We start from the raw sequence: 115,396 nt of genomic DNA on the forward strand, positions 1-115,396 counted from the left end.
CTCAGGTCATGCCTGTTTCCCTCCACAGCAAATGGCCTGACACCTTTCTTTCAGAATACCAGAGTTAAAGATTTAACTCTGGTTTTCTGTCACAAGGATGTGCTGACTGCACGCTAATAAATTCTGTCATTTCAGTCCACCCATATTCATTCCTGTAGCAGCATATGGCTTGACCTGGCCAGCAGGATAGCGGTGGTGATGACACCTTAAGTCTTACCAGTTTAACTAAACTAGCCTAGAAAACGTAGTCATCTGTTTATGCAAACATGGGGGTTTATGTAAGCTAGACCTACAATCTTTTCAGTGTAAATACACAGAAACTTTTGAAGCTGAACTTGGATTTCTCAAAAATTTCTCAGCAGAGGTACTTAGAATTAGGCACAAATAGCTGTGAGCCTTCTAGATAGCCTCTAGATAGCAAAATGTAGCTCTTGGAACATCAAAAAGACTAATTTTGCTTCACTTGGGTGTAGCCTTGAGATTGTACCTTGAAGAGCCAGTCTTAGTTGTGGCATCATAGGATCCAAAAAACTCCGCCATAAATGTATTCTTAAACTATGTTTTCTTAGGAGCTTTCGATTCTAAAGGTTCTTTAGATTCTTTACTTGATGGTAAAGACTGCTTGCTGACAGGTCAGTACTGACAGAAAATACTTGGGGGGTTTGTAAGTCATAGTAGTTCATAAAACTACCTGCAAACAAAACCTGGAGTACTCTTTAGAGAACAAGGAAAATAATTTCTACATGGAGCACCACAAAATTAATATTACTTTAAATTAGTTGGTGCTTTAGAACAGTCTTCAGGGTTGTTTACAGTGGGAGCCCATTTCCATTTTCAGACTGGCCAGACCGTAAGTCATGGGAAAAGCAGTCCCCTTGTCCACATCAAATTCTGGCTGCCTGTCAGCTTGGTGTCCCCTCTTTTTTTTCTTCTCTGCTTCTGTATAGCTATTTGAGCATGTGCAAGTGAAAGCCACTTTCTAAATCTGGGTGCTAAAGTTATTTTTCCTAAGCTTATTTTCTCAGACCCACGGTTTTTGACAAGCAAATAAATATTTATTCGCTACATCTGCAACAGTTTACTAGAAAAGCATTAAAAAACAAAAAAATCTAAGCGTAAATAAATGTACAACATTACATTAAAGTGCATTAACAAGAAACAAAGTCATACTCCCATAATCCTAAAGACAAGCATGGCAGAGAGACAGACACACACATATACAAGTCAGTACTTACCCCTGTATCATGTGAGAGTTGGTGTTTTCCTGAAAGCCCTCTGTTTATGATTGCCTACCTAGCTGAAGCTTTTCTTTGGGATGTTAACAAAGGTGCATGTGTGAGAGTATTTTGGATTTTCGTGTTGAAGACTGATTGCTTGGTTAGGGGAATGTTTTAATTTCTGCTTAGAGAATGATTTTACATTGGCTAACACATTTGTTTGGATGGGATTTAATATCAATAAGCACGAGATCTGTCCGGTCCTTCACGCCTTGACACCATACCTTCATACCATGTCAAGTACCAACTTTTGGGAGCTAGCTGCTGTAGCAGCAGGTGTGGCTGAAGGCTTGCTGTAATGTATTTAAGAACTGGAGAAAAATGATTATGATTTCAAACAGAGAGCTGCATCGCTTTAAGGTTTTTAGTTCTGCTGATATCTTCTAGGCTCCAAATAGCTACAAGATATTTTATTCAGAAATTATGAAAAAGCAAACGTATCTTTGTATAGGAGGAGGAACGAAACAGCTTTAACCCTGCATTACTTGTTGTCTAGTGAATGGGCAAACGGTCTCTACTGTACTGGGTGTTTTGCATGTTTGATACATATATAAATATATATATATGCATACACCTCTTTATATATTCTCTGTGTGTTACAGGCATTTATATGCACACCCTCTCCTTGCATTAGGAAGTTAATGGTCTAAGATCCATTACATGATCAAACATACAATATTTTAACCATAAATCCCTACGCTATTTATAGAATGTACAAAGATCTAAAAAGCTTTAAAAACTATGCTAGCCTGTATGCTAAAAGACCGTTCATTAGCTCCAGAGAAATTATCTATGAAAACTATCTTTCAGCTGTTTTATAGTATTATACCTGAATTTTTTGCACTTGTGTTTTTCAGTTGTTTTACTCACAGGCTTCTTAAACAGTTCATGAACTATGTGTCTGAAGAAATTACATTTTTTCCAGTAGTGTATGATGCAAGAGCAAATTACATTATCTTTGGGATGCTTGGCAGTTCAGCTTTTGCCTTCCCTTTCCCTTTCCCTTTTTTCAAATAAGAAAATTTTAACCAGGTGAAGATTAGACAAAGGTTCATCCATGTTGCATGGAATTGTTCTGCTTGTGTCCCCCGGCAGCTGGTGTTTCTTTATCAATGCTTTATGACTCCCAACCATGCCACATCCTCAAAATGCATGAAAGAGCGCATCTCACAAACTGCTCATAAGGGGATCTCAGTGGTGTTGAGATTAAAGAAATACTGTACCAAAATACCTGGAGGGGTTTAAAAGCAATTCCTTGAGAATTTACAATAAGCAGGGTTACAACAAGGAGCCAGGCTAGTCTTGCCAGGAGAAACGGTTCCAGTACCACCCTCCCCTTCTATACCTAAGTTCCTAGCTGGTGTTCTGAGGCAGCGCTGGGAACCTAAAGACTTGCTGCTTGCCTTTTTTGTTTTTTTTTTTCAAACACCCTGGGGTAGGAAGGAGGGGGGTCTATAAAACAGGAGCTCTGTCTAAAGGCCTTGGTGGCCATGTCTGTGGGAGCAGCTGGGTATGTGCCTCAGCACAGCCTAGCATACTGGCCTACAGTTGTCCAGGCTGAGGATCTGGCATGTGTGGAGGTTTCCTTCCCATCAGCATAGTCAATCTCTTTCCAAGAAAATTAAGGCAGCTGAATGGAAGGAGGACTGGAAGACTAGCACACACCTGGACGTCACCCCTGAATGCGAATGGCAACAGGGAGCTTCGCTGGCTCCAGAACTCAGAAGTGCTCAGGCCTGCCAGTTTTGATGTTGCCAAGAGATCTGCATTAGGAGTTTCTCATCTCTTTGTGGATGCCGCTTGTTATAGCCTGCGTAAAACTGCTTAGCAAAGTAAATTCCAGCTCTTATTTCTCAGTTGATGGAAGAGTGCTGTCATTTGACCTCTCTCATGCAGTAGGTATCTCCTGCTCTCATAAGTACTGCAGTCCATTGGTAGGTCTGTGCTGAAAATAGCGCAGGAGCAGTGGCAGTTCTACTCATAGTTCCTCTTTGAGTCAAGATGAACTTGTATAGGCCAATGAGGCACCTTCCGTGAATGCTGGATTTACTTTAGAAATTATTTATGGTGTCTTGTTGAATTGTGTTTCCCTTGTCTTAGTAACTTTCTTCTCTGCCCCAATCGCATAAAATTCTAATGTAACACTTCTCGTTTCCAGCTTAACCGAAAAGCTGTCATGTAAGGAAAATGAAACAGTCTGGAAGCCAGTAGGATAAGCACAAATTTTTGAGATGCTACAGTCTAGATGATTTGCAGAATGTATGGAAACTTAAAATTGTGCCAAAACCAGAGGTCAAAAGAATAACTATTTAGTTCTGCGATAACAGTATAGCGTTACCTAGCAAAGGTGATCTAAACCCACAGGAAGACAAAAATGGCTATTTGAGAATCTGAATTCACCTTTGAGAAGGTTTCTAGTTTTTGCTTTTTGAAACAGAACGGGGAACTCCAACCTGAAAGCTATATCAGGCCTTCACATATCATGTGAAGCAGCCTCCAGGGATTTCATAAAACCATCTGTGGATTCCATTTTCCTCTTGCCCTTTCATATGGTTACCTTGTGGACCTAGCAGTGTTGTGTTCCAAGTACTGATTCAGTCTTTAGCAAACTGGAGCTATGTTCAGTGACTTGAGTTCTTGTAAGTAGGACATGCCAGTGCAGTTCCTGCCACTAAATTAATGAAAGTTTTTAAAGTAACCCAGCACTATATGCGATATAAAAATAAACAGTTTATTCAGTGCAGCATCCATTTCTTTTTAAAATCACTCAGAAAAATCCATCGTGATCCTAACTTTTCCATTTCTGTGCAGGGTTGTCCTAACAATGCAAAACCATTTGAAGAAACTCTCAGGATGGAAGCTGCTATCTGAGACAGTTCCACTGGGGAATGGTTCATGGGTTTGGCACTTTGTTGGATTCACTGTATGTTTCTGTTAAAATGGTCAAGTATGAAACAACTGATGGTGTCTTTTTAAAAGGGATATAGGGTTTTAAGGAATTAAGAGTCTTTTAGGTTTAAGTTACTAAGCAGAACAATTTTGGCACCTGAAGGCCAGTATTCCTTTGCTACCAACAAGGAAACTGAATCTGTCACAATTAGTCTGTTTTGGAGACCGCTGCTGCAATCACAAAGCCTAGAGAGCTTTTCATAAACACATCTGAAAGGTGGTCTGCAGTAGCATGAATGCATATAAAAGACTGTGTTTCTTGAATGTGTTTGGGTGGGGAAAAAAAAAATCTAGAGAATGCTTCCTTTTACCTTCCCTTTCTACCCAGTGTCCTCACAATTACTATTTTCCCTTTCTGCATTTCTTCAAATGTCCTGTCACTGCCTTGTCTGATCTGTTTCTGTTTCTTCTCCTTCCTCCATACCGATGTCAGAGAAGATTTGAAGACTGGCCAGAGACTCTCTGTTCAGTTTGTGCAACGAGCAGCAGAGCTGACCCCATTCTCAATTGATCCTTATGCACTGCTGCCACACATGTGATAACAGTTACAGCACATTTCCTCAACCAGCAAGAATGGCACCTTGAACTTCCACAGATGAAGCAAAAGGATAGGGAATGAAAAAAAAAAAAAAAACTACCACATTAAGACCTTCCTGTGTTGCTAACATTGCATTTTAAAGCTGGCTTTAAAATATCTTGAAACATAGTTCAATCCCTAAGTCTACCCACTCTGATTTATAGGTCATCTGGGAACTTATGCTGCTTCTTTTACATACAAAATGGACACGTTTTCAGAAGACTCTACTAAACCTAGTATCCGTGTTACTTGTAATATTTTTCAGTGCTGCAGGGAAACCATACTGAAAACCACGTATGTAAATACAGGCTAACGTTGCTTACGGTCTGTCAGGACCAGTTCTGCTTGTTTTCTTCTCTTTTAGCCCTACCTTGGACTACCACTTGTGTGATCTGCTCAGGACAGTATCTGTAATGTGCCTTTCCATGTACAGTATTTCCAGATAATTAACAAAGATTACAGGTTTAGACAAAACTCAGAAATACATTTACATAAATAAAAGTAACAGATATTATCAAAATTAAAGAAGGGCTGAGCCAATTAATCTAAAAATCTAAAAAAGTAAGAAATTCAAAAACCTATTGGAGACCTTTAAGTTCCTGAGATTTTTCTCCCATCTCAAACTCGTTCCACACAATACAGCGATTTCACCAATATTGTCTGAAAACATATATATAATTCCATTTTCTTAAAATATATTCTTCCTATACCTCTTCCAAGTGAGCAGTTTCTGGTGATGCATAGCAAAACTCTACTTGTGTTTACAAAAGCTTTTTAGTTTACATAAAAAGTAAAACCACAATGCTCCACCTTTTACTGATAAAGCTAATTTTCCGGTAAAGGGTTTTCTAGCAAGGCAGCTTCCAGAGAGACCTGATGAGCTGACTAGCCTCCAGTTAATAAAGCAGATGGCCCAGCCCTAAGCTAGTTCTATTTCTAAAATAAATAGTGTTGAAACTCTTTCTACACACTTTGTAGGTTTCCTGTCATGCTCACACACACGTTTCTGGGTTTGTTACAACTTCGCCATTTTTTTCAGGCTCATCTTTCAGAAACTGCTCCACTTCAATGGAGTCCACCTTGGCATCTTCAGGCATTTTGTCTTCAGATTTGTTTAATTCCTCTCTTTCTGCTGCTTCTTCTTTTGTACATGGTTCTTCTGATTTTTTCTTAATGCAGAAGAAATTTCCCAAGGCCAATACAAGTGCTGATGTGGTAACTTCAATTCCAGCAATAATAAAAACAAACATGTACCTCCCTGTTGCATCCAAGAGTTTTCCTGAAAAAGACAACATTCCAGGTAAATAACAAAAGTGATTCTCTTGCAATGACTTTTTTTCTGCTTCTTTTAAACATTTAAATGACTCCTGTCTTAGAAGCACCAAGACTATCTAAGCAAGGTTTTTGAAATGGCATTTTAACAAGTTCATAACAAAATACTTCTCAGTTATTTCATTTCAGTTTTTCACTGACATTATATCACATCCCAAAACACATACTCCCCTGCACACAATACAGTCATGCAATTCAACTGGACTAAAACCAGCCTAGCCTTCATATGCAAGAGATAAGTGCCATGTATTTCAGATCAAAATGTGTGCATCCATGGCTGGGATCTGTACCATCAGCTTCCTCTTGCTCCCAGTCTCATTTACCTTCCTGCACCGGCAGTGCACTGTCTGCTTAAGACGCAATTTTTAAAGGTTGGTCTGGAGTACCTGACCGATTCTGATGCTTTAGGCAAGTTAAATTTTCATGGGACTTGGTGGAGGTGAAAGAACAGGAGGCAGCATGTGAAGGAAATGTCTCTGGCAAAGCTGGAGATAAGAGGAAGTAGTGCATAGGACTGTTTGTGCTATGAGGGGCTCTGTCACAGTAAAGACATGATGCTTTCTAGTGTCTGGTATAAACAGTAAACATTTAATGGCAGTGAACTGGTGTGGTTTTGGTGTGGTTTTGGTTCCCTCTGTCCAATCCCCAGTTCAGGGTCTGTAAAATTTATGTTCTTTGATTAGTAATTAATTTGCAATTTTGAATTCAAATTAATGTGAATTCAATTATTTTTTAATGCCCCCTTATTCTTGGGTTGTGAAACGTGCAATAGAAGCAGTCTACCTTCCTTAGAACAGTCCAGTTTTATAGTCCTCCTTGTAAATTTTTTTCTTCCTTCCGACATCTTCCTTCCTCCTCCAAACCTACCATGGGTATAGAGAATCTATCCTAGTACTTTCCAAAGAAAATTGACAGGTTTCATATTCTGAATCCCCACTCTAAAGAGGTCTGAACTTCACAGAAGTTATTCACTGTGCGTGTGTGTGTGTGTGTGTCTGTGCGTAAAACTCATCTCATACAATATTAGCCATCTACTAATAAGAGTGTAGGCTTTCAGTGGAGCAAGAGCAGCGTCTCCAGATGGCACTTCAGCCAATCCTGAAATACAGCCAAGAAGGAAAAGATTTATCTTGGACTATTTCAGATTGTAACTGCAGAAATTCACTGAAGCATGTGCAGCACTAGTGCAATATGCACTTCTTGAGTGACTCATGTTGTCTTTTCCTCTGCTCCCTTATCATACAATTTCTGTAAATGAATGCAATGCAAATGATTTTGAATTCTGAACTAAATGACTACTTACCCGCTGATGGTGGACCGATTAGAACAGCCATAGCTTCTGCCAGGAGCACTAAACCGATAGCACTGGAGAACTTCTGAGTACCAACAATAGCCATGAGAACTTCAAACTGAAGAGCACCTACCATTCCATAAGAAATGCCAAAGAAAATGCAAAAGACCACCAGGCCACCATAATCAACAGACATGGAACCCATGAGATCTGTAAAGCCATTGAAAATCATGGCAAAACTGAAGAGGTAGACACAGCGTGGTCTAACCCATTTAAGACCAGCTACCATTCCACATACAGGTCGGGCAAAGATATCAATGAATCCCAGAATAGTCAGAAGAAAAGCTGCTTTGGTGTCTTGATACCCTAAATCCTTGGCATAACTCACAACAAAAACTGGGGGAACAAAGAGGCCAAGCACCATGATAGATGCTGCCAGTGTGTATATTACAAAACCACCATCTTTAAACACACTGAAATCCAGAAGTTTTTTCTTTGCTTTCTTCTCAGCTGGTTCTTTGGTAGCTTCAGACTTTTTGGGTGGCTCCAGAGGTCTCATTAATGCTCCGCATACACAGCAGTTGAGCAGCATCCCACCCAGTATAAGGAATCCTCCTCTCCAGCCGTACTCATGTTGTAGTATCTGCCCCAATGGTGAGAGAGCACAAAGGAACACAGGACTCCCAGCAGCAGACAGCCCGTTGGCTAAGGGCCGCCGTTTGTCAAAGTATCGGTTTAACATGATAAGTGAAGGCTGAAAATTCAGTGCCAGACCCAAACCTGTAACAGAGGGTACGTGAAAATTAATACTGGCCTACAATATCACGATTTAAAAAATACTAATTACAGTTTTTCTGATTCATTACTTAAGAGATAAGTTTTATTTCAGATGGACAAAAGATTTCTAAGATAACATTTTTAAAAGCATTCTACCTCCCTAATATTCTTGTACTTTATGGTCACACTTCACTGATCACAGCAGTGGCTATTGAACATAGTAGAAAAATTAACGTTCATAAAAAAATAAATGACACTTCAATTCCATATTTATCTACCATCTTTATAAAAGCCCATTTAGATGATCCTGATGATTTAGGTATTTGTCACTTAAACAAAACTTCGATCAAAAGCCAAGACATTAGCTAACTCATTTTCAGCTATGCACACTACTTACCAGTAATCACACCTGCAGTTAGATAGATCTGAACGATGCTCGTGCAGAAGGAGGCTATAACCATTCCCATTGAGGCAAAAAGGCCACCCACCAGCATGACAGGGCGACAGCCAAAGCGATTGACACACACACTGCAGAGTGGACCTAGGCAAGAAGAGCAGAGCAAGTTACAGCTGCTAAGATAAACCAGTTTTTGCAATTGATTGTATGTCAGTTTGCCTTTCTTTGGTGGACTTGGCAGTGTTAGTTTACAGTTGGAGTCAATAATCTTAAAGGTTTTTTCTAACCTAAACGATTCTGTGATTCTTTCTGTACTTTGTCCATACTGTCAGGCCAATCCAGAAGAGTGTTCCTTACAGTCAAATACCTATATCCTTTTCATCCTCAGAGTGCCACGCAATTTTTCTTTTTCATCATCTTCAGTAGCTACTGAGTTACAGAGATTTAATTTCATATACAAGCTGGATGGGCTTAAATAACTTTTTGATTTATGTGATCAATAGTAATTCTTCTTTGGCATGCCTTACTTGCACACAAGTAATGATACGCTATTGTGATTCATGCTGTAAATGGCTGTGTGGTTTACAAACATCATTGTGTGATGCAATACTGTTTCAAAACCAGAGAACTACCTACCTGTTCCATAAAGCATGGCCAACAGAATGGAGGAAATCCATGCAGTGTCACTATATCCAACACCAAATTCCCGTATAAGTTCTTTAAAGAAGACACTGACCGCCTTAGGAAATGCATAGGAGAATCCTGTGATGATAAAACAGCCAAAAAGGACAGCCCAGCCCCAGCCTCCATCAGGGGCTTTAACACCAGATGGACCATCATCAGCTACTACGGCTCCCATGACGAGGCTCAAGTGTTACCTAAGAAACAAAAAGCAATTACAGTCTATAGACACTGGGACAATTATCTAACTCAAACCACCTAACCCAAACAGGCAGAAATTGCACTACAGTTGAAGTCACATATAAGATACGGGACGATTTTAAATTAAAATCTTATCTTGAAGATGCAGTGCAATCTTAACTATTCCTTGTTCGGGTTTAGTCCTTACAAAGCTTGAACAAACATAAAAATGAGGCATGGCATTGCATTTTACAGTAACATCCCCTCACAGCATTCTGAGTCAGAACTGGATTTCAACCAAATCACTGTTTCGTAGAAAAATTGAGGCCATTACAGCAGCTCAGGGCAGTGGTGTTTATCGACTATATGCGATAAACCACTGCGTTAAGGTCTGTGGGATTTTTGTTACAAGACCTTGTTATATGAAGCTGCTGGACTATTCACTTAAGAGACCTGGATACAAAATCCTGGTGCAGCAGAGGTATACTGGGCAACTGTGGACAAACCACCCAGGCTTTGTTCCCTAATGAGGGCAGCAATACAGCCCTGATGCACCAATATCTTGAAAAGATAGGCAGATCCCTTTGAGCTTCTGATGAGCTATCAGTTTTCACGCATCAAGTAAGCAAGCTAAACTGCAATGAAAATCTACACAGGCAATTTTTGTGGATGATAGGAGTTAGTCACTGCAGCAATGCTCTGTATCACTGCCTGAAGCAAATAGTTTCTAATATTCTTGTTATTACATTACCAGTAAAATGTTTTAATTTCTTTTTTATGAATGTTATCGTTCACAACTTCCATATGCAGCCACAACTGCCTTTGCATCTAAAAAATGAGGTCTCTTCCTGTAAGAATTCTACGTACTAGTCAGGAATACTGCAAGTAAGACAGAAATGCTGGGCAGGGGGCAAAGACACTGAAAAGGCAGATAAAAGTGTCCCTGCATGTGAAGAGTGCAGGGAGGTACTGCATCACAGCAGTTAGGTTTTTGTAGGATCTGTGTATTACAGAAGTCTTGAAAATGTTAAAGTGAGCTTCAAACACGTTATACATTAAATCTTACATGCAAAAAAAATTGATCATTTCTTTCCAATGCAATTGATTACTCCTGCTGGGTCAGTGTTTCTCTCTGATAGTACCTAAAAGAGGAGTGCAAGCACAGTTGTTCATCGCTGAAGGATGCTTCTGCTTTCAGAAGTACAGCTCTGCATAGTGACCGCTGTGCACTGGGAGTCTATGTAACTGTTACAGCTCCATTTCAGAACCAGACGAGGTACGGCACAACTATCTAGCTGATACAAACTTGTCTGGACACTGACCACACAATGCACGGCCTGTTACTAGGCCTGTACGAAGTACTCACTGTGGCACCTAGAACAGCATCCCCACTGCTTGGAGGAAATTCCTTTATATACATGATGCAGAACTAAACCTGGCTGCGACTACAGCTGCTTTGTTACCCTGGGCTGCACAAGGACAGTAAGCCTCATACTACTGCCTTTACCTCTTGTTTTCTGGGAACTGAATATAAACAGAAAACAATTTGTCTTAAGTCCATACAACTAGAACCTAAAATGGTTAAACAATAAAACTAGATGTACAGTTGCCTGCTACTACAGACAGCTGATTCGCAGATTGCTCTGAGAAAATCACTACTTGTTAGACTAGGCAGTTTCTGCACCAGGCTTTGGGTCACTATATGCAGGTGTTAAGATGCATCTCTGCCAATGCCCCCGACACTGGCCTCTGGCCACCCTTCAAAACTTTTCCACAGTAACTTCTGCACAATACAAGGTGAAAGGCATTCTTCAAAAAAGGATTTTGTTTTGTTTTGTTTTTAAAGCAGTAACCTGACAGCACAGAGTAGGTGCACAAAATGTAAACCTTCACGACACTGGTAGCTCTGCAATATTGGTGGTAATAGGGAAAATGCCAAGCCAAGTATCTCAGCTCATGTACAGAGAACGGGAATAAGGCGTAAAACTGAAGGAGTGCAGGGGACAGGAGGAATTGTCAGTCCCGCTGCTTACAAATGGCTTTGTTGGGAGTGAATGCTTAAAATGGTGGGGGAGGGGTTGTGTCATTTTTATTCTTTTTGTATTGAGCACCTAGTAGCAGCACAAGGTCAGTAACAATACGTGAGCGCATGCTGCCGAAACACAGCAGCCGGCGGTGCCTGCAGCCCGCTCACCGGGCTGGAGGCACCGCGGCTCCGGGCACCCACCCGGGCTGGCCCACGGGCGTCCCGCGGGGGCTGCCGAGCTCGGGCGGCCCCGGCTGCGAGCCCTCCCACGCCCCCACAAGCGGCAGGGGGCTTCTGGGACGGGTCGCCGTGAAGAGCCGCTTGGCAGCGACCTTGTCCCTTCCAGAGCAGCGCAGTGCGAGTGCCAGGGGGCAGGAACCGCGCACCGCCGCCGGCACACCGGGCCCGGTGCAAGCGCGGCACCAATGAGGCCCAGCCACCCGCTCGCCGCGGGCCTGCGCGGAGCCGCCATCGCCACCGCCCCCTCGCCCCGCCAGCCCTCCGTGGCCCCGCGTGACCCCGCCGCTGTGACGTGGGGCGGTCCGGCAGCGCGCGCTGGCAGGCGCCGCACTGAGACGTGCGGGACGTGACCGACGGAGGGCGGGGCGCTACCGTAACTGCAGCAGCGCCCGCCCCGCGCGGCTCCTCCGCACGGCGGCGGCCCGGGCGGGGCAGGGCGGGGCGGGGCTCGCTGAGGGGCGGCGGCGCCCGCCCTGCTCAGGGCCCGCCGCGGCGCTGCCCCTGCGGGACCGGGACCGGCCCGCCCCCGGCACCTCGTAAGAGTGAGCTCCTGGGGACAGCAACGTCCATCTACTGTCCTCCACGTCGTGCCTGTTGCCACGTTTGGCCAGGAATCGCCATCAGCGCACGCACCGGGACCGGGCCTCGCGCCGTGCCCGTGGAGCCCGCTCCGCTCCGCACCGCGACCGCACCGCCCGCCGGAGCCGTCCGTGCATCGCAATTCGATTCGCAGGCCCCACGCAGCACTAAGTGCCCCCCCGCGCGCCCCCGGCCCGGAGTCCCGGCGGCGCCGTAGCTGGGTCGCGCAGGCAGCGCTTTGACTTATAATGCCGCCCAGGCCGCCGGGCCGGGGGGTGCCGCTCCCGCCCTCGCGGCCCAGCCCTGCCCGGGGCAGGGGCTACACTGACCCGGCCGCAGCTCAGCCCCGCACGTTCCCCCGCGGGGGTTGTCAGTGCTTGTTCCAGATTCCTCCCGTCATAAACGGGTTTTTGCTCTGGTAAAGCGTAAAACGAAAGGAGCAAATGTAGTTAAATCCGTGGGGTTTCATGCTCCCAAGATTATCTTCCGTTGCCATGGCAACTAATACAGGCTCCCTGGGAGGATGCTAGGTGCTGCCGGTAGCGCGGTGGGGGCTGCTTGCTACGATGATGCAGTTTGTATTAAAGGGGAGCATTTGCACTACAAAAAGGAGCAGATATGGCAAGAACCTAATATCGGTGTTTAGCCAGTGGGCCACGCAGCAGCACTTTATAGCCAGCAGGCTGACCTATACAGCTTTAAAACTTCTCCTGAATTGATTCTACTATGGCAGAAATCTACCCAACTGTGAATTCCGACAACAGAAATAAATAATTGTTATCAAGAATAAAACACTAACTTCCACACAGGGAACACAGGTCAGACTGGAATTCAGTCTGGAACCCCACTAGACTGAGAACCATACAATTAGAAAATGAGGAAGATGGCCTAAGCTAAGCAATGTAAAGATCCTCCCTCGCTTTCTTATCTGTGGGAATGAAGAGGATAATGATTCTCTCTTCAAAGGGCGTTGCAAGTATGGACACACTGAAAAGCATAGACTGCTACTATGTTAATAGGAGTCATAAACCTCCTGTATTTGCCCAAATGTATCAACATCTAAGCAGACTAAACAAAAGATGTTACGTTATCTGTGGTTTTGAGTGAAGAATCCTAAGACTAACCAACTCTACTAAAATTTTGCAGGAAATGGCTCCTGCAAAACTAATTTTATTTTAATACCCTCCAGACCATGGTGATAGCCCTCTACACATAAAACAACTACCCTTTGCACTGATATCACTTACGTCTGCCTCTTTAACTCTTTCCTGACGCTCTAAAGCACTAATGCATGTATCTTTAATTTGAATTTTATTTATTACAACTCATTCTTAGGTACTTTGTACAAGCCATTTTGATGAGCCACTGTATGACACAGTAGTGCATTTCTTGTGGCTTACCTGCTTGTATATCAGCCAGTGGAATTACGTGTCCATCTCCAAAGGCTGCTGCAAATTCCTGTTACCTACAAAATCACTACCCTATTTACCCATGCCTGCCCTGAACTCCCATCATCTCTGCAAGACCCTGCAGTGACTTTCACTCTCCCATTTTGGCCTCCTCTGTTTTATCAGAGACAGTTTTCCTGTTCTGCTGCCTTTCTTAAGGGTTTGCCAGCCTTCACCATTCTTTCATCCCTCTCTCAAAACTCTCACAATAAATTATACAGTGATTCTGTGCCACCTGTAGCCGTAGGTGATGTTCCACACCAATACTTACTATTAATCAACCTCCAGTGCCCACTTAGCCTCAAACCATTTTAGTGTTCACTGCTTCAGTGCAGTAACGTACATCACAAGTTACTGGCAGACTGCAATGACACTGTAAATTTACACTGCAACTTTATGTGTAATACTAATAATACTAACCAGTGGAGGTCCTATTATCTGGGTGAAGTGCTCTACAGGGGGAGTTGCAGGTTGGTTTTTTTTTCATTATTATTATTATTATTATTATTATTTATGTAATGAAAATGTTAGAACTCTGTTCTTTACGTTATCTGGGAAAATCAGATCACATTATCATTTTGGTTTCTTAGTGGCTTCCCCCCCCCATAATGAGCATGTTACCAACAAGTACCCCTAACTTACACTGGGCTATAAGCAAAAGAATAAGCCATAGATCTGCACGCTAACTTCTTGTTTGAAGAATTAATGTGGCTTTCTTCTTAACAAGAAAGAAACAGCTCTTTTAATCTTGAGATAAATGCTTGCATGACTATTTTCTTTTAATTACAAATACAACAGTAACTAACAGTTCAGTCTTCTCAAGTACCACCTCTGAAACAAGTATACTAGTTCTATAACAATAGCATTGTCAACCTCCCTAGTTACTCTCTGCACCAAGTGCCTGGTTTCTGAAGAACTTAACTTATTTTTCTAAAGCTTATGAGGTTTTTTATACCACATCCATTACTGTAAGTGCATTAATGTCAGCATCACAGCAGCACCTTAAGACCAGACAGCATGTACCCTTTCTGTGTGCACAGGAAAAGTGACAAACATGCCTTCGGTTGCACATTAATTATCTGGCCGCTTTCCATACACTTTCAAAAATAGAAGTTGCAGAATCCCAACTTCAGTTGAATACTTGCAATTCGTTCTTCACATATCTTTAAAATTAATTTCAGCCCTGCAGCTACAGTGGCTTTGCAGCGTGTCAGAGCTTTAGAAAAACCGAAATTCTTTCCAATTGTTTATAGTAGTGTCCTTATTTTGTACAGCGTAAAAGCAAGAAGTGACAGAGCTAGAGAAACACCAGTTCAGGTTCCGGTCCTGTCACCAGCTGGACATACATGCTGATTTTTGCAGAATACTGCAGAACTGCCCTGACCCACAAAGTGCTGGCTTGCATGCATGCAGTGTCTCAGGCAAGGATAGCGCAGCAGCTGCGCATGGTGGGGCAAGATCGGCTGCCCAGGGCGGTCATTTTACACAACTTCTTCGGACTGTGCTGCTGTGTAACATGGTGTCATACATCAAGATACGGGAATTCCCACTTCAGTCACCATTTAAAACCTCCACCTTATTATTTTTATAACGTACCTCCAGTTACACTTCTGACCCAACCACAACAGGTGTACTGTACCAACGGACTCAGCTCTACGCTTTTAAACGGATTGCCACGCCTTGGCAAACTACCGCTCCCTCTGAAATAAACATCGCAACACCGTACGTGCTTCACCCTGCGACATCCCCAGCTAAACCGTTCTCCGGCTGCTCCACCCCGAAAGCGCGCGTACCCGCGGGCCCCGCGCGCTCCCGCGGCCGCTCCTAACCGCGGGTCGGGACCCCGCGCCGCAGCGCTGCCCCCTCGCCGGGCACAGCAGGGCGAGACCCCCGGCGCGGAGGGCCAGCAGCAACAGGAGCAGCAGCAGCAGCAGGGGGCTCTTCCTCAGAGATGCCGCGGGGGGACCGCGGTCAGCAGAACAATGGTGGCGGTCGCGGGGCCGCCAATGGCCACGGCCCGTCGCGCCCGCCCGGGTCCGAGACGGCTCCCGCGGAGCCCGGCCCGCCGCCGCGAATGGTGTCGGAGGGGCGGCCGCACCGTCCCGCCCGCCGTCCCCGGAGCGCCTGCAGACCCGAGCAGCAGAGCTCACGGCCGGGGCTGCGCAATGCCTTTACGAGGGGACGGTCCCTCCGGCTGCGCGTCGCTGGCTGTGGCGGGGCCGGGCTGCACCGCTGTGAAAAAGGGGACTCCGGCCAGCACTCTCCGCCCGAGGCTCCGCGCGGCGAGGAGAAGTGGGCGGCAGCGAGGGGACCCTCGTCGCCCGGTACCGTCTGAAGCCGGCGATGGCGGGCACAAAGCCCCCGCTGGCGGGCGCCTCACCAGCCCCGGCGCGGCACCGTGCGAGCGCCGGAGCCAGCAGCACCGCAACCCGGGCGCCCCGGAGGAAACCCCGGAGGCACCGCCCGGGGGAGACTCGGCCGCCAGCACCGCTCGGCACCCGGACAGGGCTGCCCGGCGGGCGGCTGCGAGGGGACCCGCACGGTGGCAGCGCGGCTTCCCGGGCAGGAACGTACCCGCCTGGCCGCGCGCGGGCGGGAACGCAGCTGCGAAGGGGGGTGGGGGCGCCAGGCCCGCCGCACCCCCGGCGCCCGAGACGCGCTCGCTCAAAGCTTCGAGCGCGTCCGCCGACCCCGGCAGCCCCATGAGGGGATTCGCCTCGGCCTGCGGGGTCGCTGCCCCCGGCCCGGACACCCGCGCTCCCCGCGGCGCTCGCCACCGTGCGCCAGCCCGACACGCCGCAGCACGCACCTCGGTACCTGAGTCGCGTCCCGCGGCCCCGCCCGAGGATGCCCGCGCTGCCGTCGGACACCGCTTCCCCCCTACGCCCGCGCCGGCCGGCCCCAGCCCGTCTGCGAGCCCCGGCGGCGGAGCGCCCAGGCGGGCGGCGGCTGGGCCCGCCCACGGCCGCGCGGGGCCGCCCGGTCCTAGCGCCGCCACGTGCCGCCAGCCCGCAGCTACAGGTTCGCCCGCGCAGGGGCACGGAGGGCGCGGGGGCTCGCCGGGGCCGGGGGCCGGGGCTGGGGCCGGGGCCGGGGGGACTGGCGGCTGCCCCAGGGAGCGCGGCCCCGGCCGCCCCCAGCGGGACCTCGGACACGGGCCTGAGCGTGCGGGTACGCGCCGGCCGCCGGGCTCGCTCCGCGCTCACTCCCTGCGCTCCAGGGCAGCCGCGCAGCTTCCGCGCTGTCGCATCCACAGGGAGGACCCTTAGGGCTTCCAGGCGCTTTTCTTCTCCCTCATGTTGATGGCGGTGTTGTGCATCCTGCAGCCAACTCACCGCCTCCTTCCTCGCCCCTGCCGAGGGAGCCCCGCCTGCCAACGTGCCCACCCGAGGGGTCGCTCCTTTTGCGCCCAGGTGCAGCGAGCTCCCTGTGCTACTCTGCTGCGCCTCTCCTGCTGTCCATACAAACGCCGAGTTGTGAAACGTAGTGTATGTTGATATTGCTATTATTGAGCACCCATGCAAGCTGTGATGGACAGCACAGAAAGTAACACTGCTTGGGCCCCACAGGGCCTGGCAGTTTGGCAGCTGGTGCCCCACTCCCCTGGGTGCTTACAGCACCCAACCTAGTTTAGAGGGGCATGATTGTCCCCCTGTGCTCGGCACTGGTGATGCTGCGCCTCGGATCCTGGGCTCAGTTTTGGGCCCCTCACTACAAGAAAGATATTGAGGTCCTGGAGCGTGTCCAGAGATGGGCAACAGAGCTGAGGAAGAGGCTGAGGCACACATCTGATAGGGAGCAGCTGAGGGAGCTGGGGATGTTTAGCCTGGAGAAAAGGAGCCTCAGAGGGAACCTTCTCACTCTCTACAACTACCTGCAAGGAGGCTGTAGCGAGGGTGGGGGTCAGTCTCTTCACCCAAGTAACAAGCACCAGGATGAAAGGAGACAACCTCAAGTTGTGCCACAGGAAGTTTAGATTGGATATTAGGAAATACTTCTTCACTGAAAGGGTTGTCAAGCACTAGAACAGGCTGCCCAGGGAAGTAGTTGAGTCAGCATCCCTGGAGATATTTAAAAGACATGTAGACGTGGTGCTTAGGGACATGGTTTAGTGGTGGGCCTGGCAGTCCTGCATTTACAGTTGGAGTCCATGATCTTAAAGGTCTTTTCCAATCTAAATGATTCTGTGATTCCTACAACCTGTGTAGACGTACACCAGGGTAGGGTCCCAACCGATACTGTCTTGAGAGCTATGGTGTTGCACAGATGAGTAGCTTCCAATATTTTAGAATGTACTTGGTGAAATACAGAGGAAGAATCTGAAACTCTTTTGACACCACAGAAGTTACTTTCTTTCCCATGCACATTACGTTTGCTTTGGCTTTTGATTCAGTTTTGCTGTAGTACCCATTTGTACCCACTTAGGGATTCATTGCAGTAATGCGCAAAGATGAGCAAGGCTGGATGGTTTGTTTGGGGTAGACAGCATACAGCCAGTGGGACATACATTGCTAATCTTAAAGACCAGTAAAAGCAGATTTTGACTGTCTACCATCACCCAAATTTAGGCCATTCGATAACAGGCCAGATGAAGGGAATTACGGAAGAGCAAAAACCACTGATTCTTGTGGAGTTTCTGAAGCAAGCAGTGCAGTGCCTGAGGCCCAGCAAAATTCATGGACCCTAGCGCCTGAAGACATTTTTACATGTCTTTACAGGTAATCTTGGTTCTCCAGGAAAAGGAAGTGTAGTCTTCGTTGCCAGTCCCAAAGGACTGGAAAAACTCCAGCAGTTTTTGAGAGGGAGACAGTTCTGTTTGTCATGACCCCACCTTCTGACTAATTTCTTCAGGAAGATGTTTCCATCCTGCAAAATCTTCTGCTTTGTTATTGCACTTTACTTGAATCTCTACATCACAGAAATGTATAGCCACCAGTAGAATTTTTAATTCAAAACTTAGAGGTATGTACTTTGTGAAGGTATTTTCAGGAGGGACAGAGGTGCCTAGGACTGGGAGGAGCAACAGTAAAAGTGGAAGTTGTCAAAATACCTAAACCATCAGTATCTCTTATAGCTACTATAAAGATATGAGAGGCTAGGTAAGAAAAGCAGTGTTAGCCAAACATGTTGAAAAGACCAAAAAGAGGACTGGTGTGTCCTTCACATCTGTCAACATCATCCCTACCAAAGCCTCCATCTCTCTGCAGCCTAGTCACCCTTGCGACATACACTCTTTGGTTAGTGCTCAGTTGTGGAACACTCACACCATTTAAGAGTTGGGTTTTTCCCTAGAGCCAGAGGAGTGTCACTGCAGCTGGTCTGTTTTTCAAAAGTGGCCATCCATAGAAATAGACCAGCTGCTGAGAACAGCGACCAGTGGTCTGTGGTCTCACTTTTGTAGTTGACAGCTCCCACTGTTTTTGGAGAAAGTGTTTTCTGAAAGATATGTGTTCTTAGAGGATGACGTGCCAGGGTAAATGACACCCCTCAACATCAGCACCCAGATCATTGGATTTGATTCACTATTCAACAAGGCAGTAGTGTAAGTGAGCAGAACACAGTGTTGCTGTGCTTGCAGAAGCCTGCACAGAATCTGCATAGGCATAAACACTTGGAACTGAGATGAAGGCACAAACCCCCTGTCTGTTAGGTGGAGTTATTTTGCATTTGTTTAAGCATTAAATATGCTGCAGTACACTTATGAGTAGAGGGAATATTGAAGTGCAGCAAAGACAACTCAAAATGCAGTGACTTGAGGCATATAACTACAAAAAGAGCTTTGAGTGAAAGTCTCAGTTTAGTTTCTTGCTAAAGGGGATTCTTGATAGGGAAGTATAATTTTGCTAGGTTATAGATGGATATAGATAATAGATGCAAGATTCCACCAACTCTCCCCTAAAAAGTCCATAATTCCTCATGGGTTTCCAAATATGGAAGGATCCTGGTGTGTTCCTTTACGTATTTCATTTGACTTTGTTATTTTTTATTTTGCACTTTGCAGCAAGGAAGGCTAATGATATTCTGGATACTGAATCAGAGGGCACATTGCTGGTTGATGGTCAGTTCCTTTTACACAGGACCCTCAGCTTTCCAAGTGGCTGGCCCCCAGGCTGTGCAGGTGCATGGGGCTATTCCTTGCCAGGTGCAGGATTTTATGTTTTCCTTTGTTGAGCTTCATGAGATTCCTAGATTGTTTCCATTAAAAATAGAGTGATGTAGTGAATCCAATAACTATTTGCCATTTCATATCAATAAAGACAGTCAGAGAATGCTGGAAATTTTCACCTGACCAGGCTTCCAGAAAGGCAGAAGTGACTAGAATATTGTTGTTATGGAGTATAAATAGGAAGAAGGCAGCTGAAATTAGTACAAAGCTTCATTGCTCTGGAACTTAGGGCTTCTGATTACAAGTGTCTTCCCTAGCCCCTCCTGAGCTGTAGAAATGCTTCTGTGTAGCCTAACAGTTTTGAGTGGTTGCTGTTCCCTGTTCCAAATTTCACCTGTACTCTGCCATTCCTGCAGTTCGTAGGTGAGTCCCAAATATTACCTTAAAAGTGCCTGTAAACATGTATTCTTATTAAGCTTTTATAGATATTTTGGTATTAAGGCTATCTTATTTGCACTTGAATGGAATCTGTTGTATTAATTATGGATTTTCACTGCAGTGTTTTTAAGACTGTTAAGAGTAACATTGAACACTTCAAACAGTTTCGTACATGGCTAACTGTGCACTGAGCAATGTATGCACCTCTGCCTTGGATTCAAAAGGTAAATGCAGCAGACCATGTTGTACAAAGAACCCTTGTAAGATCTTTATTGCAGAAAGGCCAGTAATATTTAGAGTTGAGGTTTCAGTAATTTTTAGTTTGTTTCTAAAGCAAGTATGAAAATAAGGTCTTTTTGTATGATTCTCAAGATGCAGTTGAGGAACATGAACTGTACCTACAAAGATGTATATAGTTGTTGTACAGGTAGATATGGGGATAAGAGACATGGAAATCAAATTCTTCTAGCCTGTGATGAAATTAGAGTTTAAATGTGTCATTTGGTTCCTAAATAACAGCACTCAAACTTCAGAGGGGATCAAAAACTCCTCTGGAGTCCTTTGCAAGCTATAAGGTAAGCTGCTTTTATTTAGAAAATCTTGTTTAAAATGCTATCTCTGAATTTGTTGTATTTATTGTTTGTGTACTGTATGCCAAATACATTCCTTGGGGTTCTGTGGAAATAAGGCTATTCATTTGAAGAAAAGCTGCACTTGAAAGAAAGGCTTTTCTGAATCACATTTTAATTTTCATGTTTCATCATGGTAGACTATGTACATATTCACTTATGGAGCCCCCACAAGATGTTTCTCATAAATCTGTTCCTCTGGTTGTCCAGGTAAGCATCTTTGGAGTGTACCATAGCTCTCATGTGGCCTGTGTCTTCATACTACTACTTAGAAGAACTGTGTACTTCAAAAACTTCGAAGTTTGTGTGATCCTGGATCTTGCCTTGTTATGGAGTTGAGGCATGATAAGTTGGACATAGACTTTGGACTGGACACTTAAAAGTGCTTTTGAGCTTAGTAGTATATTTGTAGCCAGGATGTACCCTGCTTTTCCTCTCTAAAATGCAGCATTTTCAGAGGGTGGGTCCATTCTCTTTCTTTCTTTGTGAAGCTACTCAAAAGTGTTCCTGTTTCACTGTACCCCGATGGGGCCAAAGACTTGTATTCAGAAGTTGTGACTCTGAAGGTGGTTCTAAAGGTGGCTGGAATCAGCCTTTAGCCAAAATCTTACCTAACTCACCAATGTTTGAAAAGAACAGAAAATCTGCCTCTTCTAAATTCCTGTTCATTTTTGCTAAAATGGAAAAAGGTTTCCTTTCATTTCCATCTATGAAACCAAGACATTTTCTGCATTCCTCTAGATGTACACAGGTTTCTACACTGATCCCAAAATCTGTAGTGTGTAGACTATAATCTTTCTGACTCACAGCTAAGATTAAGATTTACCTTAAAATGTACCTATTTCGGGCACTGTTGAATCACTAGAAGCCAGCAGTGACTCATTTGGGGAACTGACGTGCATTTAACTACGTGACTGGGGGCTGTCTGAAGGTACCCTGGGGAAGATGACAGCTAATTTGAAAGGCGGGGGGGGGAGGAAGTGTTGCAAAAGATAAGGCAGTTCGTAGGTTAGGCAGCTCTGGGGCAAGACCTAAGTAAAAGGAGGATGCCATCAGTCTAACAGATTCAGGCATTCGCCTGCTGTGTGCTGGTTCTGAGAGCTTTGAGAAGCCCGCTGCAGGCATTGTGCATGGTAATTTTTGTGTGCTCAGATTTGGAAGATCATCTGAAGCCGGATTTCACTGTTGTATTTTAAACCAGAGGTTTAAAATTCATGTAAACAAATGAACTAAATCCCTTTAATAACTGGTATTCTGAAGTTATGTGTAGATACACTTCATGTAGCTAAGTGAAACGATTTATTTCAAAATTCAAATTAGTCAAACTGGTTCTTGGTTTAGTCAAAAGTAAAATCAGTCAAACTGATTCTAATTTTCAGTAACAGTTACTGATGGAAATAAGCCCCTCCTTCCTTCAGATGCCATGGGGTGAGGAAATCCAGCTCTGTTCTGATGACCTGAGGAAAGATACCTAAGAACCACTGGTAATACTCGACTTTCAATTAGCGTGCTTCTGCTGTAATGCCACAGCGTCCAGGTTTCTGAGGGGTCTCTCGGCTGGGGGAGCCGTTGCCACGATGCAGAGGCTCGGCAGCGCCAGGCCGCGCCGCGGCTATGTCGCCCCGTGGCTTCCCGGCGGGCGGGTGACGGGAGCGGGGGGGGGGGGCGAGGGGAGCGCGCGGCCAGGCCCGCGGCCGCTGCGTCACGTAGGCCGCGCCCCCGCTTTGCTCCGTAGATGCGTTTAGAAATAATTAAATACCGCGGTAGCAGTGCTCTGTGCGGCACGGCCGTGCGCTGCGGGCCGGCCTGAGCTTGTTCAGGCTTCTCACAGGACGCAGTGGGCGCTCGGGGGAGCTGCGACCCTTCCCAGCAGCTACTCTTAGAATGGGCCAGGGCCCCCCTCCTGGCCTGCGCCAGGGAAAGCGTTAACACTGAACAGGCTGCTAAACGGGACGTATAGGAAGACAAGTGAAAAAGAAAATGAGGTTTGAGAGCATGGAACAAGCGTGGTTTCGGGGGTGGGGGGTGCCGTGAGGAGCCTGGGACCACAGCGCAGCATGCACACGGGGAGCCGCTGTATGTAAGAGCCAGGGGGAAATGGGAAAAAACGCGAGAACACGGTGCCCGGCAGCTGGAAGCGATCGCGGCGAGAGGAACGTAGAGGCACCGGCCCGCTGAACCGGGCGGGAGGCAGCGAGAGCCCGGGCGACGCCGGGCCGGGGGGCGCGGCGGGGCGGGGCGGGCTGGCCGGAGCGGGTGGCTCCAGCGCGGGGGCAGGGGCGGGGCCGGCAGCGCGCTGATTGGCCGGCAGCGGTGCACGCCACAAAGTGCGCTTGGGGCCACCGGTTACCATGGGGACCGGTCCGCCAGCCGCGCCGTGAGGTGCGGCCCGCCGCCGCGAGCGCGGGGAGGTGCAGGTGCGTGCCGGGAGGAGCCCAGCTGAGGCCGCGGGCGCCATCGGGGGCCTGTTGTGCTGTGGCCTGTGCCGCAGAGCTCCGGCCTTGCGCCCCTTCTTCTCTCTGGGCACCCGCCGTCTCTCCGCACCTTTCCGGTTGCCGAGAGCCCTCCGTGTGCTGCCCTGCGGCCCCAGCGGCGCCTTGAGCTGCCGTGTGCCGCGCCCCCCCCCCCCCCCACCCAGGGCCTGGTCCGCGGCACTCGGCCTGCGGCCCGCCTCCCTCCCTGCCTGCCAGCCAGCCCCTGGGCCCCGCGGGGGAACTCGCCCTGCCCCGGGGGCCTGCCCCGCCGCAGGGATTGCCCTGGCTCCCGCCCTGCACGGCGCTGGGCCCCTGACTGACCAGTGCCTTCCCTTTCCGGGCCGTGTGGCTGTCCCATCCCGCGGCCTTGAGGTGCTCCGGGGCTCTGTGTCCGTGCTCCCTCACGGCTCCAGTTTGTATTGCTGGATGCTCTCTAGAACACGTGCCCGTTTCTGAGTCCGGGGGCAATTCCTTCTTCCCACCATACATTGCCTTTACTTACACGGTCCTTTATGCCTGATGCGGAGCCTGGCATTGGGCTATCCTGCACCGTGCAGCAGTACCCACTGGGCCCCAGCTTGATGCCTAGCATCCCAGGTTTCTCTTGTATGTTACTGGTCCTTATCCTATACCCTGCTTCTGAGATATATACATGTATATATATATATATGTAAAATCTATTCTGATCAGATTGTAAAATGCATGATGTTTATTTGCTGTTTTAAATGCCTAAACTTACTTCTAAGGTAAATAGCAAACCAGCGACTACCAGTAAAGAAAGAGACCATGCATGAGTGATGCTAACTTGTGTCACCAGTTGCCTGTTTTTTTCTTGGAACTGTGTTGACATGATTTCCTGTGCGGTTTTTTTTTTTTTTCCCCAACAATTACTTAACGGTGTGGCTGTGGCCTGCGCTGACTGCTTGTGTCATCATGACTTGCACAGCTTTTTCACTGTGTGCTGCTCTTTCCACTCAGGCGGTCTTTGTTCTGTCACTGCTTCCTCAAGGCAAACAGTTGTGGCTAGAGATACTTTGCTGATACTGGCTGTGTGGCATTTTCTTTCTCATCCCCTTCTGTAGTTTTGAAAGGGAGAGAAGTGATCGCACTTTAGCTCTGCTGGTCTGTTATGCACATGTTGTTCTTGGCACAGTAAGGACAGCAAGGAAGAAGCAGCTTCTTTATCTTCGAATGAAATTTTAAAGCTTTACACCTCTTTGACAAATACGGGTTGTGTGGAAGTCTGAAGGTTCTCAAGTATTAGTCTGAAATGTTCTTGCATATCACCTTTCTCTCTTTATGTGGTTGAGAGGTGACTAGCTCAAATGTGGCATCCAGCTTCCTGTAGCATTTCAGTAGTAAAGAGCTGCAAAATCTCCACTGAATCAGATGTGCCAACTGCATTCAGTTGTGTGTGATTTACAGCCAAGCCATCATTTTCCTTTTCTAAGGAGGCTGATACGAGTCCCATCAGGGTCTTACATGGGGGAACAGCTGTTACAATCTATCACCTCTTTCTGGATATGCTTGAAGTAAGTGGTTGGATTGTAATGGGGATCTTAGCTGTTTAGGTTATACAGATAAGCTGTGCTTGTTGTACGATGACTCTTGCTAACATGTATGCTGTTTCCTAAGTCATGTTTTAATGTCATCATATATAGGTTTACTGTTCTTTTGACTATAAGACATCCAGGCAATTGGTGCAACATACTTAAAATTACACTGTTATTTCCATTATGGCCCTTATTGAAACTAACTTGCTATTACAAATACTGCTGCTATCGAAGGCAAAATGCTCCCTTATCCCCTATTAATCTGCATTTCTAAGAAATGCAGCTCTCTGTGGTGAAAAGCTATATATCTTGAAATTGCAGGAAGGCTCATTCGTTCATATTATTATATGAAATGAATGATTCCTATGTTATATGTAACCCAGACTCACCTCAGGATACCACTTTCAGTTTGCCAGTGCCATTAAAGTGAGATGTATGGAGTTAGGGAGGAGGGATGTTTTTACAGGAAACTATGTGATGCCTTTTAATTTTACGATAATTGTAGAGAGAGATTGTAAAAGAAGTAACATTTTTCTTAACCAGCCCTTTCCAAGAAAAGTTGTGACTTCAGTTTGGTGATTGCAAGGAAGTAACAAGCTGGAGCTGTGGTCTTGTTTTTGATTCCTTATGCAAAGGTCTTGTTTAATAATGTATTGCTAGTTTTAGCAAATGAAGCATAAGTTGGGCTTCTAAAAGGCACTTACAGAAGTATTTTGATACCTTGATGGATATAGACTGAATATAGTTTCTTTGAGTGCCTTGAGTCCGGAAAGCATCTCACAGGCATTTTTTTATCTTCAATGTATTTATAATTGGGGTGGATGGGGGAAGTCAGATTTAGTTAATCTTTTTAACCATCTTTTTAGCCATCAGATGCATTTGGAGCAACGGTAACCAAAAGGGAGATATAGAAAGAACAAATCTTTCTTAAACCCTGCATGTTATAGGAAGGGAAGCAGTACTGTTCATGAATATCCACAACAGTGACTTCAACAAAAAAATACCTGTTTGTGCTTACCCACATGAAGAAGAAGGTACTACTTACACTATTTTCTGTACGATAGCACAATTTGAAGATTGCCAACAAGAAGCAGAATATGAAGAGAAAACATTTTATTTTCATTGCCTTAGGGATAAATGTGAAGTCTGGGCCAGCAGACCTGAAAGACCACAAGATCACTGTGTCCTCTAGCAGTGTTTGTTACTCAATGTACCTGGGAAGAACAAGCTTGATTATTTTTTTTATACTTGTCATGTTCAACGATCAGAGACTGAACATGACAACGATTTTGATCCTAGAGAATTAGAGTTGTCTAGCTTGTTTGTGAAGAAAAATGTTGTTTAAATTGTGGCATCCTTTAGCATAGAGTACTGCATCATGTTTGCTGATCTGGAAATTGCTCTTTCATTTAAAGAGATTAAAGAGCCACTGTTTGAAAGGCATGCTTATCTGATTTGTTCTCTGCATCCCTGTGGTTATCCAGATGGTATTATCTGTAACCACTGGCACAGAATAATACTGTATGGTGAGAGAAGCTGTATTGACTCCAGAGATTTTCCCAGAGATTTGGGATTTTCCCAAATCTCTGGAGAGGTCTAATAAAAAATTACCATCATTTTTTTCTTTCTTCTTCTTCTTTTTTTTAATAGAACCATGGTGGTTAGAAATAATGGGGGTTTTCTTCTGCAGAGTTTATAATTAGAAATGAGGCAAATATAGAGAATAAACAATAGGAAGAGGTGGAAGTGAAGCAGGTAAAGGGTTTTATCAGTAAAAGCACAACCTCTATGTTGTTTGTTTTCTTTTTAGTTTTAAAGGTAGGCTTAATATGTTACTGAAATACAGCAATTTCCTCATACCTGTTGGCCTTTCTGAAGAGTAACTTCAAGGTGGATTTAACTGTGGACAGAACAGTAGCTTTGTAGTCCCGTGAGTAAGCGTGGGAGAGGAAGACAAATGGGGCACAGTAGTTGATATAAGAGAAGGCTGGTCTGTGATCTGCCTTGTCGTAAATGTCTTCAAGAAGAGGGAAATACTTGTGCAGTTTACAGTCACTGAATCTTTTTATGACTTTATTTTCAATCTGTATAAAGAAAGCAGAAAATTATGTTTTCCCACCCCAAAATTTAGTGGCATTTCATAACTAGTTTGAAAAGTCTTATCCTTGGACAATGCAGGACTATAAGTAAAAGTCAATTCTTCTTCTAGAAGTGACCAATGCCTGATGGTCCAGGAAACTTTACAATTTAAACTTAAAATTCCCTGGTAATTAATTATCAGCTATGCAGTAGATTGGGACTGACAAGATACTTGATTTGTATTAGTTATGACTCTTAACTGTCTTCTGCCAGCTCCTGTTTCAGATTTATAGTAGTGTTACAAATGCAGAAAGAACTGAACTATCTCCTTCAGTGGAAAGAAACAGAAAGGGAAAGAGCTACATGCCATGTCAAAAGAAAATGCTGCAGGATGTCAAAAAGCAACTCCAAGGCATGCATGTCAAATTTAATAAATTAAAAGAAGAAAATGTCTATAACCTAAGAATTATAGGAGAGAGATAAAGAGTTAGAACACTATGATGTCCCACTAATCTGAAAACACCCAGAAATGCTGAACAGGCAGAGATCAGTGACCTTAGAATACAATGGGATAAAGTAGAGCAAATGCTTGTCAAGGAAAGAAGAAAAAGATCCAAACTTCATTATCGCTATTGACAGCACACTGAAGAATATAAATTAGAGCTGGAATGTTTTTTCAGGTGAGATGTGACCTCCTTAGAGTAGTATGCTGGAAGAGAGAAATTTAGATGCTTTAAGATATATTTGGATTGGCATAAAGCAGTAGCATCATTCATACAGAGCAATTTGAGCATGGTGATAAAATTATTTATTCTGAGAGGGGAATACCCAGAACATGGATAGAGTGAGGGCTAACAGAAGTGACTTGGACTGTCTTTACATCCTCTGTATCTTGGTTTCCACAGTGACTTGTCTGATTTCCGGCAACACGATGGAGAAAGGGTAGCATTAAGTGAAAGTGATGCTCTTAAACATGTGGTGTGTCCCTACATAATTTACAATGGTGCATGTTTGGGAGATGATATCAGTGGGCAGAGATGGTATGATTATAAGGGAAACATAGCGTGGGGAGCAGAAAAGGATTTGTCAGAAGGAAATGATTTTGCCTTGTATGCTGAAATGCCTGTGGGAAATGAGGTGAATCTGAAAGTATTGTGATGTGTCTCCTGTGTGTTATGTCAAGATGCACTTGCCTTCTGTGTATGTGAGGGGACAAATAATAACGGTATCAATGTCAGTAATATCTACGGTTACTAGACATTAGTTGCTGTATTGCACTGTGAATTCAACACAAACAGTTCAGCCTTTCAATTATTTTAAGCCATTGCAAACATCTTATGATAGGAGTTGGGTTTGCACACCCTTAAATACATTTTTTCCCACCTTCTCTGATAGGCCTCAGTGAAGGAAAGAAGTCTGTTGGGTCCCATCCAATCACAGGACCGAGATTTATGACTAATACAACTTATTAAAAGATGAAGAAAGCTAAAGAAGTACGCTTGTTTAGTTTGGCCACTCTCACTAATTTTTGTTATTCTATATAGACTTCTAAACCTTGTGAAGGAAGGGGAATAAATGCTGTGCAGGCAGATACCAAGAAGTAAGCATTTAATAGAACTACTGTCTTCAGATATAACAGCGTCTTTGGGATTTTATGTCTAAAATCGTAACTGCTGTAACGCATTCTGGGTCACATGGCATTTATAATGTCGAGATGGGTGGATAAATTCTAGATAACTTTTTTTTGTTATTAGAAATGATCTGTACATGGATCTGGAATTCCTTAAAGGTCACTGATTGATATTACCGTGGTTCTGGAGCACCTGCAAATTCATTTATAGTCAGTTCAGGAATCATATGGAGCATATCCTTTGGGAATGGAAGGAGGAATTTTACCCCCAGTCTTTTACATCCAGAACTGCCTCTTTGCCAGACTGAGCTGCATACTGATCACGGAGCAGTGCAGCTCCTATATGCCTTGCCCTGGAGAGTTGTGGGATGAACAAGGGAGGTGTACAAGTGCCTGTCTAGGCTACACTGAAGTGACACTTCCGTTAGACTTTACTTATATGCGTAACTGTTGGCTATAGAATTCACATTAATTCAGGTGAAGTGTACATTTCAAAGCAAAATGTAGCAGAATATGAAAGTGAATATGCATTTAGCTGTTTGTGACTCCAGTTCTAGTTTGCAGTTCTGTCTATGTAGTAATTATGTGATCAGCCTTATCTAACCAAATGTAGCAGTCATTCAGCTACATAAAATAACTGCAGTATAGAGCTGAAAGCAACCAGGAAGCTGCAGAACAGCACAGTGCCAATTCAGATGTGTTTGGCTGCGTAAGAGGCTGCACCAAGGCTGTTGAGTCTTGCACAGGTGAATCCAGAGCTTGAAAAGGTTCAGTGTACCATTAGAGAACTTAACTGGTCCCGGTAGCTGTATCAGCTCTTTGAATTTGTTTGAAATGCTGGCCTTACTAGTATTCTTCCACTATATCTCAGAGAAACTTTTTTTTGTTAATAGCAAGTAAAAATACTGGGGGGGAGGAAAGGAAAAGATACAGAACTGCTTCTGTTTTTAAATGTATCTAAAAGCTCAGATTTCCACTAGGCAGCCCTTGTTTTGCAATTTATTCTTATGCAGCAGAAATTTTTGAGTGTAGGAGGAACTCTGATAGACTTAGTGGAAATTTTGCACTATTTCTCATCAGATCCTTGCTATTTCCTGTGCAACTAACTTTTGAAGTGTAGTTTTGAGAAATGGCATATACTGTTATAATTGGTTTCAACTGACTTATGAGAAAAAATTCTGTGGTGACTTTCTTTAGGAAACTATAGCATCTTGTATTTATATTTATGTGTTATTTTTCAAAAAACTTTACATACAGATGCCTCATTAGGTCACCGGATACGGTCTTTAATGCAAATTTACTTTTGTTTATAGCTCTAGGAATAGTCACATAGGTCATCAGTATGCAGAGTATGTGAACCTGAAGCATTACATGGAGAGAAAAATCCAAGAACTGGAAGGAGAGCTTGCTTGTCCGAAACAGGTATAAGAATATAGAGAAACCATGTTGCATTGTTGTGGTATTGTATTGTAGCAATTCAGTTTTCAACCTTTTAAATTTCATTTTTCTTTAAATTACGATGTTCTGGTTTGACATTGCTGTAGTTGTATAAGCCTTTATTTTTGCCTTTTCTTTTGCTTAAATTGATGAGATTTGCAGTGACAGCTTAGAAAATTGCGTACTACTATTGTAGTGGCTGTTGCTTTGCTTGTCTGGCAGCTGCCCCTTGTAAGGAACTGTTAAGAATGTGTTTAGTAACCTGAGATTGTGTAGGATTATTTTGTGTAGGCAGCACAAGGCTGTATTTGTTAGCCTTGAAACTGCAGGAAAGCTCAGTGTCTAGAAAGCAGAGGCAGCCTTAGGCAAGACGGGTAAGTGTACATTGTTTGTTGTACTCTTAATTACAAGGCTTCCCCCCCTCCCCCCATCTGCCACTTACATTGCTATCCTTTAATCATAACATAATCTTACTAACTGTGAAATTTGACCTTCAACTGTGATCCCTTAGGAGGGTGGGGGGCATTATACCACCTCTCTATATATTACAAACTTTAAAGAACAACAAAACCTTCCTTCTTCATTTCTATATGAAAATGTATTTGGTATTAAAATTACTTTTAACTGTTTACATATGAATGTATTTAATCATTAGAATTAGAATGGTTAATTTTTGGTCTGCCAACTAAACCAATATATAATATAAATGGAAGTGGTAAAAGAAACTATTAGGCAATGACATCTTGCACCCAACACCTGCCAATTCAAATCATGCTGCCCTCAGTATAGTATTCCTGCTAAAAATAACCCATCTTCCTCCAGGAGTCTCTTGTACATGGGCTTCCTAAAGACAGTTTGGGAACCTACCCAATGGAGTATGACTACTTCTCACTTGAACAACACTTGATTACTTGCTTGATTTAGAAGTTATCTCTGTGTGCTGTGTGGTTAAACTGTAATGATAAAGCTGATTAACTGCTGTTATGCAAGCACAAGGGTACATCAGCTAATACATGCTATTTGTCTTAACTTAGTTGTTTTTTTCCTCCGGTGTAGTATCACCAATTGTTTATGACTTACAAGTAAAGCAGCTCATCTTACGTGCTTGCCATGGGGTCGCTTTGCGGTGATTCCCCTTAACCTGACATGTGATATTGCATCAATTAGCCAAAACCCCTTGTGACCTCAGCTTCTTGTTTTCAAGTTGCAATTGTGATTTATCAATTGAATTCCTGGAAGTAGTATCTCATAAACACTGTTTTTAATAGTTTATCAGTCTAGGCACCTGAACGGGCACTCACTGCAACAGTTTAATTTCTGGAAAATCCATGGCTCCCTTACATCCAGTTTTTCATACACATATGAAACATAGGTGTTGTGAAGAATGAGTTTCATACTTTAGTGTTTTCTTCACTGGTGTCTTTAATTCCTGTGCATTGGACTCCAAATAACTAGCAGTGTTACTTTGGAAGAATTTCATGCCAGGATGACCATTCTGTAGTACTGCTCTTACTTGGGATAGAAATGTGAAGTCCTCTAACAACAGATTTTTGTTTTTCCAAATATGACAAACAATATAACTATTTTGATTATCTTCCTTTAAATTAATATTCAACAGCTATACAGGGGCAGGGGTTGGAACATGTCTTTCCCATAGCTTCCTATCTCCCAGTAGCCCTCTTGTCACTTTATCTCCAGATACAGACATGGTAGTATTTTTCAGACAACTTTTCAGTAAGGCTATAGTTTCTTAGCTTTTTAGTAGTTCTGCAGGTGTTCAGTACCCATTTTAAAAGCCTCTTGACTACAGGCAAAACTTTCCCTTGTAATAGTAGTGAATTGTTTTCCTTAACTTAAACAAAAAGCTTAGACTAGTGATTGAAAGTCTTTATGATGATGTACCTTTAGAATCTTTTTTTTTCATGTGGTTTGCAAGTGTCTACTTTCTTTGATGATGGATGTCCTAACTGTTTTAGTAGGTTATACATAATAATCAATATCCCTTTATCCATACAGTTATAATATAAATTTAACTTCTGTTAATATTTGTTATTCTATATTTAAAAATCTAATTTGTGGCAAAACCAGCTGAAATAATTAGTTTTCTTTTTGTATAGCTCAAGACTGTTCAGTCCCATTTGCTAAGTGTCCAGTTTAAAAAAAAAAAGGGGGAAAAAAAACCCAACCCAAAACAACCCATGCACCACCACCACCAATAAAAACCAAACCAAAACCCCCACGACTTTTAGCACTGGGGAGATATAGCACTTTTCTGCTCCTCTGAACATTAAAATAAATTTCAAATATTTCTGTAATGGATAGTCTTTAATGTATCGCAGATGCTCAGATATCTGTAAAGGAATTGTACTTCAATGTCTGTAAGGTGGTGGGTATGTGGGTGTTTGTAATTTAAGCTTCTTTTTTTCTTTTCTTTTTTCCTTTTCCCCTAATGTTATGGAATCTGATCTTATTTTGCAAAGGATGCCATTTGGCTGACGTGTTTCTTTAAATTTCCCTTTTGCTGTACAAGTTGTGTTAGGGGGACCTACCACAGGCCAGATGATAGGTTTCATTCAGCGCCTTTTCATCCTCATTAGAGCAAAGAAAGGTTATGCAAGGATTAAACTCCTTGTATCGCGTTTAAAAAAGCCTGTGACAATACAGTGTTTCCATCAGTACCATTGTACTAGTGTTACCTATATCCCCTTGTAGGAACTGCTAGCTGAATTTGATGCAGAAATTAAAAAGAGAGAATGTAAGTTTCAAAAGCAGACAATTTAAATGAGTGACTTAGTTCTGTCCCATGAAGTTAGGGTAACTCATTTTTAAACTGTTACCCTTTACTCATAGAATGAATGTGGTTATTATAATACCAAGTCACTCCTGTGTGAAACACATGAAGAGATGACTCTGTTGTTATTGCTGGTTTTCCTTCACTTATGTATTGAGCTAATTGTTTCCAGGATAGCAGGAAGCAGGGGTATTTGTGATATGCATCTTAATTCATAGTGACTGGCTTTTTTCCTATACAACCAAAAACTATATATAGGTCTTTGAAAGGCTTGTCTCATACTTGTAAGGCTAGTAATGAGTAATTCACTCTTCCAAAAGCTGTATTCTCTGCTTGTACTGTCTTTGCTAAACATCGTCTGACATTACTTGGATGGTTCTCTGGTGCCTGTGTTCGCTTGCTTCAGCAGTGGTTTAACTGATAATTCAACAAACCGAGGTGTATAGGTAGAGGGGGAAAACCTCTCACATGAAACGAACTGATAGCACTGGGAGAAGCAGACTGGCTTTCAGAAAGGGGGCTGGTATGCCTAAAAGATTGGCAAGTTTGTGGACCGATGGGCCGAAGCCAGTTGTGTGAGGTTCAACACTGCTCAGTGCCGGGTCCTGCCCGTGGGTCACACCAGCGCTACGGGCTGGGGGCGCAGCGGCCGGGACGCTGCCTGGCCGGAAAGAACCTAGGGATGCTGGCTGACTGCGGCTGAGTATGAGCCAGCGGTGTCCCCAGGTGGCCAAGGTGGCCAAGAGCATCCTGGCTTCTATCCTAAACTGTGTGGCCAGCAGGACCAGGGCAGTGACCGTCTCCCTGTGCTCGGCACTGGTGAGACCACACCTCGAATCCCGGGTGCAGTTTTGGGCCCCTCACTAGGAGAGGGACACTGAGGTGCTGGAGCGAGTCCAGAGACGGGCAGTAAGGCCGGGGAAGGGGCTGGAGCACAAGTCTGGTGGGGAGTGGCCGGGGGAGCTGAGGTTGTTCAGCCTGGAGAGGAGGAGGCTCAGGGGGTGGGGGTGTAGGTGGGGGTTGGTCGTCTCCCAGATAACAAGTGATAGGACAAGAGGAAATGGCCTCAAGTTGTGCCACAGGAAGTTTAGATTGGATATTGGGAAAAAAATTTCTTCACTGAAAAGGTGGTCAGGCATTGGAACAGGCTGCCCAGGGAGGTAGTGGAGTGACCATCCCTGGAGGTGTTTAAAAAACATGTAGATGCAGTGCTTAGAGACATGATCTAGTGGTGGGCTTGGCAGTGCTAGGTTAATGGTTGGACTTGATAATGTTAAAGGTCTTTTCCAGCCTAAATAATTCTATGATTTTTGTCTAATAAAATAAATCACTTCTGCCTACTTCACCTTGCCAAAGGCTTACTAGGGTAGCAAAAGGTTGACTGGCCATCAGTGTTATCCATGGGTTCTTGCATCTTGAAAGTTGACACAACTGGAGTTTAGTTTCTGGTTTTGTTATCTTGTCTTCTTGATCCTTCTTTAAAGGATGCTGCTGTAGCAATGGATGTAAAAACACTGTCATCTTGCAGTCTTCACTATAAAGATAGCATGAACAACTGCTGATGGCTCAGTATGAACAAAGGAACCACAGCTGCATTATACTTACTAAATGTAAATTTGCACATATTGCTTACTCTGTGAGATGCAGTGTAACTCTGATAGTACTTCATAAGAAACCTTTAATCTTTCAAATTTTCAGACCTGAGTGCTTGATTAGGTATCTCTGTTTCAGTTTCCAATGCTGCTTGCAGCTGTATCTGCATGTAATAGCTCTCAGTAGGCCTTATGTGCTAGAAACTATTATCTTTTTCTTTCTTTCTGAAACATACTATCTATATTGAGTTGTGTATTTTGTGTGTGTGTGTATATATGTATTATTTGCACCTGAATTGGTGGTGGAGGTGTTAAGCAAGGGAAGGAGAGGTCATACACAGTCATTTCCCCTGTGTATTAGTGAGGCCAGCTGCTGGGGAAACCAAGAAGTGACTGAATAAAAAACTATAAAAGGAACTTTAGGCAGAGATAGGAAGGGGTAGTGTGCAGGTTTAATGTTAATGTAGGTGATAGGTGAGGACAGGAATACAAAATGAATGTTTAGCAGTAATGTGGGAGTAGAAACATAAATAACAGCAGATGTTATAGCTTATGGGGAAGGTGTTTTAAAGTGCTTTGTTGATGTAATGCTTATACCATGCAAAATGTTAATTACAAATTTTAAAAAAAAACCCACAAACAAAAGAACCACCCAAAAAAAAATCTACACAACTTTATTATTTTGTTTGATTCTGGAGCTGATGTTGTCACTTCAACTGTATAAGGGCTCCGGATCTTTTAAAAAATTTGGTTATATCAGGCTGTCATTAGAATTCTTAATTCTTATTTTCCTCCTTTCTAAGGTGAAGCTGCTGACCAGAGAACAGGAGGCCCTCAAAGAGACTGGAGTGCAAACACCAGAATCACAGCAAACAGCAGAATGTTTTTATTCAAGACTGGAGGAAGAAAATAAGTTCAATGATTTTGTTGCTGTGAAAGATACTTGGTATTGTACACTTTTGATTATGATCAAAATAAACTGCTTTTTACAGACTCTACCACTCCATAACACTTTCAGTTTACTTTTCCACACATACTCTAATTTTAGCAACAGCTTGGGATAGTGTACGTGAATTAATTGATCTAGTAATATATATTGTTATGACAGAAAGAGGTAGCAGTTTGTATGAAATATTTCCAAAGTTGCATGGATCCAGGATAATTCTGCTACACTTTTTCTGGATGTAACCTGTCTCACTTTAAAAATAGAATTTTATCTTAGAATTTTTAATGGTTCAGTGGTACCTTCTGCCTTTACTGCAAAAAGGAGTAAATATAATGAAAAAATTAGTTCATCCCACTTCTAGAGTGTGCAGCTGGTTTTGGGATGTCATATTCCACATACTTGGCTTGCATCCTGTAAGTCCAGTTGCTTCAGTCACAACTTCATACTTTCTCAAGCTTCTACAAACAGGTTGTAAATATAGTGACTGAAAATAACTCATTCAAATGAGAGTATTATTGGGGGTTTTATCTTTTATGTTTTTACTCATGGCTAATTCAACCTTAAGAAACAAGACTTACTCATAGTTCAATTTCTGTTTCTTCTGTTTTATTTTAATCCTTTATATCCAAAAATTTGGTTATATTTTGAAAATTTACATGTGGGTCAATTTCATAGAATAAGAGCATTATACAGCTATTACTTGCATGTCTCCTTTTTTATTTACTCTTAGCTTTGAGTTTTCTATAGGTGCTATTCAGTGGCTTTTTTTCTAGTAAGTTGCTTCTGTCTGATTTTAAACCTGGCCTCTGTTTTTGTGTGAGTGCATGCTCAGGAAATTAATCTGTGAATGGAAACTGAACATTCAAGGAAGCATTTTTGTTCCATGGATTCGTACAGTCTCATACCTGGGCCATAGCTGTCTTTCAGTTGTTCAATTACTGTGAAGAGTATTTTCAGTATGGCAAAAAAAGTGTGTTGAATAGAGTAGCTCACCTATTAAAATATGAGTAATCCTAAAAAATCTTCAACCTAAATTTTTAGGATCACCCTTATCCCATAATTAGGTGAAATACTGTTCTTCTTTGTGCTAATCACAAACTTAAAGTTCTGTGATAAATTGGAGTTAAACTCTCTGCAGTGGTATAAGAAAGATTCAGCTCTGGTTCTAAGTCCAACTAAATAGTGGCATTCTTAGTTTGAAAAACAACTGCAAAAGACCTCCTCACAACCTGTTCCACTGACAAGCGGATATTGATTTCTGTTTCCACTGTTTCTGACAACGATTCTTTGAATTTGCTCAAACCAAGCTAATAAAGTAAATCAACAGTACTAAAAAATAATGTGCTTGTGTGGCTTGAAACCTCACTTGATTTTGTCTCTCTGCATACTCTAGGCATGAAGAACTAGCTCGTGCTGCCAAGGAAAAAGATGTGATGCCAGCTTCAGTGAAAGAAGCCCAAGTCAGTCAATTTAAAAAGTTGAAGAAGCAGATTAGAGAACTGCAGATGAGACATAAAAGTCTGGAAGTTGAGCTGTGCAGAAGAGAATGGAGTCACAATGCTTGTTTAAGAGAGAAAGATGCTCTTATTAGACAGTGAGTAACTTGAGTTATCTTGTTTCATAAGCTGCGATGAAAGAAATTCAGAAAATTATACTTACTGGTTTTGTGCCCAACTTAGGTGAAAAGTTCACAGTAATTCATGGTTAAACATACCACACCTGGAGTACTGTGTCCAGTTCTGTCCTTGCAATTGAAAAAAGACACGGACCAACTGGAGAGAGCCACAAAGATAATCAGAGGGCTGGAGAAACCTGCCCTATGAAGAAAGCCTGAAGGAGTTTGCTCTTTTCTCCCTGGACAAGGTTCAGGGGGACCTCTTTACAGTTTTCTACTACATACAGATGGCTACAAAGAGGATAGAGGCACTTGTTTCACAAGGAGCGATGTGGAGATGACAAGGGTCCATGGGTACACGTTGCACTGGGAGAGGCTTCATCTCAATGTAAAAAAGAATTTATTTTTTGTTACAGTGAGAACATCTGCCCCAGGGACATGGCAGAGTCCTCATCACTAGAGGTTTTCAAGACACAATTGGACAGAGTACTAGATAATCTCATCTAGGCTCCCTTTCCCCTGAAAGTTTGGACCAGATGATCTTTCCAACTTGGGCTGTTCTGTGTTCTATATATATTAGTAGTAGTGCAAGAAAATTTGTAGAAAAATGTCAATATATGCATATAAACATTAGTTGTATGATTGACATTATCAAGAAACATCTCCTCAAGGTTTAACAAGAAAATGAGGTCACATGGAAGAGAAAGTATCTGAGAACCTAGAGGAGCAGCAACACACCATAAGAAAAGAGCTTATTCATGACCAGCCTGGAAGGAGGCAGCTGCCAGTCCAAGGCGGGCACTGGAAACTAAAGAATTGCTTAGGTGGCCTGCATTTTGTATGGGTGGAAATGCGAGGTTTGCAATATGCATTTGGATCATGAAAAAGTCCCTCTGAGCTCCTAATTTAAAAGGAAAAAAAAAGTTATTGAACAGTTTTATATCCAAGATTGCATCATGTGCTTTGTTAATTGTCTTAAACAAGTATGTATTAACATGGGAATGGGGTTGTTCTTGTATGTAGACTTCAAGAAGAAATTATAGCACTAAACCCAGGCCAAGATTCTCATCTGATCAAGATTTCTACGGAGTCTGCCTCTAAAGAATTCCAAATTCAATCAATGCATAGACAGGAAGAGAAGTTGAGGCACAGCTGGCCAAATTTCAGAAAGATGCAGAATGGTAAAGAAGGCTAAGACTTTTGTCTAAAGTAATTTACAACCAATCATAAGACTATCCTGAAGTCCTGACAGCTTTGTGTTTTAAAAGCTCAGCCATGTAACAATTTAACCTGTCCTGAAAGCCCTTACATTCTGAATATGAGGTTTGTCTCATTCTGTGCACCTCCTGTCTCATCTCTTTTTCCACAGTGTGTTTTCAATGTATGTATATGCAGCAGCCTTTGATCTTAGGAATTTTACCCTGACAATCCAACAACTTTAGTTCCTAGCTCTTTGTATCTCATTTCCTTTATCAGCAAATTGGAAACATGCTGTGGATGGTATTGCTGAGAGTGGAATTGGTGTTGAAGAGCAGCTCATGCTGCTTGAACTGAGGGGACCTCCAAAGCTGATTCTAAATACCCATACAGATGAACCCTAGGAGACTGCTGAGCTCTAAGCAATTAAAATGCTTTTGTCCAATAAAATACTTGAGTGTGATAGGATAGAATAGGTATTTGGAGAACAGAACAAGGAAAGAAGATGAGGACAGCAAATGAGGCTGAGATTAAAAAAAAAAACAAAAACAAAACCCAAACCAAAAACCTCAAAGCAAAATGAACACCACCACCAAAAAAACAAACCAACCAACAAACAAAAAAAACCCAGCCCAAACCATCCTCAGTATTTATCCTGCTGAAATCTCAACAGCTTTGCTCTGTGTATTATAGATATCAACAACAACTGTCTCTGGCAGCTGAGCAAGAATGGATTCTGGAACACAGTAAAATGCAAACAGAACTGGACTGGCAGCAGCTTTGTGAGAATGTTGGAAGTAATCTGTATCAGAAATCAGAGGAGCTAACCCAAAGCCTGTCTTCAGCAAGAGAGCAGGTAAGAATTTGAAGTTAACACTGCTTAGGAACTATCTGTTGCATAAAGACCTATGGAGTTTTTCCATCATGGTGTTTCTCAGGGGAGGCATGACTTCAGTCATCTTCAAAAATCTGTAAAACAGTAACTCTGGATTGTGCATAGCAGTTTTCTGTATTGTGCACAGCAGTTCATCAAATATATTTGATCAGAGATCAGATTAATTTTCATGGACAGTCTCTAACAGCAGCATTTTCTCCCTTGTAATGAAGTCAAGTCAGCTTGAGGGGTGCCACTGCTTTTCTCTTGGCATTGTAGCAGAAGAAAGCTCTCTCTGAGGAGGCCCAAAAAAGAGTTTCAGATCACAGTACCACTTGAATTCTATCAAGGGAACTATATTAGTCCTGGAAAACTCAGAGTAGTTTTGCATGGAAAAAAAAATATTCTTAATTTGTGAAGTGTACAAGCTTCTGTTTCTGAAAAATGAAATACATGCTTATTGTTCAAGACTGTTACACAATGGGCTAACAATAATTCCGAATGACTAGTTGCCTAGTAAAGTCATGGGTGCAGAGGAAACACTTGTTTATTAAGTTCAGAATGGAGGCATTTACTCTGGTGTTTTATTTTACCATTGTCTTCCCAAAATGATTCATAAGCATCAATAGGTGTAGCATAGGAGCACATCTGAAAGATGAATTGACATTGTCCATTTTACATAGAGAAGATGAGACAATGAAGCCAAATGATTTTTTCTGTGAAGGTGTTTTTTGTCAGAGCCAAAACGGATATGCTTTAAGTCCTTGTCCTGTGATTTAAAATATCTGTTTATTTCCTTCCTTTCTTTCCTTTTTTTTTTTTTTTTTGATCTCTACACCCTTTGTCCTTGAGATACTGATGTCCTGTGCTTTCTCTCCCTTCCTAGGTTGAAGCTGATCCACAGAAAACAGACCACAGGTTGCATGAAGTGAAGACTGTTCTTTCTGCTTTGACTGCTGAGAGAGAACAGGCAATACATGCATCCTTTAATCACAGTACTTTACCTGAAGGGGAGAAACAGGTTAGGCAACACTTAATATCTTGACTTGAATTAATTCACTTTGAGATGACAACTTTATGGGGCTTGTTTCCACTGGACTTTTTGTAAGCAGTTCATGTGTTTCATATGTTTAAATCAAAATATAGACATATCTAGCCTGGAATCCACATAGATCAGGTGTTACAGGCTTCATTATGGCCCTGATCCATTCCTCACTGGCAAAAGGAGCAAGCTGGATGTAGACATTTGCTCCAAAACAGGATAATGTACTGTACTGTCATGGCACGTCAGAATGGGAAGAATTAATTTCTAGAATGTTCCTGAGGAAATTTAGGGTAGATTTTAAAGTTGTAAAGTTAAAATTTTGAGGCAGTGCTTCAAAATATCAATTTGCCAGATGGTAAAATAATGTCTTTTATTTTACTATCACAAACTAGTTTTCCTTTCATTGCTGCTTATTAAAATGCATTTATTTTTAAAAGCCATTCAAAATTGCAAACGTAATGCTGGTTTGAAGCCGTGCAGAAGGATAATTAATTGCCAGTAGAAAATTGTCTTTAGTAAAGGAATGAAAGTAGAGACTGTCCTGCAGTGCACCCTACTGGGCAGCTAGATGCTCAACGGTGAGCTGTTAAAAAGAGTTGTTAGCAGACCTTGCTGGTAAGAAAAAAGCAGTATCAAGCAAGCCTAGTGGTTTCTGAATGCAGAAGGTGTTGTATTCAGAAGGATACTTCCTGAAAACAATTTTTATAATAAGTTAGCCAAAAGTAGACTGCTAGCAAAAACTTACTGTGGAGCAAGTTGTTTTTCAAATTTCAGTTCAAACTGGACTGATTTGCATATTGATTGTTGACATACCAAGAGAATCAGGGTGGGAGAGGGTTTCTTCCTTTACTGTTCACCTTCACTGTTGTCTTCCACTGTTACTGCCTGTACTATTCTTGGCCAGACTTTGTTTTCATTGTTACAGTTTTCTTTGTGTTAATATACTCTGCCTCTGTTTTGCGCTTTTGGCCTGTAGGATAAGCAGTACCGATCTCAGCAAAATCATTTTTGTCTCCAGTTTTTGTGAAGGGCCATTGTTTAAAAAACAAACAACAACAAAAAAACCTATTATTCTTACCAGAACCTTTTCTCTTAATTTTTCTGTACAAAATGAATTGTTAACAAACAGAGGGGGGAAGTGATTACAAGTTTAAAATAGATTCCTTAAAGAAGGAATAGTATGTTGTCTAGCTTCTGGTTTAGACAACTGAGGCAAGAAAGATTAAAGTTTAAATATACCCTGGTACAGTATCTTGAGCATGCAGGTCCTTTCTTCACATTGGTCTGGGACCCCATCAGGGTGCTAGAAGTATTGCAGTAGTATTACTTGGCCTTTAATTAAGCTTTAATTAAGCAACAGAGATATGAAACACACCAGCCTGGAAAATCTTGCTTGTATGACTCGCATTTTGAATATGACTTAGGTCATGTCTGCGTAAGTGGAGCATGCTAATACCATACAAGTGCACAGATAGGAAAAGATTGCTTACGGTAATTCTGGATGATTATGCAGTCTTCTGTCTAGACCCTTTTCCACTAGCAAAAATCTGGAACAGTTATATTTCTCATGTTCATGTGTGTGTTGCAGGTTGAGATCAGGTTCTGGGCCCCAAAATTCAGACAGGCTTGGGTGATGCTTCACACCTTTTCAATCTCCCTTTTCCCTCTCCTCACCTTAACAGCCTTGGACAGATTGTAAAAGTTGAATAAAGATTATCCTCATCTTCTGCATACTGTGTTCTGTTAGGGTAGAAGGAGCCACAGCAGAAAGAGGCTGTAGGGCAGCTATTGTTTTTACGACAGAGGAATTTAATTTGAAGGCCAGTTAGTATTCCAGATCACAAGCACAGAATAGACTTATGACTGGCAAAAAAAAAGAGGACTGAAGAAAGTGGGGAATGATGGAGAAAACAGAAAAGGAGTAGTGTTTGAGGCTGTGCAAGGCATAAATGTTGAGACTGAAGTATTTTGCTGACACGTCCTATGCCCAGGGCCTCATGGATTGCCTTTCCCTCTCAAGAGGCAGAACTGCTGCTTTGCAACAGTTTAAGGTTAGGGTTGAATACAAAGAAACAATATTGGGGCTCAGAAACATGAACTAGCAACATTTGATACAAATATTCCAGACACATTAGATGGTCTTTTCCTTCTCAAAAACATCTGGTCTGGATGGTCTGCCAATTAGGATTGATTTAGTGTATATGCCACATTTGCAGGGCTTTCTAGTGTTCCTGTACCAAATAGTATCTGCATCTCTTAAATGGCTAATGACAAATGTTTCCATCAGCTAAAGAGGGTTTTACAAGGGTGGAATCTAAACTCTGCATTCTTTCTTTGGATGAAACCACAGTTAGATTAGACTGATGGCAGTGTAGTGTAACTTCTTTAAAAACGTTTGCAGTCATGCTTCGAATGAAGAAATGGCAGAAGGAAATAATGTCAGGACCCTAAAATCCTGGTCTTTATATCCTATTGGTTCTGCTAGATTTTTTTCCTCAAGATTGTACTAGAAGTTCAAGTGACCAGTGTTCTTGAATCAATGTCTGGGTGTTTGTGGTTTTTTAGTCATATTTGTTTTTCTTTTTCTTCCCTCCCCAAAGTTGCAAATTTGGAAATTAAGGAGGCACTTGAGAGGAAGCGTTTCTGTATTTGTCCCTTTCACTTTATTTTTCCTAAACATATGTTGCAGACCGTTGTCAAGAATTGGATTCTGGAGCTAGCAACCTTTGTTGTAACAGAATAAAGCAGTTCTTAACATGTGGTCTAGAACGTTTCCCATTCTTGTCCTGATTAGGCCATCACTTCATTCACGCAGGAAATGTTTAGTTTTCCAAACTAAAACTTCAAGATAATCTTTAAGGCTGTGTGCAACCCATGAAGAAAACACTGAGTAATTTCAAAAATTTGAGGAAAAGACTGCTTCTGGGACGCATTACTCTACAAGCGAGCTGCTCATATTTTACTAATATAAATTTATTTTTTTTTACAGTAGTTAAAGCAGCTTTGGCAACATGGATTTTTTCAGCCTCTTCAGTTCTGGAATAAGAATGTGTCTGCTCATCAATTCATACTTCCACCAATATAATTCCAAAAGTCAGTCTTCAAGGCCTTTGTGAAGGCAGAGCTTCAGTCATTTTCTGACGAACATTCCACTTACACTGTTTGCTGTTAGCTTATCTGTAACTAATGTGCAAAAGGAAGACACTGCTACTTATTTTAGAATTGAAGTGCTTAGGGGTTTTCTAGATGTTGTCCATTGCCTGGGCTGTCTAGATGTAATCCATACACTCCTTCCCCTTTTCCACATTAGCGAAGGATGTCCAGCCTCTTTATGTTCTTGTGAACAAATTATTTCCAATGACGCTTTCAAGAATTTGGCAGGTGAGAAAGAGGACTTCTGTTGAGCCAGTAAGTTCTTTAAGAAGATGAGTTACCCACGTGTGGTGGAGAGAGAGACACAGCATGCTTCAGAGAGCAACAGTGGTAAGGCAGAGCCACCTCTGTGGCGTGCCTTCTCCCCCATCTTAGATTCTCATCATAGCAACTTTTTCCCTGGCAAATCCCCAGAATAATCAGATTTCTTTCTTTTCTTCCTATGGTTCTTTTCTCCCAAGTCTGTTCGTGGATTGAAAGTATTAGGATCTCTGTGTTATGTTGTGGAGAGAATGTGTGTTGCTCATTAATGAAGGGTTGTTATTGTGTTGTACTTTTTATTTTACAGATACTTCAGTATGATGGTGAAAGTTCTCTGAGCAAAGAGATTCCTAATTTGGAAATAAAAAAGCTGCAGGAGCAGAATGCCAACCTTCGGGCTGCTATTGCACAAATGAGGAAAGAAATGGAGAGTCTTGATGAGCAGACGTTGTCCTCTCATCCTCCAACAGAAAACAGACAGCTTGCAGAGCAAGGTGACAGCTCTTGCCACAGAACTCTTAAGTTCAGTTAAGGAAGTGTAGCAGTCGTGGTCACAACCTATGAGGGCTACCCATTCCATGGGTGTGTAAAGATCATGATTGTGTGGTTCTCAGGATTCCGCAATACACAAGTACATAGAAGTCTGAGATTCTAAGAATTCCTTTATTACAAATTACTACAAAGCTATTATTAACAAAACCAAATACACACACACACACACAGAGTAAGTCACTACAAAATTACCACTAGGAAAGCAAATGTCTCCCACTCTCTCTCTCTCTCTCTCTCTATATATATATATATTGAAAGAGTAAAGCAAATATGTGTATATTACAAGTATTACAGAATTCTAACTAGTGAAGCAAGTAGTTGGAATCATAGAATCACGGAAGGGTTTGGGTCGGAAGGGACCTTAAAAAGTCCATCTCGTCCCAACCCCCCTGCCACGGGCAGGGACGTCTTTCACTAGACCAGGTTGCTTCATGCCCTGAACAGCCTAGCCTGGAACACTCCCAGGGTTGGAGCATCCACAGCTTCTCTAGGCACCCTGTCCCAGTACCTCACCATCCTCATTGTAAAAGATTTTCATAGGAGAGGTACTTGAGCCCTCTGGTCATTTTCATGGCCCCCCCTCTTTAACAGGTCCATGTCTGTCTTACCTGTGCTTATGCCTATAAATATATTATGTGAGATGTTACTGGTATGACATTCACCCAGCTGCTCCCAGAAGTGGGGCTAATTGATGATGGGGGGGAAAAAAGGTCTCACTTCAAAGATGGTCCACATCACTGAATCCAGAGACAGCCCAGAGTCCCCAGTCAGGGTCTGGTCTGTCTGGGAGATTGCATGCAGAGTAGGTCTTGCAGAGGGGCTCGTTTTGCATAGGTAGTGAGTTAACTTTTTATACCTTTTTGGTGTAGATATGTAAGTGGGCATAGGGCATCAGTTCCAGGTACAGTTTTTGCCACCCTTTGTTTTCCTGGAAGAAAGTTCAGTTGTCACAGTTTCTTTGTCCTGCCTACTATGGCTGAGTGCTAAGGAGATAACCTTCTTTGATAGCATGTTTACTGAGCGGCATCTACGTTGGCTCTGTCAGGAAAGTAGAAATTAAAAAACACCTTATTATTAAAAATATGTAAGGCTTTCAAATGAATCCCTTTATCAGATACTGTCACACATTAGGTGATTTTTAGCATCTCTTAGAAATGTTTCAGCATATCGTGTCTTGCACTCGCATTTTTACTTTTTTTCATTATCCTTCATGGGAAAGTCGAAGCTGATAACATAAAAAAACTCAGCCCAAAACTGCAGTAGGTATGTCTATTACAACTAGATACGTTTTGTAGTAAATTTCTGAAAATTTAAGTATGGTTTTGATTGGATCTCATGCAGGCCTGTTTAGAAACAAAACTGGATTTTTTCTTCATAAACATTCTTGTGACTTTTGGAGATCTGGAGAGGAGAGGAAAGGATATCAGCTGTAACTTGGCAATGAAGTAATCGGCTCTGATTTGTTTTGCGTTTTTAAAAGAAGAAAAGGCAAGGTATAGCTTTTTCAAGGAGATTTTTTTCTTCTGTGGAACGAGTAGCCCTGTGTTTAGCACCTTTTACAAGTTATATAAGTGCAGGTAGATAGCTGCTTTATATATCTCTGTGCCTCATCCATGTAAACATTTAATTTCTAATTGCTTCAAACTATTCTGGAGCCACCATGCATTGTTTTCTGTATTTCAGAAAAAATAAGATGGGTTTGTTGAAAGCCATTTTGTTGTACCAATTGTTCTGCTGTCATTATGCTTCTCTATTTTCATTATGCAGTGAGACTGATCTGTGTGTTACCAGTTTGCAGAATTAGTTTTAAACTGTTACTTGTACAGTAGAGTGAAATCACAAGCTGATTAAGTGTGCAGGCGTTTTTAGTAAATATAGGTGTATTCTAGTTTTGTTGATAATGAGACATTAATAACCAATTAAAGCAAGACCTCTGTTAATTTTAAAGAAAAAAACAAATTCAAGCATGTTTTTTTGTCACAGGCAGATAAAGTTAGTCCACTGTTTTTTGAAGACATTACAGTCCAGTAAGTAAAAGATTTATTGCTGCTAGAGTTTAGCAGCGTCCAAGAGAAGCAATAATCTTTGTCACCTGAAAAATGTAAGTTTTCAGAAATGTATCATCCTGTTTTTTTTATGGCTGAAATAGTTTATTCAACTAAAATAGTCTTTCTTATATTCTTTTAGAAAATGTATGGAGATTATGTTCAATCACTAAAAGAGATTATAATGTTAAATCTGAAATTTTTAAGATATAAACTTGGAGGGGCACTTCTAGTTTCTAGCAAGTCATCTGTTCTTTCCCCTGACTTGTCCATATACATCAGTATGTTCAAACTCACATTTTTACTGGAACTAAAAGAAGATTTTTTCAGGATTAACTTCCATTTATTGCTGATTTTTTTTCAACTGTGATTGAAAGAAGCTACTGTGTCTTAATTATTCTTGTTATACTCAGTATTGCCAGTTTCCCAAGAATGATTAAATAATGCAGTATTGGGAGAAATAAAAACTTCTCTGTGCTCCTTACCCATGAATCAACCTTTGTAATGCGTCTTCTCTAGTCACTTCTGTATTTCGTAGCTGGCTGATGTTTGCATATGGTGAGACTGTACTATTTTTTCCGTTTCTTCAGCTCTGTTTACAATATATCTACTGAAGTGGTATACATGTATATTAATGAGACAAAGTTTTGAAGGAGCTGTTGCTATGAAAGCCTAAACTCTGTATAAATACATATATATTCATATTATACTTTTCTTCTCTTTTAGGTTCATTGTGCACAAACAAAATTTCAGCTGGAACCACTCTGAGCAGTATCAAAGTTGGCTCAGCTAACCTGGATTGTACAGAAAACCCAGACACAGAAAAGGTATGGAGAGGTTTAAACTACCTACAATATCTGTATGCATATGTATGTGTAATTAAATACACTGCATATTATTTTTGATTGAATAAATATTAGAAACTGAAGCAATAAATGCTTATGTGGTCAATTAGTAATGAGTATAAGTTAGATAAGATCCAGCAACGTGGTTTTTTTCGGCCAAACTTATGCTCATTCTTTCTAGGGAATAAATTTTGACTAGTCATTCCCTGGCACAAGTCACTCCCGATATTTCAAAGCCCTTCTTGATTTTTTTCTTTTCCCCCTCCGCTTAAATTGCTAAACTGCTGTGTATCACCTCGTCGAGTTTTCCATTGCAAACCAAATTTAGTCTTTTTTAAAAATACCATTAATCCTTCGATACGCCTTGTAATCAGGTGGATGGCGATGAAGCTGCAGATGCCGTGTCATTGCTGGGTTCTGACGAGAAGGTCCTGCCAAGCCTGGGCTGAGATGGACGCGCAAGCGGCACCGCTCGCCGGCCCGGGGAGGGGGGGGGGGGGGGGCGCCGCTAGGGGGCGCCGCAGCTTCGCCGGCCCCGGGCCCCGCGGAGGCCCGATCCGCGGGGTCCCGCCAGGCACGAGGGGACACTCCCTTGCTCTGGGAACGTTTTTACTCCGTTCCAGGTTTTACAGGTGTTGTTGAAAGGGTAGGAACGGTATCGGCATTAAAGTGTGATGGAGGCGTCTCTCGGAAAAATAATAAAGGAATTGAAAACAGGGACAAATATCTCATGCTACAGATGTGCTGCCCTTCCAGTTTCCCAGCAACTTTATGGTGTCATAAACAGAGTCTGAAGTAAGACAGGTTAAAGTACAATTAAAAAATAAGGGGTTTCTAATTTTCAACTAATCTCTAAAATCTATCAATATCTGTTTCATGCCTGAATCTTACTGTTAAGACACACCAGTGGCTATCTAAGTTAAAGAAAATTTAAATAAAGCTAAGTAATAAATAAAGATGAGAGGTGCTGACTACATTAAAAGCTAAGAGCTTTAAGAACTGAAGCGATATCAACGTTTAAATAAAACTTTGGAGCCTTGGGAACCTTGTGTGGAAACATGCACAACCCACCAGGCACAGAATAATTTTTAATCTTAGCTGTATCTTTTTGCTGAATATAGAAGATTTGTTTGTTCCTGGTGTCAAATCATATTTAGGAAACCATTGCGTGCCAGTATAGACCACACAGATTTATTTTTTCTCTTTGGCCACTTCCAGAAGTAGGTGAAAACTGTATTTTATACCAACTATACTTTTCTGTTGCAGAAAATGTTTTACAAACTACTGCCCAAGATGCATCTCATTTTCTTCGTGTTTCTTTAAGTGGAGATGGAGCCTTAAAAGAAAAAGTAGAAAGTGGCTTTGCCTTGGAGACAGTAAGATAGGAACTGAACATTCTTTGTGCCAGAGGTTACTCCTTTGCTGCATAATGCTAAAATGTAATTCAATGCTCAGGGCTGAGTATTGAGAACAAGAACGTTTTTCAGGCAGTGATATGCATCTTCAGTGTGAAATGCTCAATTACTTGTTCTTTAAATGTATAGGCACATAGGAAATAGCAGATGTGCAGGCCAAAACTTGAACATAATGGTGGGAGCTGTAGTTACTGCTATCTTCAGTGATGTTGAACTATCATTTCCTGTCTGTTTCTGCTGTCTGCTTTGTTCCTTCTTCCGTGGTACATAACAAGCCTTCTTAGGCACAGACCAGCAGCTGGAAACAGCCCTGAGAATATCTAACAAACAACAGGCAAAACTTCATTAGAATTCCTTACTGGATTTTCAAAGTGCTTATCTTTTAATGTTGTTCTACACTGTCTATGTGCTTCTTACATTTATTAATTGCATGGTAAGGATGTACTTAAGGCCACGATGAATTACAGTCAAAAATATTTCTAACTTGGGGAGTTCAGAGTCTGTTGAGCAAAAATGATAACTAAACATGGGGATGTAGATGTGAAGTCAATAGAGAGCCATAGTGATAGTTTTCTTTTTTCCATTTAATGTAACAGTGATTCTGGGACCATAACCTCAAAAAGATAGACTCCACAGCTAAAATTTAGCTAAAGAACAAGAGGAAAGCTTACAGTGGAAACTAGTAAAATAGGCATGTAGACTTTTGCATGTATGTGTATCAGCTCTGAGGAGAGTTTTTCCTCCCACCTTCTTTTAGTCCCTGTTGTTTCTGTGTTTTCTCTATTTTGTATTGTAGGGTTTTACTCTGGACATGGATCTAAAGGTAAAAAGATTTCTGGCTTCCACTCCTAACTCTACACTTTATAATCTGTCACCTGAAAAAAAAAAACAAACTTCTAATGCTCTTGAATGCTTTTCTGAAAAGTTCAGGAAAAAATGAAGTTTAAGCAAATGGTATTCCTGCCGCAGCCACGTGATGTGCTTTTGCCTCTTGGTACAGTGAAGATGGTACATAGTGCAACACCCCATGGTGCCATAACTGGTCATTTGCCTTGACCTCTCCTTATGTTAAGCCTCATTGGGTTACTTTCACTGTTCATATGATGAGGGTAGAATGTAATATTTGGGGGCTGCTTATATTAATTGCTTTGATACAAATTGCTCTATGTACACCATTTTTTCTTCCACGTTGTTGTCTTTCTTCATATTTTTAGATTCTAGTTCTGCACTAATTTCTCCACCTTTATCCTCCATAGTGTTTGTAGACCTGTATGCTTTCTGCGCATGCTCTCAAGGACCTCCTCTTTTATGATAAAACTATCCAAATAAATAAGAGAACAGGAGTTGCATGACACACTAAGGCAATGGTGGCTGGTTTTTTTGTCAGTATAGGTAGCGCTGTTCAATATATACTTCTTGAATCACAGTGTTCAGGGTGATCTAGTTGAAAACTGATTGAGATTGCGCAGTTACAGTATAGTTAGTGCACTTCTAACTAGTTTGTTTATAAAAGAGTAAACATACAGATAAGCAATAGTTTTGTAAAATTATTTTAATGTATGTGTCATATTTAGATACTTGTGGCGATGCATAGTATTTTCAAAGTCTATGGGGAGATGATTTGTTCAGTGAATGCTGAGTATTTAAATGGATATTGAAAAATCTCTGTAGTAAATGGGCTGAAAGATGACATATAGCTCTTGAAGAATATATAGAGTATGTAGCTCTTGAAAAACAAGGATGTGATCTATTGGGTAAATACTTTATCATCATGCATATGTGCCAGTGGACTCAGGTTTGCAGAGACAAAACCCATTGTAGAATCTTTACTTTTTATTCTGCAGCCTTTCTCTTTTAAAGCAATGTTTTAAGTCCTATCTGCCCCATATGTGCGTATGCACATGATGATTAGATAAAGAAGGGTTTGTGGTAGCTTGCTATCTGTTGTAAAGTTGGGTTTTCCACATTTTGTCTTAAAATTAATTGCTCTCTAGTTTACAGTTGTATGGTGGTTATTCTATGTATTATTTTACACTTAGAGTTTACAATATGTGTGGGAACATCCCAGGCTGTTATAGTGTTTTATTCCATGGTTTAATTTGCCCTGTATTGCTAACAAAATCTTGAAAATGTACCCTCAAAAATGGGCTGTAGACTTCAACTTCACACTTTTTCTTCAACAGGCTTCTAATGTGTGTTTGTACAAATTTCTAAACCTGCAGACCACACTTTCAAAATATTCTTTATAAGGGGCTATCTGGTTCTTTTCAGGGGCCAAAACACAAAATTCTTGAAGAAAAGATAAATCTTGGACAACAGTTACCTGATACAGGTCCTGGTGTTGGTTTTCAATATTGTGTCAGCTGCACTGTGCAAGGAACACAAAATAAACTGAAGGAAGCAGTGAAAAACATCTCAGTTCTGAGCCAAGAAAAGCAGCAGCTGATTGAAATGGGAAACAAACTCAGGGCAGAACTCAGAACAATAGCAAAAGAAGGTAAATTTATTCTACAGAAGAGTGCTAGCTTATATATTTAGAATAAAACCTGGGTACGAGTTCATCCTTTGAGCTGGAGAGAGCTGGGCTTCAGTATGAAAACAAAGTGCTGGACCTTACTGATCCCAGATCTGCATCGTTTGAGTGAGACTGTGGTGCTAATTGTTGCAAGTAAGATTACCCTGTGGCAGGAGGTACTAACATAGAACAATGAGAGTCTGTAGGCAGTAACTTTTTGTTGATTAATGTTTTAGGTGGACTCCTTAGTGCTTAGATGTCAGTGTGGGAACTGGAAGTCAAACTAAACCACCTTTAAAGAGCAGAAAAGAGGTAGTTTATCTCTTGGAATAAAAACAAATGCTTTATAAAAGTGGAAGAGAAAGCAAAATAAGCTTACTATAGAGTAAACTTGAATCGGGAGTGTATATATAATGTAAGAAGATTTCACTGTGGACATTTAAGTTCCATGCAACAGTTGCTCTGGCAATGAAGCAAAGGGAAAAACACGAGGCCTGTTTCCGCATAGTATTGAATCCCTCTGCAGTGAGAAGGCCTGTGTTCTGTGGTTCATTTATATCCACTGTAAGTGCTTGCTGGGAATGTAATATTGATGACAGAACAACAAAACAACAGAGAATGCTTTCCTCAGTATTTTCTCTCCTTTGTAGGACTTTGGCATCCTGTTAGCTCTAAGCGCTGCACGATTTGTATTGACTCTGGTAGTCTTTTTCCAAGAGAGCTTGTCGAAAGAATACAGTGTCAGCTGTCAGCTTTAAAGCTTCTACAGCACAGGCTTACAACACAGGTAATGGTATGCTGTCTGAGCTCTAGTGATAATGAGCAGTTAAGCCAGTTCTGATTCCATGAATATAACTTTCTTTAAAATTCTGAATTTAATTGTCTTCTACTGATTTTAGCTCAAATCTTCTTTGGTACCTTGGAAGATTGCAGAGAATAATAGAATAACCTGAGCTGGAAGGGAGCCATGAGGCTCTTCGAATCCTGACTCCACAGAGGGTAAACTGAAAGTCAAACCATGTATCTAAGAGCGTTGTCCAAATGCTTCTTAAACACTGACAGGCTTGGAGCCATGACCACTCCCTGTGAAGCTTGTTCCAGGGCTTGACCCCCCTCTCAGGGAAGAACTTCTTCCTAATAGTGAGCCTGAATTTTGCCTGATGCAGCTTTAATGCCTTTCCCTCACATCTTATCACCATACCAGACAGCAGAAAGAAGAACATCAGCTCTTCCCTCTCTCCTCCCTGTAAGTGCAAACTTACTTAGTGTGCACTCAACTGTGTCCAGGTCATTGATAAAAATCAGAACTGGACCTAAAATGGAGCCCTGGTGAGCACCACTAGTGACTGGCTGTCAGCCAGACATTGCCCCATTTACTCAAAGGGCTGACTTCAGAATTAACCTTTTTAAACATGATTTTCATCCAAGGAATTTCAGAAACACTTGTTTTAATGCAGCATAAATGTGCAATCCTGAATTACGAGTTTCATAAAGCTTAGTTTTAAATGGGTAAGATAGACAGTTTGAAGGATTTGCAGTATGTTCTAAGATAAACTTGACAATGATTGATCAGTGAGCATATTTCCAAATATCCCCAGTGGTGGGGTTTTAAAGCACCCTTGTCCAAATTATTGTAATAGCACATTTTCCATATATGAAAGCAGGATAGATAATTAATCTTTCTCTTATCTTTTGTAATTAAAACTCAACTTTTAATAGTTATTGCAGCTTTCATCAGAGACAAGTGGATAAATCCTGGCTCCCCTGGTAGTTAGTGGCAGACCTCCCAGTGACTTTAACAGTCAGGATTTCACTATGTACTTTGCTTAATTGATCAGCAGATTTGTTCCTGTGAGGATTGAGTCAGAGCAGCTGATTGTCGTTGTAGTTCTGAGGGCAGTAAACAATGTTCTTTTGGAAAAGGTGGGGTTGTTGCTCCAAGGTATAAAACTCCAGTGGAATTATTAACCAAGTTCAGTTGGGGAAATACTTCCTCTGGGAACCTCTCTGGGCAACTTATTCCAGTGTCCGAGTACCCTCCCAGTAAGGAAGGTTGGGGGTTGGGGTTCCCCCCCCCCGCCCCGACCATAATGCTTAAGTGGAGTGTCCTGTGCTTCAGTTTCTGCCTGTTGCTTCTCATTCTGCCACTGCATACCACTGAGAAGAGTCTGGCACAGTCATCTTTACCTCCTTCCACCATCCCCATCAGGTGCTTATACGTGTTGAAAAGGTCACTCCTGACCCCTCTCTTCTGGAGGCTAACAAGGCCAGCTTACCCAGCCTCTCCTCCTATGTCAGATGCTCCAGTTTGTTGATCATCTTTATGGCTGTTTCCTGGGCTTGTGCCAGTATGTCCATGTCTTTCTTGTACTGGGGAGCCCAAAAGTGGACATGGTATTCTGAATGTGGTTGCACCAGTGCTTGGTAGAGGGAAATAATCCCCTCCCTTGACCTGCTGGCAGTGCTTTTCCTGAGGCAGCCCAGGATGCTGTTGGCCAAAGGGCTCATGAATGCATTGCTACCTCATGTTCAACCTGTAGTCCACCAGGTTTCTTCTTTCTTTTCTGCTGAGCTGCTTTCTGAGCAGTCAGCCTCCAGCCTGCTAGATTGAAACTGCAATATCCTCTGATTTTGGGGAAAAATCAATTGAATTAAAGCTAATCTCCTTTGGAAGATCCTGTTTATTTTTAATTCTCTCTTTATGCATTCTTATTTCTCTGAACTGAAATCAAGAACAGATTGAGAGCCTTTTTGTGAATTACTAAGGTTCATCCAGGAATATGTAGGAGATTGAAGTTTGATGTTTCTCTTTTTACATACTAAGAAGTGTGTTATATGAAACTACACAGGAGATAATCCTATCGTGCTGTCAGGTTGCACTAAGAAATTGCACCTGTCAGTCATTTACTTGAAAATTTTACCATCTGAACACATTCTAAAAACATCTTAAATGTTTTTATATCCAGACACATTCAACAAAGATAACACGTATACATTTCGAGTGTGCGATCCTGTGGTTTTCTGAGCCTTAAATTATCACTGATTTCTTCAGATGTTATCTGGCTGGCCTAGATGTATTACAAAAAAAATGAAAAAGTGACCCATCTGGCCAGACAGTTTGAATGCCAATGGTGAGCTTCTTAAAAGAGCCAATGGAAGTAAATTCTAATAAATATTTCATTTTTCTTACGGTTAAGAATGGTTGTAAGAAAAAAACCCCACATATTACCCTCTGTAGTTGCTTAGAATAAGTGCCACAAATTAGGTAAATGAAGGTTAAGTGATGCAGCTGGTACCAATTTAACCAGTTGTATATCTGGGGATGATGCACTTTCAATTTGCAATCTATTTTCTGCTGAAAATAGATTGTTTTTTTCCTGTGAAGTAAAACAGCGTTGCAGATTAGCCATGTAATTATACCCATGAGGGTTGTTAGCTAGACTAATTACAAAAACTTCGGGATCAGTAAATTTAAGAAAATAGTGTAAAATGTTGAAGTGCAAAGATCATCCAGCAATTAAATTTGAGGACAAGTGTTGACAGGTTCAAGTTCATTGTTCTGCTATCAGGTCTTTAAGCAGACAGTTAACCAGCTGCTGCACAGGATTGCTATTCTCTCGAAGAAGGAATAGCAGTCAAAACAAGTAGTACTTGTTTGGAGGCCTCAAACATTTGAATATGAAAGGAAAAAGCTCTCTAAGCATCCACAGTATGCAGCAGTATTTGGGCCAGTAAAGGCATCTATTTGGGGAAGAAAATGGGTATACATGTTTCTTAGCTAGGGTGAATCTACCAGATTGAATCTATGACAACATTTTGGAATATATTCTAAGGGAACCTGGCAGGGAAGAACTTTGTGTTTGGACATCCTATCACAGGTGCTTGAATTTATCTCAGCTTGCTCCTAGCAGAAGATACTCAACAGGAGGGGCGCTCCTGTGTGATAGAGAAAGGTTGCCTGAAGTCCAAAAGGCTAGGCTGTGAGAGTCAATTAGAACCAAATTTGAACAGATTGCTGGAGTGAAAATAAGTCCCTGTTCTTCTTTACTCCCAGTAGTCAGGGAAGAAGTTTTAAAGGTTGCAGTATGAGCAAACATTGTAAACCATCCATCAGACCGTGATAAACTGAGAATGCCATCTGCTGTACCTTTACAGAGCTGAGGGAGACTTACTCTTCCTTAAATAAGCAAATAATCTAAGATAACAGAAACTGAGAACTGAGACAGGTCCGTCAGGTAAGTACATGAGCTGGAGAATCTGGTATATTTTACCAGATTTATATAATCAAGTCCTTTTGACACCAAAATACTAATTAGGGCATACCATACTGAAAGCCACCTGGGTTCCAAGGCTAGGAGGGCTCAAATTATTTGAGCTCTGTGAGAACAGGTCTGGGAACGCAATGTTATTTTGCAACTCTTCATTGACAGTCTGAGAACCTGATCAAGACCTGCCACAGCAGCACTGTCAGAAGAAGTATTAACATCTTGTGGTAGCATGAGAAAGGTCCTCAGAGAAAAAAAAATGGGGAGCATTAAATAAATAGCCTCACTGGCATGTCAGTGATACATCTAGGGACAATGATGTGGGCTACTTCTGGAGCAGACCTTAAACTTCTTGTAAAACTCCAAGGTGAAGAGGTCAGTTTTGGTCCTGGGTGACAGTCCTGAGCATATGATCCTGATCTCCCTCTCGTGGGGTTTCAGAAGGAAATAAGTAAGACAGCTAGTAAAGTGTGCAGGAAGCCTAGGAAGTGGTCTGCTAACAGGTGTGGGACACCTCAGAGTGCTTGTGTGTCTACAATGTAATTTGTGGGTATATAGATATACTTGTGGATATATATGTGTGTGTGTGTGGATAGATATGTAATTTATTCAGGATGCTTTTGAACATCTTATTAAAGTCACAAGCTTGGCATGCTTTGTTCACTTGAACTTTCCGTTCGATGAATTGTTTCTTAAGCTCCTAAACTCCAACACTGGGAATAATATTTACAAAGCAGATTAGGGTCCAGCAAAGCATTTGAGTAGAGCTTTTGTAGCCTGCTTGATTCATCTGTGCACTCTTGGATCAAGGTCTGAAAAGGATTAGCTAAATGCTTGAACTAAACTTATGTAAAAGTGATTTCCAGATCTGGGCAAAACTGCCAAATTCAAATGCACATTTTCCACAATTTTTTTTTCCTTCTTCACCTCTTTAGATGAGTTGTGAAAGAAAGTTAGCTGACTTTTAAACCAAGATCAGTAAATATTCATTGCCCATCCATCCCAGTCTTCCCTTGCCTTATTTTTAATGAGCTAAGTACTGTTTGCTGTTTTTCTGACATCTCATGCCTGCCATAATCTTTTTAAAATCATTAAAGGTTGTTCTTGCTTTTGTAAGCCTAGATAGATTTTGAAAATATGTGTCCAGGGTTCTTGAAGAGGCAGCATTTGACTGTGAGTTTCCAGATGGTGTGCTAAACTCCAGGAGTAGTTCAACCACTTTAGCTCATGGATTGCTTGGAGTTCATGGTTGAAGTGGCTATCACTGAGGATCTTTCCAGCTCTGGAACCTTTGGGATCATCCCTGTTACTGCTGGAATTTGTCCAGACTGGAAAGAAGGATAGCTCTTCTTATGTGTAAGCTGTTCATCTTCTATAGTCTCATTTCAGTCTGCTCTTTACTCAGATCCTACCTGCTGAGTCTTCAGCTCCTGTGCTGAAGCTGAGCTCCTGGCTTGAGCTTCCAAACACTGCTATGCAAGTTTGGGTGTTTTCTTCTAGGTAATCACTCTTTCTAGCCAGGCTACATTTGCTTCTGTGTTCAAGATTATGACCCTTACCAAAAACTGAGAGAAATTATAAATACCTAAAAGAATTTCAGTTACTTTATATGATGGGCTTATGGTTTGTTTCTTTAGTCTTAAATATGTAGCAGAAGACTCTGATGTCTATTTTCACCTCCTTTTAAAGGGCTGAAGCAGTTCACTTTTCATCAAGTCTCACTTTAATTAGTAAATGTTGAAAGCTAGTGAAACTTTGTGGGGTAATTAGGGGTTTTTTAGTTGCTGACAAATTACTTTTCAATAGCTGCTTTATTTTGTTTTTTTAGGACTTCCTTGGAAGTTTTTCTTATGTAATCTAGTAATGGGAAAAGACAAAAGTGAAGAATGACCCTGACGATATAAAATAGAGTAACAAGCAGGATGGTAGTCACAGCAGCAAGAAATGTGGATTTTGAACAGATTTAGTAAGAGGTTTATTAGGAGGATATTTTGCCTGTTTGACCCTGTTGTTGATCTGAATGGAATATAATTTTGTTTAATATTATTTCTAACTGATTATTTTAAATCTAGCAGGGTAACAGCAAACTGAGCTATAAATATATTCTTTTTAGAGACCATGAGGTTTTTTGTGTTAATCTGATATTTCATATTAGGAGCTGCAGTATGCAAAGCAACAGCACCCCTCAAAGATCTGTTCTCTAACTGCCTGCCCTAACTTAAAGAGAGAAAAAGCTCCCAGCAGCTGTGGGGGAGAAACAGAATTACCATCCACGGAGGTACAGTGCAGTTTTATCATCAGTGTAATTTGCTTTCAGTTGGATTTTTCAATTGCAGCTGCTCAACAGTCATCTCCTGAAAGACTTAATAATATATTTAAGTTATGCATTGTTGCCATACGGAACAGTATTTGTTCACACTTTATAAACTAGAGTTTCTCAATCACTTTCATGATGTTGTAATTAATCTTTTTGTGCGACCTTTCAAAATGAAAAATAATGATTTTCTTTTGTCTTGCATCTTGCTGAAACCTTCTATCTTTCCAAGACCAAGGCACTACTATGAGATTTAACCAATTTTCAGATGCCTTTGATGTTAAAAGTATTGTATCTCTGTAAGATTGTGCTTGAATTTGAACAGGTTCAGCTGGATTTCTCTATTGAAAATCATGGGCCAGAACAACGAAAGGCAGATACATCCTCAAAGGTAGTTCAAAGTCAGCCACTCAGACAGAGTCCTAGTCAAGCCCAGCAGGTCCAGCTTTCTTCATCTACAGCACGTCATTTCTGCCAAGGTATTTGGCAAACTTTACAAATGGGATCAAGCCCTTCTATTCTCAGTCCTCAAGAGAACACTGACCAAGGTAAGCATGCTTTGTAAAGCAGTTGCAGTATTTCACTCTTCTGGAAGAACCAAAGTATGGTAGTGGATTCTGCCTCCTTCCACTAAACTGCTACTGTTGTTGCAGTCCTGTAATCAGAATCTGAAAGATCTTAATGAATTACTTGAAGGGAGTTTCATTGTTGCCAGCAGGAGTGAGAATTAACAGGAATGCCTACATGGTGCTCTGGTTTTAATGCCATTGTTGCAAATACTTCTCCCCTTTTATTGAATACTCCCAGAAAATGCAAAATACCGTTCTGTTTTGACATAGTCTAAAACTTATCTGGGGCAGATATGAAAGTGTCTGTCTGAGAATTGCATGCTTCATGTGTTGCCAAGTGACAGTTAGATCAAATTATAATTTAGCAAATCATTGCTTAATCATTATTTTTGTGGCAGGTTAATACCTACAGTACTGCTTGGTGTCGTAAGACCTAAAGGCCAAAAGTGAGATCATGGGCATAATGTGGTATATGTTGTGGGCACACAGGGAACTAGGTATTGTTATTCACTAGAATTTTATAGTTCAGTGCAGCAAGTTGTAACAGAAAATAATAAAAGCAGAGAAAAATTCTTATATGCAAGACAGCATCCTGATCTTACATGTCAGTATCAGGGTTAGGATGAGAGGAGAAGGTGAAACCTAGGCCATAGACTGAACATTAATCAATGTTATACTTCTACAAAAAAGCACCACATGTTCTTGGAAACTTTAGCAGGAGCAGCATTTGTAAGATACGAGCAGTGAAGTGTAGCCTCCTCACAGGTGAATTGTAAAGGAGCTTTTTAATGGTAGCCATTATGTTGAGTGTGTATTGCAGATGAATGTTACGTCTCCCAGACTGTTGGCCTGTTTATGAAGTAATTCTTCATCAGCAAAACTTTGGAAAACTGTACTAACACCTGCTGTGGATGGGACAAAAACTAATGGCCTCAAATTATAATACTGAAAAAAACTTTAGGAATGGCTAATAATGGAGTATGCTCCCCAGGACTGTAGGTTTTTCTGTATTAAATGTCTCTATAGACAAACATTTCTCCAGAATGTTCCAAGTAAAGGTGATGTTTATTTTTTAGTAAGTAGTGTAGCTTTCAGTAAATTATTTCTAACAGTGTTGTGGGGCTCTTGTGAGTTGTCTGTCTTTTGGTTTTGATATTACTTTTATCACCATCATTATTACTGAGATCTGATGGCAGCTGTGGGGTAATATGGCAGCCATTTAGCCTTTTCAAATGAGCTTTGTATTAATAGTGACCTGTTACCATTACATAGATACTCGTGTGCTGTTAACCACATACCAGACTGCAGGAGCAAGAATGCAACCAGTGGGTTAAGGGAAGTGGTTTGTTCCCTTCTATCTGGTACTTGTGCGGCCAAATCTGGAGTACTGTTTCCAGTTTTGGACCTTCTGGTTTGACAAACTGTGAGTCCAGCGCGGAGCTACTAAGATGGCTGGGGCACTGGAATGTGTTACATGACAAGAGGTTTAGAGAGCTGGCTTGTTCAGTGTGGAAGAGAAAGAGTCAATGGGTGGTCTGATTGCTGCTTTTTAACTATCCAGTGAGGGATTTTGGAGAAGGCAGAGCCAGACTCTTAAAGGTGCACAGTGAAAATAGAAGAGGCAATGGACACAAGTTGTGTCAACATACATTTGCAGCAGGGAGCAATGAGCACTGTGACATTTCACCCAGAGGTTCTTTCCAACCCACATTACAAATATTTTTAAATCAGTGTATAGACGCAATGAACCATATTAAGCAGCACACAACAAGAAAAAAAAAATATTTAAAAGGGCTTCCAAAATGAAGAATGGATTATAAGTGTATTTATTCACAACAGCAGTGCATTGCAGGGACAAAGCAATGTGCGTTGACAGACCTGTAGGACTGGAATGGACATAGTGCTGACAGTCATGATTCAGTGCTTTTTTCGTGGGGCTGGAACTGAAATAGGAAGAGTATTTCAGGTCAGGCCTATATTGACAGGATAAGCAAAAGGATGTCTTTGAAACATTACTGATAGTGCCATGTGGTTTCATGCTGCTGTATGCATGATGCAACACCACTGGCAGCCTTACAAGGACACTAGTTTCTTAATGTCTAGAAATTTCCAGCCACCATTGCAAAACTTACTGTACAGTTTTGGGGGATCTAGAGAATAACAAAAGGGAAAGATAATACTGCCAATGTGAAGCAAGTGAAACATCAATAGGGGGTGATATTTTCCTGAGAACAGCTTTAATTTGATCTCTGCATCCAGATTTATCATAAGAACACTGGAGCGGAGCTTTCTTACTTAAACATACAGGCCCTGAAATACTGCGTTGCAAGAATATTACTTGTAAAAACTTTTATGTTGTTTAGCTTTTCCCTCCAGAAAACCATCCAAATGGTCTCCTTAATTCTACCAGACTGAATTCTGCATTTCAGAAAAGAAGAATGTGAAAGCAAAATCTTTCCATTTTTGGAAGAAAGTCACCTCAGAGCAGAATATACAAGATTTTCAAGGAGTTCTGCTTCAGATTTTTAGCACAGGCTTGCGTTATTTTTCATGCCTGAGCTATGGAAAAATAATTACATCTTGCCTGTTTAAAACAACTCACTTGAATTTAATACATCCATCAAATACATGGTTACAGTGGGCTGAACTGTCATTAAGACGGAGTGACTCAGTACAGGGCTTTCAGATATGTGACGCGCACATAGATTCGAAAGCTCAGTAATAAAAAATGATTTGCAATAAAGCCAGCAAGTTAGCTTACTTATTCAAACATTTCTTTTGCAAGTTCAGCTATGTACAAATCTGTCACACCAGTAGCTGTGTTCTATGTGTATTTCTGGTGAAACAAACTACTGTAGTGTGAGAATGATTTTCTAAACCTGTTGAACAGCTTATTTTTTTTTTTCATGTACCAAGCAGCCTATCGGGACTTAAAATGCCTGGCATGTCAAGTAAGCCCTGCAGTTTGCTGTGTTTCCAACATGCAACACAGTTCAATGACTTAATATGTTTTGGAGTGTTTATGATGACACGTTAACACTGAATTACTGAAGTGGACTGTTATATACTTTATTCATTTCACCATCGAATTCAGAACTTGTGGAACTTCCAAGCAAGTCAGAAGGCTGTGAGATATTTTAATTTTCTCTCTCCTTACTGTACCTGCTGATTTTTAGTTTGTACTGCAGGAATGAGATGGATTTAATAATTTCTATGTTAATTAGAAAGAAAGGGGTTAAAAGGAACACAGGTTCCTTTTTAAGGTGTTTTTACTATTCTGTATAATTGAAAGAAAAAGGTACTGCTGCAGAGGTAGATGGGTACAAACCACAAAGATATTAAAAGCATCAGTGTTGCATAGACTGTACTAGTTACACAGGTTGCATAGCTACATAGACTGTACTAGTAAAAAATACACTTCTGTATTTCTTCCCTTTTTATATGCCCTGTCCCAGAGGTTAAGGGCAGGTGGTAGACTTTGGCTGGTGATCCATGTCATATGCACCTTGAATGTTGATGACAGAGCATCCTCAAAGAAAAGCTGCTTGTCAGAATAGTATTGTGCTTTGCTTTGAAACTCATGACACACGTATACAACTGTGTGATTAGCTTCTGTACATGCTGCCCGGTATCTCCATTAACCCGTGGGCTATAGGGCCTTTTTTGATTTAAGAATAAATGTTAGGCAGCAGGAGGGGAAGCTTTGTAGAACATTTAGAAAACTGGAATTTATTTTTCTTCAAGTAATTTAGCTTAATGAAGGTTGTGCTTGCTATTTGAGACTCTAGTTTTTCTGGAGAGAAAGGCAAACATCACCTATTACAGTTCGACTGTAAGGCTGCATTTAGAGTGAAGCCAGTACTGTGAAGGGTGCCTTGTCCTACCGTGTGAAAAGCTCCTGATCAGCCTCTTGTCTCCTTGAGTCAACAGAGGCTGGGGTCAGTGCAGAGCGAGTAAGAGCATAAGGCAAGCTGTATCTGCACTTAGAATGTCCCTGCTAGTCACTTGTTTTATACACTTTTGTGGGGTGGATGGAATGTATTTTCTGTGCCAGAGGAGGGCTCAAGCTGTGGTGGATGGTCCCACTGGACAATTTGAGAAACCCCACCTCCACAGATACTCAGGACTGTCCTGGGCATATTAATTTGAGTGTACATTGTAGCCTAACAAAGAATGAAATTGAGCTGCTTTGAAGCAAAGTAACTTTTCTGGTTTACTATTTGAACTTAGAGAGGGGAGTTTCTTTTGCTATATTTCTTGTTACTTGCAAAAGCTCTGTGGTCTGAAATTCTACACTTTATGGATCAAAAGTTATCTTAAGTGTTTCCACACTAGACAGAATTTCAACAGCTTTGACATCACTGACAGTTCTAAGAACAATCCATGTGGGTAAAAGGCTGGCCAGAGAAAGAATCTGGTAAAATATTAACAAACAAGAAGAGTGCTCTGGCTCTGGCTTCATTCTGGCTCCAGTCAGAAAAAGACTCATGATTTCTTTTCTGTGTTACATAAAACTTCATCTTTGAAGTGCTTCACAAATATTAACTAATCCCCTAGTTAAATTTTCTTCACTTAAATGTTCTTCTGCTGAATAGGAACTTGTTTGAGTTGGTGTTCCTTCAGAAGCACTGTTAGCTGGAAGGAAATATCCAGTGACAAGTTTCTTAAATGAAATTTTCCATCTGGGGAAATTCCAGTTTGCTCATACAGTATGTCTACCTGTATCTCTCTAGTTCTGAAAAAAACTATCTGTGAATATTAATTTATGACTGTAGTTAACACACATCAAATAAAAGATATGTTAAGCATTTCAATACACTAAAGGTCCATTTTCAAAAGCAGCTTAGGCTCTTAGCTGTGATCTTACCAGCTCTTGTTGCCGAGGTCACTTCTGAAAGTTAAGTTATAGGCTTGTAAATTAGGTGTGCTTTTTCGTTGTTTGTTTGTGAAAACCAAGTTACTGCATTTAAATTTTACTGCATAGTGCATATTCCTGCTGATTTTATTTAAAGTGCTTCACACCTGTGAACAGTTCCATGCAGAACATATGCAGGTCCTTATTCAGTGTTCCCTTAGGATATTTCACTTTAAATAGCATTTCTAATACTGAAGTGTTGGTTCTTCATCTTTTTCTATTTTGTAGAGCTAAGTCTACAAGTTTGCAATTTCATGGGCTTAAATTTCTGTGTTAACACGGATTTTTGACACTCCAAAACCTTGCAACAACCATATAGGATGCTTGTGTTCTGTGGTATTGTTCCAAACACCTAAGTAGCCTTTACTAGTTGTAACTGTAGTGTCTCTACTAATGCCAAGAGCAAGCATACAGAAGACTTCAGAGAAAGGGACACATGTGATGCATTGGTGCTTGGTTACTTTGCCTTCAGATCTACAGGATTAGGGCCTCCGTCATTATTTCTGAAAGTCATCCCCTTGGTGAATACAAAAGACCCTTCCAAACCGAGGGAGTATTTAACAAAACAGACTGTCTGTGTGTTGACTGTATGCTATTTGTGGATCTGCTCATTGCTGTTACTTCGACCACAAACAAGAGGTAATCCTGTTCTGCTGTGGCTCCTGTTCAAGCAAAATGCTCTTTGAGGCCATATCCAGTACCTTTCAGACACTGCTGCCTCCATTGTTCTAAACTGGTGATGTTGTGAAATTCTGCTTCATTATCTGCTAGATGTGGTAGAGGTCTAGGGTAATGCATGCTAATGGTTAAAGTCCTTTTTCCAGGCAGGAAAATACACGCAAAGGTCTTCCATGGGCTCTAGCATCCTGTCATACCTTCTACATCTGTAGGTAGCCACTAGGTGGCAAGCTGAACAACGGGATCTCGCATCAATGGCACAGGAGTCCACTGAGCTTTTGCCACCTGTGGTAACAGATGCCACTAGGCTGACTCGGGCAGATTTTGCACACACGTGAGTGAGCAGCTGGTCCAAGCTAAGCCTGAACATAAAAACTATTTTGAACATTGTCGTGTTTTGACACTAGCCATGCTTTGCATAGAGATATAAACTCTCAATAGATCATTCCATAGTTCAAGAATATTTTGTATTTCCTGCCATGCAGAATTCTGTTTGGACTTTCTACCGTGTTCTGTTGACTGTGGAAATTTTACTTATCCTACGAATAACTTATCTTTATCAATTTTTATACCTTATATTCTTGCTCTGTGACTGGGACTGGGACCTGGGACTGAAGCCTGCCTGTCATACTCAAAAAATTCAGCTAGTACGGAGTGCTGTATGTATGTGTATGAATGTAGTATGTGTTATCGCACGTATATTATGACTACTTCTGCTGTCTGCTTTGGTTCTCCATATAAAATCTAAAGCTAAAAGCTCAATGCCTTGAAAAATAAGGATTAAGTGCCTGGAGCCAAACACCCATACATACTACCTATAGCTTACAGTGAATACTGTGATAGACCAATTCCACTTATCTTACCTAATGAAACTTGTAGTAAGACTGAAGTTCAGTTAGTTGGAGATAGTGGTTTTCAGACAATTATGTGAGAAGCTGCAAAATGGACTCTTGATTGGCATTAAGACCAGTCTCCCTGCTTCCCAACCAAAGGTATTACTTTTTGAGTTAGTCCTGTCCAATACACATGGATATTTTGGGCAACAAAAACGAGGATTTCCACAGCAGATAAATGCCCGCCTTTGTGAGAGAGGATAAAAAAAAAAAACAAACCCAAAAAATGATGATAATAGTAGTACAGCTTTGTCAAGCCCACAGAATTGCCTTTGGGCCCTTTGGATCATGCATATCCAAACACGTTTTACTGCAGCTTTTATGGCTGCTGGTGATGTCTTGAAACTGATCAAACTATTGCAGCCAACTACTTTATCACTGTTTCACAATATGGGAACAGGTAGGCCTAACTCTGTGTTGTGTTGTCCAGTGTGTTGGTATTGCCTTGGTTGATATGTATCTTCTCTCACAATGGAGAGCAGGGTAAACTTGTAAAATGTGGTGTTTAAAAACAGCTGAACAGACAAGTAGTGTTTGCCTTGAACGGTTACACCAGCCCCCCAGCTGTCTTCTTTTCTCCTCTTTTAAGCAGCCTGGTGCTAACGGAGAATGAACAGGTACAGGTGAAGCGAGGATTGAGCAGGAGATGCTGCTATGTTTTATACCACCAGCATAGCAAGCCTTAGTGGACAGTTCTGTGCCTCCTATGTACAGAAATGGTTCTGTTAATATAAGACTTCCACAATGTGGCACTATGGCAACAATGTATTTAGAGAAAAAGAGTAAACCAGTTCTCTTCAACTATTCAGTCTCATAATTAAACACAAACATAAGTATGAAGTATTTTTCTTTCTTTTTTTCATCAGTGAAGTTTGCAGTTATACATTCAACTGAGCGATCTGAAGAATCTCAGCAAAATATCAAAGCCAAGGATAAACTTGAAATGCCAGCTGCAGATTTGACAGTCAGAGGAACCAGGCTGGAAGTTCAGCAGAAGCTAAAATCCAGGAATTTATCTTGTGCTCATCCCATAAACCCCAAAATCTCTTCTAACATGGCAAAAATCCGCAACTATAATATTAAAGACTGATATCTTTCTTGGCAGCAAGTTCCAGGTCCATGCCTGCTGTTAACCTACTTCAAAATCCATGAATCTGATCTAAATATAGGCTTCATTTTTGTGTGTTGAGTTGGGACAGTTGCAGCCAGAAGAAAGAACAAATACCCTGTTTCATACTGTAAACCCTAAAATACAGGGTTAATCCATGTACATCGTGAGATTAGTCGTCACTGCTAATACTGATTGATTTTAATTATATATGTTAAATATTGCTTGCATCATGGATTTAGAAATGCCCAGTTAATACATATGTAAAGCCTTGTGCCTTTAGGCAGGGCTTGCAGGTCTTTAGCAAATATTTTGTTGAGAAACTGTAGATGTGATTTAAGCTTAGAAGTGGGATGCCTCAACCAACTTGTTTACTTATAATTAACAATGCAACCGTTAATCCTGTGCAGCTATCTTTCTACTTGAAAGAAAGGGGTTTGAAGAGATTACACCTGAATCTATATTTGATTGTCATCTTCCATAGCTCTTTCCACTTGTTCAGACAGCATGAGAGAGTATAAAAATAAGCTTCTATTGTCACACCAGTAATTTTTCTTTGACAAGAGATTGTGTAGAGTTTAAAGCAGTGGAAAACACATTAGTTAGAAACATTTGGAATCATACAGAAGCACTGTAAGAAATAAGTCTTACAACAGATCAAACTAAAAGAAAACCTGAATGAGTTGTGATCTAACAAGGGATGTCTATGTAACTGAATGCGTCAGGACACTGAAGCAAGTAATCAGTGTATTTTTGTAACATTTCCAGTAATGCTGAGCTGTCTTGGGATATTACAATTAGGAACTCCACCTATGAAAAACGTGAGAAGAAACTTTTTTACTGGGAGGATGGTCAAGCCCTGGAACAGATTGCTCGGAGAGGTTACAGTCCCCATCTGCGGAGATACTCAAACCCCAACTAGACGTGGTCCTGGGAGCTGTCTCTCCTTGGGTTGAGGGTGATCTTGGACTAGGTGATCTCAAGAGGGCCCTTCCAACCTAAGTGATTTTCTGATTCTGTGGGTGGTATCACTGAAGTGAACAATACCGTTCAGTTGCTGCTAAAAATGTGTAAGATCTAAACAGGATTAATGAGGGAAGAGAGCTGTTTGCCCATGAGCGCTCTTTTTCTGGAGCGCTTTTCTTTTTAGAAATGCTTTCCTGGTGCTTTTTGCGAACAGCTGCTGTCTTTGGTATCTGCCAGTGTGGTAATAATCATTGTGAGAATTTGAATAATCATTTTTCTAGTCCCTGCTGAAAATGTTTTACTTCAGTGCAGAGGTGCTATGATACTATAATCGGATGCTAAATCTGCAGTAAATTTCATTGTGATGTTACCAAGCCAATATGAGGCCTGAGAGACCTTGTGAGCTTCTAAATCATTTAATTACTTGAAAATCCTGTTATTGGATTCAACATTTAACATTGTTCATGAGCCGGAACAACATGATGCATTCCCCTGAACCAGGCCCTGAATGGGCTCTTTCTGTAGCTCAGAGCATAGTGGTTTCTAACAAGAACAGGAATTTTGGCCCAGATCATACCAGTTACAGCTCTCTCTGGTTATTTCTAGAACACAACGTGTAAATTCCAAAGTTCTTAATAGCTGTATATTGTCTTGAAAAATATTTTTAAAATTTTCAGTTCTGTTTTCAATATTGTACTGTGGAGATGTGCTATATTTCAGTGCTGTGAGATTCTGTGCATGTACAGGTACTGGAAGCAGTGTTGCCTTGGAAAGCGCGTGGTGTGTTCAGTCATGTTTGTAATGCTGCATCTGAGCCCAGAAACTATTACTTTTTATTCCCTGTATTGTGGGTATAAGCTCATGGGCTGCAGGCTTCAGAAATGCCTTTGTGTAGGTTTCTTTGCAGGGTTTTAGTTTTTTGTTTGCTTATTTGAGGGGTTTTGTTTTTTGGTGGTGGTGGGGTTTTTTTCTGTGGTTGTTTGGTGTGTGTGTCCATCTTCTCTTTCCCCCCCCCTCCGCCCCAGTATGTGTGTCACCTGGCATGCCCGGTCATGCAGCCCTCTTGCAAGAAACACAACTTTAATTTATTCAGTTTCCCTGAGAAACAGGTTTCCTTAAGGCAACTGTAGGTAAGGGAAGATGATAACTCTTGATTGTTTCATCTGCTTTACTTGGGATAGGAAAAAAAATTAGTAGTTCAATCATTGTACCTTTGTTTCAGAGTAACTAGAAGAACGCAGTGTACCAGTAGGCTGAAAATTAACAGTGTGGCTGTTAACAACGGGTAACAGGGACACGCTGCCTGGATCCTGTGTCCTGTGGGGGGAGGTTGTGCTCGGTGCGTACAAAATACAGGGGGGATATGGGGGCATATTAAGACCAACGTGTTCAGCTAATTGGGGCGCTTTCCGAGGGAGGCGGTGGCGAGTCGGCCGCGGCTGGGTTGCACGGAGCTGCGGCCCGTGCCGGTCGTGGTCGTTACCGCGGGGTTAAACAGCTGCGACAGCGCCGAGGAACGCTCGGGTAAAGGCGCAAGTTGCGCGCAGGGGTCGCGCTGCCGCCGCACCGCAGCCCGGGCACCGGGGGCGCAGCGGGAGATGGACCTGGGCGGAGTGCGACTGCGCCCCGGGCCCGCGGCTGCCGGCGGGGGGTGGGTTTGAAGGTTTTTTAATATTTTTTTTAGTAGCAGCCGAGGGTAACACGGAACAAAATTCAGATGTGTTCGCTGCTCCGCTTTAACGCAAGGCGTGCGAGTTACCGAGAAGGTGGAAGCGCGGCACCCGCGCACGGAGCGACCTCTCCGCCGTCCTGAGGCGGGGTGGGTGCACCGCGGAGCGCAGGCCCACCCCCTGCGTCGGCCCGCCCAGGCCTCGCTCCGCCGCCGCCAGTGACGTCGGCGCGACGGGCCGGGGCACGGGGCAGCTCATCCGCGGCCGGCGTGCCCGCTGCCCGGGGGTAACCCCGGCCCCGCGGGCCGCCGGGGTGAACGACCGTGGCCGCCGTGAAGCGCGGCGCGCTGCACCCGCCTCCGGCCCCTCATCGCCTCATCGCCTAGCAACGCCCCACGGGCCACGCCATTGGCGGCGCCGCGCCCCCGCCTACACGCCGCCGCCTCCGGATTGGGCGCCGGGCCGGGCTGCGCGACCAGCCCCGCGCCCCGGCCCTTTGTTAGCGGCGGCCACCGCCCCCTCCCGACGGGCCGCGTCACCACCCCCACCCCCCCCACCCCCCCCGTGCGCGCACACGCGGGACGACGGGAACGCAGAACGGTCCGTGTCCGCGGCGGGTGGGCGCCCCCCGGCTTCCCCCCCCACCTCCCCCCTTCGCCGGGCAGGCCCGCCCAGCGCCAGGCACCCCCCGCAGAGCGCGGCCTCCGGGGCGGGGCGGGGCGCGAGGGCTTGGCCCGGTGCCGCGGGCAAAGGGGCCCGCCCCGGCCCGGCCAGAGCCCCCTCCTCCTCGTGAAGCTGCTTCGGCGGGCAGGGGCTGGCATCACCCCGGGGCCGGCTCGGGGCGGCCCTGCCCCGGCTCTCATTGGACTGCGGCAAGGAGTAAACTATCAGCCCATGTGGCGTGGCCGCTGGAGGTGGCGACTGCTTAAATAGCGCTGGGAGCTAGAGGGAGACAGTGAGAGGGGAGCGCGGAGCACCGGCCACCGCAGCAGCCCGGCTCGGCGCCAGAGTCTTCTCGGCACGAAGCCTTCCGCCCTTGCGCAGGTACCGGCGGGCAGTGGGACAGCCGCAGCCTCCGTGGGCCGCTGCGGCCGGCAGGCGCACCGGGGAGGGTCCCTCTTGCGCCGTGCGGGGCCTCGCAGGGGTTCCGCGGCCAGGCCCGTGTCTGCCGCACCACCAGAACGTTCTGCGGCCCGGCGTCGTGGCCGCCGTGGGTTCCCTGCTGTGGCTCAGCGCGGCCGCGCCGAGGCGAGCCCCCCCCGCTTCCTGGCGGTGTGTATCGGGTTCCAGCCTCCCGCTCCGCCAGCCCGGCGCGGAGCGAGCCTGAGCAGCTACGTTGTGGTGCTGGTGCTCGGCCATCTTGGCGGCGGGCGGGGACCACGCCGCCGCGACCCCTCATCGCCGGGCCGGGGCCGTCGCGGCCGCCGGGAGCCCTTCCCCGGCGGGGGGCGGCCCCGCGCTGCCGCAGCCCGGGCGCCGAGCAGCAGCGGGGAGCAAGGGGCCGCGCTGGCCTGGCAGCGGGGCCACGGCGCTACGCCGCCCGTCGGGCCGGGGGGGGCAGGGGAGGGGGTGCGGCGTTGGCTGTGGCTGGGGTGGTTCGTCGGTGGGCGCTGGGGAGCCGTCTCCGAAGCGGTGCCCCTGTACTGCTGAGCTTCCTTCTTTCATCTGGATGTAAAGCAGTCGCCCACGCGAGGTAGCGCATCGACCGGGCCCCGGCCTGGGTCCGTTGTGCTCCGCCGGGAGCGGGACCGGCACCCCCGCGGCCGTGTTTGCGCGCGGAGGGGGGGGTGTCCCCACTCCCTCCCTGGGGGGGCCTTCGGGGGTGCCGGCCGCGGCGCTCCCCGGCCGAAAGCTGCGCTGTGTACGAGGTGGGCAGCGCTGCGGCGGCGGGTGTCAGCCCGCGGGGGGGGGGGGGGGGGGGGGGCTCGGGGGCGTCCCTTGTAAAACCAGAGGGGAGGAGAAGCCCCGGCTCTCGAGGTTTGCATTTCCCTGCCGGCCCCGCGCTCCCTGGAGCGGGCGGGGGTTAGCGGTGCGGTGGGGGCGGCTGTGCGGGAGGCGGGCGGGCACGGGCACGTTGCGGACACGATGCAGCAGTACTGAGGGCTTCAGTGTTCGTATAAATCGGTTGTGGCCATTTGGGAGCCGGCCGAGCTGCCTTGGTTCCAGGAGCAGCATCTAACCTACTTCTCTGGGATAACGGCGCTGCACCCTGCTGCGTCCCCAGACCAGCAGGGCGCTGTAAACGCGAAAACAGGCACCGGTTTTCATTTCTTCTGCGGCCAGTGGGACAAAACCAGCTTGAAACAGAAAGAGGCAGTTAAGAAGTCTTCGTTAAAGCCGAACTATAGCATGTAGATCAATGGTAGCCAAATGCTTTTGTTTAAAAAAAAAAAAAAAAAAGAAGCAGCCTGTGTTTGCCTGCCTTGTAAAAAGGGCTTTCGGAGGCAGGTGTTACCTCTCTGTACAAATGAAGTGAAGATGTAATGATAGTTTTAACTACAAATTTCAGAAATTACAGAAATTAGGAAACCTGGATTATGACGTTGTCATACTGAAAAACCAAGAAAGCAATCCTCGTTCCTGTGCTGGAAGGATGCTACAGAGGAGTCATGGATGTTTCATTTTACAATAAGGGGACTTTCAAAAATGGTAAAGATTTAGACTGCCTAGAAAGAGCATCAGAGTTGGCTTTGAGGATTCTATCCCACCATGATGACAGCTATCAAAATAACAGTGAAATAAACGTTGTGCTCCTGTCTGAAAAGGAAAAGTGTACATCAGGCAAAACAAGATTTGGGTTTTATTTGTTGTTTCTTCTTCTCTTCCTCTCCTCCTCCTTTCCTCACAGAACTTCAGGTGGACATAGGTACAGTAGAATAAGAAAAGCATTCTCTTATGTGGTTGGCGAGTTGGGTATGAGTGGGAGAGGAAATCTGATTTTACCTTTGCTTTTTTGTTTTTCTTGTCTCTTTTTCTTTCCCCCTCTAAAAGCTCACAAGCTTAATGGACACAGAGATATTTTTGTAGGGAAACAGTAGATTAAAAGTTTTGTTTAAAAAAATTATATGTACAGCTGCCAGGTGTGGTGGAAAACTCATTAATACTTTTTGTCTTGATAACGTTTTTGGTGCTGGATTAGTGAGGTACTGAAAGACAATTGTTTTAAATGCAGTGGAGAGCAGTATTTCAACAAGGGTAACCTTGGTAACAGCATTAAGCTAACATCACACCAATAGGTATCTAGTACACAGAGAAAAAGATTAAGAAGGTGTAATGTGATTGGAGAAAGGAAATTGTATCAATAAACAAACCAACCTTGTCAGATGGCTAATGTGGGAGGCAGATAACCAGAGCACAGGTATGAAGTGATGAAAGTTGTTACTAGTCAATAATACCAGAAGGGATTGTTAGTTATTACCGGTCACAGACTGAATGAGTCAGCAGTGCAATATTATTGCTAAAAAATATTGTGTAAATCCAGTGAGGTGGTAGTTTACGCTTATCTGGGGTGTCTGTCAGACTGATGGGTGTGTGGGGGGTGTTGCTTCTCTCCCCCCACAGTTAAAAATATAGGCTGTCTGAGAAGGATTCACAGAGTTCAAGCCATGCAAAACCATGGGGAAGCAGGGGAAAAAGGATGCTGGATCCAGCAAAATACAGCCTTAAGAAATCTGAGAATCCTGCTTGTCCCTTTCTGTCGTCTTTGTCTCCTTTTTTGACCTGTTGCTTGTGATCACCTTGCTCATCAAATGTAGTAGGAACAATCTCTTCTGTGTATTTGCTGTACTCCAATCTCCTTTAAAACCTCTGTAGAAACAATTTTTTTTCCTCTATCTGTGCTATGTCTTATACTTAAAAATGTCAGTGTGCTGTGTGTAGTCTAAAAATGCTCTACAGGAAAAATGAGTCTCATAATATGTGAAATACTGTAATATGCCATTTGGAGGTAAAGTAAATCAACTCTAAAATGGTTTACGTACTTACTTCCTGTCAAAGAAGAGCAAGGGCATTGTTCGTAGCCGTAACATCTACTTTAAGTCATCCTGGAATAAAAAGTGATTAATATTAATGATTTTTTTTTCTCTTTTCACTCTTGTTTCCACAGCAAATCATTGCTGCTGTCTGCTGCTAGATCTGTGTTATCTTAGACGTAGGCATTTGGAGCTCTTTCTGTAAAGTCTAAATCTCTCGAGTTCTTTGTGCATAAAAATTCTTAAGTTGTGACTCTTCTTTACCCGTCCACCCAGCTAAAATTAACTTCTTGGCTCTTGTTCTAAATTTTGATTACTGCAGCATCTTTCTCTCCACATTTGACACAGTCTTGCTCAACTATGTTCACAACATGTTGGCAAAAACTGCTTTGCTGATAAATTCCATTATTTCACTGCCTCAGAAGAACGTTTTGTCAAGGTTGGCTGTACCTGGATGGAGTTTTTCTGATACTCCAGGGAAAGATGTGGGGCAGGAAGGAACAATCCAGGAAGTGACATTTTGGTCCCCTGAAATATGAATTACATTGCTTTCCCTAGAGATCATTGGCCACATAGCTGAGTTGAATCATTTTAACATTATCCCCCTGTGGGTCTCTTGTCTGACACTGGGACTGCAAGCCCCATGCCCGAACTGTTCTCTGTCCCGTGCACGGGGCTCCCACGAGCATGGCCATGCCGTGGCCCTCGCTTAGCGATGGCAGTGGCAAAATTGACTTGGCCCAGGCTGGTGGGTGGCACTGAGAGGCGTCCCTTCAGAGCAGCGTGGGCCTGGCACGTTGCTGCCAGCTTCAGTTTTGGGGAATGGCTCCTTGGCGAGGGCCTTGTATGCTTGGCTCCTGGTGTTTCCTTTCCTAAATGCATAACCCGCTTGGAACACGAGTGCTCTGGTCTGGGTGTTTGGCAGGAGACTGGGAAATCCAGAACATCCTTTTGGGAGCACTTGTGTGCCTGCTCCCAGAGGGATGGACTGGGTGAGGCAATCTGCTCTTCTGCTCCAGTCTTGCATAAGTCTGGAGTTACCCCGCAGATGTGGCGGGTGACAGCTGCAGAGAGGAAGGGTAGGGGGAACCGGGGCGTCGTGGCAGGGCAGTGCTGGTGGCTCTGCACCCCACTGGCAGGAGGGCCCTGTGCCTGGGCAGGGTGTGCATGGGGAGGCCTGGTTCTTGCTCGGAAGCATCAGGAACTCCTGAAAGAGGCCGAAAAACAATGCAGAAATTAAATGTCTTGGGTTGGAGAAACAAGTACAAAGCTAAGAGTATCCGTTGGAGCTGTTTTGTGGAGGAGATGGTCGAGCAACAGCAGCAGTGCTTGAGCAAGGCACCTGCGCCATGGCACTGAGGAGCATGGTGCGTGGTGAGGGCAAACATTGGGTCTTTTGTGGCAAAGTTTCTCCTTAAAGTTTAAGGCAGACTTTTAGCTACTTGAATAGCCAGTTTTCTCTGTGGTTTTCACTGGTTAAAATGCCACACATTAACCCTAAAGAATGTTTTGCCTCTGCTTACCAGAAGAATTATTGAAGGAGCTACTATGAATGCTTGCTACCTCTTCTGTTCATGCAACCACTTTTATTTATTTATATTTTTATATATATATAAATTAACCCATATATATACACAAATATATATAAAAATAACCCATATATATGTGTGTGTATATATATATGGGGGCTTCCCCCTCTGCCCTTAACTTGTCTACTTAGGATCTGCAAACTATAATTTGAATTTAATGGAGACGTCAGGTTAATTTGCTTTCTCTCTGCTTCATTGTTAACATTTTTTGTGTTATAGAAAATAAATGAGTGTGACTCATAGACTAGTGTCTCTTGGTGTTGTGATCTGTATGGATGGCCCGTGATGCCACATTATGCAGCATGATGTTGTCTTGTGGTGTTTGAGATTGGTGTCTTAGAATGCAGATTCCTTGGGACAACAGATAAGGTTTTTCATCCTGTCTGGAAACCAGATCAGTTCTGCCAACTCGTAGGTTAAAGCCCCACTCTCTATCACATACACTCGGTTCCCCCTTCCCAGTCCTCTACACATGTGGCAGTGCAGGGTCCAGTTGGGAAACACTTTACAAGTAGAACTTACTTCTTGTTTCATGTATTTAAAATGATGGTAACTTCCATTGTAATCTTCGGGCTTTTGTGTGGGTTTTTGCTTGTGTGTATGTTCTTTGGGTTTTTTTTTTGAGGGGGTGGTGGTGGTGGGTCATTTGGGGTGTTTTGTGTGTGTTTGGTTGGTTGGTTTTTGTGGGTTTTTGTTAATGGGGTGTTGGTTTTTTTTCCTTTCCTTCCAACAAATGTTCTGATTATTGATTCTTAAGTTAGCATTTAACTTTGGAATGATTGTAGAACTTGTTTGGCTACCTGTTAGGTTTGCCTTGTAATTACGTATTTTACTATATGTATTTCATAATTTCTCCACCCACCTCTGCTCCAGCATGTTCATCTTCTCTGCTGACTTCAGAGGCTCTGCATTTAGCAGAGCTAGACCTGTTCACTCTCTAGTTGTCATGTAGAAACTGGTGGTTCTCGGAGCCCAGTGATCCATTGAGGATCAGTTTTTCTCATCCTCACTGACCCCATGTATCTTACAGTTGATTTGGTTAGTTGGGATGACTGTCTCTCTTAGTAGAAACTCCAAGGGCTGTTCCCGTGTGGGTGTTTCTGCTGCAAATATGCCTGTTTGTCACAACATGTCAGGAAGACAAGAGACACGTGTACTCACCTTCTCTGTGTGAAATCTTACTAGTCTTACTGCTTTGTGGATCTCAGCGACAGGGAGAAGTTCAAAGATGGAGGACGTGGTGATTGCAGGCATAGCAGGAAAGCTGCCAGAATCGGAGAACTTGCAAGAGTTTTGGGAGAACCTGCTTAATGGAGTCGATATGGTCACAGAGGATGATCGGAGGTGGAAGCCAGGTGAGTGCTTATTGTCTCTGCTTTTGGAGCTCCACGTCCTGAGTGTTTCAGAGGAATTATTCTGTGAAAGGAAAGGATTCATCAGATGCAAAACCCTGCCAGAGCTTCTGAATTCACTTCTGACAGATCATAAAGAAATTCAGGAACAGAATGCTTTTATGAAGTTCTCAGACAGTGTGTTTTATAACGTCATGTCCTATGCAGTACTAGCTTATAGATTAATATGTAGCTTGCTCCCAAACAGAAGAATACTGTGACAGGGCAGCTAGGCAAGGTTAATCCTGTACCTGCTGTTGATAGCTGTGGCAGTAAGATGGCTCTGATGCTTTTCTGGGTTCAGAAGTAGCACAGGGACTCCAGTCCTGTGGTTTATGGCTTTTTACAATGTTATTTTCTGTCTGATTGTCTTTCTGAAGTGTTCAGCGCATGTATGTCAGTTCAAGCTAGTGATTTGCAGAAGTGAAAAGTAGCTTTTGTTTTCCTTCTCACTGGTGAGTGACTGGAACCGCTGATTTGGACTCTCTTTATGTGCTTGGTACAACTTTCCCAAGCAAAAATGCTTAAACCAGATAGATGTCTTTTGCTGCCATATCCAGGAGAGTCTTACAAATGACAGTTGTTTTTGTTAATGCAGCATTCTCATTTCCAAATGAGGTTCAGAGTTTGGTAGGCAGATATCTGTGCAGTGGTCTGGGTACTGCAACAAGAAATTGGCTGTGGTTGTTCTGTGCTTTTGTGTCATCTGGTGGCTGCTTCAGAACTGATGTATTGTGTGATGCAGTGTTGAATTTTTCTTCACAGGAATTTATGGACTGCCCAAGAGAAATGGAAAGCTCAAGGATATAAGCAAATTTGATGCATCCTTTTTTGGGGTTCACCCCAAACAAGCTCATACGATGGATCCTCAGCTTCGCTTGCTGTTGGAAGTTTCTTTTGAAGCTATTTTGGATGGAGGTAAGCAGCTGGACGACTGAAGAGGGAGAACTGTGCTGTATTGTCTCTGTGCAGCAGGTGCAGACATGTGCTTGTGTGATGAGATCTCTAATTAAAGAGAAAGCCATCGCATTAGAGAGCAGGCCATGGAACTGGTACGGTGTTTAGAAGAAAACTGTTCTCTAGAACTCAAAGTAGGAAATCTGTGTTGACTGCCAGCAAATCTCTACCTGTATCATATAGTCCAGTCAGTACAACAGAAACATTTAAACAGTTAACAGTTCTAGAGCTTTTGTGTGTTTTGCTCTGATCTAATATTCTGTAATAGATCCTGTTGTTAAAGGCATGGCTGTAGTGCAAAAGGAAGATGTCTCTGTTAGAATTCTCATCCATGTTCTAAAAGAATGGCAGATAGCCTGATGTATTCCTGTCTGTTGGCCAGGTTCATAGAAAAAATTTGGCATTTGATGTGCTTCTATAGAAGGTTTGCCCAGGAAGCGTGCTTTCAGAAATTGGAGCCTCTTTCCTCCGTTGCTACCAGTGTTCTGGGCTTTTGAGTTCTTTACCTGCAGAACCAAAAAGTTTGTTCTTTATGTTAATCAGTTTCATGTCTGAACATAAGAAGCACATGGGAAAAAGTTGGAACCACCTCACTGGTACTGACTTACTAAAATTAACACTTGCTCCTCTGCTGCTGAGCCTCAGTCTGGAGGCTTGAATATTCTGCTTGTCTCTAGGACTCCTGAAGCACAGAGAGGAACCAGCAGAGACGGCTGCAAGCTGAGCTTGCTATGCAGTTTTTTAGAGTTCTTTCTTGTTCTGGTTGTTCGCTTTTGTGCTTAAGAATTTTCCCTTCTGTCTTGTACTTCAGATCTGGGCTTTGTCTGTGGTTACAGGTAGATACTTATGTGCTCACATGACATTCCAGGTGCTGTGATTTTTCTCCCCTTTGGTCTGCTCCTTTTCTCTGCACTGGAAGTCAGCTTTTAGCTTCTCTGATCAGTGTTTCTGTCTTTCATGGTCCATATGCTTTTTGACGCAAGACTAGCAATGCTCAGCGAAGCTGAAAAGCTGTCTCTGGTCACAGTATGTCTTTGCCAAAAGGCAGCACCAAAATTCTGGTGGCCTCTTGCAGTAAGGCTTGTAAGGTCTGCAGCTGAAACAGATAGAAGATAACTGTAGGTAAGGGAAAAGTACTGCAGGCCAGCCGAAAGAGACAGTAAGTAGTATTTCATGAGCTGGTGCCAGCGTACTTGGCGTTTCCCCAGTTTGCCCCTTACTATAAGTTTGTCGGCTGTAATCTACCTTCCAATATCCCCACAGGTATTGATCCAGCCACCCTCCGTGGCACAGATGCAGGTGTATGGATTGGTGCCAGTGGGTCAGAAGCTGGTGAAGCCCTTAGTCAAGATCCAGAAGAGCTTTTAGGATACAGTATGACTGGCTGCCAGCGTGCTATGTTTGCCAACAGGATTTCCTACTTCTATGACTTAACGGGTAAGTGCCCCCAAAACTGTTGATGCAATTTGAGCATGATTGTACCGTGGTTTCTGTAGAGGAGTGGGATGGATATGATGTTGTAGACCCTTTTGGGATGAGAAAGTAGCATGTAACTACTGTAAGGAGGCATATGAGAAGCAGAAAACTTAACTGTGATAACACTCACTGTAAGGCTTTGTCTTAGTTTCTGGGCATAGCTAGCATTCATCTGAAAGGTGATGATGTCAGGAGGCCTCCATAAAAAGGCCTAGGTCCTTTTCAGACCTTAGACTGCTGTTTGGTGTCAAGCTATGCAGAAGTCTGCTAGCCCAGAGACAAACTTACTGGAACAGTTGGCTTTTTTTTGAGTGAAGTGGGAGAGCCACCAGAATGATGTGACTGAAGGCATAGACGTGGCATTGAAGAGAGCAGAGGAGGGTGGGCCTTGTTCCCAAGAGCAGCAGAGAACAGAGATAATGGCAAGGGTGGGACCAGGGAGGGGGAGGGATATTTGTTGCTGAGAATGGGGAAATGAGCGAGACCTGCATGTGAAGCTACAATACCTCTTTTTGATGGAGACAGAATTTTAGAAATACCCTTAAAGCCACACTTTACATTTTTCCCCTCCATACTTTTCTCATCCCTTGTTACCTGGTAAATAGGCAGAGATGGTGATTCTTTTCTCCCCTTGTATCAGGATTACCTGTTATGTTCTGAAGCAACTCTTACTTAATTTTTTAAAAATATGTTTCTCTCGTGATCCCATCCTGTAGCAACTCTAGGAAATAAAAGCTGGTTTTTACCGGTTTTGTTTTCACTTTCTGTTCTGTAAGGACCAAGCATAACTATTGACACAGCCTGCTCCTCTAGTCTTGTGGCTCTGGAAAATGCTTATAAGGCAATTCGTCATGGACAGTGCAGTGCAGCCCTGGTAGGGGGGGTCAACCTTCTGCTGAAACCCAACACTTCTGTGCAGTTCATGAAGCTGGGTATGCTTAGCCCTGATGGTGCCTGCAAGGCTTTCGATGTTTCAGGTAAGGCATTAGAACAAAAGGTGGTCATGTTGTCTGAGAGGAACTTACTGTGGAGTCTGTGACCAGATACTTTTGTAATACAGCAAAGAGCCAGTCTTGTAACGGTCCTTAGGCGCAGTGTTTGGGACGTACCCTGGGCCTGATCTGTGGTGCATGCTCCACTGAACCTGGAAAACTAACTGTGGGGAAGAAACTGTGTGGTTCATCCCTTAGCCATTGGGGAAAGGAAATAGCTGTCTCCTGATGGAAACTTTCTGTCATAATTTGTGATGAGCAGTGATCCTTTCTAGGACATTAATTTTTTTTGAAGAACTGGCTGTGTCATACTCTTAAGTGGTTTGCTGTAAGTCATATCTCAGGAATGAGAACGTTACTGCATGGTGTTCTGCCACTTTATTCAAAAGTGACTTGTTCGTTCTCTGATCTCAGGAAATGGATATTGTCGCTCTGAAGCTGTTGTTGTCATTCTTTTGACCAAGAGATCTATGGCTAAGCGCATCTATGCCACAATAGTCAATGCTGGAAGTAACACTGATGGCTTCAAGGAGCAAGGTAGGCCTTGAGCCTCTGAAAAGTGACATGTACAGAACTGTTCAGTCTAGAGTCTTTGTCATCAAAAACGGGCTGTTGTGGGGTACTACTGAAGTGTGAAGGTTTTTTTACTGGTTGATTTTTCTTTTTCTTCTTTGGTAATACAAAGTTCAGGACCCCATTTTGTAAAGAAGTTGAAGGAGACAAGTGGTGGTTTCAACTGTACCAAGTAACAGGAATGTCCTGTTGTTAGTTTAGCCTTCCTCTGGACATCTCTGCAGTAATTTCTGCACTGATGTTAGGAATGTAGGTGGTTTTATGACTGTAAGGCTCTTTCCCTACTGCTGTCCCACTTTTCCCACTCTCCAGTTACGGAAACACCAAGTTCATATGTGCTGCTTGATCTAGACATGTCCTAGTATTCTGTTAACCCGTGTCTTTCCACACTGGTCTAGCCCATTGCTTCAGGTCCGTTTCTGGTTCCTCTGCTTTTCCAAAGAGCCTGGGAGGTTTATTGTGTTTGGTGCTAAGGACATTGGTGTAAATCCTGAAAAAGTCTAGCTTTGGGTTTTGGTTTTTTTGGACCTGGTAGCCCCAAGCAGTTGAAAGGGTGCTAAAAAGGGTGCTAACATGAAATATCTGATGGGAGAGAGGAATTGACAGCAATTTTGGTCCTAGGTGTGACATTCCCATCTGGAGAGATGCAGCAGAAGTTGGTCAGATCTTTGTACAAGGAATGTGGTATCAACCCTGCAGAAGTGGAATATGTTGAAGCTCATGGGACAGGCACCAAGGTCAGCATGGCCCCTTTGGGTTTGGAGGGGTTTCATCTCCCTTATTCCCTTTGCATCGCTTGACATGCTTTTCCATCACATTATTCTTTGTTTTTCCAAAAGGAGCTGTATGTCTCCCATCTGTCAGTTACTACAATATGTACTACTTTACCACTTTTGGATTTTGCCAAACATCTTAATCTTTCCAGGTTTCTCTTTTGTAGTGTGTTTTGGAAGCGCTGGCTAACAGCCTTTCTGATCCTCTTTCTGCTAGGTTGGAGATCCACAGGAAGTAAATGGCATTGTGAATGTTTTCTGTCAATGTGAGAGAGAGCCGCTGTTGATTGGGTCAACCAAGTCAAACATGGGTCATCCAGAGCCTGCCTCTGGGCTTGCTGCATTAGCCAAGGTAATGAGTGGCTTGAGAAGGAAAACTGGGGGGGTGGAACATGACAGTGTGTGGGTTATTTAATGTCTGTTTTAAGGAAAATTTGCACTGATCCAGGGTAAATATGTTCACTAGTAATGAGAAGAACTTGGGTGATTCTCATTAATTATCTACTTCTTGCTTCACCTGTAAATACTTTTAAAAGCTCAGGTGGCTGTTCTGCAAGCTGGACACAGATGCCCAGGTGGCCTTCTGCTGCGTGTGTGCAGAAGTGTGCACGTGCACTCACACAAACCTTAGTTCCCCCTTCCTACTGAATTCTACAGGAGCATAACTCTGCTTAGAATAAAGGCTTTGGGGTCACTGTTGGTTATCCTTACACTGCGCCTTCCAGCAGAGCTCTGCTGTAAGTCATCTGGGTTTTGAGGAGCGTACAAGTAGAGGGACTTAAAACATTTGGAGTAGTCAGTGATGACCAAAGATAAAAGGCAGAGTGGGCTGTCCATGCCAGTAGGGTAGCTGATCCTTCTGGCTGTTTGTCAGGGGTATATCATTTCTTTCTCTTCACTTTTATGCTGGCAGGAACACAGGTGAGTTCTTGGGGAGCTTGAGTAACTGGTTGTCTTGGCAACCAGCCTGCTCACTACTGCTGTGGGCAGACCATCGGATTGGCTCTGGCTGCTAAACTGCTTAGCAGAGCGCTAGTTAATGTTCACACTTGGTTGTAAGCCTATTACTGACAGCCTTAGGACCATGCAAATTGAAGTCACGTACACTGTCACTGCTAGAATTTTAGGCTCTTTAAAATGGTTATTATGACATGAATAGATACAACTTGCTGTGAATAGTATCACCTACAAATAAATCACAGAGGCAGCAGTGTCTGTCTCCCTGTAGAGGAAAGTTTTACTTTTTTGAGCACCACATGTCTCTGACTGACACCTTCTTAGAAGGAATGATAACTGAGTCACAAAATAAACCTCTTCATGCATACAGTGTTGTACATTGTAAACAGTTTTAGTGCAGTTCTGCTGTGATCTGTCAGGACAGGATCATAACTTTGAGATACTGTTTCCCTATCTGTGTTTCTTAGAGGATGCAGAACTCCAAAACCAAGGACCACAATCTCTTTTTGAAGACTTCTCTGACACCATGTTTTCTGGTTGTTTTTTTTAAATCAGTTTTCTTACTTTGTACTGGAAGTTACAGCTGCAGGCAAGACCCTATGGCACCCATCATACCTGCTAGAGTACAGTTCTGCTATGCTTTTGTTAAACTGTGTTAGGTCTCGTTTCCAGGCCCCTGAAGCTTTGGGAGGATGTTAGAAGCTCTGTCTCTGTTCTCGATTCTTTGGAAGTTGTGCAGTACTTGGTATTTTAAGATTGGGAAGTTGATCAGAGTGGCAGATCAGGCGTCCTTGAGACCAAGCCAGAAACTACACTAAGCCCACTGTCGCTTAAACAGTAACTGTCTCGAAGTCTGCTGTTTTCATAAATGTTTTCTTTTGAAATTCCATGAAATCCTCTTATATTTGAGATATCAGTTAGGAAAATAGATCTTGAAAGTATCTGATTTCAAACTTGAGGAGAATCCATTAATTATGTTGATAGGTAGGAAAGAAACCAGGTCTTGCTAAGGCCACTTTAGTTAAATTCTGGTATGGGAGGGAAAATTCACCTGCACCTTTGAACTGCTCAGCCTAATAACTTGCTGACTGTGCTGTACTCTCTTAACTTGTGTTACAAACCATGGCAGGCTTAAAAGTATGAATATGTATGCTGTGTAAAGCAACAGCAAGTTTGTAGTGCATAGTATTGTAGGTGTAGGACAGCGTGCATGAAAACATTTAGACTGCAACTTTAAGCGTGCTGGCTGGAGTTGAAGTAATGCGTTTATGCTGGTTGTTCTTCCAGGTAGGCTGTCATGTCTGATAGTCAACTTGAAAGAACAGTTGCCCAACCAGTATGTTTCTCTGACCATTTCGGGGTGATGAAGGAACTGCCAGATGTAGAGAGCGCAGGGTGTTGGCAACTGACTTTGTAGTCTGTGATTTGCTGGACTTGTGCTTCAGAGGAGTATGGGCTTGGTGTCGTGGGCTGTTTGTAGGATGCTGCTGAGGGAAGGGAGCTCCTCTTTTTTTTGACACAGCTGTTCTAACTCTCATCCTGCTTCTGTACTTCCCTTTGGCTCTGCCAGTTCTCACCATTCTGTTCTTCCTGCTTTTTTGGGTCAGGAAGACAACAAATGGGTGCAAAGCAGCAAGCAAACTCCTTTACCAATGCTTCAACTTGGCTCTTCTCCAGCAAAGGCAGAAACAGAAGCATTTGTTGTGATAAGGAAGAGCATGTGTGGTGTTGTGTGACTGGGCAGAGATGAAGCAGAGTGTAATGAAGGGACAGGAATCTAAAAGGGGAGAAGGAAGATGTGATACTTACAGTAGCCAGGCTGCTTTACCAGCAAAACTGCATGGCTTTGCAGTTAGAAAGGGTCTGAACGCTGAACTTAAAGCTACCACCCTGACCACTGCTGACTTTCCTGCAAGGAGTTAGGGTTTGCCTAGATGAACATCAGTAATGCTATTCTCTGAAGTGTCCCTTAGAGAGCTGCTTTAGTGTATTCTATGTGGTCATTTGTAGTAAAACAGTAACAAAAGAATGTTTGTTACAAGGAAATGCAGAGCACAGAACACTGCTTTTTCTTCCAGGTCATTCTCTCTCTGGAACATGGGCTATGGGCTCCAAATCTTCATTTCAATACCCCAAATCCAGATATTCCTGCCTTACAAGATGGCACTTTGGAGGTGGTTTGTAAACCAACACCAGTGAAAGGTGGCCTTGCCAGTATCAACTCTTTTGGCTTTGGAGGTGCTAATGCCCATGTCATTCTGAGGCCGAATGAGAACAAACACCAGCCTCTTGAGACTTGTAACGTGCCAAGACTGGTTCAGTTTTGTGGCAGAACCCAGGAAGCTGTGGAAGTACTAATTCAAGAGAGCAGAAAACATGGAGGATGCAGCCCATTTGTAAGCCTGCTCACCGATATCTCTGTGGTTCCTGTGTCCTCCATGCCCTACAGGGGCTATGCGCTAGTTGGCACTGAGAGTGACATACAAGAGGTTCAGCAAGTTCAAGCGTCTGGTAGACCGCTCTGGTACATCTGCTCAGGTAGGTGTGCAGTGGGTCCAAGCTTCTGCATTCCTCTGGATCTGGGGCTTGGGCAGTTGCATTCTGTGCTGTAATGTAGTTTTCACTATAGCATGAGGAAATATCTTGCAGCCCTGTGATATGTCTAGGAGATTCATGTTTCTTGTATTTTTATCTGATCTTCCAACTTTGCTATCTTCTGGTGATAGTAAAGTCCAGGAGAATAAAAAACAGTGCCTAATTTAGGGGATAATAGAAATGTCAGTGTTCTGCTCTTGGATAGAATTCTTTCACTGCCAGAGCAAGTGTGTGATGTCCTTTTGTGGAGTGTTACTGAAGCTCCCTTTCTCCCTCCTTATTCTGCAGGCATGGGGACGCAGTGGACAGGTATGGGCCTGAGCCTTATGAAGCTGGATTTGTTTCGCCAGTCTATATTGCGCTCAGACGAGGCTTTGAAGAACACAGGCCTAAAGGTCTCAGACCTGCTTCTGCAAGCAGATGAAAACACTTTCGATGACACTGTCCATGCATTTGTTGGACTAGCTGCTATCCAGGTAAGACTCGGATGGCTGGTGGAGGTCGTTATGGACTCAATCCACATAGGCGTACTCTTCTAGTGTGCCTGGCCCTTAACGCTTTATACCAATTAATGAAGCTTGTTCTGTGTAATCAGCAAATGGCAGCTGTTAGAAATACCTCTCTGATAGGAGGGAGCGTGTTGCACCCTTAGCAGTTCAGGGCTCTGCCACCTGGAAGATGCTTCGACAAATACTGAGCTAAACTGATGTGTGTGTGTATATCTGCATGGGGCATTTTCTCCTTTTAAGACACTAGGGAATGTCTTTAAGTTTTATGAAGGTGTTTGTGCCAAGAACAAGGTTTCGCTGAATGCCTTCTAAAATTTGTTCTGCAAGTGAACTAAAAGATGCCAAAGGAAGTCTCCTAATTCTGAGTGTCAATGTGGGATTCGTTGTTTCTTGATAAAGTATAGAGGTAGAGCTTTAAAGGTCATCTGGAAGCTGGTCTTGCCTCTTGCTTTGTACAGACATGCTCTTGACAACCTCCTGTTGTTTGAAATAGCTTCTTAGTGGAAAGCTGCATAGTGGAGAGGCCCAGACAGTACTGGAGTCACACAGTGATTCTTGGAATTGCTTTGAAATGAGGCTGGGGGGAAAAAACCGCAGTGAGGCCAAGAAGAATGTACCAAAAAGACCTTTTGCAATGTACTCACTGCTGCTGTGTGCAATATACTCACTTTGGGGCCCGATAGCTGCTTACACTGGCATGGAATCACTAATCCTACTTTTCCTTGCAGATTGCCCAGATTGATCTGCTGAAGGCTGCAGGTCTGCAGCCTGATGGGATTTTGGGCCACTCAGTGGGTGAACTAGCTTGTGGCTACGCAGATAACTCCTTAAGTCATGAAGAAGCTATTCTTGCTGCTTATTGGCGGGGACGATGCGTTAAAGAGGCCAAATTGCCGCCGGGAGGAATGGCTGCTGTGGGTAGGTATACCCTTTCCAGAAGAGTGTACATCCGATCTCTGTATAGCATTGGGGTAAAACTGGGCTCTGAAATGTGTTGGCAGAGACAGTCACGTCTGTAAAATTTTGGCTACTGTTGCCTCTTTCTTTTGATGTGGAAAACATTATTAAATATTGAAGTTGATATAATAGTACTAATTTCTGACTGGAATGCAGCAGAATTTTGGTAATCCATCCAAAACTAAGTGGAAACAGAGATTTATTGATGGGTGACCAATGACAGAGGCCTGATAAGTAATCTCCTTGAAAAGAGAGGTGAAAACTTAAGGCTCTTGTTTTTGCTCTTGAGAGAGATATGTGTGTGCACACGCACACATTATATATACATATTTGCATTATTTTAAAAAAAAAATAATCTGATTGTCTGCAAGAGTAGTGAGATGCAAAAGCAGTAATCCACTATTATGTAGTGGGCAACTGGCTAGTGGTATTTAATACTGGTAGAACTTAGATGAGCCTAATTGCACTTAGGCAGAAGCTTTCTCCTGAACAAGCTTAGCTCAGTGTTTCTGTAAGTGATACAGCTTTGCCCACTATGGAGTGAAATTTTGAACTTTGGACCCAGCAGGTTTTCTTTGTGGTGTAGCTTCATTGGTAGCATTACTATTTTTGTGTTTCTTAGTGTTGGATGCAGTGGTCAGTTAAAAACTGAAATACTTAAGGGAAAAGCTGTTGTAGGTCTAATGCTGTGTGTTTGACTAGGTCACTTGTTACAGTCTGAGACTTCTTACTTTTAACTAATGCTGTAAAGGACTACCTACCTAATTTAGCTTTTTTTCTCCTTTATATTAAATACATGACAAGCTTATCGCAGAACTTACCTTGGAGTGCTGCATATAATACGTTTTTCATAATCTGATGTTTGATTCAAATTCTTCCTATTGTATCCATTTAATACATGACGGGATGCTGCATGGGTTAACCTAGTTTAAGCCACTAGATTTGTCAATTTCTATGGTTATTTTGTGGCTCTCAGCTTCCGTGAGTCAAGCTCATGTGTTGTCTCTCCTGTTCTAGCTCAGGTTGCTAAGGTCAAGATGAGGTAACCGATTCTATAGCTTCTTTGAAAGCATGTGGGCTTTCCCCTGCCCCATCCCTTAATGGGCTGGTACAAAGATTCAGTCATCTGTTCTTGTTCTCATTCAATAGAACAGTGATAAATGGCATGTTGAAGCCCTGAGATAAGTATCCTTAGCTCTTGCAGAATCACTTTTGGGGACAAGAGTGGATCTCTGTCTCTCTCTTAAGAACCTTTGCCAGTTTTGCAAAACGCTGAATTAAGCACAGTGATTCTGTGGTTAAGATTGCCTCCTGTTACGAGGCTCGCTGCTAGAAATGCTTGTGTTATCCTGAGGGCTTCCTTCTGCAGGTCTGACATGGGAGGAATGTAAGCAACGCTGTCCTCCCAATGTGGTACCAGCCTGTCACAACTCTGAAGATACTGTCACTGTTTCGGGGCCGCTGGTGAGCAAGGAGCTGATACGGTGCATACGGAAGTGATTGGGACCCATGAAGTTTGGGTTTGAAGAAAGCATGAAGCTGAATTAAAACTCAGCTACTCGCAAGGGGGAGCAGGACTGAAGGACGGGAGGGGACATGGTGCTTGCGTAAACGCTCAAATGTTCTGTGAGAGGACATGATGTTAGTGCCTCAGTAAGCTAGTAATAGAAGATCTCTTACACTGAATAGTCTTACAAGTCTTACAGCCATGAGTGTGATGAGTGATAAATTACAATGCTGAGATAACCTCATCCCAGATATGATTCCCCTTAGTGGCAAGTGATGAAGGGCGTGGCCGGGGGGAAGGAGTGCAGTGACTCATACAGGTCCCAAATACATTGTGAGCTTTCATTTTGAGTTCACTTATGTTCCCCTTCTTAGGACTCTGTGACTGAGTTTGTCACCAAACTGAAAAAGGATGGTGTATTCGCAAAGGAGGTGCGCAGCGCTGGAGTGGCATTTCATTCCTATTACATGGCATCTATTGCGCCGGTGCTGCTTAGTGCCCTGCAGAAGGTAAAGCTGTCAAACTGTGGCTCACATGGTTGCGCTCGGGCACCTGGATTTGAGTATAGGTGATGTTGAGCTCAGGAGGGTCTCTCTCTTTAGGGGGACAAGGAAGTACCTTAAGCATGTAGACCTCTGTGAGACCTAAGGTTTGAAGTCCTGTGGCCTCAAGGAGAAGGATGTCTTGAGTAATCAAGCTGAGAAAAATGGCCTGTGAAAAGGAGGGGCTGCTTGCTTTTGCCTGCCTTTTCTGTGACATGTAACTCTTCCTCCTGTGCCGCCTCCTTGTCTGTCTGTAGATCATTCCACACCCTAAACCTCGTTCAGCACGATGGATCAGTACATCAATCCCTGAATCTCAGTGGCAGAGTGAACTGGCTAGGAATTCCTCTGCAGAGTATCATGTGAACAACCTAGTGAATCCGGTGCTGTTCCACGAAGGTCTCAAGCATGTTCCGGAGAACGCTGTTGTAGTAGAGATTGCTCCACATGCTCTTCTACAGGTATTATGTTTGATTGTGTCAGCGTAATATTATATTGATACGCTGCTGTAGGAAGGAGATTGAGGGCCCAAGGACTAGGGAACAGTGCTGCATTTTTTCGGTTTTGTGTTTTAGGTGGGTTTTTTTTTTCTTCCCCCTTCTTTGTTCTGAAAATGCTTTCTCCCTCCAGTACTTTTGAGTCTCTCCCAGTTTTAGCATTTTATTGATGGGGTTTTTTTGTGTGAATTTTCATTTGGTTTGGGCTTTTTTTGGGGGTGGTGTATGTTAATCTTAAAATCAAAGCAAAACAGAAAACCCAAAACCCCAACATACTACTGCTTCCCCATCCAAATATTCACATTGTTGCCTTTATTCATTGCCATGCACACAGCAGAGTCGGCTCTCTGGACTGTGCGATGAGTAAGAAAAGCATTTCACTGGATCTAATGGATAGTGTATGTGAAACTTGGGATGGGGGGAGATATTCAAGACTAACAGGTTTACTCTATGAAAAAACTGTTATCACCATCTATCAGCTGATTTGGTTTGAGGTTTTTGTCTTAGAAGGTGGTGTCTGGTAGTGGTGGTTCCCCATCTTCTCCTAGCCCAAGTAGCCTGAGACCACAGGAGCTTGCTTTCTTCATGAACTCCTTTCTCCTTATGATCATTTTGCCTTTCTCCCCACCTCATAAGAAATGATCTTTGTGGAATTAGGTCCATAATAGGGAATGCAGAACAGGAGGTATATTAGGATGCACTTGCTCAGCAAGGTCAGTGCTGCGGTTTTGTGCCTGTCCCTGAAGTCTCAAGGACTAGTCTTTACTTGGTTTGTGGCATGCAAGAGGAGGAAAGTCTTAAAAAGAATCATAGTTACTTCTGAATCAAGTTGAAGAGTTATACAGTGCTGCTGAGTTACAATCCAGTGTATATTTATTGTGTTATGTTAGTCTTATTTATGCTTTGAAATTGATGTGAAGGGAGAATCAGAGCAGAGCTTTTAAATTAGGCAGATATTTTTCTTAATAAAAAGATAATGTTAAAACCATTGTACAATTCTGGGTTCTAATGCAAGTGACTAAAGACTTTATCAGCTGGGTGTGAAAGTGTTCTGGTTTTCTCTTCCCTCCCTTCTCCCATTTAAAGATGGTGGGATCAAATTGAAGAGGAGATACAAGATGGGTCAGACATTTTTTGATTTAATAGCTGTTACTTAGAAAATGCGCTGGGATGCTTCAGGCCAAAAGGGGCTGCTCCTGGAGTAAGGGCCTAAGCTGTGTGTGTGCGTGTGTGCACGTGCGCACAAGTGGGAGGCTTGAGAGGGTGATTTTGCAGTTCTTGAATTTGATTTTGCAGCATTGATTGAATTGCAGCATTTGATTCCATTTGACAGTCTTGCTTGGGAAAGGGAGACTTGTGTGTTGGCAGAACTGTATTAATATTACGAAGGTTCCGCTTTACCAGATGCGCAACTTCTTGGTTTGCTGGAATGGTATTGTGCTGTTCTTCTTCTTACCTGTTAAAAGCGTACATTCTAGCACCTTAACACAGAACTCTTGGCACAGAAACAGAAGTGGCTTGAGATCTACAGAGAAAAATTCAGAGACAAAGTAGTAAGTAATGCCTTCCTCCAGTGATTTATGGACTCTTATCTGACCAGGCTATCTTGAGGAGAACTTTGAAACCAACTTGCACCATTCTACCTTTGATGAAAAAAGAGCACAAAAATAATTTGGAGTTCTTCCTTATGCAGACTGGAAAGATTCATTTAACTGGGTAAGGAGACTAAGGGGAGAGGGTGAGTGGGGTATCAGTTAGGAGATAATTCAAGTCTCTTCTCTAGTATGCAGGATTGAAATACTCCTTCAATAAACCTGGAAAAATTTTATGGGCTTTACATCTGTGCTTTACATATTTAACATGCTCACTTATGAAATGTTGCCTTTGGTTAGAGACTGTTCAGTCTGGGAAGGTGCCCTTTAAAGAGGCGTCCTGTTTTAGAAGGCCTAGGAACCTGGAACTAGCTCTTGGAAATAAACTTTGCATCAGAATTCTAGACTGTTAGAATTACAAATTTGGCTGCAATAAGTGTTTGTGGTACTCCTGGAGAAATCTGACATGGAGCCCAAGGCCAGTTACTGTCTGACCTCTAAGTGTTATGTTCAATTCCCGCCCCGCCCTCCCCCCCCCCCCTTTTTTTTTTTTCTACTCCCCTGCCTCCCTCATTGTCTTGATCTTTTTTGTCTTCCTAGGATAAATGTTCTTGGAAATAACTTGTTCCCACTTGTGAAATACCCTGTTCCAGTGGGAACACCCCTTATATCTCCATACATCAAATGGGACCACAACCAGGACTGGGATGTTCCAAAAGCTGAAGACTTTCCAGCAGGTTCCAAAGGCTCTGCATCTGCTTCAGTCTACAATATTGGTGTGTTTGCCTGTTTGGGGGTTTTTGTTGGTCTATCTCTTTCCTGCTTTACCTCTGCATTTCCTTTTTTTTAAAACTAGGAAAAGGATAGTCAAAGCCGTATCCTTGAAGCCACTTCCTGAAGCTTAATGTTTGGATTGAAAAAGACTGGACCTGATTCTGAAATGGGATGAGAGAGTGTGAACAGAGCAGGAACTGTCTTGGTTCAGACTCACAGTAGTTTTGGGAAGTGTGCGTTGCCAGGCAGGGTAGTTGGGGAAACAACTGGAACCTCTTACAGACATCAAGGGGGGAAAACCTTTTTTATTAGGGTGTTCCTGGTATTTTTATTCTGCTCTTTATTCTTTGACAGATGTGAGTCCTGAGTCTCCTGACCACTACTTGGTTGGTCACTGTATTGATGGCAGAGTCCTGTACCCAGCGACTGGGTACCTCGTACTGGCTTGGCGAACTCTGGCACGGTCTCTGGGTATGGCTGTGGAGCGAACAACTGTTATGCTTGAAGAAGTCACAATTCATCAGGCGACTATCCTTCCCAAAAAGGGTGAGTGAGGAGTGCTGGTATAACTGCAAAACTGCATAATGAAGATGAAGGGAGTGGGAGGAAAGAAGTGTGAGGGGAAAATTAGGAGGAACATGGGAGAAAGAATATAAAGAAGAGAGTGACACGACTGAACAAAGAGGTTAATTCATACAGTCAAGTAGCACGTGTTATAGTCATCTTCATTACGTGTTGTGCACAGTGAGTCTGGAGATGGTGAAAGAAAGCTCTGCTTGCAGATGGTAGCAATGAATGACCTCACAGTCCCTTCTTCTGCAATGTTTCTTGCAGGATCAGTACAGCTGGAAGTCAGACTGATGCCTGCTTCCCACTGCTTTGAGGTGTCAGGGAATGGGAATCTGGCTGTGAGTGGTAAGAGAAAGAAGAGTATGTGTATGCACTGTCATGCTAAAATCCGTTATTTATGGACACTGATGATTCTTATTCTTGCCACTGTGCCCATCAGGGAAGATTTCCCTCCTAGAAAACAACACTGATCTGAAGAACTTCCACAACCAGACAGTGGACTTCCGGACTCAAGTAGACATGAGCTCAGACTCTGGCCTCTTGAAAGAAGACATTTACCAAGAGCTGCATCTGCGTGGCTATAATTATGGACCAACTTTCCAGGGTGTTCTGGAATGCAACAGTGAAGGTGAATTTACTTTCTATAGAAGAGTGATACGCATGGTTATTGTAATGATTAAATATTTGACCTTTTAATTCCATTTGTGTTGACAGTCCACCTGATTGTCAATTTGTGTGGTAACTTTACTTTGTGTGATAATGGAGAGCAGCTACAAGTTCTGACAGGGCATTGGGAAAGCTGTTATCCCCAGTGTAGAACTGACTGTTGGGAGTTTACAGGGGGAGCTGGGTACATGCAGCAGACTTTGCATTTGATAAGCAGTGGCTTCTGGCATCTGCTGAATAACAGAATCAGTGAGGCTTCCTCTTCTTCTTCTGCAGCAAGCAGAGGGAAAGTTCTGTGGAATGGGAACTGGGTGACCTTCCTTGACACCCTGCTGCATGTGATAATCTTGGCTGAGACTGGGCGCAGTCTGCGCTTACCCACCAGGATTCGCTCAGTGTGTATTGACCCAGTGCTGCATCAAGAGCTGGTGTGCCAATACCAGGACAACGTAGAAGGTAACGTCTCTCATGCTTGGGCTTTTTCTAGTTGCTTTGACTGCTGTGTGGATGAATGTATGACTTCTAAGGAAGAAGGATGGACTTTGGAGGGCCCTCTTAGAGTCTCCAAGCTGTTCTGCAGCTTCTGTAACAGTCTGACATAGCACTGTTCATCTGATCACCTTGAATAAAATACTTACAGTGTTTTGATACAAACTTACTCTTCTTTCTTATCTTTCAGCTTGTGATGTTGTTGTGGACCACTGTCTTAATAGCCTCAGAGCAGGAGGTGTTCAGATCAATGGTCTTCATGCTTCTGTGGCACCACGACGACAACAGGAACGGATCCCTCCCACCCTGGAAAAATTCTGCTTTGTGCCCTATACTGAAAGTGACTGTTTGTCTTCCAGTGTCCATCTTCATACCTATCTGGAGCACTGCAAAGGTAAAGTGGAATTGTTTTCTTGTCACATGAGGGGAATCTTCCAGCCTGACAGGAATGTCTGAGGGAAGCTGTTCATACTACTTCAGAGCATCCAAGAAATAAAGTATTGGTCTCTGTAGAGGACTTCAGCAGGAGTCTTGTGTCTGTACGCTTGCTAGAAGCTAAGAGCTACTTCTGCCTGAGGTATCTCTAGAGTGTGCGTAGGAGTAAAGCCATGAGGAGGGGCATCTACCCTTCTATAGCAGTCAGTGCAGTGTTGGATGGCACAACCTGCTCTGCAAGCAGAGAGGCATAAATCATAAGGGGAAATCCAGCTTGATGGCTACAAACACTTGATAGGAGAGCCGACTTCCTCAAGTCTTTAGCTTTCTTGTTTTGTTTTCCCCTGTGAGCTGCCAAGATGGGTAAGCTGACATGTCTGTTCCCATTTGGTTGTGGGCACAAGACCATATCCAAGGAGGGGAAAGTGTTTTAGTGAGACATGCAAAAAAAAATCGGTGTTTGCTGCAAGAATAGGATAGGAGGGCTTAGTCTATTGTGAAACTGGTAGCCTAGTACAGTGCTCTTTGGATGGGAAGATACCCACTCAGCTCATCGCTTTAAGTGCCTTTTCATCAAAGGGAAAGGAATTACTGTTTTTTGAAAGTTTTTACTCCAGTGATGAATTTTGCTCTATCTTGAGACAGCAGTTTTGTCATTCTACATTGGTAAAGTGTCTTCACACTCATCCGTTGATTTGATAATAGATTTTAAAGGTATCTGTTCTTCTGCAGTGTCCCAGTACTGTCTCCTGAAAGTTTTTTACATATGCTGTAGTGGGATTTTATTTTTCATAATGCTGTTTCTGATTGCAGCCAGGATGAACTATTTTCCTTCTGGTTATAAAGCAAAAAAGCACGGTAATACTTTTGTATCTGCGGAATCTTACAATTTCCCTCCACAACTCCCTAAATCAGTCAGAAGTTTTCTGTTAGTTGCCTTCTTCCAGTCAGTCTTGCCACAGGTTATTTGGGTGGTTTAGACTGTCTTGCCACAAAGCCCACTTGTTTGGGGGCTGCAGCTGCTGCACAGAACGTAGTCACATGAATGTACAGGAGCGTGTACGATATCTTTGTGGCTATGCTAATGATAGGAGATTCTGTAATTTGTGGTGCTGATCAGCTGATGTAGCAAATGGAGGCAAAACCGAAAAGAATCATCTTTGGGAAAATCTGACTCTTCCTTTCATTTCCCCTTCTATTCCACAGATCTGATCCAGAACTTACAGGCTAAGGTGGCAGTGCATGGGGTCAAATTAGTCATCCCTGGACTAGAAACTGCAGTGCCTGCTGCAGAGTTCTCACCCATACAGAAGGGTCTTCAGCATATCCTTGCTGAAATCTGCCGTCTGGAACTGAATGGAAACCTCTATTCCGAGCTGGAACAGATCGTAACTCAAGAGAAAATGCACTTCCAGGACGACCCTCTTCTCAATGGATTGCTAGATTCTTCAGAGTTGAAGACTTGCCTGGATGTGGCATTGGAGAACACGATCAGTCACAGGATGAAGATAGTAGAGGTTAGCTGGAAGCCCAAGATGGGACCACAGCTAGTGTTTCTAGGCCTTCCTCTAACCTGATCACATACTTCTATTGTTCAAGTTATAATTTTGGATATCGTTCATGTTTCAACTTGGTTTCCTCTTTTCCTTCCCCTTCTTTTCTCACAGGCTCTTGCAGGAAGTGGACATCTGTTCTCTCGTGTCAAAAGTATTCTGAATACTCAGCCCTTGTTGCAGTTGGAGTACATTGCCACTGACCACAACCTGAAAAGTCTTTCAGCTAGTGAAACAGAGCTACAGGATGCTGGAATCTTCTTTAGCCAGTGGGATCCATCTAGCCTTCCCTCTGGAAATCTGACCAATGCTGACCTGGTGGTATACAACTGTTCCACAAGTGTTTCAGGGAACACCACTGAAATTCTCTCTAATTTGGCAGCTGCAGTGAAAGAAGGAGGGTTTGTTTTGGTACACACCCTCCTTAAAGGAGAAACTCTTGGAGAACTTGTCAGTTTCCTTACAAACCCAGATCTACAGCAGAAACACAGCTTCTTGAGTGAGGTAAGCCTCCTGGAAGGGACAAATACTTTATATTCCGGAGAGTGCTGTTTGCAGATGCTCTTGTTGAGCAGACATCACTTATATTGCTTTCCACTGAGACCCTATGCAGGAATATGTAATAAAGAGCTCTTCAGAAGAGAAGAATTGTGGATTTCCACATATTAGGTTGGGGGAGTGAACTGTGAGTTCAGTCAGGAAAGCCTTTCTTAATGCATTGGAAATTATTCATTGTTGTTTGTATATCTACGTAATCTGTATGAAAATACTGAATAGGATAATTCCTTTATAGCTAAAACGTGCTGCATTGTTGGGTAGGGCACAGCTTTATCGCTGTAGGATCCTAAAATGCTTGAGTATCAGAATCTCTCTCTTCCTTTTGATATCACTGCTGGGAGTGAGACTTTACAAACTAGTTAAGTTCTTCTAACATTGAAGTGCTCCCTGAAAGGCAGGCTTTTCTCTTGTAGTCTTTTCTTTCGTCCTCCTTCCTTCCCTTCCTCCACACTTTATCTGATCCCATAATGACATACAACAAAACAAGCCCTCAGAAGGGGCAGGGGAGCAGGGTATCTGCCTTATCTGCAAACCAGTATATTGTACAGATGAACTAATGCCAATGCTGACACAAGAGGAGGAGAGTGAGTGGCTAGGGTAAGGATGTGAACTAGGACATCACCTTCTCTTGGCAGCTGTTAGACTAAGCAGTAATGGGAGGCTGCCCCGCTACAGAACATAGGCATTCCTCCTGATCTGAGGGGCTGTAGCCTCTCGGCTCTTTTTTTGGAATAAGAAGAGAGTAGCACTTCTAATGGCTAAACTTCTTTGTTTATAATTCCGGAGTATGGTGGGGTTGGATTTTGAATTCTGCAATTACATGGATTCTAGCTCTTCACCTTCTGCAGAGATTTTTTTTTTTTTTTAAAGGGTATTTAAGAAGAAAGGATGAGTCTTCGGCTTTGCATCTGAATGCTACTGAAGCTGATGGCTTAAAACCTAGATCTTTCATAAGTGTCAGTAGCCTGGTATTAGCAAATGCCTTGGAGAAGATACATGCAAGTTGAATGCACCTGCTTTAAAGAAAACAATATGACACGGGCAAGAGTAGGCAGGACTTCATATAGTTTTTAAAGTTTTCTAGGCAGGGATACTGTCCCTAGTTCCCAATATAAGGTATCATGCTGTAAATTGCAATGGAATTGTTTCGTGCCTGGCATAAAAAACAAATGGATTTTTCTGAGAGCCTGCAGCCATCTTTATTTCATGCAGACTGTAGAGCCTGTTTCTGGGTATGCCATACATGCACATTAGTTCTCTTGTTCTTCTGAAATGCTGTTGCACCTGTACATGTAAGTTACAATGATTCTTCCCTGCTAGTGTTTGCTGCTGCTTCTCAGCCCCCTGCAGCTGAAGGATTTGGGTGACTTGGTTTTTCATGTTTCTTCTGTCCCACTTTACTTTTTCTTTTGCAGACAGGGCTCATGTGACATAAACTGATAACATCTAAACTCTGTGTTTCCACTTCCATTATTTTCTGTGTTGGCATCTGTATGTTGTGTTTGTGGAGTTGTGCCTTACCACTGGAATTAAGTTCTAGACACGTTCAAGTACGCTGTGGGATTGCCAGCATGATCACTGCTGGTTTTTGCACACCTGGTAGTGTGGTGAGACTAGTTCCCTAACCAGGGCTTCAAGATAATTGTTCTGCTGCTTTCTGAAGGTCCTTTAGGGAGGAAGGAATAATCTAGACATAGATAAAATACTGCTAATCAAATATACTTCTACTGAAACAATACAGAACAGATGCCAAGATTTCAAGCAAAAGCAAGAAAGAGGTGGGACAGTGCCTGTTGTTCCTGGTGAAGCCATATTTGAGGAGACTCAACATGAAGTATAGACGTGACTTGTATTTTCATTTGACTTTGGACTTTTCTGTTAACTGTTGTTTTACCTGATTTGACAGGCACAGTGGGAAGGCTTATTCAGCAAAGCCTCAATGAATCTGGTTGCCATGAAGAAATCATTCTTTGGCTCAGTTATTTTCCTATGTCGCCGGCAAGCCCCTGTCAAAACACCCGTTTTTCTGCCAGTAGATGACACCAATTTTAAGTGGGTTGAATCCTTAAAGGTGAGAATTCTTGTGTCCTGGATACCTGCATTTCCAAATCACTACACTTTCTAAATGAGATATATTTAGCAGTGTTGAAAGAAGTGTGTGTGTGTTTAGTTTTCTTAAAATACAAGTTTTTCATCTCTGCCGTGCCGTAAGGATACAAGGGCTATTTCCTTTCTGTGGTTTATAGTAAAACAGTTTGTCCTGTAGGAGGTCTTGGCTGACACATCGGAGCAGCCTGTGTGGTTGACTGCCACCAGTTGTGGGAACTCAGGAATTCTGGGAATGGTGAACTGCCTTCGCCTTGAAGCAGAAGGCCACAGAATCAGGTATGTAAGCATGCCCTTGAGTCACAGTTGGAGATGAGATACTTCTGTGATAGGCCTGAAAAGAAGCTATAGTAAAACAAACAAAATGACAACTCTTCTAGGTGTGTGTTCATTTCCAACTTGAACCCTTCATCAGCTGTTCCACCCATCAGTCTTTCTTCCCTGGAGATGCAGAAGATGGTTCAGAGGGACCTGGTGACGAATGTCTATCGTGATGGAAAGTGGGGCTCCTTCAGGCATCTCATGGTGCAGCAAGGTAACGCCTTTGAGGTCTGAGGATCGCTTACAGGGTCTTGAGTCTGAATGGACTTCAAATAGAAAATGAGTAGCTATCATTCCTACGATTATTTTTTTTATTATTTTTAATAGACAATTTGGAATTCTCCTGCTCCAGCTCACAGTGAACAGTAGCATGCTCTAGTGCCAGCAGAAGGAATGAGCTATTAGAATATGGGTAGTAGTATAGGGTAAGAAAGGTCTTTCTGGAGAGAAAGTTGGGGAGGAGGCAGCAAATACACAAGGAATTTACTCATTCTGGAAAGTGTGTGCCTGTGTTAATGTGTGTAACGTTCTTTTATTGTTCCTTCTGCAGCACAGCCTCAGGAGCTGACAGAATACGCCTATGTAAATGTGTTGACTCGTGGAGACCTCTCATCTCTTCGCTGGATTGTCTCCCCACTTCGACACTTCCACACAACTAATCCTGATGTTCAGCTCTGCAAAGTCTATTATGCATCTCTTAACTTCCGTGACATTATGCTGGCTACAGGAAAGCTTTCTCCAGATGCTATCCCTGGTGAGTTACATTTTCCTCTAGTGTGATTTTATTTATGTATTGCTGATCTAGAATTTATTCACATAATCTCCTGAATGTTAGTTATGCACTGGATAAAGTGTATACAGGTTGATTTAGCAAGAAAGCATACTTTTGGAACAGTAGTATAGCCCTGCTGCAGGGCTGTATGCCAAAACTTGTAAAAGCTCTATTTCCAGTTGCAGTCCCATTTCCCATATGGCAAAATTAATAAACCTTGCTGTGAGGAGACATTACTAGCCCCATTGCATAGATATCAACTGTGAGGTGAAACAACTTGATTGATGTTCCAGAGGTGGGCAAGGCATGTGCCAAAGTGAGAATGTCAAAAGTCTCACGCTGCCGTGCTACTGGACATGCTTGGCTTTTAGGGGAGAAAAATGCAAGGTAAAGTAGTCTCCTGCCTACAAAATGGAGGTGATAATATCTTGTCTCATAGTGAGTTAAGAATTAACGTAATGTCTATTAAATGGTTTTAAAGCATATTAAAATGGTTTTAAAGGAGAGAGAGGGTGGAGCATGTAAGTAGTGCGTTTGGAGATTCTTACGGGGCTGGGTTTTGCTTCATGACTGAGATTAGTCTCTGCCAAAAATGGGCATTTGCAAAAACGAAGGTTTCAGAGTGTGTTTCCCTGTGATCACCCTTTGAAAAAGAATGATATATAAACTAGGAAGAGGAACAAAATCACCTCTGAAACAAGATGTTTCCATGAAATTTCACAGTTGAAAATTAGAAACTAAAGCAATATCATCAAGAATAAAGAGTAAGATTAATGAGACAAAGTCCTTTTCCACTATTCTTGTAGCAAGAAATTAACTGTGGGGACTTACGAACTGTGTACGTAGTAGACAAATCCCAGCACATTTTCTGTCTCTGGGGTTCTAACTTTCAAGGACTACTTGCAGTAAATTCTTGACCAAGGAATTTTAGTGAAAAATGCTAACATTCTTTCAGGTAACTGGGCTTTGCAGCAGTGCATGCTGGGCATGGAGTTCTCAGGACGGGACCTGGCTGGAAGAAGAGTGATGGGATTGCTGCCAGCAAAGGGTCTAGCTACAGTGGTAGACTGTGACAAGAGGTTTCTATGGGAGGTGCCTAAAAGCTGGTAAGTCAGTTCTCTTTCCTGGTTTGTGTGTGTGAAGATTTGCCTTCCTGCTCAAGTCCTGCCAGCCCTGATCTGACCAGAGTACTGCACAATGGGTAGCTTCCCTTCTGGGAAACAATAACAGAGCTATAGTCTTACAAGCAGCTGTAGGATTTGGTTTAGATTTGCTGCAGGAGTTGAGCACTAGTTTTTCTACAGCAGCTTGCACAAGGTTCTCGTCTTTTTCTTGGGCTCTTAGCTCCATGTGGTTCAGTGTACACTGGGATTTTGGTATTGTTTATGTCACTGGTTAGTTATGGACATATTTTTGTGGAAGGATGAAACTCTTGGGTGTGCTTGGCATCTGTGGTGGTCTGCTGTATGATTGGGAACCACTTACACTTTTGGTCTATCTTGGCAGTTTAACCTTTCCATTGCAGAAAAGCAAATTTCATCAGGAGAATGTAGTAGTCTTTTTTGAAGGCTAGAAATACCTTCTCTCTTTCACTTTGCTTCTTAGGACTCTGGAAGAAGCAGCTTCAGTGCCTGTGGTTTATGCAACTGCTTATTATGCTTTGGTGGTTCGAGGTGGCATGAAGAAGGGCGAGAGTATCCTTATTCACTCTGGCTCAGGAGGTGTGGGCCAAGCAGCCATCGCCATTGCCCTGAGCATGGGCTGCCATGTCTTTGCTACTGTAGGTGAGTACTGAGTGCCCAAAATTACAGGAAAAAAATAAATGATTCCATGATTCTTTAAATGCATATTTTAGGCTGGAAAAGACCCTTGAGTTCATCAGGTCCAAGCGTTAATCCAGGACTGCCAAGCCCACCACTAAATCATGTTCCTAAGCATCACATCTACGCATTTGTTGGTTTTTTTTCAACACATCCAGGGATGGTCACTCCACCACCTCCCTGGGCAGCCTGTTTCAATGCTTGACCACCTTTTCAGTGAAGAAATTTTTCCTGATATGCAATGTAAACCTCCCCTGGCACAACTTGAGGCAGTTTACTCTTGTCCTGTTGCTCGTTACCTGGGAGGAGAGACCGACCCCCACCTGCCTACCACCTCTTTCCAGGCAGTTGCAGAGAAGTGGTAAGGTCCCCCCTGAGCCTCCTCCTCTCCAAGCTAAACACCCTCAGCTCCCCCAGGCAGTCCCCACCAGACTTGTGCTCCAGCCCCTTCCCTGGCCTTGCTGCCTGTCTCTGGACTTGCTCCAGCACCTCAGTGTCCCTCTCCTAGTGAGGGGCCCAAAACTGAACCTGGGATTCGAGGTGTGGTCTCACCAGTGCCGAGCAAAGGGGGACGGTCACTGCCCTGGTCCTACTGGCCACACAGTTTGGGATAGAAGCCAGGATGCTGTTGGCCACCTTGACCACCTGGGCACCCTGCTGGCTCATATTCAGCAGCTGTCAGCTAGGCCCTTTCCTGCCAGGCAGCTTCCTAGCTGCTCTTCACCATGCCTGCAGCGTTACATGGGGTTGCTGTGACCCACATGAAGGACCCGGTACTGAGTCTTAATATATGCAATCTGCTTTAATAAACAGAGGAAACGTGTGCATATTTATATATAAAAATATGTGTTTGTGTAGAAACATTTTGGTTTTTTCCAGTATGATCTCTTGTAACTTTGATCTAGCTTCTAGACTGAGGATGGTAAATACAGTTACTGGCTATGTGCTTGAAACTTCCACAGCACAGACAAATTTATCTACCCTTGTACACTATGTAATCAGAAGTATGGAAGAAGATCAAGGCTTCTTCATTTTAAATTCAGTAATGTGACCAAAGAATGCTTATCCATTTTAAGGCTTGTTCTGTTCATGGTTCTTTTTCTAGCTTATAAATGATCAGTAACAACTAGGCAGCCTTTGTCCTAAGGCATGATGCCTTTTGAAACAAGTGCTTGATGGCTGCTCAACCTCACAGTCCTTGGGAAAAGATGTGCAGAGGAAAATGAGCTGTTTCATCATTTGAAGGGCTGGGGGGGCGCAGGGAAAAGTACTGGCATCATTCAACCTGTCTTCTACTTAACAGGTTCTACTGAGAAACGTGAATATCTCCAAGCAAGGTTCCCACAGCTGGATGCTGATAGCTTTGCCAGCTCCCGAAATACTACCTTTGAGCAACACATACTGAGAGTTACACATGGAAAAGGTAAGTTCAAGGACTATTTTTTCCTTCTTTTGTCAAGTTATGCCACATTATGCAGTTGCACTTCCTAAAGACAAAAAGAGTCTCTGGAAAATAGGGTTAGGCTCTCAGCAGATTGAGTTTATGAAATAGTTGCTTCTCCTTTCGTTGCAGGTGTCAACCTCGTGTTAAATTCCTTGGCAGAAGAGAAGCTGCAAGCCAGTTTGCGCTGTCTTGCTCGACATGGGCGCTTTTTGGAAATAGGCAAATTTGATCTGTCTAACAACAGTCAGCTTGGTAAGATGGGGCAGGCATTGGGAAATACATCTCATTAGGTTTAAGCAAGCATGACAGCACAACCTGTATGCTGTCTTAACACAGGCTAGTCTTCAAATTCCAGCTTTTAGCTGGAATACTTGTTCCACTTTTATCACTAACAACTATGTAGTCTTTTCAACAAATGCTTTCTTGGAGAAGCATGGCACTCAGTATTTTTCTGGAAGCCTGCATAAAACACACAAAATATGTAAGCTGTCTTTCTTTAGAATCAGTGTACGATATCTTGCCCACAAAGTGTTCAGATAGTAAGGTAGTAAGAAGCAGCATTCATTTCACATGGTACTGTTTGCCACTGAGTCTGTTAGCTTGCAGATTCCATAGATGTGTTGGACTTGACTTAAAAACTTTTTGGGATATAACACATGCATTCGTAATAGATGAATGCACTGTAAAACTCAGCAAATGAAGTTCATAGCTGTACAAGCTGCGGTTTTCCCCTCTGTTCTGGGTAAACTTGATCATTAGTAGAGTGAAAATAACTGGAATTTTTCAGATAACTACGGAGAACCTGATCTTGAGAGAACCTTAATCTGTTGTTTCACTAAATATCTGTGCCATTTTGAATAGGATGTGATGGTTCCAGTTGGAAGGGACCTGCAATAATAGTCTAGTCCAGCTGCCTGACCACTTTAGGGCTGACCAAAACCTGAAGCATATTAAAGGCATTTTCCAAATGCCAGGTAAACATGGATAGGCATGGTGCATCAACGACCTCTCTAAGGAGGTCTGTTTCAGTGTTTGATCACCCTTTTGGTAAAGAAATGTTTCCTAATACCGAGTCTGAACCTCCCCTGACGCAGCTTTGAGCCATTTCCTTGCGTCCTATGGCTGGATGCTAGGAAGAAGAGATCAGCACCTCTCCCTCGAAGTCCCCTCCTCAGTAAGCTGCAGAGAGCAATGAGGTGGCCGCTCAGCCTCCTCTTCTCCAAACCAGAAAAACCCAAAGTCTTTAGTAGCTGCTTGTAGGACATGCTTCCCAGCCCCTTCACCAGCTTTGCCCTCCTAGATGTGTTCAAGGACCTTCACACTGTTTTTAAATTGAATGGCCCAGAACAGTACCCGGTACTTCAGGTGAGGCCAAACCAGCGCTGAGCATAGCACGACAGTCCCCTCTCCTGACCAGTTGGTGATGCTGGGTTTGATGCACCCCCAGCTATGGTTTGTCCTTTTGGTGCCACGTCTCACTGCTGGCTTCTCTTGAGCTGCTGCCCACCAGCACCCCCAGATCTCTTTCTGCAGGGCTACTCTCCAGCCACTCCTCTCGCAGTTTATACCTGTGTCTGGCATTACTCAGTCACATGTGCAGAATCTAGCATTTATTCTTGCTAAATTTCATGTCATTGATGATTGCCCAGTGTACCAGTCTGTCAGGACCCCTCTGCAAGGCCCTTGTCCCTTGAGAGTCAACAGCACCTCCCATTTTTTGATGGCATGGGAAAGATTAACCTGATTTCTCTTGGGTGGAAAAACCCATGGTTTTGAATGTTATGACATGATGTGTTAGTGAAAAATGACAAAAATGTCCTCCTGCTGTACAATGATTGCGTATAGCAAGTGTTGGCAGTCTCCTTTCTCATTCTGATTAAATTCCAAAAGATCCTAGCATCATGAAAAACTTCCTACAAGGAAGAGTTGCCTGTGGAGTTGGACAGGAGATGCACGAGATTCTAGCTCCTGTGTGACTCTTAACCCAGCTATCACTAGACACAAAATGTCCTTTTTAGTGTCAGACTGACCATGTTATAAGTTGTCCTCTTAACACACAGTTCTCATTTGTGGAGTTTGTTAAACTGGTCTGATTGATTATAAGAGAACAACCTAATACAGCATTTAGAGAGTACATGCAAGAATGAGTTTGCAAAATGTAGAATTCTAGCAACTAAAGACTGTTTTACTCCTCAGTCTATGCTACTGACCTACACAGAAATGTTTCTGAAGCAGAAGATAACTCTCCTCTGAAATGTCAGCAGCATCCGATCATAACCAAGTTGCTTTTTCTAGGAATGGCTCTCTTCCTCAAGAACGTGGCGTTTCATGGGATCCTGCTAGATGCAATCTTTGAGGAAGGAAACAGAGAGTGGGAAGCAGTATCAGCGTTGTTGACCAAAGGCATAGAAGATGGTGTAGTGAAGCCCCTGAGGAGTACAGTGTTCAGCAAAGAGGAGGTAGAAGCTGCCTTCAGGTTCATGGCACAAGGAAAGCACATTGGCAAAGTTATGATCAAGGTAATGAGATAATGACTTTGATTCTCTGATGCACCTGTCATCTTCTGTAGGTTGGATAATTAGATCCAGTTCAAGTTGAAGTTGCATAACTAGGGCAGTACAGAGTTACCGTTTTTACCGTTGACATTGTAATAAATGTAACTGTCAAGTCCGTCACTCTGATTCTACAAGGGTCATTCCCATTGGCTGGAGAAGCATAGCATGGAAAGATAAGAAATGCATTGTGTATCTGATCTTAACTGCTTTTTTCTTTTTTTTTTTTTCTTTTCTTTTTCTTTTTTTTTTTTCTTTGTGGTGGGAAGGTCCAGGAAGAAGAAAAGGAACATCACTTAAGAAAGTCTGAACCAGTTAAAATCTCTGCTGTCTCCCGAACCTCCTGTCCACCTACCAAGTCTTACATCATCACAGGGGGCCTAGGAGGATTTGGGCTTGAGTTGGCTCAGTGGCTAGTTGAGAGAGGAGCACAGAAGCTTGTACTGACATCTCGTTCTGGCATACGAACTGGTAAGCAAAAGTCATAAAGGAACAGGGAACGTGACTGTCTTTCAACATGCCTCAATTTGTAGTTTTCATTTTAAAGTGTCCTGTCAGCAAATAATAATGTCATGATCCCTTCTTTCCTCTCATGTACTCTCACTTCAGACAAGTGTTGTCACCTTTATTCTAAAGGAGGAAGTATCTTTTAATTTGACCTTCACTACTGTACTTTTTTTTTCTCCCTCTCCATTCTCTTGACTCCATCTTGATCTGTTTATGGTATTTATGAAACTCTGGTGATTTCTATCTACTATTCAAGTTTTGTCCAGTTTTTCTCTTATAGCTGAGTGAGGAACTATTTGGCTATTTGGTCCCTATCTAGTCAGAACAGCATAAGGAGCAGGTTACCCAAACCTTTATGGTTTGAATGCTTCATCCCAGGCACTGTTCACCCCTTTTTTTTTTTTTCTTCTTTTTTTTTCTGTTTTTGGTTGGTTTTTGTAGGCTACCAAGCTAAACGTGTTGGAGAGTGGAAGAGACTGGGAATCCAAGTGTTGGTATCTACCAGTGATATTGGAACACTAGAAGGAACACAGCTATTGATAGAAGAAGCTTTGCAGCTTGGCCCAGTTGGAGGCGTCTTTAATTTGGCTGTGGTAAGTGACAAAAATGCTTAGGACTTATAAGAGGTGGCAGCCATTCAAGTGGCTTTTTTACTGAAAGCAGTCAGGCTTCATACAGTTTTAGATTGCCTCTCTGTGTTTCAAAGGACACTTTTCTTTGGCCTTACCTGGTGACTAAAGGCTTACAGATCTGGCCCCTTGACCTGGGAAGCAACAGTATGTGGCTAGCAAGCTCAGTTCTGGGAGAAGATAAAACTTGCCCAAGGGCCCTGGTGAAGAGAAAAATCCCATACAGAACTTCCCAGTTGAAGGCTGCAGTGGCAGTGCTGAAAAGAGCAGACTTGCCAAAAGCCATGTTGTTCTTGTCATATTTCAGGATATTCAGAAATGCATTGTGTAGCGATATCCTCTCATATCTCAAACCATGTAGCAACTTTAAATGGAGAAACTGGAGATACTGAAACTGCACCTTTTTTTTTTTCTTTTTTTCCTTCTCTTTTTCTCTACCTGCTCCCCAATAGGTTCTTAGAGATGGCATGATTGAAAATCAAACCCCGGAGTTATTCTGGGAGGTCAACAAGCCCAAGTATTCAGGCACCCTTCACTTGGACTGGTAGGTGTCTGTAGAACGGACAGATACAAACTGCTCTTACGGTCCCAGAGCTGATCAAACTTGGTCGTTTTAGTCTTGCAGTAGCCTTTCACAGTAACACATAATTCGCAGGTTTTTTCTGATGGGGTTTCTCTCTCCCGCTCTGCTCCAAGGGTGACTCGTAAGAAGTGTCCAGACCTGGACTATTTTGTTGTGTTCTCCTCTGTAAGCTGTGGAAGAGGAAATGCTGGGCAAAGTAATTACGGCTTTGCCAATTCTACCATGGAGCGTATCTGTGAGCAGCGACATCATGATGGACTCCCAGGTAAGATGACTTCACACACTGTGCAGAATAACCGGTCTTGCCAAACGTGCAGAGAAGAATCGGCTAACCAGAAATTTGTGTACTTGTCTGGAATGATAATGAATGTTGAAGGCTGTTTCCTCTCCTAGCTGTTACCCTGAGTCATTAATGTGTGAGTGAACGCTGACCATTTAGCAGTACAAAGGAAATACAGGCCTTCACTTCGCTGTTTAACTCTTCTGTTGCTGCCATGTGCTTTAGTTAGTTGCCTTGTATGTTCTTTCTTCTGATTTCTGCTCCAGGCCTGGCAATCCAGTGGGGAGCCATTGGTGATGTGGGCATCCTTCTGAAGACAATGGGCAACAAAGAGATTGTCGTGGGGGGAACCATTCCCCAGCAAATCAGCTCATGCCTGGAGGTGCTTGATACCTTCCTGAATCAACCTCATCCTGTCATGTCCAGTTTTGTCCTAGCAGAGAAGGTCTCTGTGAAAACTGAAGGAGGCAATCAACGGGATCTTGTAGAAGCTGTTGCTCACATCCTGGGTAAGTGCTCTCTGACAAGCACTGCTAGGCAGTGTCTACTGTCCCAGTGCCTTTGGAAAGCAGTGGTGCTGCCATAGGCACTCTGTTCAGCATCTCCTCCTGATTTCCTGTGGGGGGGTGGTGGTAGTGGGGGTAGTTTGGGTTTTTGTTTGTTTTTTTCCCCCTTTACACTGCTCCCTATCTCCAATAATTGATTTGTTTCTTCAGTATGGGCTTTTCTGCCTTGGTGTGTTTACATACAAGTGCACACACATAGACTTCAGTGTCTTGGGTTTTGGTTAGAGTGAGCTGGTGCCTTTCTCCAGCTGGAGAATCAACAGGAACGGCCCCCAAGAGCAAAAATCTGGAACAGCGCGTAACAGGGCAAATATGTGGCTGACTTTCCAAGTACTATTCCAACTTCAAAACGTTCACCTTAGGATGTCCCCATGCCACAAAAAGTAGCTTTTGTGTGCTTAGTGACTAACTAGCAGTGGATTTTCTTACCAGCTCTGTTTGTCATCCCATGTGAAATTTAACCATAGCTTAACTGTGTGTTACAAGAGGTGCTGTGTCCTGTCTTGTTTTGAATCTGTTTCCTTTTACCATTGTGTCCCCTGTTCTTGTGTTGAAAGTGTCAACTCTACTATGTCCCACTTCATTTGTCTCTTTGCAGACAGAAGTATCTACTGATCCTTTGTTTTCTACAAAAAGAGTTACTGATAAATTAAAGACAGTCTCCTGAGTATTACTTAAGGAATTGTGTGTGTGGTAACTGGTGGCAGACCTGACCTCAGAGAACAGATGTGGCTTTTAGAAGTCACAGGAAAGTGTCTAGAAAATTGTACCAGCTGTAGGGTTAGTTTGGAAGGAGAGCTTGTGTGAAGATGACAAAGGGATAAGCTGGTAAGAAGCCTGATGGTGGGAAGGGTGGCAACACCGGGGCAGCACAAGGTGGAGGAGGGAAGGAAGAGCTGTAGATGCAGGTGTTATTATGAGAGGGCTTTTACAGGTATGGAAAGGGTGAGTGACTTGAACAGTGTGAAGATTGAAGGGTAAGAGGCAATGAAGACTTGAGGAATTGCCTCTTCCTCTAACGTGATAGACTGTTTCATCTCGTAGCTGAGGATTAGTTACATTAGTTACATGCGGTCTAAGACCGCAGTTTCAGTTAGAGCCTCCAGTATGTGAAATTCCTTTAGCTGATTATTTTGGACTTGGTCTAGAGCTGAAGTGATGATGTTCTGGGACTTAGGTGTATCCCCCTGTCATAAAGGTGTGCACGTTTAACTTGTACTCTTAAGATTTGATTCAATATGACCAGATGTGTTGAAGAGGTGAATTCTGAAATCATTAGATGATCTTAAAAGGTAATTCCCCGTAGCTGCAGTTTATTTGGGTTTTAGGAGAAAGAAGAAAATTGAGAAGACTGCTGGAGTGTCTGGAGCTGAAAAGAAATTGGCCTTTTGTTAGTGTGCTTGGTTTTTTTTCTCAGGTGTCCGTGACGTGAGTAGTCTGAATGCGGAGAGTTCCTTGGCAGACTTGGGCTTGGATTCCTTGATGGGAGTGGAGGTGCGCCAGACACTGGAGAGAGACTATGACATCGTTATGACCATGAGAGAAATCAGACTCCTTACAATCAACAAACTGCATGAACTTTCTTCCAAGTCTGGGACAGCAGAGGGTATAGTGTCTGCATTAGGGTTGCTTCCAGTCACCTGAGTCCAAATAATTAAGCTCCCAATCTGTTGCTTTCATCTCTAGTGACATAAGCCTCTATCAGATCATGAAATAAGGTTACAGCTGAAAAGCTTTTCAGTGACAGACAAGTCACTGCAGTGCATTGGTGACTAGGACAGGCCCATCAGTTCTGGGGGCGGGATGTAAGAAAAAGTGTGAAAGTGGCTTTCTTGCCTGGCTAATACCTGCCTGCACGAGTACTCCTGTGCAGCTGTGTGCAGGGTTTTATTCAAGACCTTTTCCCTGTCAGAGGAATAAACCATGTAATGTCATGCTTATTGTAAGCTAAAAGCACATGCGGTTGCTGCAGAGCAGCTGACAATAGGGAGATCTCTCTGTCTGTGCCCTGATGATTTAGTGAGCCAGTGGGCTTATCCAGAGCAGCCCTGAGGTTCTCCTTTAGGACTTGGGCTGCATGGCCGTGACTGATCCTGAATCTAATTGTGTCTGTCTGGTGTGCTTTCCTTCAAAGAGATGAAGCCATCCCAACTGATGAAGACAGGCCTGGGTGAACCTCCAAAACTAGATTTGAACAACTTGTTGGTGAACCCAGAAGGGCCAACGGTCACCCGTCTCAATAATGTGCAGAGCAACGAGCGCCCTCTTTTCCTTGTTCACCCCATTGAAGGATCCATTGCAGTTTTCTACACTCTTGCCTCTAGACTTCATATGCCCTGCTATGGGCTCCAGTGCACAAAAGGTATCCCAGTTCTTTAGCATCTTGAATTCATAAACGTAACGTTCTGAGTTGTAGTTGCCTTGGACAGAGAGAGCTTTGTTTCTAGATTCTTAAACTCTGTGGATCAGCATCAGTACCTACAGTCTGCGCCAGGGTCATGTCAAAGATCCGCAGGTAATGAGAAGTACTGGGTTAGGCTGAAGAGCTTGTGTATGTGGAAACTGAACAACTGGATGTTGCTGTCAGTCAGAGGGCATGGAGTCCCTGCCATCTGATAAGCATGCAGGAGAAAAAAGGCATGCTGTTCTACCTGTCTTTGCAAAGCAGGAACATTCCTTGTCCAAAATGTAGTTGCTAACTATAATTGAGACACTTACCTTCAAAATAAACTGAATGTTTCCAGCAGGGTTGTTTCTGAGTTCATGAAAATGTAGTTGTCTCTGCTAGTGCCTTTTCACCGGGGTCTTTCTAACTTGCTTCCATGTTGTAGCTGCTCCCTTGGACAGCATACAGAGCCTAGCAGCCTACTACATCGACTGTATGAAACAGATACAGCCTGAAGGACCTTACCGCATTGCTGGATACTCTTTTGGTGCCTGTGTAGCCTTTGAGATGTGCTCCCAACTGCAAGTACAACAAAATGCTTCCCATGTACTCAACAGTCTGTTCCTCTTTGATGGGTCTCATTCCTTTGTGGCAGCATACACTCAGGTAAGAGATACAAAGAAAATCATCTGTCTGGGGCCCGTCCTGTGTCATCAGGGCTCATGTTCTGGGAGCTTATTATTTTAGACATGAATTGTCAGAAAAGCTGACAAATGTTTCTTGACAGAGGATTTGGGAGACGGTTGCAGACAGTGGTTACTTAGTGATGGCTGAAGGGTGGAAGCATATGGGTGGCGGTGGTCTTCATTAACTGGCAAGGGCTAGGACACAAATGTTGCTCTTTCTATGACAGATCATACTAATGTGTCTTCTGGAAGATCCTGGAGCCTGCAAGACAAGATCCTCATGTAGGGGTGCTAGGAAACCTTGCTTAAGCCTTCCTTTCCACTTTTGTTGTACTTTCTAGAGGATGCTAGGCTCTTGGCAATTGCCATCTGTGGATTTGCTTTTACATCTGCCCTCAAGGGATCTTCCTCCCCCACCCCAAGCTTCAGTCTGTCTTTTTTTCTTCCCCACCCCTCCCTTTTCCCAGTTCAGAGGCCTTTGTTACGTAATTTTTATATCTAATATTCAAGATCAGGCATATCCCTCTCATTCACATTTTATTCTTTTCTTTTCCAGAGCTACAGAGCCAAGCTGAGCCAAGGAAATGAGGCTGCATTGGAGACTGAAGCATTGTGTGTCTTTGTTCAGCAATTTACAGGCATTGAATACAATAAGGTAATGTTTCCTTTTTAAAATCTCTTTGTTGCACAAGAGGTGTGTGCATTTTTTGTTTGACGGAGACTGACTCTCAGATACTGAGACTAATGGGGGAAAAAAATTTTAATATTTCCAGCTGCTGGAGGTTCTTCTGCCCTTGAAAGATCTGGAGGCTCGTGTGAATGCTGCTGCAGACCTGATAACTCAAATATATACAAACATCAATCGTGAAGCACTCAGATTTGCTGCTGCTTCCTTTTACCATAAACTGAAGGCTGCTGACAAGTACATACCAGAGTCCAAGTATCATGGGAACGTGACGCTGATGCGGGCAAAGTCTCAGAGTGAATATGAAGAAGGTCTGGGTGGAGACTACAGACTCTCTGAGGTCAGTCTGAGATCCACTGGTGACTGTTCAGGTTCCCCTGATATCTGGGGGAGCAAAAGGAAAGCATGGAAAAAATCATCCTTACTGAGGGAGAAAGGGACAAAACCTACCTAAAAGAAGTTACCATTCTATAGCTATTGTGCTCTAACAAGAACTAAAAGTCCCGGAAAGCAAATGAGTTGATTGGTTCCAGGCATTTTCTCAGGGCAGTAAGGGTCAGGAGAAGGTCTAGTCTCTATATTGGAATAAGTAAGCATTTTCTGTAGCTGATTCTTGCAGCTCTCTAGATAGACTTTAGATAATAAAGATGTCAAAAGGTAGTAACTTGACAGAAGTAACTTTTAGCCTCCTTCTTTCACTGTCTTTAGGGGTCTCCCTAAAGTTTGTCCACTGCATGAGGGCAGACTTCTGAAGAGCAAGAGTCAGCCCTCTGACAATAGAGGCGGCTTTTTCTTAGTTACCTTTTGTGGATCACTTAGAAGTTAGTATGTGGGTTTCTTGTTGGCCTAAAAAATGTTAGCCCCTGTTAACGTAAAAGGGTTAAGTGTCTTGCATTATGATACAGATACTAGGGAAAGGGAAGTGATTTTCAGAATTACCTTCCTGCTTCTGGCATCTCCTGTCCCTTAGGACTTTTAACTTACATTCATTATTGATACCAGGCTAACTTGTATGTTATTAAATTTACATAATGACCTTAAAGGAAGATTCATGGTGGTGGGAAAAAAGATTAGGTGGAGGGGAGCATTATTTGGTTTTCTGAAGGGCTTGGAAGTAGCTACTGTATTGTTCATTCTTTGATATTGTAGGTAAATTCTGTTAGTATCAGGTTGGTTGGCTTCCTGCCAGGCTGTCAAACCTATCATGCTTTAGTAGTACACTGGTTCCAAATAATACCCTGCAGCTGGTCTGTGAAAATGTATCAGAGTAAAACTGGTGCTGTTATCAGCTGAATTTGATAGAGACAGTGGTGTAAGCTATAAGTAACTTAAGACTGACAAATCCAAAACAGCTAGATGACCAGCTGGTTGTAAATTGTGAATGTAATTTTTATTTCTTACTTGTATTTATGCAGGTATGTGATGGGAAAGTATCTGTCCATATTGTTGAAGGCGATCACCGCACCTTATTGGAGGGAGATGGCGTTGAATCAATTATTGGGATCATCCACAGCTCACTGGCAGAGCCACGTGTCAGTGTCAGAGAGGGTTAACTTCTGATTACTGTCAATGGTGAAGAAAATGCCAACAACATTCCTTGTTATGACAGACCCCAAGGAACTCTTCCTGTTGTTCAACATCTCATCTGCTCTGCTGCCAGAACTGGGAAGTCTAGCTGAACTTCATTGGTCTTTTCTCTCTCTTCCTTGCTCACCTCTTCCTTTTCCACCTTGTATGGATTCTTTCTCCTCCTTCCCTTCCCATGCCTTGTTTTCCCCTCGTATCCCTGTCCATGTTATGCTAGTGCTGTGACTCTCACTGCACTGCTGTGAGCCCACTGATAGTTGCTTCCTACACCCTTGGCAGTATGAAATACTTAGGAGTAGATTTCTCGTGCTCAATATTGTTTTGTCTTAACAGTATTCCAAAGGGTATGTGATAGCACTTGTTGACCAAGCCCAGTGAGCGGAGAGAGGAACTGCAGCTGATTTCGGAGATACCTTTTGTCTGTGAAGAATCTGTCTGTAGTTAGGTCAGAAAGAGAATTCCATTGAGGCTTTTGTAACTATATTTTTTAATTTGATATATTCTAAGTATTTATTGTGTCAAACCAGAGACTTCTTACTTGGTTTTAATTTATCGTGGGTTATAGGAGAAAAGAATCATCCCTTTTTGAGGGGAAGGTTTATTCTACAAGGGGAAGTTGCGCATTTGTTAAACCAAAGTGCATCTTTGGAACAGTCTGGTTTCTTTTGGTTTGGGTTGGTTTTTTTTCTTTCTGTTGCTCCCAGTTCCCTGCCCTGTTCAGAAAGGAAAAGGCAGAAGGGAGGGTTGTTGCCATCACCCACTCTTTTGAGGAGAAAGGGGGTGGAGGGGAAGTGTGGATGGTTTGGCAGATACGACTGTATTGGACAGGCTTAACTTGGGTGTGATAGAAACAAGCAAAGCTGTCCCTGGGCGAGTACTTTGTTTATATTTGTGCAAGGTTCTGTGCTCTGCTGTATCAGAACCTCAGTAAAGTATTAAGACTACTGCTTTACTTATTCTCTCCCACCTCCAGTCTCACCACCCAACCAGACATTTGGAATGGGGGCAGGAATAGAATTCCTGAAGGATAACTGAACAAATCCTCCTACCCTTGCTCTCCCATAACCAAAGCTCAGGCAAACCTATAAGCATCTGCCCAAAGCCCCTGTATATTTTGATTAGCACAGGCTTGCTTAAGCCTTGTGTATTTGTTTTCTTTCTCCATTCTTCCTTCCTCCATTTCTCTTAGTAATGAGACTGGAGAGCCCACGTAAGTTAGCCAAGTAATCAGTTTGATGGTATGATTTTAAGATACAGTACCTTTTTAAGGGAAACTTGCATAAAATTCAATTAAAAATTTTCTTGCCTTTGCTATGCTGGATCTGTCCTTTCCAAAATCAGTAAATCCTTGCTACACTTATGATACAGAGGAGACCTGGGTAGCTCAAAGCACCGACTAGGAGGAGCTATTGTGCCTCTCAGAACTGCTGTAAAACCCCAGTTCTCTCCATCTTTATCCCCCAGTGAAGTATCCTGGTATTACAGGAGCATTCCAGTGACAGGAATGGGTGGTTCTTCACTGCAGGTTCTGACCTAGTGTCTTTTGCTTATACTACCCTCTGTTGATAGTGGCTGGGTTAACTGGTTTTAGCCTTATAAAGTATTTCTTTTGTGAAATCTGAAATAAAACCAACATAATGTCAGCTTAAAGCATTTCCAAAATAAGTCTTGTTGTTTTGGGGTTTTTTTAATACTTTTTGGTCTGAAGAGTGTCTCTTTTTTTTTTTTTTCTCATTGGCTTTCCTAGTATTAAACACAATTGGTCACTGGTTGGCTTTTTGTCTTATTCTCTACCACCACTACTTAATCCTGTGTTTCATCTGGAATCTCTCATTTCTTGGTATAAAGCAAAAACTGCTGCTGGCATATCTGATTTGGAGTCTGTAAAAATAATAATAAAGAAGACTTACTATTCTGGAGCATGGCTTCTTGGTTGCCATGGTTTTGGTACCTTAGATACAACCAAACCACACACCCACAAGATTGAAGTGGAAACTCAAATTCTAATTCTGGCTCCATTGTTGCAGTTTTGGACAAGCCATTAATGTTACTGCCTCAGTTTCCCCGTCTGTAAAATGGGACTAATAGCATCTACCTCAAGGTTGTTGAGAGTGTTAGATAGGCAATGGGTATAAATGCTATTACATTGTTAGGTGTGATGACTAGGTGTTAGGTGGTAACAGAAGAAGGGAAGTGGGTAATGTGTGAGGGTGAGCTGCCTCACAGCGGCAAAGACTCCCATACTGGAGAGTGGCTATGTGAGCTGAGCTGGGCATATGTGCATACTGTGGGACTGCATTAGATCTACTGTATGCTATCCATGCATAGAATACTACATAAAACAAGTGTGGTCTGGTTGGTTGGTTTGGTTTAAATTTAACTACTGGCAGTTGTAGTGAGCATGAAAAAAAAAGTTGAAAGAATCCTACTTGCCTTGGTTGTATTAAAAAACGAGAAGGAAAAAGAAAGGGTTGATTAAACTTTAGCACAGAACTATTGTACCTGTTTGCTTAAACTGTTTAACAAGTCTGAATGGGCTATATTGAGGGAGCAAGGACTGATGCTGTTCCAGCGGTCAAAGCAGAAGTTGGACGAGTTCTCTGTGTAAACATAAATGTGCATGGTCTCATCTAAGCAAAACTTGAAGATACTGGTTTAGTAATAAAAGTTCCTCAAGAATTACTTACAGCCTATATGCTCTCAATGTTCTTGTGGTTGTTATTTGAAAAGCAGAAGATAGTTTTGGTGTTTTTTTTTTCCCCATTAACTGTCTTAATTATGAGCTGCTGCCCTGTAACCCATTATGTAACTGGCTGCTGAATACAGTGTGCCAAAAATAAAAACCTTGTTAGTGCTGGTACTGGTTGTTGTTTCTCAGTAGTCCATCAGATAGACATAGGTAGAACAATAATACCATAATGCAAAATCAAATACTGCAGCTGCCTGTGTGAGAAGGCAAGGGCAGAAGCAAAGTCCTTCACATCTGCCCTTCCGTGTGAAACTGAAGTGGGAGTCGCTTGTCAATCACTGCTTTCCATCCTTCTGCTCAGCTAGCTCCTTAACAGCTTATCTGCACCATGCTGCTCTTAATCCTGAAACTGAAAAACACACTCCCCTGTTGGCCCTATAAACTTATTCAGGGTCACAAACTCACATTGCTGTTCTGAAATGGTGTGCAGTACATCTTACATCTGCAATACAGCCTTAATAGGAAGAGTAAGGTCATAAGGCACATAGCACACGGTCATCAGCATTACAGCTATTATTTTCTTTATTCTACTACCTTCCTGAGGGGAAAGAAATATGTCAAGAGCTAAAAAAATAGAAGAAGGATCACAGTTTAACAGAATGGGTGACTTTAAACAGCACTACCAGACAGCAGAAATAGAGAAGCTTTCTGGTGCTGAGACAGAGGTCACGTAAAACCCAAAAGATTTAAGGTAGAATAGCAATAAATGAAGCAGGTGTTTGTTTCTCTTGTAATTAGTTAAGTTACCATAAGTTAAGATCAGACACCTTGCTAGCAAATCAAGGTCAAAAGACGGAAGAAACTCAGTCTGGAGCAGTGGTGTGATTGGAAAGGGGAGTGTTGGCGGTGGGCTGGGGAGGCTGCTTGTTTCAAATGGCCCAGCTGGTGGTTTAGTCCTCTGGGAGGGCATGGGATATTGAAGAGAATCAGAAGAGCTTGAAACTTGGTACTCTTTCTTGCAACAGGGGTCATCACAGCCATGGGAGCTAGATTGCTGGGGCGGGGAAACGCCAGCTTTTACAGTGAGCTGGAGCTGTGACTGCTGCTAGGGGCCAGGCTCGCACAGGTGTGCTGAATGGCTGGACTGTACATGCAACCCTGCCTGCTGCTTGTGCATAGTAAGTTTTTCCATTTTGAAAAAAAAAAAGCCTAAGCCCCTTATGACTAAAGTCACGTCGATGCTCTGACCACAGCCGAGACAGAGGATTTTTGCCGTCCTGAGCGGCAGCGGCCGATGCAGAGGACCCCGCCCCGAGCGCGGCCCGGCGGCGACCAGGGCCTTTATGGAACAGCACGGCCCCTTCCCACCCCTCTGCCTTGCGTTGTACCGGCAGTCCCCTCGGTCCTGGCTCCCGGGCCATTCACCGGCCAGGGGATGGTGTGGGCGACCCGGAGCCCTCCCGGGGCCGGGGGAGCTCGGGGCCGGTTTGGCCGATGCTGCATAGGCCGCACGCCCCGGCTGGGGCCTCCTCTGCC

General features: G+C 43.1%; 3 protein-coding genes across 6 annotated transcripts; 2 read left to right on the forward strand and 1 right to left on the reverse strand.

Moving 5' to 3' along the window:
- Positions 1–3,987: 3,987 nt before the first annotated feature.
- Positions 3,988–16,707, reverse strand: SLC16A3 (solute carrier family 16 member 3). The gene is made up of 5 exons (XM_056326929.1): positions 16,572–16,707; positions 9,237–9,478; positions 8,601–8,744; positions 7,439–8,206; positions 3,988–6,082 (listed from the first exon to the last, which is right to left on the reverse strand). The coding sequence occupies exons 2-5, from the start codon at positions 9,457–9,459 to the stop codon at positions 5,796–5,798; spliced, it is 1,422 nt and encodes a 473-aa protein (XP_056182904.1). The 5' UTR covers positions 9,460–9,478; positions 16,572–16,707; the 3' UTR covers positions 3,988–5,795.
- A 5,621-nt stretch (positions 16,708–22,328) lies between these two features.
- Positions 22,329–65,850, forward strand: CCDC57 (coiled-coil domain containing 57). 4 transcript variants are annotated; one of them, XM_056326926.1, is made up of 14 exons: positions 22,335–22,411; positions 29,977–30,085; positions 35,287–35,429; positions 36,823–37,023; positions 38,935–39,097; positions 40,002–40,136; positions 43,882–44,068; positions 46,898–46,998; positions 49,228–49,254; positions 50,703–50,928; positions 51,597–51,733; positions 57,367–57,489; positions 57,851–58,073; positions 65,447–65,850. In XM_056326926.1, the coding sequence occupies exons 2-14, from the start codon at positions 30,035–30,037 to the stop codon at positions 65,668–65,670; spliced, it is 1,941 nt and encodes a 646-aa protein (XP_056182901.1). In that variant the 5' UTR covers positions 22,335–22,411; positions 29,977–30,034; the 3' UTR covers positions 65,671–65,850. The 4 variants fall into 4 exon arrangements, with proteins under 4 accessions (XP_056182903.1, XP_056182901.1, XP_056182900.1 ...); XM_056326925.1 differs by lacking the exon at positions 22,335–22,411 and adding an exon at positions 22,702–22,912; XM_056326928.1 differs by lacking the exon at positions 29,977–30,085 and having other exon boundaries at positions 22,329–22,411.
- Positions 65,851–69,296: 3,446 nt separating this feature from the next.
- FASN (fatty acid synthase) lies at positions 69,297–114,031 on the forward strand. Its single transcript, XM_056326924.1, has 43 exons — positions 69,297–69,368; positions 75,093–75,239; positions 76,041–76,193; positions 77,496–77,669; positions 78,485–78,685; positions 79,115–79,237; positions 79,895–80,010; positions 80,264–80,398; positions 83,082–83,541; positions 83,887–84,074; positions 84,836–85,025; positions 86,434–86,528; positions 86,946–87,080; positions 87,371–87,574; positions 89,211–89,326; positions 89,803–89,978; positions 90,331–90,522; positions 90,811–90,891; positions 90,986–91,174; positions 91,489–91,668; positions 91,892–92,095; positions 93,343–93,653; positions 93,804–94,193; positions 96,154–96,318; positions 96,514–96,632; positions 96,734–96,888; positions 97,225–97,428; positions 98,402–98,552; positions 99,052–99,230; positions 100,570–100,689; positions 100,840–100,962; positions 103,006–103,229; positions 103,532–103,733; positions 104,211–104,362; positions 104,851–104,942; positions 105,095–105,246; positions 105,528–105,770; positions 107,245–107,433; positions 107,962–108,189; positions 108,659–108,879; positions 109,456–109,554; positions 109,673–109,924; positions 111,000–114,031. Exons 2-43 carry the CDS (start codon positions 75,113–75,115, stop codon positions 111,135–111,137), a joined length of 7,548 nt encoding a protein of 2,515 aa, XP_056182899.1. The 5' UTR covers positions 69,297–69,368; positions 75,093–75,112; the 3' UTR covers positions 111,138–114,031.
- Positions 114,032–115,396: the final 1,365 nt, after the last annotated feature.

Source organism: Falco biarmicus, chromosome 1 (assembly GCF_023638135.1).
Source record: "Falco biarmicus isolate bFalBia1 chromosome 1, bFalBia1.pri, whole genome shotgun sequence".
Classification (NCBI taxonomy): Eukaryota; Metazoa; Chordata; class Aves; order Falconiformes; family Falconidae; genus Falco; species Falco biarmicus.

What these genes read in the sequence shown, in the direction of transcription:
- CCDC57 (XM_056326925.1), top strand. An exon ending in AAAGATGCTCTTATTAGACA is followed by an intron (nt 37,024 to 38,934) that starts GTGAGTAACTTG and finishes TGTGTATTATAG; the next exon opens with ATATCAACAACAACTGTCTC. An exon ending in CAGAATTACCATCCACGGAG is followed by an intron (nt 57,490 to 57,850) that starts GTACAGTGCAGT and finishes GAATTTGAACAG; the next exon opens with GTTCAGCTGGATTTCTCTAT.
- FASN (XM_056326924.1), top strand. Translation starts at nt 75,113, where the DNA reads ATGGAGGACGTGGTGATTGCAGGCATAGCAGGAAAGCTGCCAGAATCG. An exon ending in ACAGGATGAAGATAGTAGAG is followed by an intron (nt 93,654 to 93,803) that starts GTTAGCTGGAAG and finishes CTTTTCTCACAG; the next exon opens with GCTCTTGCAGGAAGTGGACA. An exon ending in TTGTGGCAGCATACACTCAG is followed by an intron (nt 108,880 to 109,455) that starts GTAAGAGATACA and finishes TTTCTTTTCCAG; the next exon opens with AGCTACAGAGCCAAGCTGAG.
- SLC16A3 (XM_056326929.1), bottom strand. Translation starts at nt 9,459, where the DNA reads ATGGGAGCCGTAGTAGCTGATGATGGTCCATCTGGTGTTAAAGCCCCT. An exon ending in GGCCATGCTTTATGGAACAG is followed by an intron (nt 8,745 to 9,236) that starts GTAGGTAGTTCT and finishes CTTCTTGCCTAG; the next exon opens with GTCCACTCTGCAGTGTGTGT. An exon ending in AATCGGTCCACCATCAGCGG is followed by an intron (nt 6,083 to 7,438) that starts GTAAGTAGTCAT and finishes TGTCTTTTTCAG; the next exon opens with GAAAACTCTTGGATGCAACA.